The following is a 140802-nucleotide window of genomic DNA, read 5'->3' as shown; positions in this document are numbered from 1 at the left end:
ATGCACGATGCTGGATGCTTGGGGCTGGTGCACTGGGACGGCCCAGAGGGATGGTGTGGGGAGGGAGGAGGGAGGCGGGTTCGGGATGGGGAACACATGTATTCCTGTGGCGGATTCATTTTGATATTTGGCAAAACTAATACAATTATGTAAAGTTTAAAAATAAAATAAAATTAGAAAAAAAAAAAGAATCAGTAAAATCACATTAAAAAAAAAATAAAAAAATAAATTTAACTACCAAATAAAGATTTTAAACAAATCTTTTAGTTTTAGTTTCTGATGGTGAGTATCAATGTATTTAACCCATATATACGAAAGCTCTTCAGGGTCCCTGATCAATTTTAGGAGTACAGTGAGGTTCCAAGACCAAAATGCTTGAGCACTTCTGATTTCTAATATATTTGGGGGAAATTTATGATTTTTCTCTACATGGGCTTTGATTAAGGAAGGAAGGGAGAGTCTGAGGGCACTGCAACTTGGTAACAGGACTACCAAAAAGAGAAGTTACAGAAGTGGGGATTCAAGAGTGTTTAGTAATTAATTCTCTATAGAATTACAGAGGTGGGTGGTCTCCTATAAAGAGTTCAAAACACAAGAGTAAAACTGTCCCTGATGTGAGGCTGGGCTTATGGGATGAAGGAAAAAACATGCCCAGAAAAATGAATTTTTTTCACACGAACTCAACTGCAATATATGGTACTATGGCCTACTGGCCCATTAATATGCATTTAACACTAGGTATAACAAAATCAAAAAATAAAAACATCTACTTCGTAGCTGTCTATAAAGGAATTATACAATAATATTGTATTTCTAAATGTTTTCCCTCAGATTGAAATTTTGAAAATACATGACACTTTCAAATGATATTTCTCCATTTACAAAATGTGTCTTCTAATCTATGCTATGTTTTAAGATGCCATACTATGTAAGAAAGTTCACTTATTTTAAATAAGCTGGTAGCAGTTATTTTCTTCTTTTTGAAGGACTGCAGAGTGTAGAAAACTTGTAGGACAGTCACACAGCCTAATTGGTGTAACTGGGTAACAGCAGAAAGGAAGAGAGAAAATGGGCCAGAAACAGCATGGGAATGATAGATGGTGTGCCTTTCTCCAAACGGATGAGACGCAATGCACACACCGAAGGCCTTTACCACGCTGTTGGCAGGATGAAGACAGACAAACAAACCATGTCTAGGCACGGAGCCTAACTGCTGAAAACCCAGCATACAGAGAAAACTTTAAAACCAGCCACGGTTGGGATGAAAAGGCATATGAGGCCAACAATAAGACTTCCAGCTGCCTTTGCACTGAAACAATGAAAACTACAATAAAACAGTTTACTAGTCTTAGAAAACTTGTCAACCTAGAATTTTAGCTCAGCAACGTATCTTTCAAAAATGATGGCAAATGATTATTTTTCTGGATAGCCACAAGCTGAGAGAATTTATGTCCAACAGAACGGCACTGTGCATGAGCGTGTGCTAAGTGGCTTCAGTCAGCCCGACTCTTTGTGACCCATGGACTGTAGCCCGCCAGCCTCCTCTGTCCAAGGATTCTCCAGGCAAGAAGACTGGAGTGCGGTGCCATGCCCTCCTCCAGGGGAGCTTCCCGACCCAGGAAATGAACCCAAATCTCTTAAGCCTCCTTCGTTGGCAGGTGGGTTTTTTACCACCGGCACTACCTGGGAAGTCCAGAACTGCACTGTATGAAGCATTAAATTATTTAGGTAGAACTTAAATGATTCCAGGATTTCCCTGGTGGCTCAGACAGTAAAGCGTCTGTCTACAATGAGGGAGACCTGGGTTCCATCCCTGGGTCGGGAAGATCTGCTGGAGAAGGAAATGGCAATCCACTCCAGTACTATTGCCTGGAAAATCCCATGGACAGAGGAGCCTGGTAGGCTATACAGTCCATGGGGCCGCAGAGTCAGACACGACTGAGTGACTTCACTTTCCTTTCCTTTAAATGATTCCAAGTAGAAGTGCAAAGCTACAAGCAGAAATAACAGTGGAAAGGGAAACTATATGGGAAAATATGAAAAAAATAATAACCACTTAAAGTAAAAGTCTCTCAGTTGTGTCCCACTTTGCTATCCCATGGACTATACAGTGGGATAGTATAGTCCACTGTATACTGTATAGTCCAATGGAATTTGACTATACAGTCCATGGAATTCTCCAGGCCAGAATTCTGGAGTGGGTAGCTGTTCCCTTCTCCAGGGGATCTTTCCAAACCCAGGGATTGAACCCAGGTCTCCAGCATTGTGGGCAGATTCTTTACCAGCTGAGCCACCGGGGAAGGCCTTAAAGAAACAGTAATTGCTATGTTCAAAACTATGCTTGTGTTTTTACAAGATACAGAGTTAACTATATAACAACAATAAAAGAAAAGCCAAGGGAGTAAGTATAGTTAAATTGTGGCAAGATTTTGGATTTTATGGAAACTGATAAAATTCTTAATTTAAGGTACTCTTACAAGTTATGGATACATAATCACTAAAATAATAATATAAAAGTTACAATGATAGTTCTAAAAGAATATATTAAATGTAATAGCAAAAAATTAATCAAAAGAAATTTAAAAAACAATAGATGAAACAGAAGGAGGGAGGAGGGTTCAGGATGGGGAACGCGGGTAGACCTGTGGTGGATTCATTTTGATATTTGGCAAAAGTAATACAATATTGTAAAGTTTAAAAAAAAAAAAAAAAGAAACAGAACAAAGAGGAAGATACTGGTCAAATCCAATCATATCAGTAATCAAACTGAATACACATTCAGTAGATACTAAATAAAAGAATACCCTTTTCAGGCTGGATTAAAAAAATAAAATAGCAAGACACAACTATATATTATTTCTGAAGACACAGCTAGGTGGCCTTAGATAAGTCAAAAGCAAAATGATCAAAAAAGAGATGCCAAAGAAACCTAAACAAAAGGAGGCTGTCATGACTCTTTAAACATAAGACAAAATGGATTTTCAACAAGAAGACATAGAAACCTGAAACGTTCATGCACCCAATAACAGCTTCAGTTCTCAAATTTAAAATGCTGAAAAATCATTACTTTGCTATCTGCTATCCGTGCTAGAAGTGACTTAGTTAAATGGGATACCAGTAAATACTGCTTGGAAAATTTGTCTGATTTTCATACACAGAAGCCAGAGCATTATTTAGCCTTAGTTATTTTGCTTTTTAAATGCATGGCCAACTTACAGAGCTGGAGCTCAAGGTGCCATCATTAAGAGTGACAGTATTTCCTATCTAGATGATTAATTTGTCAGAATCAATAAGTCATAAAGATAAAAATACATACTTATGTAATAAAAAGCTGTGCACTTCAAACATGTCAGGAAAGCAAACGGTTATTTGGATAATAGTTTATTTCCTTATGAAAGATCTATTTCAGATATAAGTATCAAAGATCCCCTAAAGAATTCATTAGATCACACTTTCTGTTGAATTTTTTACCTAGATTATGTCTGTGTCTTTTTAGAGACACAAAGTTTACATAAATATGATGGAACATCTTTGTTATGCCTTTCATTTTTCATACCTATAGCTTTCATACACAGATAGCCCAAATGACTTAATAGCACTCAGGCACAGAAATCAAAAGAAATATCTTTTCCAGACCAGTGTCACTCATGGAGGCAAAATCCAGATTTCAAGGGAGAAGGAAGCAGACACAGGCAGCAGTTGGAAGGCACACTTAGTTCAAGTCTTACCTGAACCACAGCAACTGTGCTCACACATCTCTGTAGATATTCTTGGAGTCAGGGATGCACCTATCATTTTCTCTCTTGCATTTTCTTACCACAAGAGGGTGCTGAAATGCCAGCTTCAGCTGTTTCTTATGTGTTCAAAAACTAACTGAACTCTTCACTCCTAAAGCTCCTGGTCTCCCACTTTTCAAATGCGGTGGCAAGCCCACCCTCCTTGACTCTAAACTTGCTTTTTTAAAAATCCAATTCATTGTCATTTTGCCCTCGCCGGTCTGCCATGATACACCAAGTTAGTGCGTGCGCGGTAAATCGCTTCAGTCAGTCCGACTCTTTGTGACCCCATGGACTGTAGCCCGCCAGGCTCCTCTGTCCACGGGATTCTTCAGGCAAGAATACTGGAGTGGGTTCCTATTTCATTCTCCAGAGGGTCTTCCCAGCCCAAGGATGGAACCCTTGCCTTTTGCGTCTCCTTTACTGACAGGCAAGTTCTTTACCACTAGCACCACCTGGGAAGCCCTAAACCCAGTTAGGGTACATGCTGTAATTACTTTCACATTTTCTTCTTCCTCTCCAGGCCCCACAGTGCTATTCTTCCTTTGGTAGTGTTATAGGCTGAAAGTCCGTGTGCCCCCAAAATGCATATAATGAAATATAATCCCTAATGAGACGGTGTTTGGAGGTGGGGCCTTTGGGAGGTAGTTCCTTCATGAGGGTGGAGCCCTTTAACAATCAGCCAGAGAGCCAGTTCTCTCCTTCTCCACCAGGTGGGGATACAAGATGGCCCTTTACAAACCAGCAAGCTGGCTCTCACCGGACCCAGAATCTGCCAGCACCTTGATCTTGGACTTCTCAGCTTCTAGAACTGTGAGAAATAAGTGTATGTTGTGTTGTTTTAAGCCACCCAGTCCTTTTTTTTTTTCCCCTTGTTCTTTCTTTGTTGAGGGATGTCATTTTATTTGCTACAATTACCCCTGAGATGGGCCTGGCCAAGGAGAAGAGGCCGGCTGTGAGTTCCAGCTGGAGAGGGTCTTGAAGCCGAGTGCTGAAGGTGCACGCCCAGGAACGGCCGCGAGGTGGCGCGCACTGCACAGGCTGCCCAGGATGGGGAACTCAGGCCGGCCCAGGTAGGCGCCCGGGGATCAACGGCGCACGGGGTCTCCAGGACCCGCTCCCACCGGGCCCCTGGGCCCTGGAAGCCCCTGCCTCGGTCCTCAAAGGCAGTTCACTCGGTCCAGGGAGCTTAGCCCATCTGTATGAGGGGCAGCGCGGCCGCCACAGCCTGGGGACCGGTCCAACGAAGCCAGCCCGGTCCGAGGTCAGCCTCAGGTCGGTCCAGGGCAGCGCCAAGCTCCTCCCGATCTGTGGGCACCTGGCTGTCCCCGGGGGGCTGATGGCCGAGTCTTGTCCGCAGAGCCGACCCGGCTCTGCGGGTCAACTCTTCGCCGTCCCCTGACTCCAGCGGGCAGGGCTCCAGCCAGGCCCCCACAGCCTCCGTCCTGGCACCCGTCCTTGAGCAGGTTTGCCTTGCAGCCTCGAGGACAAGGGGACCCGACCACTGGCAGCGTCACTGACCTTCGCGGACCCGATTTAAAGTGTTTCCGGAGGTGTGCGGACTGATGACCCGGAAGCTGAAGCCTGATGACCTGGAAGCTAAGGGCGGTGTCAGGCGGACAGGCCGGGGTCAGCATCCACGCCTGCGGTGTCCAGGTGCGCAGGTTCGCCCAGCACGTGCCGGCGGCGGGTGGGGAGCTGCCCTGCGCCGGGCGCGCAGCCTCTGGGGAAGGCCCCGCGGAAGACCCTGCAGGCCTTTGATCGACGCCACACTGGGCAGAGCCTCCTCTGCAGACAGTTCAGATGCGCGTTTTGTTTGAGCCTAGTGCACGTGTCATTATACAAATCGAGCAGCGTTCCTGATGCCAGTATATTGGGGCACAATATGTGAAATATTTGGCTTCCCTGGTGGCTCAGCAATAAAGAATCCGCCTGCAAAGCAGAAGACATAAGTCCTTTGCGTGGAAAAGATCCCCTGGAGGAAGGCATGGCAACCCACTCCAGTAGTTTTACCCGGATAATTTCATGGACAGAGGAGCCTGGCAGGCTTCAGTTTATAGGGTCGCAAAGAGTCAGTCACGACTGAAGTGACTGAGCAGCATCAGAGTGTGAAATATTACATATATGTACTTACAGTATGAACATACCTCATATAAACATTATTATGCATATATTACCTTATATTACATAAATTACCTATATTACATATTACCTTATTCAATATCATAACACTATATAATAATATGACTATATATACACATATAACATTATGCATATAACATACATTACCTTATATATAAATATTCAATATTGTTGTTTAGTTGCTAAATCATGTCCAACTCTTTTGTGACCCCCATGGACTGCAGCCGGCCTGGCTCCTCTGTCCATGGGATTTCCTAGGCAAAAATACTAGAGTGTTCTTCTGAGGATCCTTCTCCAAGGGATCTTCCCCATCCTAGGATCAAACCTGTGTCTCTTGCATTGCCAGGCAGATCCTTTACAATTGAGCCATCAGGGAAGCTAAATATTCAGTACAGTAATACATCATATGTGGTTAAAGGAAATTAGCTTGCTTCCACATGGGTCTCAATGGTTGAAATCTCTGAATATATATATCCTAGGAGTGTGGGGACTAAAAGTCGGGAGAGTTTGGAGACCTCCTGGACTTGGCAAGAGGCTAAAAGGAGGGAAGCCAGATGACCAGATTTCTGCCTTTGATATTGGGGACGGTTATGGTGATATTCAGTGATACTAAGTATGCCCAGATGAAGGTATTCAGTCCACGGTGTACGCCATAAGCTAACAGTGCTAGAGTGAGGTCTGGGCCTCTGAAAATAGACATTGGGTGGACATTGTATTATAGAAAAAGTAGGCAAGACTATCCAAGTGAATGGGATTGTTCAGGAAAATGTCACATCAGTTCAGTTCAGTTCAGTCGCTCAGTCGTGTCCGACTCTTTGTGACCCCATGAATCGCAGCACGCCAGGCCTCCCTGTCCATCACCAACTCCCGGAGTTCACTCAGACTCACGTCCATCCAGTCAGTGATGCCATCCAGCCATCTCATCCTCTGTCGTCCCCTTCTCCTCCTGCCCCCAATCCATCCCAGCATCAGAGTCTTTTCCAATGAGTCAACTCTTCACATGACATGGCCAAAGGATTGGAGTTTCAGCTTTAGCATCATTCCTTCCAAAGAACACCCAGGGCTGATCTCCTTCAGAATGGACTGGTTGGATCTCCTTGCAGTCCAAGGGACTCTCAAGAGTCTTCTCCAACACCACAGTTCAAAAGCATCAATTCTTCAGTGCTCAGCTTTCTTCACAGTCCAACTCTCACATCTGTACATGACCACTGGAAAAACCATAGCCTTGACTAGATGGACCTTTGTTGGCAAAGTAATATCTCTGCTTTTTAATATGCTGTCTAGGTTGGTCATAACTTTTCTTTCAAGGAGTAAGCGTCTTTTAATTTCATGGCTGCATGCTGCTGCTAAGTCGCTTCAGTCATGTCCAACTCCGTGCAACGCCATAGACGGCAGCCCACCAGGCTTCCCCGTCCCTGGGATTCTCCAGGCAAGAACACTGGAGTGGGTTGCCATTTCCTTCTCCAATGCATGAAAGTGAAAAGTGAAAGTGAAGTCGCTCAGTATGTGTCCGACTCTTTGTGACCCCATGGACTGCAGCCTACCAGGCTCCTCCATCCATGGGATTTTCCAGGCAAGGGTTCTGGAGTGGGTTGCCATCACCTTCTCCAACAAAACTCTACTAGGTTTCACTTCTTTATTTCTGTCACAATAACATAGTTCTGCAGATGATAAAAATATTTCTGTGAATTTCATTAAAAATGTTATCCCCATACTTACTATTATGTCTAGTTAATTTCATGGGTCATTTCTTGAAGAAATTAAAAAAAAAATAGTTATCTTTCATAGAGTGAATTGAGAAAGTCTGTAAGTGTCTAAAATTTACATTAAAAACTCAAAGTTTAGGGACATCATCCTAAAGCATCCTACTTTAAAAAGCTATAAAACAGCTTGTCCTTATGTATCTTACCATGTACCTGTATACCTTTAATACTATCTCATGGCTCTGGCTGTACTGACCATTACTTTTAATGTTACAATATCATGTTCCTGTTCAATCTCATTATGTAATAATTTTACAAATTATCAACTTACTTTGTTCAAACTCAAGAGAATATTCTAAAACATTACTATTTTAGATAGAAGCCAGGTTTCTTGCTAGATTAGAACTCACTCATCCATCGGTGTAATCTGGATGATTATTTTCTCCTCCATGTATTACCTTGTGCTTGCCCACAGTAAAGGTCTGACACTTCTCTGTCACAGGGCTTTTATGTGCAATTATGTTTATTAGCTTGGCATTCTAGAAATGACAACAAGAAAAACATAGAGACTTGAAGATGTCATTATATAGTTCCCTTCATCAAGATTATGTAATTGTATTAAATGTGGACCTGCCCTAATACTAAAAACCATGTTTGTGTTTTTTTATGCAGAGCAGTTTTTATCCCTACCTTTGTGTCTAAATAGAGCTCTAGTAGTCAAAGTTTTTTGCAGTTTCAAATAAATTAATTTAATAGCCTTTGTAAGAAAATAGTTTTATTAAAAAAAATTACATCTATCCTTTTCCAAAATGTGATTATTATCTTAGAGATTTTTTTAAGTTAAGATTTGACTGACTGATGAGTGGACCTGGGTGTCTGGGGAACATCGGTCCAAGCCTTTCACAATAAACTTTACTGAGCCTTTCAAAACTGAACCATGTTAAAGTCTCACTATTTAATGAAGTAGAATTTAAATTTTTTTGCAGTTCATTTTCTGCAATTTCAATTATTATTACTTTAGTACCCAACATATGCAAAACACTGAAAGGTTCATGACACAGATTCAAATATGAATAAGATCATCAGTCGCCTAGAGAAGAGTATCTATTAATATTAAAAAGACAAATTGACAACTCTAATGCAGGCAGCCAATGAGATACAAATTGGGACTGCAAGTAAAACTCTAGATTGGAGGGATTTAAATTATAGCTTGAAAAATAGATTGCTTTCAAGAGTAAGAAACAAAGAACACTCCGAAAGAGATGAAACTACTTGAACAAAAAAACTTAAGGAGACATATATTAACAGAATGGGGCCAAGAATACACCAGAAGTAATTCTATTTTTAAAAATTTAACATGTGGCAACATTGAAATGAGAGCCTACCATTTCCAGTATTTCCTCCAGAATCCCCTTTACTCTGGAAAACTCAGTTCCAGTCTCAGCTCTTTCACAGCTCATTTTGTAACTTTGAACATGTTATCTAAGCTAAAAAAAAGTCTCTTATAGCTTGGGACTTCCCTGGTGATGCAGTGGTTAAGATGCCATATTTCAAGGCAACAGGCATAGGCTGTATCCCTGGTCGAGGAATTAAGATGCCACATGCTGTGTGGCAAGGCAAAAAAAATATCTCTTACAGCTTTAAAAGTCTGCGAACAAGTCACAGTTGCAACCTACCAGGTTTCTAACAATATTACTTCAACAACTATTTAACAAGTATAGTAAGTTCAAAGCATTGGTCTACTGCAAAGAGAAAAAGATACTATGAATTTTACTTTCACAAAGAAAACACTACATGTCTTTCTATTGAGGTATTAAATGTCTTACTACTGTGTAAGGGCTCTTTTCTATTTGAGAATATAACCCATTCTCACAAATACTTCTAGTTCAACATGCGTCTTTAAATTATGTGACTGACATATAGACATATATAGTTTGTGAAGATTTTCTTAAATCAGGAATGAACATTGAATTTTATCAAGTTATCTTTTACACTATTTTATTTTTTGAATAGGTACTATGTTCACAGTCCCAAATTGAAAAAGTAAAAAAGATATTGGAATTCCCAGGCAAGAATACGGGAGTAGGTTGCCGTTTCCTCCTCCAGCGGATCATCCCCACCCAGGGATCGAATCCATGTCTCCTACATTGCCAGGCGGATTCTTTACCACTGAGCCACCTGGGAAGCCAGGGTAATCAACTATAGTTTAAAAGAAAAAAGTAGAGTAAAAATTTTAGCTAGTGTATATTACCCTTCCAGAAACATTTTATTATATGCACAGACACATATAAACACTTTTCTTCAGAATAGTAGCCAACTATACACCCTGTTCTGCATCTTAATTTTTAACTATATTTTGGAGAACACCCCACATTAGTATATGAAGAACTCCATTTTTTTTTAATGGTTGCACCATATTCCGTTTTATGGACACTCTAATTTATTTAACCAATGCCCCTAGTGAGGGACATTAGAGTTGGTTCCAAATTCTTACCATTGCAAACAAGCTACAATGAAGAATATCCTTTTGCACATGTGAGTATATCTATCTAAATTCTAACAAGTGGTCTATGTTGTATACCTGAAGTTAAAATAATCTGTAAATCAAGTATACCTCAAAAGACATTAAAAAAAAATAAAACATATTAAAACACTGAAATGTTTGATATGTCAATAAATTTTAACAGAACTACTTGGTCAAACAGTTATGTGCATTTGTAACTTTGACAGACCAAATGTCTTTCTATTTTGTTCTTTTTAACTTACCTGTAAAGTATTACTTGTTATGAAAAATTACTTTATTCTTAATGCCCCTAGATGTCACTATAACTCACCAAATAAGTCATATCACACACAAAAAATATGAATCAAGTAAACCCCTCCATAAAACTGAATGACATTTATGCAAAGAAATTCTTTTTTACTACAAGAAAAAAAATATCCACACCCATTATACACATCATATATTCAAACAATCATACCTAATTTCTAAAGTTCATCCCATATCTTATGAGCAAATTCTGTTCTCTCAGAGAGCTTTAGTTCAGGCAAGAGAGACCCACAGCTGTGCAGTAGAAGCAAGGCTTGATTACCACCTGGGCTACCTGATATACATTCTAAATATATATAAAACTGAGACCACCTTTTAAAAATAACTTGACATTTTTAGAGATTTGATAGACTGAGCAGGTTAAACATTATGTGTCTATCTTTGAATGTTTGTAATTCAAACTTTCTATATAATATTCTGCTGTTTCTGCTTTCCTAAATATACCTGATCATAGTCATTGAGCATTGAGTGGGTCATGTTTATTCTGTTCATGCATTCCTGTGGCTGTTTCCTTTTCCTCAAGTTATCATTTATTTTTATTAAATGTCAAAGATTTTAGCCTTCTTCTTGTTTCTGGAACACACCAATCTTATCCTGCCTTAGCGATTTTGAGCTAGTTCTGATTTAGACACTTTTCCTGCAGATATCTGCAGGGTTAATTCCCTTTCCTCCTTTAAGCCTTTCCTCAAAAAAACACCTTTCCAATCAGCCTTCCCCCAATTATCTTTTTAAAACTGCATCTCTGCCCACGATTTGCAAATAACCCTTCAGTTCAGTTCAGTTCAGTCGCTCAGTCGTGTCTGACTCTTTGCGACCTCATGAATGGCAGCACGCCAGGCCTCCCTGTCCATCACCAACTCCCGGAGTTCACCCAAACTCATGTGCGTTGAGTCGGTGATGCCATCCAGCCATCTCATCCTCTGTCGTCCCCTTCTCCTCCTGCCGTCAATCCTTCCCAGCATCAGAGTCTTTTCCAATGAGTCAACTCTTCACATGAGGTGGCCAAAGTACTGGAATAACCCTTAGCCAGCTATAATTTTTTCCCCAGATTCACTTGTCCCCTTTTAACAATGGGCAGATTTACTCTTATTATTTTTATTCATTATTTCCTTCCTCATCCTCCTACACCATGAGCTCCAAGAAGGTGGGGACTCTGTTTTATTTACTGATGAGTCTGTTTTATTTACTGATGGATTCCAAGGATCCTCAACTTTCCCCAACATGTATTAGGCACTTAATAGATCATTACAATGAAGGAATAAATATAATAAAACACATTAGAATGTGCCACACATCACCTGGAACCAAACTAGCTTGTAGTAAATATTTGTCAAAAGCCCTGAAACAAAGCACATGTGAGAAGTCGTTAATGAGATTGTATACTAGTGTGATGGTTGGAGTCTGACAGAGTATCTGAAAGTATAAGGAATTACTGTGAAATATTTTAGTGCCATCACCGGATTGATTGTTTTGGTGTTTAAGAAAAGGGTGCTTACCTTTTTGAAAAAATATATTGAAATACTTAATGAAAAAACATAATCTTTAAGATTTGCTTCACAGTAATTGTGTGGGGAAAAGAAAGCATGTAAAGCTTTAGCAGAGACAAATGTGCCCACAGGTTGCTAATGGTTGTCACTTGATGATGGACACATGGCATTTCATTGTGCTATTCCCTCTACTTTTGTGGATCGTTGATACTTTTCAAAATTAAAAAAATAATAAAAGGCTGTAGATATTAAAATAAATCACCTACTTTCTGATAGAATGAATACAAGAGATGTTCTTGATAGTGTAAGATTTAGTCCATCGTTGACTATTCAGAAAACTCATACCTCAGAGTATGAACCCTATTTTAACTCTGTGCATGAATATAGGTTCAGTTCAGTTCAGTCACTCAGTCATGTCTGACTCTTTGCAACCTCATGGACTGCAGCACACCAGGCCTCCCTGTCCATCACCAACTCCTGGAGCCTGATCAAACTCATGTCCATTGAGTTGGTGATGCCATCCAATCATCTCATCTTCTGTCATCCCTTTCTCCTCCCGTCTTCAGTCTTTCCCAGTATCAGGGTCTTTTCCAATGAGTCAGTTCTTCGCATCAGGTGGCCAAAGTATTGGAGTTTCAGCTTCAGCATCAGTCCTTTCAATGAATATTCAGGACTGATTTCCTTTAGGATTGACTGGTTTGATTTTCTTGGTACAAAGCAGGAAAATTATGTGAAGCAGCAGAGGAAAATCCTAGATTGATGTGAGACATTGGATTTTTATTTCAACTAATAGCTTAGAAGGAATCCTGTATTTTCAAGTATTTAATTTTTGCATTTAAAAATGACTCAACTGGGATCAAGATAATAACCATTTTATTTACACTTGGGAATGATGTATCTTCCTGCTTATTCAATGCCAACCTGGAAGTATGGCAGATTGGTAACCAGGCTGTTGGTGTAAGGATGCGGGACACTGTCCAAGGCAGCTTTGCAGGATCCCATTTAAGCTCATTCACAGAATCTATGTGCTACAACCTGTCCAGCTTCACTTTTGTCTAAAAATGCAATCCTTACCAAAACTTAGTGAGTACACTTGCCAAATTACAGCAGCTTTTCATATGTATCTATGCAAAAATCTGAGACCAGGAACTCAGTATAGATACTTCCACTTATACTAAAGCTAAAACAGTGGTCTATAGCTCATCCATCGAAGTGATTGACTTCTGTCTATATTATATTTCATCCTTGGAACGTATCATCATCTGGAAGCTTTCCGTCTAGGTGAATATTAAATTTTTTTAACATTAAACATTTTTAAGATTTGTTTATTATATTAACATATAGTAAAAAGTTACCTTGAGATATGATCTGAGGGAATTGTCATTCTTAGAAGAACCATGTATATTATCTTGATTGAAGGGTGAAAGAAACTGATGAAGTAAAGGGAACCTATAGTCTTGCTGGGAAGAATCAGAAACTAATGTATTTACAAAATGAGGTGGAAAAATCTACAGATCTGGGTTTTAGACTTGATTCTTGTCTGGAGTTTATAAGACATTTGGTTTATGTGTTACTTGGTATTCTCTTTATGAAGAACTCAAGCAGGAATTTGTGTCTTATATTACTATCAGTAATATCTGTGCTTCTCCTAAGCAAGCAATTAGCAATCAAGTCAATTGATTCTTATTTAAAAAAATACAAGTGGCAGTATTTCACTTTGCTATTTGGCTTCTAGAAAGCACCAGGCCAAGGTTGTGGGGCACTTCAAACAAGATATTTATCTTTATGGTATTGAAGTCTTTACCCTCATTTTTCAACCTTGTATGACTCTTGTCTTGCTGTACAATCTGCACTGTTTCTACTTTTGTTTTATGTGTTATCATACACCTTACATCTTTGTTGTCTGTAATAAACCCTTAACTTTATCATCCACCATAAATCCACAGGCAAGATCCTTAACTTCTTAGAATCTTTTTCCCTCACTTGGCAAAATGACATTTAGAACAGTTTATGTTTGCAAGAGATTTATCTTTTACAATAATATCGCCACCATTTAGCTTGTGCTAAGTCACTTCAGTCGTGTCCAACCTATGGACGGTAGCCCACCAGGCTCCTCTGTCCACGGATTTCTCCAGGCAAGAATACTGGAGTGGTTGATATGCCCTTCTCTAACCATTTACTTTAGTATTGTTTAAAAGAAAGACACAATATAGTAAGAATTATAATTATGCTGCATATGATACTTCTTTTATAGGCAATATAGTAAAAAATTACACTGTGTTGAGTGAAAGTTTTATCAAGTATGGTTTAGAATCTGTCCCCAAACTCTAAAAAGGCAACAATACTGTTATCATTCAAAAACTCATGGAACAGAAATGGACATTATTCATGGTTGAACATTATTCATTTATTAAAAAATAATTTTATTACAAGTGATAAGGCTATCTGAGGAATCTATATTAAATATCTTATACTGTTAAAAAAGCACACATCTTAGAATAAACCCCAAATGTATTAATGGAAAGATGTAACTCTAACATAAATGTACAATTAATTATCCCCTAAGTTCTATTTAGAATTAACATCCTACCTTCCTCACTATATCCTGCTAAAAGAGTTATATGCTTCCCTGGTGGCTCAGACTATAAAGAGTCCACCTGCAATGCAGGAGACCTGGAATTGATCCCTGGGTCAGGAAGATACCCTGGATAAGGGAATGGCTACCCACTCCAGTATTCTTGCCTGGAGAATTCTATAGACAGAGGAACCTGGAGGACCACAGTCCATGGGGTCGCAGAGTTGGACATGACTGAGTGACTAACACTTTCAAAAGAGGAGCAAATTATTTCCATCAATAACTTCTATTCTATAAGAATAGAAACTCATCAATTTGTAGTAAGTGGGCATGTGCCACATTACACTTTCTGACTACAGAAACAGAAAACCTATCCTCCCATTCCTTGGTAATATAAGAACCCTCTGAAAGGAACTATGTGATTCTTTTGGAACACATTAGACTATTACATGTATGGTTTTGCGTGAGTCATCATTTTAGTATGTGTAAGTTATCAGCCAGAGGAAGGTGCTATGGGAAAAGACACACTAATTTGCTCAAACCGAATGGCTTTATTACACAATCAACGGATCAGATCAGCAAAGCAGAGTCAACAGCTGTGGTAGGGATGAAATTATTTAAAACAAGCAGAGGGAGCATGTTTATGCCCAGAGTCAGAGCTTGAATATCACTCTCTAAGCAGCGTTCTGATAGTTGTCATGTATTTTGGCAGAGGAGAAATTCAAATTGGGTGAAATGCAAGAAGGACAGAGCATATGAGGCTCCAGATGATTCTAGGACTGTCACATTTAGCAAAAACTCCACAGACCTTTATTTGCAATTCAAGACAGTAATACCATCATTAGAGGTGGAAAACAGCAATCCTATTGTCACAGAGAAAGACAGGCTGTGCATGATAAATTAGACCTGAAATACAGGCGGAGAATTGTTAAGAAGTGGGTTTCAGTGTGGCTGGCAGGAAACAGTTCGGCTGAGCAGAGGTAATCCCTGGAATGTCCCACATATGTGAATCAAAAATAAGGTTGCCAGATTGAGCAAATAAAATTACAGGACATGGTTAAATTTTAATTGCAGACACAATGGGCAATTTATTGTATATATGTACCAAATATTGCATATTCTCTTGCTAAAAAATAGTCATTATTATATGAAGTTTATATTTAACTGTGAGTCCTGTATTTTATCTGGCAACCCTCACTAGAAATGAATATTTGCTGAAAAGCTTAGATAAACTGATTTGAATCTCTCTGTCTCTGTGGTTCACCTCAGGATATCATAAGCCTCTCAGTTATGTTTTGTCTTGGTTTTCTGTTGCTGCCTTCACAAATGACCACAAACTCAGGGGCTTAACAACAACACACATTTGTTGTGTAGTTTAGAAGTCCAACATGGGTCCTGCTGGGCTAGAATCAAGGTATTGCCAGAGCTGTGTTCCTCCTGAAGATTCTGGCAGGAAATGGTCTTCCTTTTACCATCTTTTAGAGGCCACCATAGGGCTTCCCAGGTGGCTCAGTGGTAAAGAACCTGTATCCCAATGCAGAAGACATGGGTTTGATCCCTGGATCAGGAAGATCCCCTGGAGAAGGAAATGGCAACCCATTCCAGTATTTCTTGCCTGGAGAATCCCATGGACAGAGGAGCCTGGCAGGCTACTGTCTATGGAGTCACAAAGACTTGAACATGACTGAGTGGCTAAGTGCTCATGCACGCATGCACACGCATGCACACACACACCACCACATTCCTTGGCTTGATGCGCCTGTCCTCTGTCTCCTAAGCTGACAGTGACACGTTGAATCCTTCTCACATTGGGTCATTCACCAGGGCTTTTTCCACAATCCTAGTTGGCCCACCTGCCCCAATCTTTAAAACATATCTGTGTTGGATTAGGGAATAATTTTAAAGCTGCTTTATCCTGAGTGACCTGCCATTATTTTCTTTTAATGGGCTAGATTCACTTTCTAAGAGGATACAAAGAAAGCAGATTGTGTTTGTCTGAGGGATCAAACATTCCACTCAAGTATGTTTAATTTTTTTTACTACTATTTTTAAAAATTTTCTGGTCATGCTGCATGGATCTTGGTTTCCTGACCAGGGATTGAACCTGAGCCCCGTGCATTGGAAGTCCCTCGAGTGTGTTTAGAAGAAAGCAGTGCAACACAATACAAAAATTTCAGTGGGGAAGAGCTCTATCTGTCAACACCAAATGATTATTCTCTAAACATCATTTGCCTGACCATGCACGATGGAATCCTTGCATTGTGTAATTTCATGAGGATGGGCATAAAAAATGTAAGCACCAATTTTATAGCTATGAACCTTTTATGAAGAAAGAACTAGAACAAAGTGACAGTGGGGACAAAATCCTAATTTTCTGTTGATTTATTACATATCACGAAACTGTATTTCTTGAGAGACACACACACATACACACTCTCTGGGGTCAAATATGATTTTACACATTTGAACAGGAAGTTACTTGGAGGAATTCCATTCTTATAACTCTATTATTATGATTTACCAGCTAAGGTTATTCTGTATATATCAGGATGTCCTCCATTAGCATCTGGAAAGATTGACTTCTGATTAATAAAATCATTTTTTAATAATTTTCTTTTGTGGAGAATAGGGGGAAAGAAGTCCCTTTTTATTCCCAGAGTCTTTAACATAATTGGTGTAAATATCAGGGAATTAAGTTTTTCATCTAGATTCTCTTTAGATGGGTGAGTTTAGGTTATTGAGACATTTTAAAAACAATTCATTCCTTTCTTACTCTTTCTTTTTATGCCACAGGTTCAGTGGTAAGCTTTTGCAGTGTATAATCTCCCTTAAATTCCAACTTTTAGTGATTGTAATTACTGTAATTATTGAACACATTTTAGGAGCCATATTATGCTCTAAGCTCTGTACATATGCTTTATACAAGACTCATCATAATAGGTATTATTTGCATTTTATTGAAAAGGAAACTGAGGCTTTTATAACACTTGATTTTATAACTACGTGATTCCAAAGTTTTAGTCAAGACTTGAAATCAGCTCCATCTAAAGACTAAACACCTTGTTCTTAATAGCTATGTAATCATGCCTCCAAAATATATTATTGTGCTTTATATATACAGCCATAATTTGCTGGTGTGCTCTTATACATTTTTTTTAAATTTTATTTTATTTTTAAACTTTACATAATTGTATTAGTTTTGCCAAATATCAAAATGAATCCACCACAGGTATACATGTGTTCCCCATCCTGAACCCTCCTCCCTCCTCCCTCCCCATACCATACATTTTTATTACAATGGCCATGATTGCATTTTTCTCTCTCCTGCTGGGTTGCCAAGTAAAGATTTGAGAAATGTTCTTGTTTGATTTTAACATCCTTTCCTCATATACTGAGTTCACACTTGGTGAACACTAGCATGTAAGTCCTCGGAAGTCAGGGTCTGTGGTTTGTTCAAGTGTCTTATATCCTGACAGCACCTACTATGGATTGCCAATAAAGATACGTTCATTGATGAGTTAGAGATTACAGGACTGTATGTTAACTGTGTGTGTGATGAGTGTATGACAATGCTGGGCTCCTCTTTCTCTATAGAATGAGGCATAAGTCAAAGCTCTGAGTGGGCAGAGCAGAGACCCATGAGGGATGTCCATGTACAGTCTATGGAACCTGTGAATATGTTAGGCTTTATGGGAAGAGAAATTATGGTTGCTGATGAAATTAACGTTACTCATCTGATGACCTTAAAATAGAGAGATCATCCTGAATTATCCTGATGGGTCCAATGTCAGGACAAGGGTCCTTAAGTGGAAAATGGGATAGAGTCAGAAGAGAGCCAGAGGGACATGCAACCATGGAGGAGGCTCAGATATTGCCATTTGGGAAGGCATGCGGGTGGTATCTAGGAGCCTCCAGAGGGAATGTGGCTTTGGCAACACCTTGACTAGCCCAGTGAGACAACAGAAGTCTAAGATAATACACTTTGCTATTTTAAGCTATGGTATCAGTGGCAACTTGGTATAGAACTACTACAAAACTAGCATAGCTCTGAAATGACATTACTCAAAAGCCTCAAATTCGAGACATAGTTATGTTTTATGATTTCTAAATTTGGTAACTGAACTGCAAATGCCTGTCGTACAGTCTAAATGGAGCCCAGGGTAGAGGTATACTTGAATGAATACAGATTTACTGTAAAGAGAAAGAAAAACAAAGTGAAGTCACTCAGTCATGTCCAACTCTTTGCGACTCTGTGGACTGTAGCCTACCAGGCTCCTCTGTCCATGGGATTCTCCAGGCAAGGATACTGGAGTGGGATGCCATTTCCTTCTCCAGGGGCTCTTTCCAACACAGGGACTGAACTCAGTCTCCCGCATTGCAGGCAGATGCTTTAACCTCTGAGCCACCAAGAAACCCTAAGTAAATTACTCAAAACAGGTGCCTTTTTTGTTGATGAGTATGGTGTTGCATTGGAGAAGGAAATGGCAGCCCACTCCAGTGTTCTTGCCCAGGGACAGGGGAGCCTGGTGGGTTGCCGTCTATGGGGTCGTACAGAGTCGGACACGACTGAACTGACTTAGCAGCAGCAGCAGCAGCATGGTGTTGCATCTTTATTTAGAAAGAAGGGTTGCAGGGAGGTAGGAGAGGGATTCAGGATGGGGAACACATGTACACCCATGGCAGATTCATGTCAATGTATGGCAAAACCAATACAATATTGTAAAGTTAAATAAAACTGAAAAAAAAAGAAGGGTTGCATTCTGAGCTTTGCATGCCATAAAAGTTTGTAATTAAATTTGGGACCAGTCTGTTGTTCCATGTTCAGTTCTAACTATTGCTTCTTGACCTGCATACAGGTTTTGTAGGAGGCAGGTCAGGTGGTTTGGTATTCCCATCTCTTGAAGAATTTTCCACAGTTTGTTGTGATCCACACAGTTTAGTCAATGAAGCAGAAGTAGATGTTTTTCTGGAATTCTCTTGCTTTTTCTTTATCCGACAGATGTTGGCAATTTGATCTCTGGTTCATCTGCCTTTTCTAAATCTAGCTCGAACATCTGGAAGTTCTCAGTTTACAAACTATTGAAGCCTAACTTGGAGAATTTTGAGCATTACTTTGCTAGCATGTGAGATGAGTTAAATTGTACAGTAGTTTGAACATTCTTTGGCATTGCCTTTCTTTGGGATTGGAATGAAGACTGCTTTTCTGGTCCTGTGGCCACTGCCGAGTTTTCCAGATTTGTTGGCATATTGAGTGCAGCACTTTCACAGTATCATCTTTTAGGATTTGAAATAGGTCAGCTGGAATTCAATCACCTCCACTAGCTTTTTCCTCGTGACACTTCCTAAGGCCCACTTGACTTCACATTCTAACATGTCTGGCTCTGAGTGAGTGATCACACCATCATGGTTATCTGGGTCATTGAGATCTTTCTTCTGTATAGTTCTTCTAGGCTGTTTAAAACCCTTACTTGATCCTACTCTGAGGGTAAACTGAAACCCCTGGGTGATAGCAATGCAGGTGATTACTACTTCCAAGTATAAAGTCTAGAGGCCTTGTCCTTGTTGTTCTTATTTTATTTTATTTAATTTTGGTGGCACTGGGTCTACGTTGCTGTGCCTGTGTTTTCTATAACATGAGGAGTGGGGACTACTCTTTGTTGATGTGCCAGGTTTCTCATTGCAATGGCTTCTCCTTTGTGGAGCATGGGCTCTAGGGTACCCAGACTCAGTACTTGGGCACACGGGCTTAGTTTCCCTGTGGAATGTGGAATCAGCCTGGACTACAATTGAACCCATGTCCCCTGCATCGGTAGGCAGGTTGTTATCCACTGGAACACCATTGGAAGAAGTTACCTCATTCTTGAAGTGTTCCTACAGATTTAGCATTGCATCCTGCAGCTTTTACTCTGACATAATCACAGATTTCCTCTGCGCATTTTCTGAAACAAACTACTCCTCCCTTCTAGGGGCCTTCATGCTATTCCTTATACACAATGTAGTTTCATCTCCATCAGTTATAACCAGATTTCCTAGGGAAACAGACAGAAAAAAGGCGGCAATCTGAAAGAAAGGAGGTGAATTCTGAGGAAAATGTGACAAAAAGAAGGTATTTCATGACAGAAAGGAGGCAATTTAAGAGGGAAACCTGACAGAAGAGAGTGTATCATGACAGAAAGGAGATTTCATAAGGAAACCTGACCGAGAGAAGGCATTTTGTGACAAACAGGAGGTGATTTCTGAAGGAAAACTGACAAAAAGAAGACACTTTCTGACAGAAGGGAGGTGATTTTCTGAGGAAAGCCTGACAGAAAGAAGACAGTTTTCTGAGTGCAACCTGATGGAAAGAATATTCTTTCTGACAGAAAAGAGGCAATTTCTGGGGTAACTTGACAGAATGAATGTGCTTTCCTACAAAAAGGAGGTGATTTATGAGGAAAGTCAACAGAAAGAAGACATTTTCTGATAGAAAGTAGGTGATTTTCTGAGGGAAATCTGACAGAAAGAAGGCCCTTTAACAGAAAGTAGCAGAAAGTAATCAGCTACACTCCAATAAAAATTAAAAAATTAAAAAATATATTTGTTTCCAGCTGCAGTTGCCCCTACCTACATGACCTTAGTGAAATATTTTTATTTGGTTGATGTAAATTCTCTTATCTGTAAAATTAAAGAATTAAGCATTAAATTACCTTCTAATTTGAAGTCCTTAACATCATATAATTTTACAGTAGCTATCACTGCAAGTGTGTCTTCTTTTTTTTTTTTAATTTTATTTTATTTTTAAACTTTACAAATTGTATTAGTTTTGCCAAATATCAAAATGAATCCACCACAGGTATACCTGTGTTCCCCATCCTGAACCCTCCTCCCTCCTTCCTCCCCATACCCTCCCTCTGGGTCGTCCCAGTGCACCAGCCCCAAGCATCCAGTATAGTGCATTGAACCTGGACTGGCGACTCGTTTCATACATGATATTATACATGTTTCAATGCCATTCTCCCAAATCTTCCCACCCTCTCCCTCTGCAACAGAGTCCATAAGACTGTTCTATACATCAGTGTCTCTTTTGCTGTCTCGTACACAGGGTTATTGTTACCATCTTTCTAAATTCCATATATATGCATTAGTATACTGTATTGGTGGTTTTCTTTCTGGCTTACTTCACTCTGTATAATAGGCTCCAGTTTCATCCACCTCATTAGAACTGATTCAAATGTATTCTTTTTAATGGCTGAGTAATACTCCATTGTGTATATGTACCATAGCTTTCTTATCCATTCATCTGCTGATGGGCATCTAGGTTGCTTCCATGTCCTGGCTATTATAAACAGTGCTGCGATGAACATTGGGGTACACGTGTCTCTTTCCCTTCTGGTTTCCCTTGTGTGTATGCCCAGCAGTGGGATTGCTGGATCATAAGGCAGTTCTATTTCCAGTTTTTTAAGGAATCTCCACACTGTTCTCCATAGTGGGTGTACTAGTTTGCATTCCCACCAACAGTGTAAGAGGGTTCCCTTTTCTCCACACCCTCTCCAGCATTTATTGCTTGTAGACTTTTGGATCGCAGCCATTCTGACTGGTGTGAAATGGTACCTCATAGTGCTTTTGATTTGCATTTCTCTGATAATGAGTGATGTTGAGCATCTTTTCATGTGTTTGTTAGCCATCTGTATGTCTTCTTTGGAGAAATGTCTATTTAGTTCTTTGGCCCATTTTTTGATTGGGTCATTTATTTTTCTGGAGTTGAGCTGTAGGAGTTGCTTGTATATTTTTGAGATTAGTTGTTTGTCCATTGCTTCATTTGCTATTATTTTCTCCCATTCTGAAGGCTGCCTTTTCACCTTGCTAATAGTTTCCTTTGATGTGCAGAAGCTTTTAAGTTTAATTAGGTCCCATTTGTTTATTTTTGCTTTTATTTCCAATATTCTGGGAGGTGGGTCATAGAGGATCCTGCTGTGATGTATGTCGGAGAGTGTTTTGCCTATGTTGTGTCTTCTGATGGAACTGAGGCCAAGATGAGAATTATGTGAACTCCCTCAAGAGGAGACAACTGTATGTCAGAGATCCTAAGATATTCATAGGTCAGGTGAAGGAATCAAACAAGGGAATATCTTTGACTGTATTTGAAGAATCTTACCATCACTTCATGGCAAATAGAGGGAGAAGCAATGGAAACAGTGAGAGACTTTATTTGGGGGGGCTCCAAAATCACTGCAGATGGTGACTGCAGCCATGGAATTAAAAGACAGTTGCTCCTTGAAAGAAAATCTATGTCCAACCTAGACAGCATATTAAAAAGGAGAGACATTACTTTGCCAACAAAGGTCTGTCTAATCAATGCTGTGGTTTTTCCAGTAGTCATATATGGATGTAAGAGTTGGACCATAAAGAAGGCTGAACACCGAAGAACTGATTCTTTTGAACTGTGGTGTTGGAGAAGACTCTTGAGAGTCCTTTGGACAGCAAGTAGATCCAACCAGTCAATCCTAAAGGAAATCAGTCCTGAATATTCATTGGAAGGACTGATGCTGAAGCTGAAACTCCAATACTTTGGCCACCTGATGTGAAGAACTGACTCATTGGGAAAGACCCTGATGCTGGGAAAGATTGAAGGCCAGAGGAGAAGGGGACGACAGAGGATGAGATGGTTGGATGGCATCACCAGCTCAACGAACATGAGTTTGATCAAGCTCCAGGAGTTGGTGATGGACAGGGAGGCCTGGCATGCTGCAGTCCATGGGGTCACAAAGAGTCAGACACTACTGAGCGACCGAACTGAACTGAGCTGAATAGATGACTCAAGGAAGAGGGAGAGTTACCCAAATGAACACAGGTGTCATTTTGAAGGATTGGAACATCCTGCCATGAACAGTGGAAAAAACAGTCTTACCAGTTTTACAAGGATCTTAACAAACTGGCCTGAAAATGACCACATTCCCTTTCTCCTTTATCTACACTTTAATAGTCCAGCTTTTCAATCATGAGCACCAAGGATGTATATCAGACTGGTAAAATGCTTCCTTCCTATTTTACATTATACTTAAAATTTTGCCTCTGAAGCACCATCCCAAATTTCCATGCTTCTCCCAAATTCCCTTGCTTCCTGTTAGTTTTTAATAGTTTGATAGAATTCCTTTTTGTTGTTGTTCCTGAGCTTTCTTATACACCTAACTTGCACCCTTCACAAATATTCCTTTGCCAATAGACTCCAGGTCACTTTTATTCACCAACCAAGTCTGACCCAATAGCTGCCATTTCCACTGTCTCTTTTGGAGATGGGGGCCCTTGTCAAAGCTACTTGATTTGCATCCTTGTGTCAGATGTCAAGGCTTCTTCCCCTCCCCCTAATTTGAGCCCCCCTTTGTAATCATGGAGCTCTTGGAACTTGTTTTCTGTTGATGGAAATCCTTGTCTTCCCAATTTGGACCCCATGAGTTCTAAGGAGGACACTCATGTTGGACCTCTGTATCCCTGAGACTGTGCGTTAGGGTCTGAGTCAAGATGGCCATGGTATAACTCAGTGTCTGAGTAGGTCTCCTAAGAAACCCAGCTCTACAGTTATTTACCACCTACCTTTTGGTATTATAGCCAAAGAGAGAAGGAGAACAGAAAGCAATAAATGGAGTCTCATGGTTGAATGCCTGGTAGAGCAGTGAGTGATCAGGAACAGCAGGATACAGCGTCTTTTATCTACTTCTGCAGACCAAGAGTCCTTTTAGTCACTGAAGCTTAACAAGGAAGAAAATAAAACAGCTTCCGCTGGAACGATTCCAAACCCTGAGCTCTCTAAATTTGGTGACAAATTAACCTAACCACTGGAGACCAGATGGCTTATCCTGTACTTTTTATGTGGGCTCTCACATTTTTCAGAGGTTGGTATCTCTGACCAGCATCTTTTGAAGGCTCGTTGAGTGCTAAGTCCTGGTTACCAAAAAGTCCTCTGTGTTGCAAGGGAACTCTATCATACGAGGAAAAAGATAACTGCATAAGATCCATTTCTGGAAAAAAGAAACTGTACTTTTAAGTTATTTCTTTAAAAGAGAGGCCAGTATCACATATGTATTATGTTCGTAGTAGCATCTGAAAGGTAAATACACTGAGTTCACATTGAAAACTAAAATTTTCTCATCCGTTATAACCCTTTGTATAATTGTCCCATATGACAAGGTTGGTGAGACGAGAAGAGTCAAAGAGCACAGTATTTCCTCAATCACTGTGATTGTCTAAAGACTATGCCAAAAGCTTAAGAAGACTGTCCCCCAGCCTTTCCCCCTATTTTTACTTTATTGAGGAACCTCCATGATGTCTTCCATAATGACTGAATCATTTTACATTCCACCAACAGTGCACAGATGTCCTGTTTTTCCACATCCTTGCCGACACTTGTTAGCTCTTGTCTTCTTAATGCTAGCCATTTTAATAGATGTGCAGTAATATTTCACTATGGTTTTTGTTTGCATTTCCTGATAATTAGTGATGTTGAGACCCTTTTCATGTACCTGTTGGTCATTTGTATTTTTGGGGGGAAAATTTCTGTTCAGTTCCTCTGTCCATTTTTTAAAAATTGGGTTGTTTGGTTTCTGTTTTTGAGTTGTATGAGTTCCCTATGTATTTATATATATTAACCCATATCTGATATATAGTTTGCAAATACTTTCTCTCATTCTGTAGATTGCCTTTCCATTTTTGTAGATTGTTACTTTTGCAGTGCAGAGCTTTTTAGTTTGATGTATCAAGTCTCACTTGTTAATTTTTGCTTGGTGCTTTTGGTATCATATCCCAAAAAATCTTGTTGCCAAGGTGAATGTGAAGGAGTTTTCCCCTGTTTTATTTTAGGAGTTTTATGATATAGGGTCTTATGTTTAAGTCTTTAATTCATTTCAGGTTAATTTTTTTATGTGTAGTATAAGATAGGGGTACAATTTCAGTGTTTTCCATATGATTACCCAGTTTTTTCAACACCATTTGTTGGAGAGATTGTCATTTCCCCACTGAGTATTCTTATCTCCCATGTCAAACGCTAGTTGATTTTGTAAATACTGCATTATAGGATGAGAGAAGGGGAGTCTTCATTTACCAAACCACACTTCCTTAATCATCAAAGTTTTCCACATGACTGAAAACTGACTCCTTCTAAGAATAACTTTGAGGTATGTGGTTGGACTCAAGTCCTAAGGGCATGCAAGGAAAGGGAGACCTGATGAGTCTAGGGAGGAAGATGAAGTTGTAGTCAGAAGTTTGACACATCTGAAGTCTATTTAAAAGGGGTATTGACAGCATACCCTGAGAGTGGTTACTATGTTTTCTACAGTAAAATGTTTAGGTTCTAGAAAAGCAAATTATTTGCATAGAGCAGTAAAATAATTGAGAATCTCTATATGATCACAATATTTCCTCATTGCAGTAAAATAATTGAGAATCTCTATATGATCACAATATTTCCTTGTTGCAGTAGGACATAAATATCTTTGGGGGGGTTGTTAACTGAGATTTCATGTGTTAGTATACTTATTTCTGTTGGTCTTCAACTTTTTGTTCCCTCCTTTTTGGTTTCATCTCTTTCTAGTTATCTGCCATGCCGTTACAATCTTATGCTATCACCCCGAATTATTTTCTCTTGCCTCATTCCAGCTTTCTCTCGTTTTCCTATTTATATCTCTTCCACTCCCAGATAGTTTCTAGATTTCCTCTATATTTGGCTTTTAATTTCCTTTGAACTCTCTGTGTGTCTATTTAGTTATGTTGCATATATAATGATATCTTCATTTTTGCAACTGTTGGTTTTTTACCTAAGATAACTTTTTTTTGAAAACTTGTTACATAAATAGACTTTACTTTTTCTTATTATGCTTTGTTTGGCGTATAATTGCTTTACAATATTGTGTTTCTGAGGTACAATGAAGTGAATCAGCTATATGTATACATACATCCCCTCCTTCTTGGACCTCCCTCCCCCGACCTCCATCCTGCCCATCTAGGTTATCGCAGAGCACCCGGTAGAGCTTTCTGTGCTTTATAATAACTTTCCACTGGCTATTTTACACACTGTTGTGTATGTATGTCAATCTCAATCTTTCTTACTTTCAAAGAAGATTTTTTTGGATTGAAATGAGTTTCAAAGAAGCAGTATTCAGGTTGATTTGAAATCAATATATGGTTATTTATTTTTATTGACAAGGGATGATAGAAGTTGACAATAAAGCCAGCAGTGTTCATTGTGTATATTCTAAAATTTTTAGACACAAGCATGTTTCATTTTTGATGCTTTTCCAAGTTTCATTTTATCCTAGGCTTAATGGGTTCTACATAATCTGAATAGATAGCGGGCGTTGGAACTGGCATGAGGATCCACCAGGAGCGACAGCACTTCCACCTTCTTTGGCAGTAGGCAATTATGTCCTCTGTTGTTCTGCAGGTGTCTCTTCTGCAAATGCCTTCCAGATTGAGACAGTGGTTTCGTGCAGAACCCATACCACTTCTTACTGCAGAAGAAGAGTCATTAAAGTCATTACCCTGTGAAGGGACTATAAACCTGTAAATCTAGGTGTGAGATTAGATGAGATCTAGCATGAGCATTTCTACATGGAGGAAAGAAACTGGACAAAGTGTCCATCCAATTGCTCTATCACATTCACTATCGCCTTTTTACCCAAGAGCCAAAATACTGACAAACTCCCCTCCTCTCCTGATATGTTTAAGCTTCAAAAATAACTTTGGTAAATGTTGAAGTGAAACAACAAAGGGATGGATAAAATGTATGTTCTAAATACACAATGTCCTTATTATTTTACTCCTTTATACGGATCTTCAACCAGTATTTGCCATGTCTTCTATTCACTAGGCATTTTTCTTTGTACTAGCAATAGAACAGTGGAAATGGCAGAAATGTTGCTTATTCTCACAGCAACTTATATTCAGTGAGAAAAAGTTTACCATATAAAAACAGAATGACGAGATAATTTCACAAAGTGTTAAGTGGTTAGAATACAATAATACGCCAGATATAGTCTGGAGGATGGAGTTGATACAATGGACCAAGAAAGGCTTTCTCAGGATATAGCATTTGAACTGAGATGTGAATGATGAAAATGAAACAGACAAGTAGTTATCCGCGTGAGGGTATGATAGGTCTATAGGGAGCAAGGTCCTTTGCTTAGTTTATTTGAAGAACAGAAAGACCTGTGTGGATGGAACATATTGGGAAAAAATAAGTTTGATAAGAAATGAGATGACTTTGATTAAACTGGGTCAAGATCATTCTGGGGTTGTAGGTCATAGGAAGCTTGCAGACCCATATAGTTAACATTGCAGTTTTCTTCTATCAGCTTCTCTGTGCTTATGCTTCTTTTAAAATATTTGGCATTTTCACCTCCTATTTCCTCCAGTCCATTTAGATAAGGGATGGGGGAGGTTTCAGGAAAAACAACTCTGTGGATACTCAGATGTGCCATGTGCTAAGTCACTTCAGTCGTGTCCGATTCTTTGTGACTCTACAGGAGGGCCAGGCTCCTCTGTCCATGGGATTCTTCAGGCAAGAATACTGGAGTGGGTTGCCACTCCCTTTTCCAGGGGATCTTCCTGACCCAGGGATTAAACCAGTCTTTCTTACATCTCCTGCATTGGCTGGCAGGTTCCTTACCACTAGCACCACCTGGGAAGATGTGGTACTGGTTCATTCTAAACTAATAGAAAACCTCTTAATCTCTTCATGTTTTAATCAGCTCAGAAAGTAGAATTTATTTTTTTCTTTCCAAGTTAGATATGATCTACCTAAGTCAAGGGACAAATAAATTTTCATCATGGAATGTATCAGAGGAAATTTAAATTTCTGGACATGCTAAATGATCCTTTCAATTATATCTTTAAAAAGTAAAGGGTATTATAAAGCTGAAAATTGGTCATTGTGTCCAAACCATTATTTCCTCCTGGTGACTTATACAGTAGAAAAGTTAATTTACTAAGTAGCTTTCTAGTGGCAGAACTAAATAAACAGGCTTTCTAGTGGAAAATCCACCTAGAGCTGGAGTTAGGAAACAGACAGTTAACAGCTTCAGTTGGACTCACCTGTGTCTTGAGAATTTTCATAGTGTCAAGATTTTACCACTCAAGAAATAATGCAAGGTCCATTTAATATTGGATGGAGTCTATTAAATAAGATAGTTTTTAGTATCATCACGTTAGTTGTTTTATGCTTGCCTGTCAAAGCCATTCCTAGCTAAGGATGATAAGTCAGTATTTTCTGATTAAACTTTGGTGGTGATGTTCCTGTTTACTGTAACAGAGTTGCATAGACAATATTCCCACTTGATCAAGTAACTTAAATATGTATTTGAAGGGAAGAGTGGAAAAGAAAATCAACATTGACATCTGATAAACATTATTTTTTAAATAGGAAGAGTTTTGCCTTAACCAAGTTAAAGTTTGTCTGCACACAAAAAATCCAGATAATGTTTCATAGTAAAATACTAGGCTCAATCCCATGAAAATCATAAAGAAGAGAAGAATGTCCAGTCAATACTATATGAATATAGCTCTGAAATTTTTGAGCCATGCCATAAGTCATAAGAAGGAAAGTCAATGATTACTTGAACCCTTCCTTCAGTATCTCCCCCGCTGCCATGGGAATGATACAAGTAACATTTGAAAAGAATCCGTAGGGGTGCCAGAAATCACAGGGTATCATCAATGCATCAGAAACTGAGGAATAACTGAAAGACACAAACCAAACACGATCAGGGTTCAAGAAAGATTTAAACTCTGGCCAAGATTATAGGTTCAGTGCTTCAAGTGACTGCTATTGTAGAAATAAACGGACCCTGAAGAATATCTTTGAAATATTTCTATTCTTGAAAATGATAGGTCGATTTCCTAAAATACTTCCTTCTTTAAGGAAAAAAGTCTGTGAACTGAAACTTGAGCAGTGGGCCCTCTGTATTGGTCAACTGGGTAGGTGGAGGGTTTCCTGGAAGGTCAATGCTGTGATCACCAGTCTGAACGCAGGGACTGACTCTTGGGTTTTGCACATTGCTGTTTGGTTAAGACTGGAATCCAGGAACTGAGATAAAGAAGAGGAGAGGTTTAGAGCGGTAGCTTTGGATGGCTGCAGAAACACATTCTCAACTGAGACTGTAAGAACATGGCAAACTGAGTACAAGCAAAGAATTTATTATGAAAGAAGACCAGGAAGGTAAGATACTGTGAGTACAAGTTAATGGAAAAATAACATATTTGGACCTTCACAGACTAAAGGTATGGGAATCACCCATATGAGCAAATAAATATATTCTTGCCTTGACAAAGAAAGCAAGCTGAGTAATTAATGTGTGCGTGCTTAGTCACTCAGTCGTGTCTGACTCTTTGCGACCCCATGGCCTGTAGCCGGCCAGGCACCTCTGTCCATGGGATTCTCCAGGCAAGAACACTGGAGTGGGTTGTCATGCCCTCCTCCAGGGGATCTTCCCAACCCAGGGATCAAACCTAGGTCTCCCACATTGCAGGTGGATTCTTTATGATCTGAGCCACGGGAACTTATAGATCATATTTTTAAGAGCCCCTCAGTGATCTGGGTTCTCAAGGAAAGCCAAGTAACTAAAATCCAAAGGTGTAAGGACCTACCACAAAGGAGGGGGAATGAGGCCACAGAGGTAGCAGCGTGGATGGTTTGTCTTACAGTCTTTGGGGCACCTCTCAAAGGTCTTATATTTATTCTTTGCCCTAAGAATTTAAGGTCACAGAGTCTCACATTTCATGTGACTGTCTCCATTTCCCAGCCCAATCATTTTCTTCCCACGTCACACATGCACTAGTATTCCAAACTCTGTTATCCTCCTAACTGCCTCCAGATTTATGTTGAGGTACCTGCTGCTGCTGCTGCTGCTGCTGCTAAATCGCTTCAGTCGTGTCTGACTCTGTGCGACCCCAGAGACAACAGCCCACCAGGCTTCCCTGTCCCTGGGATTCTCCAGGCAAGGACACTGGAGTGGGTGTTGAGGTACCTACTCTGTGTGTGCTACTTCACATAAGAAGCCCTTCCTAAAAGGTGGACCAGCGCTTGATCTTCTCAGAAATCCCTTCCTAGGGACTCTAATTCTCTTTCTGAAACCCTCTTCTGGGTCCGTGCCATTTACGTAGCATGGCCCAGTGGCCAGTTTAAATGAGACAGGTCTGGGTTATGCCTTAGTTCTGATACAGTGATAAGTGCTTCTTTCACTTTGCAAAGATGTCTAGTTCAGATTTTAAAAATGTTCATCCTACTTCTATAATCATGGCTACACCTCTCCCATAATGAGAGCTGTGCTCATTATTATGCTGATTTGTCAGTTCCTTCAGGAGGCAAACCTACAGGACAGAGTTCCCCAGGACGCACCCTCTGCACTAAATCCTGTCGATAGGTCTCTGTCCATCTGTTTCTGACCTACTGAATAGATATAATGATAGATACTGATGGAATCCAATCCTTTCCAATCTACCTGCCTACTAATGGGTCACTGTGCCTCACCTAGACATCCCAAGCTACAGAGTAAGGATAAAGCCGAATGTGACGCCATCCAGCATTCGGCTAATGGCGAAGGAATGTTCTCTCTACCGTTCTCCCCTGTTGTCATCTTATTAGGTTTGTGAATCTGTAAGACTGATTCCAGGGTCTTGTCTGACCTTCCCAACAGCTTTCTGAACTGTGGACCCAGGTAATCAGCCACCACCTTACCTGGGGATAAGAGGGTCAAGAAGAAGAGTGCAGAGAGCAGCAGGTGGAGCCTCATGGGGGAATAGCAGTTGGAGGGAAGGAGCGTCAGTATGGCTCGAGCTGGCGATAGCTGGGCAGGCAGGTCATGGGCTTTTATGGTGTCCCCTGGGCCTGCGGTTTTTCCATGGTTAGTAGAGCCTATCCAAAAGAGACTTAACTCAGTCTTTCACAGGAAATCTCCACGGAAAAAAGTACATGGTGTGGTGGAAACTCAACAGATGAGAAAGCAGAAACTGATGCCATGGGTTTCCCAGATTCAGGATATCCGAGCTGTCTGCTGTGTTCCCTTATGCGGAGACCCTCCCAGCAGGGGATTGATGACTTTTAGCAGTCAGCCGATGAAGACGTGGTCAGTTCCTCTTTATGTCACATGGAAAATAGAAATTGAGTTCTGTTTCACATTTATAATATCTAGAATTGAAAGTGTTTGCACATTTTGCCTTTAAAATTGCTGTTTTAGTTGCTTTACAGTCTTTTTTCATTTTTATTTATTTTTGGCTGTGCTGAGTCTTCATTGCTGTGTGGGCTTGTCTCTAGTTGTGGCAAACAGGGACTACTCTCTAGTTGCAATGTGCATGCTTCTCATTGCAGTGGCTTCTCTAATTTTGGAGGTGCACGGGCTCTAGTGTGCTCAGGCTTCAGCAATTGCTACAAGTGGACTCAGCAGTTTTGGCTCCCAGGCTCTAGAGCACAGGCTCAATAATTGTGGTGCACCAGCTAGTTGCTCTGCAGCATATGGGATCTTCCTGGATCAGGGATTGAACCCACGTCTCCTGCATTGGCAGGCAGATCCTTTACCACTGAGCCAGCAGGGAAGCCCACTCTACTGTCTTAATGTATTTTTCACCTATTTGATGTACCAATTGTCAGTGAGAAGATGTTGTCTGCATTACCTTTGGTTCATTTATTGTGAAGTAACTAGACCCAGAGAACCCCATGGACAGAGGAGCCTGGTGGGCTACAGTCCATAGGGTTGCAAAGAGTTGGGCATGACTGAAGAGACTTAGCAGGCAACTAGACCTGTTACCTAGATTTCTAGGACGATACAGCAATAGTATCAGTAACGGCAGCAGGAGAAACAATAGTGGTAGCAGTTCTGTCAGTCAGGATCCAGCCAATTAGAACAGAGTAGTGCTTTGGTTTACAGAGAGGACTTACATCAGGATTTGTTCAGAGAGAATGCCGAGGGAACCAGAAGCAACTGCAGGCAGTGGATATCACCCCTCAGTGAGACAACAAAATGGAAGAAGCCAGGAGCCAGGGGAGGATGCCTGTGGTCCTCAGGTGTTGGAGGAGGGGGCACGCTGCCCAGCTGTGCCTCTGCAGACCTGAGGGGAGACCTTTCAGAGTCAGTCCTCAGGTCTATGAAAGGGGTATTGACTAGCTGTTGCAGACACCTGTTTGAGGACACTGTGAGATGGGTTCTGTAACCCCATGAGAATGTGGACCCAGGAGGCCACTGTTGCTCCTGGATGCAAGCCATTGTTGCTATAGCAACAGTGACAGGAACAAAAGTGAGGAAGTCCATCCCCCTTCTCCAAGCTCCAACTCTTCCTGGAGAGTCCATCCTTGAAGCGAATCAGCAAAGGGGTCTGGGAAATGCGATCTGCAGCTTGCTGCTCCCTGAGTTACTGGGAAGCATAGTGTCAAAGAGGGCAACTGGAACAAAGAGACTCTGGGGAAGTGATGCCACGATGGATGCAATGTTAGAAAGTTCGAGCAGTCAGATTTTTTTTTCAACATGCAGATGTTTCAAGTGATTATGTTGTAAACTCATTATGCATTTCTTAGAGTTTAAGTCACTTAGGGAAGCTATGGTCCAGAGTGAAATACAGGAAGGGATATTGAACTGGGGATGATTCATTCTGGCAATGAGATCTGATGATAATTGGGCCAGAAGGTGTTAGACCCTGAAAAAGACTTAGAAGCAAAAACAAGAGAGAAGCAATATGTAAGAATGAAAAATGCTATCAGTTATGCTGGAGTATCTAAGAATCACTTTCTTATGCTGCCTGTCCATGAATTAAAGACTCACCATTCTGAAGGATAGTTATGGGAGTGGGTGGGTGCCTCGTACCTATTTAGGGCTTTTGTAAGGAGGCTACAACATGCTCTTGGGGCAAGATATTTACCCCCTTCTGGTTTCTGGTTCTTATCATTGTGTCAAAGCCTGTAGCAGTTTTTCAACCTCAGCACTGTTGATATTTTGGGTCAGATAACTCTTTGTCTTGAAGGTCATTTCTGTCATTGTAAGATGTCTAGTAGCATCCTTGGCTGGTAGCATCTTGGCTACTATTAATAGATGCTGGTAGCATCTTTCTGGTTGTCACAACTGAAGGTATCTCTAGACATTGGCAACTATGTGCTGGGGAGAAAAGCATCTCCAGGTGAGAGGTCTGGTTTATAGTATCTAAATCCTCAGGCAGGGTTGTTTTTCTTCTACTTTTGGACCACTCCTTAGGGCAAACGTTTGGCTGTAGGTTATCAGATGGCAGCTGACTTTGAATGAACCCAGGTAAAAGTTGGGGTTATATGAACTCATCAGGAGCAGAGCCAGACAGGGCCTTTCCCATCACTCAGTACCAGGGCCCACTGTTTTATAATTCAGATGGTAAGGGCTGATGATGAAGCCTTCTCTGCATGACTGGAACTCCTCCAGATTTTTACCTGTCCCCATGGTGGTGCCAGGTCTCAAAGGTACAGGAAAGTTCTGGGGGTGGAAGCTGTGGTTACTCAGGAAGGCCGTGTTCTGGGTGGAGCAATATAGCAGGTTCTTGTAAGTGCATTCTATCCTGACATTAAAGCCTGAGGAAAAGAAGCCACAAGCTATTAGAAGTCAAAGGGAGCTATAAAAGCTGAAGACAGGAACAGAACTGACATTTGTGTTGTCTTTTAAGTCAGATATATTGAAATGTGTCTTACACAATAGAATTTTATTCAGTAAAATTTAGCTCATTTCCATGAGTTTTCAAATGTGTAGATAGCTGTATAACCACCACCACAATCAATACCTAGACCAGTTCTATCACCTACAAAATCCCCGTCATATTTTTCTGTGTCCGTCTCCTGTTCCCATCCCCTGACAACATCTTTCTGTCCCTATAGTCTGTTCTGTCTTCTTTTTTAATCTATTTCTGCTTAAGTGAGGTTTTGGTAGTTTGTTTCTTTCAAAGAATCCAACCATTTTCATTGATCTTGTTGGATTTATGCACGTAGAGCTATGCCTAATAATGTCTGGTTGTTCACCTTGTATCTGTGGGATCTACTGTGCTTTCTTTCATGGCTGGCATTGGTAATCTGTGTGCTCTCTTGCTCTCAGATCAGAATGGTGAGACACATACATTTTATTCATCTTTTCAAAGAACCAGCTTTGGATTTCATTTCTATTTTCTATTGATTTTCTGTTTAATTTCTTTTATTATTTACATTAATCTCCTCCTTTATTTATTTTAGATTTAGTATGCTCTTCTTTGACTATATAAGCATTTGGATACAATAAATGTATTTCAAAATGCTACTGTAGCTTTATTCCACACGTTTTGTTATATCATATTTTTATTTTTACTCAAGTCGAATGCTTCTTCATTTTTATTTAGAAGTTGTTTGATTTTCAAATATATGGGAACTTTCCAAGTACTGAATATTGATGTCTGGTTTAATTCTAGTAAGGTTACTGCACATATTTTGTATGATCTAGATAATTTTGTGTTTATCAAGACTATTTTGTGGCCCAGAATACAGTTTACATCTCTCAAAGATGTAACTTACTTCAGTTAACATACATTCTCAAAGTTCATCCATGAATTTCCTTCTTATTTTTTTATGACCAAACAATATTCCATTCTGGGACATCTTTTCATTTATTTCTGCCTTCTTCAGTTTCCTTTTATTATTGTAACACACTTAGAGTGTTTATTCTACTGTTGTTGTGGGAAGGCTTTAAACAATATTAATTAGATTAAACTGGTTGTTAGTATTATCCAGGACTTTTATATACTTACTGAATTTTTGTCCTCATATTTTAGTTGTTACTGAAAAAGAAATGATTTTTATATTGAGATATAATTGATATACAATATTATATTCATTTTGGGTGTACATATGCATATATTTTGAAGTGATCACCACCATAAGTCTAATTAACATCCATCAAAAAGCATGGTGACCAAGCTCTGGGAGATAGTGAAAGATGGGGAAGCTTGGTGTACTGCAGTCCCTGGGGTCACAAAGAGTTGGACATGACTTAGGCACGGAACAGCAACAAAGCCTGGTTACAAATTTTTCGCTTGTAATGAGAACTTTAAGACTGAGTCTCTTAGCAACTTTCAAGTGTTGAATGTCACCTAGAATGAATTTCTGAGTCAAGGCAGAATGCCTGGCAGGACAAGTGTGCAATACAGTGTTATTAACTATACTCACCATGCTGTACACTGGACCCCTAGGGTTTATTTAATAATGAAGCTTTGTACCTTTTGACCGTTTTACCCTTTCTACCCACTCCAACACCCTAACTCCAGTGACCACCAATCTGTTCTCTGTATCTACGAGTTCATTGTTTTTTGGTTTGTTTTTTCTTTTGGATTCCATGTATAAATGAGATCATACAATATTTAACTTATTTCACATAGCATAATTCCATCAAGGTCCATTTATGTTGTCACAAAATACAGGACTTCCTTCTTTTTATAACTGAATAATATTTCATTATATATTAATATATATCACATTTTCCTTATTCATTCATCTATCAATGGACACTTAAGTTTTCCATATCTTGATTATTGTGAATAATGCTGCAATGAACATTGGAGTACAGATATCTTTTTGAGTTAGTGTTCTGTTTCTTTCAAAAAAAAAAAAAAAACAGAAGAAAATTTGTTGCATCATATGGTAGTTTTGTTTTTTCTAAATAGCCTCTGTTTTGATTAGGGTGAAATGATCTTAAATATAAAAAACCCTAAAGACTCCATAAATGACTGTTAGAACTAATAAATGAATTAAAGTTTCAGGATACAAAATCAACATACAAAACTTAGTTGCATTTCTATATGCTAAAAATGAACTATCTGAAAAATTAAGAAAACAATTTTACTTGTGATAGCATCAAAAACAATAAAATACTTAGGAACAAATTTAGCCAAAGAATGGAACCATCTATACACTGAAAATATAAGACAATAATAAAGGAAATTGAAGAAGGCAGAAATAAATGAAAAGGTGTCCCAGAATGGAATATTGTTTGGTCATAAAAAAATAAGAAGGAAATTCATGGATGAACTTTGAGACTGTATGCTAACGGAAGTAAGTCAGAGAAAGACAAATACTATATGATCTCGTTTATATGTGGAATTTAAAAAAAGTCCAAACTCATAGAAACCACAAATATAGTGATGGTTGTTGGGGGTGGGATGAATGGGTGAGGGTGGTCAAAGTGTACAAGCTTCCAGTTATAAGGTAAATAAGTTCTGGAGAGCTAATAGACAGCCTGCTGTGTATAGTTAACAACATTTTAGTGTATAATTGAAAATTGATAAGGGAGTAGATCTTAAAAGTTTGCATCACATATGCAAAAAAATTCTAACTATATGTTAGGATGGTAGTGGTAATTGAGTAGCTAAGTCGTGTCCAGCTCTTGCGACCCCATGGACTGTAGCCGCCAGGCTCCTTTCCATCTGTTAGGATGGCTATTGTCAAAAAATAAAAGAGAAAAAGTGTTGTTGAGAATGTGGAAAAAGGGGGACCCAGAGCACTGGCTGTGAAGAGGGTATGAGAAGAACTTGGCTTTTTTCTGGGTGTCATTCTGTCCATGATTCAGCTTGCTGGTGACTTCCGGGAAGATTTGCAATAAGCTGCCCTTTTGTCAGGAAAGGAGACCTCATGAGGCTGCGTGGAGTGAAGTGGTGCGTTTTCCAAGTGTGGAAGGGGATTCGTCTCCCCAGATGAAGGGCAGAGGGCTTCAGGGCCAGGTGAAAACAGGAGGTGAGAGAAAGTTCCTGCCCCCAACCAGAGCTCATCCAGGCCAGATAAAAAGATGGAAACCAAACCACGGCCAAGTGAGGATACATCACAGGATTCTTAGAACAGGTTCTGTGTTTGCAAATTTTGATTCTTTATTTATTGAGAACTCACTAAGAATCCCTGTGGGAACAAAAGACAGAGAGGCAAGAACTAAAGATCAGGAAAGTCAGAATAAAACAACCAAACAAAAAGCTTCAGGAGGCCTTCAGAGCACTCTGGGTGTAGTGGGGTCGACTTCAGGGACGTTCACCAAGGGCAAGCAGCATGGGCGGCCATCCAGACATCGCCCAGAATGAATTTCTGAGTCGAGGCAGAATTCCTGGCAGGACCCATTTGGACGCTCACAGACCTCCCTGAAACTGGCGCTGCCTGCACAGAGAACAGGGTGATGGTTACTGTTTACTGGTCTCCTTAAATGTTATTGAATTACATGTGGTGAAGGAATATCTGCAAACAAGCTTGTATGGATTTTTCATTGTTACTTGATTTTCTTAAAAATCTGTTTGTTGTTTAGTTGCTAAGTCGTGTCCAGTTCTTTGCAACCACATGGACTGCAGCCTGTTAGGCTCCTCTGTAAATGGGATTTCCTGGGCAAGAGTACTGGAGTGGGTTGCCACTTTCATCTCCAAGGGATCTTCCAAACCTAGGGTTTGGCAGACAGATTCTTTACCACTGAGTACCTGGGAGAGCCCCTTAAAAATCTGCTTTCACACAAAAAATTTGTATTTGGGGCATTCTTGGAAAATCCAGCAAGATTGAGTGCATCTAAGAAAGGAGAGCCTGCCCATGGGCAGCCCTGCCCTCGCTCCAGGGCTCACACACATCAAAGCTCCTCCCGTCTTTCTCACTGCCTGTTATCTCCTGACATTGATGGCAGAAGGCAGTCTTTTTGTTATGAGTCTTGTACTGCTTGTTTTTCTAAAGTTGAAAAAACTTTTTAGAGAAAGCTGTCTTTCTGTGTGTTTGTGTATCTTTCAAAAGTGGAACTGAAATACAGATCCAAAAGATAACGTACACAAGGAAATTATTAGAGAGGATATACTTCTGGGGGAAGGAAACGATATTCCTATGTATATGATGTGCAGATAGCACCCACGTCAGCATTTCTTGCACCATGAGGGGGCACTCACTGCTTCTTTCCCTGGAGCTGCTCTTCCAGGTTGCAACCTGCCGCAGGGTTCATTGCAAACATTAAGAGTTCTTAAGGGATAGGCTACCCACTCCATTATTCTTGGGCTTCCCTTCTGGCTCAGCTGGTAAAGAATCTGCCTGCAATGCGGGAGAACTGGGTTCGATCCCTGGGTTGGGAAGATCCCCTGGAGAAGGGACTGGCTACCCACCCCAGTGTTCTTGCCTGGAGAATTCCATAGACAGAGGCGCCTGGCAGGCTACACAATCTATGGGGTCACAAAGAGTCAGACACAACTAAGCAACTTTCACTTTCAAGAGCTGAACACACATGATTGTTAAAAACATTGAATCATATTTGACTTACGGCCTAATATATTAGTATTCTGGAGATGGGTCACACACAACGAGGGGCTCATTTTCGAAAGCAGCTTCATCTCAGCAGTCTCCATATGTAACAAAGAGCACCTTTCCCAAGACAGCTTCTGAAACTCCTTGCTGGCATTAAAAAAGGTCTCAAAACCAGCACTTCTAGATTTTTCTATTCCAGAACACAAAAGCCAACTCTTGAATAGCTTCAAATCAGTGTAGGGCATTTGTAGCAATTCAACAAAAGTCCATTGAATTCAAAAGGAAACTCAAATGGATTAAATTGAATTTAATTCTTTACCGTCCACAAAACAATCATGAATTGATATTTGTTATGCATCCACTGAATGGGAGGCCCTTACTGGGGCACAGGCTTCCAATGAAAAAACAGATACGATGGCCCTTGACTTCTAAGATATCATGGTCCAGTCATCTTGGTGGCTAGACAGTCCAGGGAAGAGTCAACTAGCTCTCAAAGTAGATTGTTGGCCCAAGGATGAAGAAGAGGTTTGGTAAGTGAGAGCCAGAGGTAAATAAAACATGACTGAAATAAAGACAGCGTAAGTGTCCCAGGGGATGAGAGCTCAAGGCACTAAAGCCTCAAAGAATCTGATGGTTGGAGCAGGCTTTGGAAGGAAAATTATGGGATTAGATTAGTACTAAGTAAGGCTGTGTATTCAAGGTTTTCATCTGCAGTTTTCCTTATTCCCAGAATAGTAACACTCTCTGTATGTGTGTGTGTACACACACATGCACTTTGCCTGTCTGTGAAATATATCCACTGCCCCACACTCCACAAGGGATCTGAGATAAATGAAAGGGCTGGGATTACAGCTCCTTATATGAGGACTGTCCACATTCACCCATCTGTGTGAATGTGGACATACCTTCAGACTCCTTTCCAACCCTGAGACCTTGAATTCTCAGGAAAAGATAAGACATTCCTGTTGACGTAGAGCAGTGAGTCACTCATCCCTCCTTAGATCAACAGGTCCTGGAGATAAACATCTACGCCTGTCCCTGTGATGGGTGTTGGCATACCAAACAGCATGCAGGTGGATAGACTTCACCGCGGTGCCATCTTCATCTCTGTGTTTAAGTTCTATTCCAGGAGAAGAGATGTTGAAAAGGAAAAGGAAGCCCAGGGTGCCTTCAGGGACATCATCAAGCCAGGAGACCAGCAGTGTTAAGGGGCAATGGGTTAGAAGTCTCTCAGGAGTCACACGAGTGCGCACGCACACACACACACACACACACACACACACACACTCTGACTCAGAGTAAGCCTTTCAAGGAGACCCTCACCTATCCACCTGCCAGGCCCCTGTAGCTTTCGCATAGCTCTCATATAAGTATCAGGATTCTAATTTTTGCTGCAAGTAGTAGAGTTTTGGAGACCAAAATTTAGTAGAATAATGCCCCCATTTTTTGTCACCTAAATCTAGAAACTGCTAGTAAACTTGCCTAAATAATTCATCTTCAGTGCTGGAGCAAGGAGGGTTTCTTTCAAGCCCTTGAAACACCCTTGAAACACCATTGACCTCGTGTCGTCTAACTGAGAGTTGCTGTGGGGAACGACTGAGTCAGGAGGCTGCGCGTCTTCCCAGGTTTCCCACGAGACCCCTCCTCAGGCAGCGGTGATGGTAACGTTGCTCTGATCACTGGATCCGTTCAAGGTCTCAGGCACTCTACTCTTACCAAGGCATCAGCAAGGTTTTGTTGTTGTTACCTGGTGGAACGTGGCTCATAAAGAAGAGAATGGCGAACACGGGGACAGCAGTGCTCATGGCTGGAGGGAGGAGACAGCTTGGCTTTGTCGCCAAGAGGAGAGGACACTTCGGTCCGTGGCTCCGGCACCAGTGGGACGTCGGGGCCGGATGTCCGCGCTCCTCCGCCTCATTAGGGCTCCGTGCACAGCTGTTCTGAGCGCAGAGCGGCCTTCGCAGGAAGCCAGAGAATCCTCCTTTCGTGGGACACTTCGAGCATTGGGAGACTGTGGGCGCACACTTTGGACCAGAAAACCGTGTTAAATGGGAACATGAGCTACAAATGCTTTGGCTCCAGATTAAAGAGTCTGAGCGAGGAGCCGTCTGTATTCAGGGACAATGAGTGGGGCTGGTTTCGTCAGTGACTAGACATTAGTGAGCTCTTCCCAGGCTTTACGAGCCATCCTCACGATCAATCGCCTTCTCTGGGTCGGAAAGCCCATGCCGCTCTGTTCACAATGTACTTATGACACGCCTGTGAGTTTGCTTAACAGACACTTGCCTCCCAGTGAGGTGTGAGCTTGTTGCTGAGATCAGGCTTTGCTCCTCAGGGCTGAGGAGGAAGTTGAATCCTGTGGTCATTCACTCTCAGAACCTCATCAGGTCAGACGCTGGTGGGGCAGGGAAATGGACGTATCTCTGAACATGGAGGCAGGAGGTCAGGGTTCAGGTCCAGTCTCTAGGCCAGCCCCACACTAGAGGTCCAGACATCAGCAGAAAGTCATCTTCCTGGAGCCTCAGCAGAAGCTGCATAGATTCAGATCTGCTGCACCTTGATCAGGAGACACTCGATCATGCATGAAAACAACTGGGAAAGCTGCTTCAAGATGCAGACACCTAGACCCACTCCAGGAAGTTTTAGTTTGGTAGGGTGCAGTGGAGCCTAGACGTCTGCATTTTTAACACAGTTCCCAGGTACTAATTCTGGAGTATATTCTGGAATATGTCATCTTAGATCATCTCTCAGCTCCTTTCTAGCTCTTACATTAAAGTATTGCAAGCGCTCTTGTCTGAGTAAATCTTGTGGTTGGCTTTTAAGACTGACAACAACATTCTGTGTGTGTATACAGGTGTGTATGTGTGTGCGTGTGCCTGTATGCAGCACACAAAGGTAAATTGCACACCTTCATCTGTGCCAAGTTAGAGGCTATTTTTTAAAGACAACTGGCCCGGGGAATAATTAAATTGACAGAGCAATCTATTTAGAAGAAGGCTCTTGCAATAGTAGAGGCTAATTGAGGTTCCAGACTAAAACAACGTGTGTGTATAGAGGGAGGAGCAAGAGTGTTTGAGAGACAAAGCATGGGGCCATGATGACATTTATAATGAAAGTAGGCACATATGAGTAGCCAATAATTTTAACTTCAGTGCTTAAGAAAATGGTAAGAATAATTACCTGGAACTAGAACTGTGCTTTGAGGCAAGCTGGCTTCCCTGATAGCTCAGTTGGTAAAGAATCTGCCTGCAATGCAGGAGAACCCAGTTCGATTCCTGAGTCAGGAAGTTCCACTGGAGAAGGGATAGGCTACCCACACCAGTATTCTTGGGCTTCCCTTGTGGCTCAGCTGGTAAAGAATCTGCCTGAAATGTGGGAACCTGGGTTGGGAAGATCCCCTGGAGAAGGGAAAGGCTATCCACTCCAATATTCTGGCCTGGAGAATTGCATGGACTATACAGTCCATGGGGTCTCAAAGAGTAGGACACAACTGAGCGACTTTCACTCACTTCATTGAGAGACAAGGGGGTGGTGACCCTCAGCCTGAGCAAGGGTAGATAAGTGCCTGGTTGGTCAGGGAGTTCTCAAACCACTCGTGGTGGCCTCTGCTGGCCCCTGTTGGTCCAAAAACAACAGTCCCTGACACTTGCCTGTAGCCCCCTGCTGAGATACTCAGAAGCCTGCTGTGTGAAATCCCAGGGTTCTGGCAGAAGAGCTAGCACAGGGCACCTGAGAATGAGGGCTGAGGTAGTTCTGGGGCTTCCTGTGGCTGTAGGCAGTGCACAGGCTGACCACATTCTCCAAGCAGGGGACTGACATGGGGGCATTGTTAACGTGCATAAGTGGCCGCGGGGATCTGGGAGGCCCTGATTCTGTGTTTTTCATAACGTCCTCCCATGCTCCTCTTTCCCCTCCATTACAAGATCTATCCTGAGTCAAAATAGTATTAAGATGATTGTCAAGGCTTAGAGATAAAAACCACACACAAAATGTTTTCTATGGTAAAACTTTATTAAAATTCAAACTTTTTCATTGGTAAATTTTATAAAATTTGTAGGAGACAGTGTATCAATCCTACCAAAATTATCATTCAAAAGTAAGGCGGCAACTGATTCCAACTAGTTTTTCATACCAGTATGACATAATAGGGCTTCCCTAGTGGCTCAGTCTGTAAAGAATTTGCCTGCAGTGCAGGAGACCTGGGTTGAATCCCTGGGTTGGGAAGATCCCCTGGAGGAGGGCATGACAACCCACTCCAGGATGCTTGCCTGGAGAATCCCCATGGCAGAGGAGCCTGGTGGACTGCAGTCCATGGGGTCCAAAAGAGTTATGCATGACTGAGCCACTAAGCGTAGCATTCCAGGATTACAAAGTCAAATGATACATAATAACAAAATCAAAAATGTCCTGATGAGCATAAATACGAAAGATCTTAATAAACTACTAGCATATTACATTCAACAGCATGTAATTACATATACATATGAAATGGATCTTGACCTATTGCTGATTTGATTTAGGGCAGAAGGAAGGCCCTGCAGGGGCTGGGTGCAGGGCATGCCTGACCAGGATGTTGAATGTGACCAAATGATCTTTCTACATCTCTTGAGAGGACTGTAAAAATTTTTTTTGTTTATACTGAAAACACAGAAAGACAATTTTAAAAACAAAGCTTTGTAGTAACATTTAATGACACTTGATAAGCACAGCCTTGGGAATTTTCCCCACTGTGATTTATAGTGCAAGACTCCACAGAGCCCACTAGACTTCTCTCAGGACAGGGAGCGGCTGACCTTCTGCAGAGCAGAGTCAGGCCCTTTAGGCAGGTTCCAAATGTTCAGATACAGATACTACCATCCAACACAGACACTACCATCGTCAACTACCGATACTACCATTACTTCCTATCTGCACAATGGTTAAAGTCACTCCTAGAATTTGCCTCAACTACTGATAACAGATTGAGGTTGACAGCTTGACATTTGGTTGGGTAAGTGCCATGGGACAGACTCAGATTCCATGAGGAGACAGTGCAGTGTGTGCAGCTGTGTGTCCCCAGGGTGGTCCGGTCCCACTGCTGTCTCACCCACCAGGGTGGGGAGTCCTGCTTCACTGGAAACAGCCACTCCCTCTAACACCCAGCCCACCCGCCAAGGTCACAGTCACGACAGGGCACCTCCTGAGACTGGAGGACAAGGTTCAGTTGCCACTGGTGTCTTCGTCCCAGTCACTCTCTTCAGAGGAAGAAGACACCTGGAGGTCATCGTAGAGGACGCTCCGGGGCCCCGGGACAGCATGTCCGTCGGGCTCCTGGTCGACGGACGGGCTCTGAGCAGCAAGGGCTGGCCGCTCTGCAGGCCACGGAGACGGGGGCGCCGTGTACCGGCAGCTCCAGCAGCCTTCACCGTCTCTCAGGAAGAGCATCCTGAGAGGCTGGGCCAGGACGCGGATGATGGGCAGGGGTTGGGCTGCGGAGACGGCACCCACGCTCCTGGAGGGAGATCTGTCCGCTGGAGGCTGGAGGTCAAACTGTTGCCCCTGGGCAGGTGTCTCCCTGGATACACGGGCGGCCACTCTCGGTCCACGTCCAGCTGTGCAGGGTGGAGGAGGGAGATTCAGGAAGGCCCCCAGATCTGCTGTCGGAGTGCTCTGCTGGGGGGTCTGGACGGGGCTGAGTCTAGGTTTCTTTGGGGGGTTCACACATGTCAGGCTGGGGGTCTGCACACATCTCTTGCCTGGAACCTCAATGCGGCCCTTGGAGGCCGGGGCCAAATTCCTGCCGATGAGAGGCACTGTGGGGAGGCTGGATTTCACATCATCTCTCCTCGTGGGTGACCCTCTTGGGTGATCTGGATCCTGGAAGGATTTCCTCTTGGATGTGTGGATAAGAACAGGCATGTTTGGGTGCTGGAAGACAAGACCACACAGAGAGGCCAGGTGTGAGAATCTCCTCTCCATCCAGTAAAACACCTCACATGCATTCATTTTATATGATAAGATCCTCAATATCAAGGTGCTCATGTGACCTCGATACATTTATACATCAAATGGAAATGTTCAAACCATGTCTCTTGTTAAGTAAGGGGAAGCAAGTGTTTGGTAGACCTTCTATTTGAGACTGTACACAGATTGGTGATTTGCAGGCGCCTTGATGGCAAAATGAATTTTCCTGTCCAGTTTTGGAGGATGAATCACAATTTACAGATTCCTGTTCTAACTTAAAGGATTTGACTATGGAAGCTGCTGATAAAATCACTTCCATGTCTCTGCCAGCTTCTCGCCAGACATGTGAGTAAGAATGCAAAATCAAAGGCACCACGGAAAATGGCATCTGAAAAATAAATGATGACTTTGGTCAGGAAAGAATATGACTGGTTTCCTCCCACAGACAGGACTGAGGCCAGTGGATTAGAGGGGGCCCAGCAAAGACTGACCCTCAGGCAGAGGCCGGGCTCCGGCTCCTCCTTCCAGCTCTGTGGCTGCCGACCACGGGGCCTTCTGGGAAATCGCTGCAGGAGCTTCCTCTGCTGCTCCTCTTTCCTGCAACACAAACGTGTCAAGTGTCAGAAACCCAGTGTTCTTGTCATAGTTGGGACCAACGGTGCTGTCTGTGGCCCAGCCCCTTTCCTAGTTTGGGAGTGACACCAGACCTGAACCCCTCTGCCTTTGTGCCGAACCCCCATGTCCTTCCCCGACTCCAGAGACTCCTCCAGGGCTTCGGGGCTGGTCAGCTGCAAAGTTGTGAGTGTTCCACACTCTCTTTAGTGACCTCAGGGCCTAGTGTGAGCCCCCGAGTGTGGCCCCTGAGGACGTCATTCCTGTCTCTGTCTCCCGAGTTTCCCTGTCCTTTCTAGAGATGGCTCAGCACAGTGTCAATAAGGAGAGGAACTGTCTCCAGATTGCAGCCCAGACCTTGGGTCCCACCTCCCCACTGCTCACCTCTGCCTTTCCTCCTCCTCTCTCTCAGCCGTGTTAGGGGTCCCTGGGGTCAGTGGGTCCTGCAGCTTCCATGCCAGGTTCTCCTTACCGAATCTGGACCCCAAGGGCAAGGGGACCAGCGCCCCTTGCCAGCGCTTCATGGGGCACCTGAGGCTCCTTGCTGTGTGCCCAAAGGCTCCACAGTCCTTACACTTCACCTGTGGGTGGAGGAGAACCAGGTCAGTGAGTCAGCAGAAGCCTCAGGCACGAGTCCAAAGGGAGTGCAAGGATGGATGGAGAGTGTTGCATGCTGGTTCTGAAGAAAGGACGCGGTCCCACAGGTACCGGGATAGTTACAATATTGTGGTTCCCAAAGCCCTTGTCAGGAGCATCAGAGGAGGAGGGTCTGGCAGTCTAAGGTAAACAGTAAGAGCCCCATGAAGCCAGGGCAGACATAACCCCGAGGAGCCCTGATGGTTCCTCCCAGGCTCTGAGTGGCCCGATCTGCTGGGGAGGGAGTTCGAGGCAGCTATCTTTGGATGCGAATGCACTAGTTAGTTATGGACCCAGAATATTCCAGGTCTAAACCCTGTCTCCACAGTTCATGCCACCCACAGATTCCCTGCAGATCCAAGCCTCCACTCACCGTGGAGTCTTTCTCCTGTGGTGGTGGAACCATCTGCCTCACAGGTCCCGAGTTTTGCTTCCTCACTTTCTGGTCTTGAAAGAGTTGGCAGGCTCTTAGCCATCCGTAATGACCAGCCATCTTCCACACCTACTGGAGATTCTCCTCAATCTTAATTTTTGTATCTCCTCTGTGAAAAGAAAGAAGAAACTGTCATTTTGATGCAGAGACACAGAGACATTCCTGCCCTATCGACCCTAAATGGGAATCATGACATCAGGACCAGGTTTCTGACGTATTGACTTCTCCTGCCCAGATCTTTCTCTTTACAGAATGTGAAGAAGAACTAAAGAACCTCTTGATGAAAGTGGAAGAAGAGAGTGAAAAAGTTGGCTTAAAACTCAACATTCAGAAAACTAAGATCATGGTAAAAGGATAGGGAAACAGTGACAGACTTTATTTTGGGGGGCTCAAAAATCACTATAGATGGTGACTGTGGCCATGAAATGAATAGACACTTGTTGCTTGGAAGAAAAGCTATGAGCAATCTAGACAGCATATTAAAAAGCAGAGACATTCCTTTGCTGACAAAGGTCCGTCTAGTCATGGCTATGGTTTTTCCAGTAGTCTTGTATGGATGTGAGAGTTGGACTGTAAACAAAGGCGAATGCTGAAGGATTGATGCTTTTGAACTGTGGTGTTGGAAAAGACTCTTGAGAATCCTTTGGGCTGCCAGGAGATCAACCAGTCCATCCTAAAGGAAATAATTCCTGAATATTCACTGGAAGGACTGATGCTGAAGGTGAAACTCCCATACTTTGGCCATCTGATGTTAAGAACTGACTCATAGGAAAAGACTGGATACTGGGAAAGATGGAAGGCAGGAGAAGAAGGGGACGACAGAGGATGAGATGGTTAGATGTCATTACCGACTCGATCGACATGAGTTTGAGTAAGCTCCCAGAGGTGAAGATGGACAGGGAAGCCTGGTGTGCTGCAGTCCACGGGGTCCCAAAGAGTCAGACGTGACTGAGAGATTGAACTGAGCTGCCCAGACATTTCTATATTCTCCTCTGATTACTGACACACAGATTAGGACCCAGACTAACATGCATTTGGATTTGCATCCTCGGAAGACTAAATTTAGAGACTTGGGTTACATGTATCACAGTCTAGGAGGTAAAAGATCTCCCCACATGTACACAAACATTTGTGCTAGGGGGAAGCTACACTTAATATTGAGGAATAGGCATTTGAAAATCAAAAATAAGTGCGATTATTTGGAAAATTGGACTCTCCCATTTGACATCAGGGAAGGCAATTTTCAAGTATAAATTCACTTCAAATTATCTTCCTCTCTACTAGATTAGATGATTCACAGCTGAGGGTCTGTTTTCTGGAACTTTTGTCCTCAGCGTCTCACTTGTACCTAGCTCATGTGAAATACATGTTTAAACTAAGGATGAACAAATAATGTTTTTGGATTTCAATGGTATGCCTATTCAATGGAAATCTAATTAGCCAGAAAAAGAAAAACAGTTGAGATGTTATTATTTTCCAGAACATGGAGACACCTTAGTGCTATGATGCTGATGAATTAAGTCAGAGGCTGAAAGCAAAAACAGGAGAATTTCCCTCCTGGGTAGAAGAGTGAGAGCAGACACAGAAGGAACAAACCAGCACAGCGACAAACACAGCAGAGACAGAGGCAACACACAGATATGAGAACAGGCAGCGTACAGTAGGGAGGAGGCTTCCTCATCCACTGGATCACCATAAAAGCAAGAGGGTTGTGGAAAAACATCGACTTTTGTTTTATTGACTATGCCAAAGCACTTTGACTGAGTGGATCACAATAAACTCTGAAAAATTCTGAAAGAGATGGGAATACCAGACCACCTGTCCTGCCTCCTGAGAAATATATGCAGGTCAGGAAGCAACAGTTAGAACCAGACATGGAACAGCAGACTGGTTCCAAACCAGGAAAGGAGTACGTCAAGGCTGTATATCGTCACCCTGCTTATTTCACTTACATGCAGAGTGCATCATGAGAAACGCTGGGCTGGATGAAGCACAAACTGGAATGATGATTGCTGGGAGAAATATCAATAACCTCAGATATGCAGATGATACCAGCCTTATGGCAGAAAGTGAAGAACTAAAGAGCCTCTTGATGAAAGTGAAAGTGGAGAGTGAAAAAGTTGGCCTAAACCTCAACATTCAGAAAACTTAGATCATGGCATCTGATCCCATCACTTCATGGCAAATAGATTGGGAAACAGTGGAAACAGTGGCAGACTTTATTTTGGGGGGCTCCCAAATCACTGCAGATGGTGACTGCAACCATGAAATTAAAAGACATTTTGTCCTTGGAAGAAAATTTATGACCAACCTAGATGCATATTCAAAAGCAGAGACATTACTTTGCCAACAAAGGTGCATCTAGTCAAAGCTATGGTTTTTCCAGTAGTCATGTATGGATGTGAGAGTTGGACTGTGAAGAAAGCTGAGTGCCAAAGAATTGAGGCTTTTGAACTGTGGTGTTGGAGAAGACTCTTGAGAGACCCTTGGACTGCAAGGAGATCCAGCTAGTCCATCCTAAAGGAGATCAGTCCTGGGTGTTCTGTGGAAGGACTGATGCTGAAGCTGAAACTCCAATTCTTTGGCCACCTCATGTGAAGAAGTGACTCACTTGAAAAGACCCTGATGCTGGACAAGATTGAAGTCAGGAGGAGAAGCGGACGACAGAGGATGAGGTGGTTGGATGGCATCACCAACTCAATGGACATGCGCTTGTGGAAACACTGGGAGTTGGTGATGGACAGGGAAGCCTGCCGTGCTGCAGTCCATGGGGTCGCAAAGAGTCAGACACGACTGAGTGACTGAACTGAACTGAGGGAGGAAGCTTCAGGGGAGAAGGCAGGAGAGTCACAGTGGTCAAATATGACGGCAGTGACAGAGGAAAATCTGGGTGGTGAGCATGAATAAGGCTCAAAAAGCTGAAATATAATAATGTACAAAAGGGCAGAGTCGCTGCAGTCAGCATGACGCGAGGTAGCCAGCATGAGCTTGCCCGCCAGAAGAATAAGAAAAGGCAGAGCAGCTCAGTTAAGGGAAAGCACTGAGCCGCTGGGGTGATTGTCCCCCAAGCAGAGAGACATGCAGATCACGCAGCAGAAGCTGAAAAAGGCAAAAGGGAAGGGGGATTCCAAGTAGCTTTGGGGCTTTGTGTGCAACCCTCTTGCCCTTGGCCTCTGTGCCTGAAGCCAGTGCCCCCACACTGGGGTTTCCTGCCACAGGGCTCCTGGGCCCAGGACCGATGGTGTTCCCTTTGCCCTGAGTCTGCAGCAGGTCCCTTTTGTGCTTCCTTCCCCTCAAGTAGCCTCTCTCCCTTTCTGCCACTCTCAGAGGGTGAGGGGGTTATCCTTTCCCATTCTTTTTTATTCCTGTGGAGTTCACCCTAAAGTTTTAAAATTAGCTTTGTAATTGCAAAAACAAGTACAAATGAAACATCTAATATTAACATCAACGTTTACTCAATTAAAAAACTGAAATCATAAAGTTCAGGACATCTTCCCCTCTTGCCAATCCACACCACTACATAAGTTTACTATGGACTTTTTTCTGAATAATATGCTGAACACCAGGTTTAAAAAGCAAACCATCCTAAAATCCAGCTGTGCTCCTCCTCTCTGTAGGAGATGATCAGAGAGGTGCGGGAGGAATGCCCTCACTGAGGGAGATGCAGCTTTGATGGTGGCTGAGGACCAGTCAAGAAGGAATGTCCCTTTCCCAGCTGACCTGAGGCTGATCCAAGGTTGCATGAGCTTGTCGAGAGTTTCTTAGCCAAGTGACGTCATCTATTCCCTTTGGTCTAACCACATCTGAAGACATGTGAAGAGAAAGAAATAATTCACAATTTCACTCATGTGTGGAACAAAAAAGACAAACAAAAAGAAAACAAGAAAAAAGAATTTTAAAGAAGACAACGTTGACATGATAGCAAATATAAAGATACACAGACCTGAGTAAAGGAAATCAGAAGAGGAGCCTCAAAGAAAATGGGGCAGCAAATAGTAACAGAGGAAAACTGCAGTTTTTGGTGCTAAGAAGTTGTGTGGTTCACAGAAGCTGAAATGTATGGTGATGCACCTAAAACTTCACTAAAATTATAATGGGATAATACCAAAACTTAAAACAAGTAAAATAAAATTCTAAAGAAATTACAGAATCAATCCCAGGTTGCCTAAAGCCACATCACTACATGATTTTACTCTTGTCCCATTTCCCTGAGGGACTAGCCAAACACCAAATTTAAACCACACAACCTGAAATGCAGCTGTGAGCCTCTAGTCTGTCAGCAGATGCTCAGAATCATGAGTGCTGGACACTCCAGCTGAGGAGATGCAGCTTCCAGGGTGGCTGAGGAGGGTCAGAGGGGAAATTTCCCTTTCCTGCTGACTTGAGACTCCCCTAAGGTCACATGACCTTGATGAGGTTTTCTTTCCTTTTTTGTGATGAGGTTTTCTTAACCAATCAACGTTATGTAGGCTACAGTCCAGGGGGTCACAAGGAGTTAGACACAACTGAGTGACTGAACAGCAAACCTCACCCTGTATCTCTCAGTGTCTTGAAGACCCATTTAGAAAAGAGAAATGTCTTGTGAATTCACTTCGATGTGGAACATTAAACACAAATTTTAAAAGCAAATAAGTCAAAACAAAAAGAAAGGAAAGCAAATGACACAAAAACAAACATTCTCACAGAACAGAGTAGGGCATGTCAGAGGATAGTGGCAAGGGGACGGCTGACGAGTGAAACGGGTCCACAGGATGGTAACAGAAACACCCAAGTTGTTGGTGCTCATCAATTGTATGATCTACTGGAACTGAAATATATTTTTTTGCACACATAACATTTAATCTAACAAATTCACTGAATTAGTTCAGTTCAGTCGCTCATTGGTGTGTGACTCTTTGCGACCCCATGAATCACAGCACCAGGCCAGGCCTCCCTGTCCATCACCAACTCTCGGACTTCACACAAGCTCATGCGCATCGAGTCTGGATTGCCATTCAGCCATCTCATCCTCTGTCGTCCCCTTTTCCTCCTGCCCCCAATCCCTCCCAGCATCAAGGGCTTTTCCAATGAGTCAACACTTCGCATGAGGTGGCCAAAGTATTGGAGCTTCAGCTTCAGCATCAGTCCTTCCAATGAGCACCCAGGACTGATCTCTGTTTGGATTGACTGGTTGGATATCCTTGCAATCCAAGGGACTCTCAAGAGTCCTCTCCAACACCATAGTTCAAAAGCATCAATTCTTCAGCACTCAGCTTTCTTCACAGTCCAACTCTCACATCCGTACTTGACCACTGGAAAAACCATAGCCTTGACTAGATGGACCTTTGCTGGCAAAGTCATATCTCTGCTTTTGAATATGCATCTAGGTTGGTCCTAACTTTCCTTCCAAGGAGTAAGCGTCTTTTAATTTCATGGCTGCAATCACCATCTGCAGTGATTTTGGAGCCCCCAAAAATTAAGTCTGCCACTGTTTCACTGTGTCCTTATCTATTTGCCATGAAGTGATGGGACCAGATGTCATGATCTTTGTTTTCTGAATGTTGAGCTTTAAGCCAACTTTTTCACTCTCCTCTTTCACTTTCTTCAAGAAGCTTTTTGTTCCCCTTTACTTTCTGCCATAAGAGTGGTGTCATCTGCATATGTGAGGTTATTGATATTTCTCCCAGCAATCTTGATTCCAGCTTGTGCTTCCTCCAGCCCAGCGTTTCTCATGATGTACTCTGCATAGAAGTTAAATAAGCAGGGTGACAACAGCCAGCCTTGATGTACTCCTTTTCCTATTTGGAACCAGTCTGTTGTTCCATGTCCAGTTCTAACTGTTGCTCCCTGACCTGCATATAGGTTTCTCATGAGGCAGGTCAGGTTGTCTGGTATTTCTATGTCTTTCAGAATTTTCCACATTTTATTGTGATCCACATAGTCAAAAGCTTTGGCATAGTCAATAAAGCAGAAATAGATGTTTTTCTGGAACTCTCTTGCTTTCAATGATCCAGCAGATGTTGGCAATTTGACCTCCGGTTCCTCTGCCTTTTCTAAAACCAGCTTGAATATCTGGAAGTTCTCTGTTCACGTACTGCTGAAGCCTGGCTTGGAGAATTTTGAGCATTACTTTACTGGCATGTGAGATGAGTGCAATTGTGTGTTCGTTTGAGCATTCTTTGGCATTGCCTTTCTTTGGGATTGGAATGAAAACTGAACTTTTCCAGTCCCATGGTCACTGCTGAGTTTTCCACATTTGCTGACATATTGAGTGCAGCACTTTCACAGCATCATCTTTCAGGATTTGAAATAGCTCCACTGGAATTCCATCACTTCCACTAGCTTTTTCGTAGTGATGCTTTCTAAGGCCCACTGGACTTCACATTCCAGGATGTCAGTCTCTAGGTGAGTGATCACACCATCCGTGGCCAAGAGGAGCTACCCCACACCCGAGGTCAGGGGGGCCGCCAAGAGGAGCTACTACATGCCTGAGGTCAGGGGAGGTGGCTGAGAGGAGAAACCCACATTCAAGGAGAGGCGGCTGTGCATGCTCAGGAGGGCTGAGAGGAACTACTCCACCTTCAGGTCCGGAGGGGCGGCCCTGAGGAGATAGCCCTCATCCAAGGTAAGGAGCAGCGGCTGCACTTTCTGGAGCAGCCATGGAGAAATACCCCACGTCAAAGGTAAGAGAAGCCAAGCAAGACGGGAGGTGTTGCGAGAGGGCATCAGAGGGCAGACACACGGAAACCACAATCACAGAAAACTAGCCAATCTGATCACATGGACCACGGCCTTGTCTAACTCAGTGAAACTAAGCCATGCCCTGTGGGGCCGCCCAAGGTGGGAGGGTCATGGTGGAGAGGTCTGACAGAATGTGGTCCACTGGAGAAGGGAATGGCAAACAGTGTCAGTATTCTTGCCTTGAGAACCCCATTAACAGTATGAAAAGGCAAAATGATAGGATACTGCAAGAGGAACTCCCCAGGTCAGTAGGTGCCCAATATGCTACTGGAGATCCGTGGAGAAATAACTTCAGAAAGAATGAAGGGATGGAGCCAAAGCAAAAACAATACCCTGTTGTGGATGGGACCGGTGATAGAAGCAAGGTCCGACACTGTAAAGAGCAATATTGCATAGGAACCTGGAATGTCAGGACCATGAATCAAGGCAAATTGGAAGTGGTCAAACAGGAGATGGCAAGTGTGAACATTGACATTCAAGGAATCAGCCAACTAAAATGGACTGGAATGGGTGAATTTAACTCAGATGATCATTATATCTACTCCTGTGGGCAGGAATCCCTGAGAAGAAATGGAGTAGTCGTCATGGTCAACCAAAGAGTCCGAAATGCAGTACTTGGATGCAATCTCAAAAACCACAGAATGATCTCTGTTCATTTCCAATGCAAACCTTTCAATATCAGAGTAATCCAAGTCTATGCCCCAACCATTAAACCTGAAGAAGCTGAAGTTGAACAGTTCTATGAAGACCTTCAAGACCTTTTAAAACTAACAACCAAAAAAGATGTCCTTTTCATTATCAGGGACTGGAATGCAAAAGCAGGGAGTCAATAAACACCTGGAGTAACAGGCAAATTTGGCCTTGGAATACGGAATGAAGCAGGGCAAAGGCTGATAGAGTTTTGCCAAGAGAATGCACTGGTCATAGCAAACACTCTCTTCCGACAACACAAGAGAAGACTCTACACATGGACATCACCAGATGGTCAACATCAAAATCAGATTGATTATATTCTTTGCAGCCAAAGATGGGGACGCTCTTTATAGTCAGCAAAAACAAGACCGGGAGCTGACTGTAGCTCAGATCATGAACTCCTTCTTGCCAAATTCAGACTTAAATGGAAGAAAGTGGGGAAAACCTCTAGACCATTCAGGTATGACCTCAATCAAATCCCTGATGATTATACACTGGAAAGGAGACATAGATTTAAGGGACTAGATCTGATAGGCAGAGTACCTGAGGAACTATGGATGGAAGTTCGTGACACTGTACAGGAGACAGGGATCAAGACCATCTTCATGGAAAAGAAATGCAGAAAAGCAAAATGGCTGTCGGAGGAGGCCTTACAAATAGCTGTGAAAAGAAGAGAAGCCAAAAGCAAAGGAGCAAAGGAAAGATATAAGCATCTGAATGCAGAGTTCCAGAGAATAGCAAGGAGAGATAAGAAAGCCTTCCTCAGCAATCAATGCAAAGAAACAGAGGAAAACAACAGAATGGGAAAGACTAGACATCTCTTCAAGAAAATCACCCTACAAAAAATCATGAAATGTAAACATTAAAGTATCCATACCCCATCACCTAGACCACATTGACACCTCTTTCACCTACTGTCCCATTTCTCCCATGGACATACACCACCAAATTTAAAACAGCCTTAATCCCAGCCGCATCCCTCTTACCTGTCAGTAAATGCTCAGAATGTCAGTGCTGGACACTTTGTGCACCTTTGAAGGTGGCTAAGGAGAGTCAGTGGGGTCATTTCCCTCTCCTGCTGCCTTTGAGTGTGCTCCCACATCACCTGACCTTGACGAGGTTGTATTAATCCAATCAAGGTTAAGTATCACATTTGATCTAACAACATCTTGCAGACACTTTCAGAAAAGAGAAATGCCTTAGAAAATTCACTCATATATGGAACACTAAATACAAAAAAAAAAAGAGGGAAGAAGTACAAAACATTATTAAGAGAGAGTGCAAACGAAACAAGAAAAAACACACATTCACAGAACAGAGCAGCAGGTGTCAGAGGGTGGCAGTAAAAGAGGCCCACAGGGTGGTAAAAGAAAAACCCAGTTTTTGGTGCTGGTCAGTTTTATGGCATGCCAGAGTTGAAATCTATTTTTATACAAATAAAACATGTACTATTGTAAGCCAAAGGTACCCTAGAAAAAGAAGTACTTAAAAATTACATTATCCATGCCTCAGTGCATCCCTTGTGACTCAGCGGGTAAAGAATCTGCCTGCAATGCAGGAGACCTGGGTTCGATCCCTGAGTTGGAAAGATTCCCTGGAGAAGGGAAAGACCACCCACTCCAGTATTCTGGCCTGGAGAATTCCAGGGACTATACAGTCCCTGGGGTCGCAAAGAGTCAGGCAGGACTGAACGAATTTCACAGTGCATAAAGCCACCTGTGTACATATTTTATCTACGTCTTGTTTCTCTAGGGGATACACTGAACACCAAATAAAAACAAACAACCAGAAATCCAGCTGGGTACCTCCCATCTATCAGTAGATGCTCAGAATGGTGGGAACTGGACTCTGTCCACTGGAGGGGATGCAGCCTCGGGGGTGGCTGAGGGTCCGTGGTGGAATTTCCATTTCTTAGCTGACTTGTTACTGCTCCAAGGTCATGTGACCTCGTTAAGACTTTTCTGACTAATTCAAGTCATATATCAGCTTTATTCCTTCCATGTCTGAAGACATATTAAGAGAAGAGAAACACCTATTGACTCTACTCATGTGTGAAGCAGGAAGAAACCAAGAAACAGAAAGAAAACAAGTGAAAAAAAAAATCAAGGAACAAAACAAATCACACAAGAACACATACCAGATACTCGGAACTGAGTAGTGGATGCAGCGGGGAATTGGCAGGTGGGAGGGCCCAAGGGTAACACAGTCATGGAGAGTAAAGGAGGGAAGTTAATGTGTTGGTGCTGAGCAGGTGCACGGCATGCAGGAGCTGAAATATATTGTTGTAAACCTAAAACTCATCTAATATTATAACAGAATACCTCAGAAAAATAGAAATGAAAATTTTAAAAAATTAAAGAATCTTCACCCCATTGTCTAAAGCCACATCACTACATATTTTGACTGCTGTTCCATTTCTCTGGGGGTTTAGCTGAACACCACATATATTTCAAAGCAACCTGAAATCCAGGTGCACTCCTCCTATCTGTCAGTAGAATCTCAGAAAAATGGGTGCTGGACAAACTTCACTGGATGACATGAAGCTCGCAGGAGGCCAAGGATGTGTCCATGGGGAAAGTTGTCTTTGCAAACTGACCTTCATGCTACTCCAAGGTCACACGACCTTGTTGAGCCATTTGTACCCAAGGAATGAAATGCATGACAATAGACAGGCAAGACAATTGGTTGCCCCTTACCCTTGCTCAGTTTTACCACCTGGCTCTCCCCAGAATTCCTCGTGGAGATTTTGAAAGCTAATGATGGAGTCTCCCTGGTAGTTCAGAGGATAAGAATCCACCTGCCAATGCTGGAGACATGGGTTCGATCCCTGGTGTGGGGAGATCACACATGCTACAGAGCAACTAAGCCCATGTGCCACTATTGAGCCTGCGTTCTAGCGCCCGGGAGACACAACTACTGAGTCCATGCACTGTAGAGCCTGTGCCCTGCAGCAAGAGAAGCGATTGCAAGAAGCCTGCACAGGGCAACCAGAGAATGGCCCTGGCTTGCTGCAACTAGAGAAAAAGCCCTCATAGCAAAAAAGACCCCGCATAGCTAAAATTAAATAAATAAGTAAGAAAAAAGAGAAAAGTAGTGAGGTATCAGTACCATCCTTGTGTGAGTTTCTGTGAGTGGACTCGGGCCTTCTTGGGGAATTGTGCTGCTTTGGCAGGAACACACCTCATCCGAGTGGATATCCAGGAAGATATCCACTTGGTCTTGTCTTATTGCTTATTTTTTTCACGGAATTTCTTGTGCACATCAAGCCTGGGGCTTGGCCAAATGTTTGTTGACAGTTATCAAAGTCCTAGTGGTTCTCCACATGGGGTTGGCTCACGTTGAACAATGATTATTAAAGAAAAACTAGGCATTCTTACCCTCTGCTCACATCCTCTAGGGTCTTTAAGGGTTGGGAGTTGTTGCTGAAAACACCCATATTGTATTTAGAGGGAAGTTGTGCTTATTTGGAGAAGGCAATGGCACCCCACTCCAGTACTCTTGCCTGGAAAATCCCATGGACAGAGGAGCCTGGTAGGCTGCAGTCCATGGGGTCACACAGAGTCGGACACGACTGAAGTGACTTAGTAGCAGCAGCAGCAGCTGCTAAGTTACCTGAGGTCAGGCCAATGACTAAAGGCTTTGCCACAGAGATAGCACATATGTGGGTCCTGTCCACAGGTGATTCCTGTCTGGACCAGGGATTGTGATGTCTGAAGGAGCCTCCATACTGATTACAGTTACTTTAGTGAGTGTGAACTTGGTGAGTTTAAATGCTAACGCTATGGCTGCTGTTCCTCCCACATTCCTCATGTGTGGAATGTTGAAGGAAGACCGTGTCACCTCAGGTGAGAAAGTCTACTGAGGGCCTTCCTGCTTTTCTCTCTGGTGCTGGATTCCCTCGTGTCATCTAAGGGAAAAGCTGTGACTACAGCACTTCCCACAGAGCTGACACACATAGGGTTGCTCACCCGTGTGTGTTCTCTCATGCCTTCTCAGGTTTGCATATTGACTGAAGGTGCTCCCACACCGCTGACATTTATAGGGTTTCTCTCCTGTGTGGGTCCTTTTGTGCCGAGTCAATCCAGAACTCTGACTGAAGGCCTTTCCACACACAAGACACACGTGAGGTTTCTCTCCAGTGTGGATTCTCTTGTGCTGACTAAGGCCAGAGCTTTGGCTAAAGACTCCCACACTGACAACATTCATAGTGCTTCTCTTTGGGATGGAGTTTCTCGTGTTTTCTAAGGTAAGAGATTTGATGAAAACTTTTCTCACACAGGTGACATTTATAGGGCTTCTCTCCTGTGTGTTTTCTCATGTTCCAGGTAGGAACTTTGAAGAGTTTCCCACACACATGACATTCAAATCGTTTCTCTCCAGTGTGGACCCAATTGTGGTTTCTCAGAAAATAGCCATTTCCACACAGACTGCATTTGTTTGGTTTCTCTCCTGTGTGAATCATCCTGTGTCATCTGAGGCTAAAGTAATTATTAAAGACTTTTTTACATAGAAGACATTCACATGATTTTCCTCTAGTGTGAATAGGACCCTGTGCATTAAGAAATGATCCTTGACTACATGATTTTCCACACTGTTTGCTGACATGTTTCGTTCTTAAGTGAATTGATGACTGTTGAGGTGAAGATCTAGAAGCTAATTCATCTCTCGAATTAGTGCATCCAGCAGGATCCCCTTGCTGGTGAGAAACCTGTTTTGGGAAAGGAGATATGAGGCTGTTACTGGTTTGCCCATGTCCAGGCAGACACTTATTCTTCTACATGTTCACCCTAGAGCATCAGCCAGGAATAGTCTCCTGGTAAAATGTCTCCCGTGTTAGTTGCAAACATGTTGTGTTACTCCCCTTCAGGCACAAACATTCTCTTTTATAGTTTCCAAACCCCAGATATCAGATTAATTTTGAAAACTTCAGTGTGTTCTAAAGACTAGGAGATGAACAATGTTCGTGCTATTGACTTTTTTCTTTATATTAGTTTTAAGCTCATATTCACTTAACCAATTTCAGAATATCCAAAAATTTGCTCTGAAAGAGCTTTATCTTAACTTACACACAGGCAACTGTGCTCAATTACCAACTTATCACACTGCTGGGTCTTTCATTTGGATGACTGAGTTTCCCACCCCTGAAACTTACTACTGACATAGTAGAGGATATGTGCTTTCTGTAGATACTTTGCATGAATATCATTTCTTGTTGTTTAAGGGATCTTTCACTGCCTAAAGAATGGAAAAAATATAGATTTTAGAATGGCGTTAGGGAAATAAAATGTAGACAACCACCAAGGTCCATGTATGTTTCAAAAATTGGCACTCAGTTGGAGAAACTGTGTATAGCAAGGAAATATTCAATGTAGTATTTGAAAGAAATATTTTAAAAGTCATTATCTATTAGAAAAGAAAAACAGAATTAAAATATAACAATGTAATGTGGGCAGGTGACATTGGGTCAGAAAATGGTGGAAAAAACATGAAATGGCAGGATCAGGACAAGAATCACTATGTGAAAATTTAAGTGGGATAATTCCACAAGAACCCTTTCCTTAAAGAAGAGAAAATGGCAGGAAGTAAAATGAATGGTGATGATAGGGGCGCAGAATGATGACAACACGAGGAATATGCCCCAATGTCCTCACTTCCACTTTGGAATATATCCCTGCCTTCATCAGACTTTCATCTGGTGTCTCGAAGGACTTAACACATTGGCTGAAACTGTTTTGCCCTGAAGCCCAGGCCCCTAGTGCTCACCTGGACTCTGACCTTGGAGGCCTCCTGCTGCTTCAGTCCACAGCTCTGTTCCTTGTTCCAGCTATGAAATCACATCTGATTTGCTAATTTGATAGCCTGTTTGATTAAAAAAAAAAACACACGTGGATTTTGAGCGTGGGCTAATTACCCTTTGCTGTGCTCAAGTCATGGGTAAGGTAGTGAAGACAATAAAGAGATAATTAAAGGTCGGTGCAGGTAACATCTTCACCAGACAGAACAGTGAAGGTCCTTCAGCAGACCAGGAGGAAACCCAGAGCAGCAGCAAAGAACAGTGAGGCTGTCTAGGGGCTGATGCCGGTGCACCAGTTCAGAGAGAGGCCACAGAATCCTTAGTCTTTTCCAAATGGGAAAGATCAAGAGACTGTACTGTGGGCTGAATATTTCTGTCAAACAAGATCAGTAGTGATTCACCTTACAGGAAGAATAGAAATTATGTCATATACAGGACTTGGGTGTTAAGCCTTCATGAAGTGATTGGAACAAAAGAATTATTTTTTTTTAAGAATTATTTTTAAAAATATTTGATCCTTTTATTTATGCATCAAAATGGCCATTGAATCCCCAGTCCTGTTCTGAACGTTGAGACTAAATACCAATAAGGATATGAAACCTGGCCAAGATAACCTTTCAGTGTGGTAATGAAAAGTGCCATGAAAAGGAATGTCTTCCTTTAAGTAATTATGAGGACTAGCAGAGAATCAGGAAGCAGCTGGAGTAGGACACAGGGAAGCTGTTCTAAAGGCTTGTTCAGTGAGTGAATGAACAGAATGGACACAGGTGCAGGCACATCCCTGTTGACAGACTCACCTACAGAGACCAAGTGGGTGACAGTTTCCAGCATCACATTTCTGAACAGGTTTTTCTGGGACTTGTCTAGCAGGCTCCAGTATTCCTGGGTGAAGTTGACTGCTACAATTTTAAATGTCACCAATTCCTAAAAAACTGGATGTTCTGGTTTAGACAGAGCAGCCCTACCACTGTCCAGAGTGGGCGGCTGAGCTGAGGAAGGATGGGGACTGGGTGCAGCTGCAGGAGGAAGCATCACTACTTACCAGGGGCTCCATCCTTGAGCTCAGTCACCGGGAGCCTTTCTCAGGATCTCACTCACAGCTGATCAAGCACTAGGCAGGCCAACCTGAGGATGGAGAAGCCACGAGACCCCAGTCCTGTGCTTTCAGACCACCTGAATTCAAGCCCCAACCTTCACCTGGGTGTAGCCTCAGCCCAGCACTTGGAAACCGGTGGTACATCCAGGGAATACTATGCAGCCTCTTCTCTCCCAGATCCCATGTGAAGAGCTAGAGCTGCGGTTGCTACCAGAGAAAGTCAGAGTCTGCAAATAAGAACGTGCTAAGCATTGACTTTGTGTTCATCAGCCCATGGCACCCAGAATCGCTCAGTGTCCTCCCGGGTTCCCACCCTCGGGGACCCTGATTCTCGCCAGAGTGGATGGTGGTTTACTGCTGTAGGTAAACACTTTGGAAGCTCACAGATCATCTCCTGCCTTATGTGCCCACAGTGCTTCTCCAACAGCCCTGGCAGTCCTCTGGAAACACACTGCCTTCCAGCTCTCCCTCAGCCCTATCATTAGTTCTGTCCCACATGCACATGAATATCAGTCACCTCCAGTACTTTGGCCTCCTCATGCGAAGAGTTGACTCATTGGAAAAGACTCTAATGCTGGGAGGGATTGGGGGCAGGAGGAGAAGGGGACGACAGAGGATGAGGTGGCTGGATGGTATCACTGACTCGATGGACTCGAGTCTGAGTGAACTTCGGGAGTTGGTGATGGACAGGGAGGCCTGGCGTGCTGTGATTCATAGGGTCGCAAAGAGTCGGACACGACTGAGCGACTGAACTGAACTGAAGGACCTATTTTAGATGGAGTTGAATCGAGGACTTATTCCATTTGGAGAAACCATAGCACCTATCCGGCCAGCCTCGTCCTTAACATCCTCCAAACCAGAAGGTAGCCGGCACCCAGGAGTCACAGTGTTACTGTCATAGACTGTTGCAGTTCTCTAGATCAAGGATGTTCAAAAATATGGAAAAAATGAGGTTTGGGAAGAAACTACTTTATTTGCCAATTTACCAATGACACCCAAAGATTCCAAAAACTTTAATATGACAGAGTTACACTAGAGGAAGGAGCAGCTGTCATTTAATTTTGCTCAGTCAGTGTTCTGTGATCAAATTCCTTTAGGGTAACAAAGGTCTCCCTGGTTTTACCGGTAATATGACCTCTAACATTAGCAATCAGAAGAAGCTCCCTGTAATCTCTCTTCATGTTTATCACCCAGTTTGGGAGGAACCTCTCCATATATCCACAGTTGATCCCTTCATCACATCCCCTCTGTCTTGAAACAGAAATCTCCCTAAAGATATTTGCTCTCAGGCTCCTGCTTTCCAGTCCTCCCTTCACAATCAAAGTGAAAGCCTAGGGATCATTTCCTATCAGAAATGAATTCCTGGATCCATGCCTCTGCTAACTGTGGAGAGGAATCAAGTGTCTAGGACAAAGCACAAACCCCAAAATCCACTCAAGGAAGTGATTGAATCACTGATTGGATTACCCGTGGGATGGACTGTGTGTGCTTGCTGAGTCACTTTGCTGCTGCTGCTGCTAAGTCCCTTCAGTCGTGTCTGACTCTGTGCGACCCCATAAATGGCAGCCCACCAGGCTCCGCCATCCCAGGGATTCTCACTTTAATCGTGTCCAATTCTGCAACCCCATGGATCATGAGGGGCTGTCCAGGAAAACCGATCAAGATTTGCCTTTCATTTTGACTTAAAGATAATTTCAGAGTGAAGTGACATGTTCTTTTTCACTCTTAGAATTTTCCTTCTACTGATAAGAGGAACAGGTAAATTCCTATGATATGGAAGGAAGCCCCAGTCATATGCAAAAGGGCAGTCACACCAGTGGACACATTTCAAGAGACCTTCCATCTTGAAATAATTATGTCAACATAAAAATCTATCTCAAGTCACATAAGAAAGGAAGAAAATTGCTTGATGAAACCCATAAAAGGAAAGTAATTCAGAGAGGCAGAAAATGAAGTATTTAGAAACAAGTTAGTAAAAACATCAGATGGAGATCAACAGCCAGTAGAACTTTCCAAGATGAAGGGCATGCTCTATACCAGCGTTGTATGATACAGAAACTGCTGTGCCACACGTGTATCATGACAAGAGACTTGAAATCTGGATGGCACTACCAACGATGTGAAAGTTAGCTATTCGGTTGCATGAATTTAAATATTCCAGCCACATGGGGCTATATTGGAGGGCACATGGCTAGGATCTTCGGTTAGGCAGATGAAATAATTAAATAGATTTAAGACAACAGTGTTGGAGCTGAAAAAAAGGGATGTGACCAGTCAAAGGTTGGAAATGAGAGTGGCAAAGAAAATGTTGACACAGTATGAGTCAGAGACCATAAGAGGCTGCTTTGACACCAGTGTCTAGAGACAGATAAGACATAACATTTAAGGGAAAGGAACACACTCCTATCTCAGTTTGGAGGACTCACCAAAACCCCAAACTGCAGGAGCCAGTGAAGCCAAGTGGATTCTGAGGACTCCACAGCAAGCAGCTGATTTCTCTTTCTTCAAGGTCCCAAGCAGTGCAGCTTCTTCTTCTCTGAACAGACGCATCCCTCTGTCTGTTTGACTTCCTTTTATACCTGAATAACAGCCTGTAATCCAATCTAGGCTATGGTTCACCTTATTAGGAACCCTCTTCAATTTGATTATTGCTTTTGCTTTGCCTTGACTCAGTTGTGTCCGACTCTTTGCGACCCCATGGACTGTAGCCTACCAGGCTCCTGTGTCCATGGGATTTTCCAGGCAATAGTGCTGCAGTGGATTGCCATTTCCTTCTCCAAGGGATCTTCCCGACCCAGGGATCAAACCCGGGTCTCCCGCATTGTAGACAGATGCTTTACCGTCTGAGGCACCAGATTAGGTTTCCCAAACTAATAGGAAAGTATAACCCTCAAGCATGTTGAAGAGCAAGGATGTAATGACATTGTCCAGGGACAGTGAGACGATCCATCATTTCCTTCTTCATCCATAAATATTTTGAGTGCATTTTCTGCACCATGAACCATACTATGTCTTCAAAACAAGCAGGACATCAGATACACTGGGATTCTGGGGAAATGAAGCTGGGATTCTCTAGGAGAAATTAAAAATAAAATGCAAAATGAGAACTACGAACACTTGAAAGATAAATACTGAGGTGACCGTATAGGACCTACTGCTGGACTGCAGAGCATGACTCATTAAAGCACTGGCCACACAGGGCCCTCAAGAACATGTTAAAAATTTATTAACTGTGCACAGAAAATGGGAAGACAATTTTATCCTCTATTTGTTGGTTAGTGGGGAAATCAACAAAAATTTTTCCTACATAGTAAACTATTGTAATTTATTTTACTTCCATGCCATGCACAGTTGATTTCTATATTGGAGTAGAAATATTACCGGTATGGCAATGGTTCTTTAAGCTAAAAGTTCTTGGTTCCCAAATGGAAAAAATTAAACCAGAGGACATAGTGAGTATTTCATTGTATCTGAGGACATTTTGCTTATACCCCATATAATGCCTGGGAATCCTATTATTTCATGCATTTCAATTCCATCTCCCATGTTCATTAAAGAAATTTCATCTGGGTTGCTTCCATGTCCTGGCTATTAAAAACAGTGCTGCAATGAATACTGGGGTACACGTGTCTCTTTCCCTTCTGCTTTCCTCAGTGTGTATGCCCAGCAGTGGGATTGCTGGATCATAAGGGAGTGCTATTTACGGTTTTTTAAGGAATCTCCACACTGTTCTCCATAGTGGCTGTATTAATTTGGAGTCCCACCAACAGCGTAAGAGGGTTCCCTTTTCTCCACACCCTCTCCAGCATTTATTGCTTGTAGACTTCTGGATCGCAGCCATTCTGACTGCAGTGAAACGGTACCTCATAGTGGTTTTGATTTGCATTTCTCTGATAATGAGTGAGGTTGAGCATCTTTTCATGTGTTTGTTAGCCATCTGTATGTCTTCTTTGGAGAAATGTCTATTTAGTTCTTTGGCCCATTTTTTGACTGGGTCATTTCTTTTTCTGGAATTGAGCTGTAGGAGTTGCTTGTATATTTTTGAGATTAGTTGTTTGTCCGTTGCTTCATTTGCTATTATTTTCTCCCATTCTGAAGGCTGTCTTTTCACCTTGCTAATAGTTTCCTTTGATGTGCAGAAGTTTTTAAGTTTAATTAGGTCCCATTTGTTTATTTTTGCTTTTATTTCCAATATTCTGGGAGGTGGGTCATAGAGGATCCTGCTGTGATGTATGTCAGAGAGTGTTTTGCCTATGTTCTCCTCTAGGAGTTTTATAGTTTCTGGTCTTAGGTTTAGATCTTTAATCCATTTTGAGTTTATTTTTGTGTATGGTGTTAGAAAGTGTTCTAGTTTCATTCTTTTACAAGTGGTTGACCAGCAACCTAGATGTCCATCAGCAGATGAATGGATAAGAAAGCTATGGTACATATACACAATGGAGTATTACTCAGCCATTAAAAAGAATACATTTGAATCAGTTCTAATGAGGTGGATGAAACTGGAGTCAATTATACAGAGTGAAGTAAGCCAGAAAGAAAAACACCAATACAGTATACTAACACATATATATGGAATTTAGAAAGATGGTAACAATAACCCTGTGTACGAGACAGCAAAAGAGACACTGATGTATAGGACAGCCTTATGGACTCTGTTGGACAGGGAGAGGGTGGGAAGATTTGGGAGAATGGCATTGCAACATGTATAATATCATGTATGAAACGAGTTGCCAGTCCAGGTTTGATGCATGATACTGGATGCTTGGGGCTGGTGCACTGGGACGACCCAGAGGGATGGTATGGGGAGGGAGGAGGGAGGAGGGTTCAGGATGGAGAACACATGTATACCTGTGGCAGATCCATTTCAATATTTGGCAAAACTAATACAATATTGTAAAGTTTAAAAATAAAATAAAATTTAAAAAAAGGAAATTTCATCTGAAGCTAGTATATTAAGGTAAATCCACTATATTTTAATTTTTTTTAAAAAGAATATTTTAAACTTTCCCCATTACCACTCAGTCACCAATGGCTCATCCTTTTCTCTATGGCTCATCAGATTTTGTGTTGACCATTTCCTAAATGAAATAGATCATTTTGGGAATCGACATTTTCCACCACAAGTTTTAAAGAACTCTTGTAGGGTTATTCATTATTTATGCCATCTCCCACATAAAAGGAAAGGAATTGCCTTTCATCTCACTTGGGAATTTATTTCTCTACCTGTGTTTTCCCCTATTCTCTCCTGGCATCATAATGTATGTTATGATTTAAAATGCATACACTGTATTTTATTTTCATCTAGTTTTTAAAGATAGTTGATGTAAAGTATGATATTCGTTTCAGATGTAGCATGGTGATGCAGTATCTTATAGATTATGCCCCACTAAAGTTACTGTAAAATATCATCTGTATTCCCTGTGTTTTGTAATATATACTGGCAGCTCATTTATTTTATACAAGGCAGCTTGTTCCTCTTAATTTCCAACCCCTAACTTGCGCCTCCCAGCTCCCCTTCCCCAGTGGTAACCACTGCTTTGTAGTCTATATCTGTGTGTTTCTGTTTTATTTTATTTCAGATTACACACATAAATGATAACACACAGTGTTTGTCTTTCTCTGAGTTATTTCACTTGGCATAATATAGAGTGCAATATTACTCAGCCATAAAAATGAAAGCAGTTTGCCATTTGCATCAACAAGCATGGACTGGAGGGTGTTATCTGTTCACCTATGGATGGACACTTAGGCGCTTCTGTATCTGGGCTCTTGTGAACAATACTAATGCGAACATGAGAGGTGCATGTATCTATTAGAATTCATGTTTTCCTTTTCTCAGATTTTACCCAGGAGAGGAATTTTGGATGATACAGTAGTTCTGCTTAGTAGTCTGAAGAACCTCCATACTGTTCTCCACAGTGGCTACACCAATTTGCATTCCCACCAACTGTGTAGGAGGGTTCCCTTCTCTCCATATTCTAGCCGACACCTGCTAGCCGTAGAATTCTGATGATAACCGGGACAGGTGTGAGGTGAAATCTCATTGTGGATTGGACTTCCATTTCTTTGATTAACATTGTTGAGCATCTTTTCATGTGCCTGTGGCCAAGTGTATTTCTTCTTTATAAAAATGTCTGTTCAGACCTCTGCTCAATTGTTATTTGGCTTGTTTGGTTTTTTTGATATTGAGCTGTATGAGTTGCAAACCAGCCATATACACTTTAAACCACTCCTTCTCTCTGAACCCTCCTCTTTGCATTTAAATATGTTATGGCATCACCTAATCTGAAATTTTTAAAGAAACAAAAAAAAAATGTAGAAGCAAACAGTTTGGATTCCTTTTCTTTCTAATGGTTTCCTTCTCATACCCTCTTTAATCCAGGTTGAGGGTAGAGCTTATTAGCATTTCTTCCCACCTCAAACAATCTTGTGTTTTTCCTCATTAATTCATAGACATGATTCTTGCCAGCAAAGCTCATGTCGGATCAAAATTCAAGTCTCATGAGATGCCATCAGTCTTCATGTTATTTCCATCCTGAGCAGAAGTCGATTCCTTCTGTTGTGAGCCCTATTTTCCCTGGAATCTTATCACTTTCATCACAGTTTTGGATACCAGAGGGCAGAGGAGATGAAGTTTCCTGTGCTGAGTATTTATTTGGGAGTGATCTCAAGATAACCATGTTGGGAAAGAATGAGAAGGAAGAAATCCATGCAGTCAGGAAGCCCGGCTTCACCTCAGCCTGACAGCAAGCGCTGGCCAAGCACACAGTGACCACTGTGCCTACATGGCCCTTCGTGTGTGTCCTTAGTCAGACCAGAGTGTCCAGGGCTGGACGTCCATCCCTGTGGTCAGCCCCAGGAGGGAGGATGTCACCTTGAGACAGGCACCTCTTTGCTGATGCACCCACTCCCGCGCGTGTTTACTGGTAAAGTCCCCCAGGGACTGTGGGCCCCATCACCCTGCAGCTCAGAGAGCTGTGAGGACAACATCCCCCAGTCTCTGTGGCCAGAGTGGGCAGTCTTGAAATCAGACCCTTGCAGGCCCAGTCAGGGTAGATGGCCGGAATTCAGCCATGATTAGCGGGGCAGGGGGAAACAAAACTGGGAACTGCAGGTCCCAGGAGGAGGCTGCCCTGTCAGCCAGCTATCCTCACTCCAGGGAGCTGGTGGTGTCCTGTGGGGGTCCCGGACCAGGCCTCTCTGTGCCCAGAAGCCCCTCCTTCCATGGCTGGCAATAGGGTTAGCGCCCCCATGCCCTCCTGTGGACATGGATTCCTTTCTCTTCCTGCTCCTAGGCTTTGCTCCAGAACATATTTCCCTGTTAAATCTAGACCTCTGCTGCCTCGAGGACTGATATCACGACCTTGTCACAGACTCGGGAAGCCTGTCCCTTCATCCCGTTTGCTATAGGTTTATCACCATCATTGATATAATAAGCACATCTCCCTCCACACATTCATCATCGTCCTCATTGTTATTTTGTTAATCTTCATTATTCCCATTACTGTCTATTATAGTCCATTGTGGTTGTTAATATAAAACACTTAGGAGACACACTCTTTGGGGAAGTGTTTCCAGGAGCTTCCTGAAATACTCCAAACTGGCCTCCAGGAACAGAATCAACACTCGATTGTACTAACAGATAATCAAGGTATGAAACAGATAACTAACAGGGATGCAATGCACAGCATGGGGAATATAGCCAATATTTTATAATTATTTTATATAGAGTATGATCCATTATGGACCTCTCAGAGTACCTTGAATAGCAAGGAAATCAAACCAGTCAAATTCAAGGGAAATCACCCTGAATACTTGTTGGAAGAACTGATGCTGAAGTTGCAACTCCAGTATTCTGGTCATCTGATTCGAACAGCTGCTGCTGCTGCTGCTGCTGCTAAGTCGCTTCAGTCGTGTCCGACTCCTAGCGACCCCATGGACTGCAGCCCACCAGGCCCCTCCGTCCAAGGGATTTTCCAGGAAAGAGTACTGGAGTGGGTTGCCATTGCCTTCTCTGGATTTGAACAGCTGACTCATTGGAAAAGTCCCTGATGCTGGGAAAGATTGAAGACAGGAGGAAAAGAGGGTGTCAGAGGATGGAATGGCTGGATGGCATCACCAATGCAATGGACCTGAACTTGAGCAACTTGGGGAGATGGTGAGGGACAGCGAGGCCTGGTGTGCTGCAGTCTATGGGGTCACAAAGTGTCGGACATGACTGGGCAACTGAACAACAACATGACCCATTATCATCATCCAAATATCAAAGTACTAAATTGTACACCTGAAAGTGATATCGTGTAGGTCAATTGTACTTCTACTTTTTAAAAAAATCAATAAAAAAATAAGAGGTTTAAAAACAAAAAAACAAAACAAAACAAAAAAAACCAAAACCCAAAAAATGAATGAACTTTATAAACTGGATTGTGTCCCCTTCCCCAAATTCGTATGTTGAATCCCTCACATTGAAGAGACCAGAATGCGACATCCCTGATGGGGGATCTAGTGGTTAAGACTTCACTTTCCCATGCAGAGACAGCAGGTTTGATCCTTGGTCAGGGAACTAAGATCTCACATGCTGCAGGGTGTGGCCAAAAATTAAAAATAAATAAATAAAGATTGAAGAGACCAGAATGGGGCTGTCTATGGGGAAGGGGCAGATAAAACACTGATTAGGTTAAAGTCATCCCCAGAGGGTGGGTCCCACATCCCAGCAGACTGGTGCCCTTAGAAGAAAAGCAGGAGACCCCAGCGCCTGAGGAGGGGCAGGCCGAGAAGGACGCAGCAGGTGAGTGGTGTCCACACTCTAAGGATGGCGGCCTCAGGAGAAAACAAACCCACCTACACCTTCATCTAGAAACTTCCTGCCTCCAGGACCGAGCCTCTGGCAGCAGTTGGAAACTATTTCACGCTACGTGCTAAGTCGCTTCAGTCACGTCCGACTCTTTTAGACCCCATGGACTGTACCTGCCAGGCTCCTCTGTCCATGGGGATTCTCCAGGCAAGAACACTGGAGTGGGCTGCCGTGCCCTCCTCCAGGGGATCTTCTGAACCCAAGGATCAAACTAGAGCGTGCACCTCTAAATTCAGCCTGGGGGAAGGTGCAGTTTCACATCAAACCCCTCAGGATATATTTTCCATTTCTCTGACCCAGAACGATCTGGTCCTCACTGGCCTCTCCTTCCCAGAACTCGTGTTCCAGGACGCACAGGTACAGTGACAGAGGAGACTGCCCCATGTTTGTCATGGTCTTCGAGCTGACAGTCGGGTTTTCCCACAGTCAAGTAGCCAAACAGACCTATTAGCTCCAAAGAGCTGGAGGAAGGTGAGCTCTGTATTACATTCTTTGTTAAACAGCCTCCAGGAATACCAGCAACTGTATTTTTCCCCCTTTGACCATGTGTAAATTAAAGGTCTGTTTCTTGGGTGGGTAATTATGGTAGCACAAGTTTTAAAGTGAAGTGAAAAGTGATCTCAGTCCAGGCTTACAGAGGAGGATTATACTGTGAAGGGCAGAGCAAGGTCACCGAAGGCAAGGGCACAATTTTTACGTTCTTTGCAATTTCGCGTTTCATATAATAAGGTCACAGGCTTGCTGTATGGAATGACAGTCATCCTCACACCTGGGGTTTCTGCCCTGAAGTCTCCACCCTAGCAAGAATGGGGCCACTTTTCCCCACTAAGAGGAGCAGCTCAAAACTGCTGCATCAGGCAAAGAGCCCAAGACACTTCCTTTTGGGCAGGTCTGTGGGGCCTCACCCGGCTCGGGTCAGGCGTCTCCACGTGCAAGGAAGCAGGTGCCCCTGGGTCCAGAGAAAAGCAGCTCACCTCTGTGAGGGTGAAGGGTCAGTGCAGGAAGGAGAGGTCTGGGTATGTCTGCATTCATGCCTTTGGCTTTCTGGAATCTGCTAGAAAGTCTCTTAGTCAGCATGTAGATTTGTAGATAAGTTTCCTCTAAGCAGCAAAGCATGTTTCTGGTCAACTGATGTGTGGACCACAGCGGGGCATGGCTGCGGGTGGGCTAGGTTGGGCCCCGGGCCTGCCCTGGATCTCTGCACTCCGAGGCCTCCCCTCCCATGTCGGGTGAAAGCATCTGGACACTAGGTTCATATCACAGTGTGGTTTGGAACTTAAACCAGGAAAAGTGAGGGGTGAAAATCCTTTGTAAAGTCCTTCTATAGGATAAAAAAAAAAGACTCAAATAACAGACCTGGGCTGCTGCAGGCCCCTAGATCCAGTTTAACAGGTTTTTCAACTCGCTCTAGAGACTGCAGACAGCAGGGTCCAGAAAATGGACAGAAATGTCTGTCAACCTCTTCTTTTAAGAGTCTGCAGGTGGCCGTGATCGAGGCCTCACACAGAACCAGCCTGCAGGCTGACTGAAGAGGTCAGTGCCTAGTGTCCCCTGGGCCAGTGTAGACAGCCAGTGACATGCACTCAGCAGGGAGAAAGAAGCCTGGGATTGGGAGGGGAAATCACACACACACACATGTACATATTCACACACACACAGCCCTGCACACAGAGACATCTGTGCATGTATACCCACACTCACACACATACCTGTGCACACATGCGTGCGCACGCGGGCATACACACACACCTGGAGCACACAGATACCTGTGCCTGTAAATACACACACACACACACATGCGCGCACACAAACACATGTGCACACACACACCTGGAGCACACAGATACCTGTGCCTGTAAATACACACACACACACATGCGCACACACAAACACATGTGCACACACACACACCTGGCCACACAGATATCCGTGCCTGTATACCCACATGCACACACACACATGTGCGCACACACACATGCACACACCCTGAACTTACTTTTTTCTATTGAATAGTAGCAGGGCTGAGACATCTCTCATGGGAATCTGTTTCCACCCAGCTGGATTAGGGTTACTTAGTCTACTTTCCAGAGAAGGCAATGGCACTCCAGTACTCTTGCCTGGAAAATCCCATGGACAGAGGAGCCTGGTGGGCTGCAGTCCATAGGGTCGCTAAGAGTTGGACGTGACTGAGCAACTTCACTTTCACTTTCCACTTTCATACATTGGAGAAGGAAATGGCAACCCACTCCAGTATTCTTGCCTGGAGAATCTCAGGGATGGGGGAGCCTGGTAGGCTGCCGTCTACGGGGTCGCACAGAGTCGGACACGACTGAAGCGACTTAGCAGCAGCAGCAGTCTACTTTCTGGGCCACCACTCAACCCAGGGAGCTTTCAGGACTCAACCTTTAGATTCAGTTGAGTTTGCCTGTCTCAGTTGTGCAGGCAAGGGGGGTCTTTCCCAGGGCCTGTGTTTGCGGGGGCGGGGGAAGGGGGTCTCCTCTCTGGCCAGACCCGTGTCCCTTCTTCCCTGTCGATCATTCTCTGGGTCCTGGTGACCCCAGAGTTACTGATCACCAAGAAGAAAGCACACTGTCTCCGTGAAGGAGTGCAGGAGACCCTTGGGGTGATGCGTGGTCTGGAGGGTATGACAAAAGGGAGGGGGTGCCAGCCAAGACACCCGCACTCCTGTCCTGGCCCATCCAGAGGGACTTTCAGGAGTCCTAGGACTCTGTCCAACCTGGCTCTCCGGGTTGCTGTGGATGTGTCTTTGTTCTGGTAGGGGGAAAGGACAGGACATAGTTTATTCAGCTAGTTTATTTGGCAGTTTAATTTATAAAAGTAAGTATTAGTCACCTGTCACAGGAGCCTCTGTCTGTGCTCTTCCCAGAGCGAAGGAATATTTGGGGCACTAGGTTTCCTCCAGGGAAAGTGAGTCACCTCCAACCGGGGCGGGACTCAGCTTCCTGCCAACATCAATGCTGGGACGCAGCTCTAAGAAAATCGTGGGCTCCAACTGCCTAAGGCTGCGAACCTCAGGCCCTGTTGTTTCTCCTACAGCATCTCACTCCTCCCTGTGACGGGCTGCCAAGGGCCAGCGGGAGAGCGGCTTCCCACCAGGATACCGCATTTCTGCTGCTCTGTCTAATCTCTGAACGCAGCTCTGTCCAGAGAGGCAGACGGTCCCGCCCGGAGCAGCCCCAGCTCTCGGCCCTTGTTTCCGGGGACCAGTCCCTGCGGAGCCACCACGAAGGGAGGCTCGGATCTCCTCTTGTTCAACAAAAACGCGGCCCACGACCACACCCCCGGAGGCTGGAGCAGAACAGACCCGGCGAGACCTCCCTGACTGCGCAACCGCGGTCCAGACAAGTCTGTGGCCTTCAGACCTGACATCTGGGAATCCATCAAGTCCCTCAGTCGTCTGAAATACGTTTCCTCGAGGTCCTGAACTACAAGAGGTTTTGGCAAGTTGGAAAACGGAGACTCGAACAGTCAGAGCGCTGGCTTTGAGCTACTGAGAAGGTCCTGCGCGGGAAGGTGCCAGCGGCCCTGGAGCCCGCCCTGCCGTGCGCGCCACGAGGCGGCGCCGGAGAAGGGACCGGGCGGTCCACCTTCCTGGCGTCAGGCGGGACCAGACTCCTCTTGAACGCGAGTCTGCAAAGAGCCTGGACAGACGGACTGTTAACGGAGAGACGCAAGTGCTCACTGACAGGGCGGAGTGAGCGCCAGGCGGAACTTGAGATCTGCGGTCCTCTTTTGAAAAGTGCGAGAGGCGGGCGCTGTACACTGGGGGGACCAGACGGGGTGCGCGCAGAGCCGCGGGGTCGGCCAGACGCCCCGGACGCTAGGCCCACACACTACGCGCTTCCCGGCTAGACGCCCCGGACGCGGGGCCCACACACTGCGCGCTTCCCGGCAGCCCTCAGCTCCCCTCGTCCTTTTCTTGGTGCAGTGGAGCCTGGCTGTTCACTGGGAAGAGCAGAGAGCAGGAGAGGACTCGGAGACTCACATCCAAACCCACAGGGACGACTTGGCTCCAGGGAGCAGGCTCCGCGAGCAGACCTGCTCTCCGCTCTTGTGAGATGGGCGCGCCGGGACCTGCTCCCGGACGGACCTGGCGGGGGCGGGGGGGGGGCCTGGGGCTCGGGGCGTCCTCCTCACACGACGGCACCTGAGGGACAGGGCTGGGGGGCGGAGGTGACCCTGCGGCTGAAGGGGCTTCAAATACACACAAACATATGGAATCCCAATATTCCTATTTCCTAGCTTTGGTACTTCTCAACATTTTACAAATTTTTCACTTCTGTACTTTTCATGTCTTTCTCTCTCTCTTCCTTTTCTTTCTTTTTTTGACTGAAATGGGAAGTGTTTACTCTTTAATTTTCATTTATGTATTCATTTATTTTTTAATTGGACTGTAGTGGCTTTACAACGTTGTGTTAGTCTCTGCTGCTGCTGCTGCTGCTAAGTTGCTTCAGTCGTGTCCGACTCTGTGCGACCCCTGAGATGGCAGCCCACCAGGCTCCCCCATCCCTGGGATTCTCCAGGCAAGAACACTGGAGTGGGTTGCCATTTCCTTCTCCAGTGCATGAAAGTGAAAAGTGAAAGTGAAGTCGCTCAGTCGTGTCTGACTCTGAGCGACCCCATAGATTGCAGCCTACCAGGCTCCTCCATCCATGGGATTTTCCAGGTGTTAGTCTCTACTGTACAGCAAAGTGAATCAGCTGCATGAATACATGTATCCCTTCTTTCCTGGATTTCCTTCCTACTGAGGTCACCACAGAGCATTTTCCCTTTCTTTTTCTTTTTGCTAGACTGTTTTGAAGCAAATCCATGGTACCCTGTCATTTCACTGCTCAGCCCTTCAGTGAGCTTCTTTAGCTGATGAGGCCCTTTCTCTTCCAACATAACTGCCACATTGCTGGTACCCTAATCAAGTCAATAAGAAGCCTCTGATATTACCCAGTCCATATTCAAACTTACCTGGCCCTCTCAAAAATGTTTTCTTGTAACTGGTCTGTTTGATACAGAATCCAAACAAGGCCCACCCATTGGTTGTTTTGCCTCTTTTCTCTCTAATCCTTTCTCCTCAGGCCATTGTTTTTGTAAACAAAAAATAGTTTGTTTTTCCTGTGCAGCATCTCATGTTCTGACTTTAACTTACTGCTCTTGAGCAGTTGTTTTACTTGTTTCTCTAACTTTTGCATTTCCTGTAAATTGTTAGATGTAGAAACTTGATTAGTTTCAGGTTCAACTGCTGGTGAACCCTGAGGGAACTCAGGAAGGAAACAAGAAATACCCACTATCTAGTAGCCATCAGACTGCAGCCACCCCTGATGGTGCAGCTTGAGGAAACTCAGGATGAGAAAACACAGGATCCTGGCCCCAGAGAGCCGACGAATGATTTCAGTGAGCCCAAACTCTTGCATCTTCCCATACCTAGAAAAGTGCTGAATTCCTTAACTGGGGATATCGGTTTTTCTTTTATTACCAGTAACCTTTTGTTCTCACTACGTGTTGTTATCACAAAAATTCCTGTATATCTTGGCATATATACTGGGTTCACCACTTCCTTTTCCAAAGTTTTATCTGAGAAGCTCTCTCCCTAAAACTGCCAGCCGAATAAACATAATTCTCAACTTTTAGGTTGTGCATTTTTTTTTTTTTTAGTGGACATGCTTTTGGCCAGAATATTTCTTGGGTGGTGGTGTGCACTCCTCTGTATCACAGTAGGAGGTCCATGAACTTAGAGTCTTGTAAGCTTACAGTGAGGACAAGGTTGATCATTGAGTTGAGTTGGTCTCAGCCTTAATTTTCTATCATCAAATTCCCTGCCAGGCTTTCCAGTGCATGTTTTAAAGCCATCCAATGACATTGTTTTAGTTCTATGATTTCATTCAGGGGTGCAAAATGGTGATTTTCCAATTCTATTATCCATTCTTCATTTATTAGCTGGAATTTTCTATAAATATTTCACTCATGTAATGGTTGTTTTTTGACTGCAGCCATGAAATTAAAAGACGCTTACTCCTTGGAAGGAAAGTTATGACCAACCTAGACAGCATATTAAAAACCAGAGACATTACTTTGCCAACAAAGGTCCATCTAGTCAAGGCTATGGTTTTTCCAGTGGTCATGTATGGATGTGAGAGTTGAACTATAAAGAAAGCTGAGTGCCGAAGAATTGATGCTTTTGAACTGTGGTGTTGGAGAAGACTCTTGAGAGTCTCTTGGATTGCAAGGAGATCCAACCAGGCCATCCTAAGGGAAATCGGTCCTGGGTGTTCATTGGAAGGACTGATGTTGAAGCTCAAGCTCCAGTATTTTGGCCAACTGATGCAAAGAGCTGACTCATTTGAAAAGACCCTGATGTTGGGAAAGATTGCGGGCAGGAGGAGAAGGGGACGACAGAGGATGAGATGGTTGGATGGCATCACCGACTCAATGGACATGAGTTTGGGTAAACTCTGGGAGTTGGTGATGGACAGGGAGGTCTGGCATGCTGCTGTTCATGGAGTCACAAAGAGACACGACTGAGTGACTGAACTGAACTGAATGGTTGTTTACCCTAAAATACAGTTTCTACAAGAAGGGCACAGTAAATGCTCAATCTTTTCTCTTATATACCAGTTTCCAGAGTGATAAGTTGGCACCTGAACAAACTCCAAGTGTAAATAGTATTGCTTTTTAAGTATCAGTACGACCTCGTGGCTTTTTCTATATTTGGTGTTTAAAATATAATTTACTGTTATATTTTTTGTGTATTTAATGTGTTTCTATATTATATATTTAATCAGATATAGTCATAATTCTCTGCCAGGATGGAAAATGCTCCATCCTAGCCTAGGGAGTCCCTCTCAGATTGGAGCCAGTGTTCTCTGGACATTCACGAGGCTTTGGTAGCTTCTCTACTATCTAGCACAACGAGACTCCAGACTCATCTTGTCCATCTCATGCTCCGTACTTGGAACCTGCCGCTTCTATAAGACATCGTGATTCTTTCTAGTGGCAAAGGTAACGACCCATGGCCTGTGTGCTAGGGGTGCTCATTGCTACTTCACTGTCTCTGCATTTGTAGGGGTGGGGCTGAGAGATATACACTTGTTAAGAGGGGAAAAGTCTGGATTTTATACTAATACATCCAATTCAAATTTAAGGCTATAGGATTTTAATATAACCTTTTAATTTTATATGAATCTTTTCTTACGTCAAAACTCTTGGTTCTGATGATGTTTCTCATCCTCCCCCCAACCTGACTTTCATCTTGAGAAGCTTCAGATGGACACACAGGCAAGATTAGTACAGTGTGTACCTGTACATCCTCCCTCCGGATCCACCATTTGTAATCGCTTTGCAAATTTAATTTGCTTTCAGCAATTACAGAGGAAGTTGCCAGCCTTGTGACATTTCAGCCAGCCCTAAATGCTTCAGCTCGTACCTCCTAGGAACAGGCCATTCTTTGGCAAAATGTCAGTGCAGGAAACAACTCAGATGCAAATCTCTTAGATACTGCTCTGAGGAGGGGCACTGGTCATGGTGTGTTCAGATGACTTTGGCTTTTCCACTGGACAACAGTCATGTTTTGCATCTTCAAAATATATGTTCTCCATGCAAACTCTGCATACATTTTACACAAATATACATGTATTTTGTGAAAACAAAATTCTTCAAAAGTACTTAACAGGAAGCCACTGCCTTTCAATGTTTTTCACATTCACCTCTGCTCCTTCTCTGAATGACATGCTTATCCCTCTTATTTTCACTTATCAACTTTAAACACCATCTGTTGTCTCATAAGCCACAAGGACTTAGTTGATACTACCCACTCCCCTAACCACTGCACCACCAGGGAATTCCCCCACATTTTTATACTGCTTGATTTTTATGTGTGCTTGTGACTGATCGAAGTGGAATGTGGACTTGTTCTTGCCAGATGAAGGCGAGAACAGTGTGTGTATGATCAGGAGTTGTAAGAAATTTATTGGAGAAAAGGGAAGGCAACCCTCTTTCTCCCAGGCGTGGGTGTCTACAGGCCTCGTGGTGAAGAGATGACAAAAGGCAGGGGCAGTGGTCCTGGAGATGCTTCTGTGAGTGATGTGTAAGTAGATCATGTGACGGTGCCTGAGTTAGAAATGGTCCTCCAGGAACCAGCTATTAGGCCTCCTTACTCGGGATAGTTTTATGGTCCTCAGGAAAGTTCTCAAATGCTAAGGTTAACCAACCCATATCCCACTGTCCTGGCCCAGGGAGGAGCAGGGGCAGCAGTTCTGGGCTCAGTAGATGGACAGGCTGCTGAGATCACTGGGTCTGGGGATGAGCTTCTGCTATGAATGAGGGGGGCCTGAGGCTCTGTCATTTATCACATGCTCTCGGTCTCACCTGGACCCCCTGCATTGCTCACCTGTAGATCTGGTGATGAATCAGAGTGGAGGTGGCATGGCTCATGGCCTCGTCAGCATCCCCCAGTCCCATACTCGGTGGGCTTTGCGGCCTGGCCTGTCTGCCCTTTCAAACTTCAAACTTTCTTAATCTCTTCCAAAAGGAGATACAAGACTCATTCTAGTCTCAAGGACGTCCTCCTCACAAAATCCTTTTATTAAAACAATGGTTACAAATACTCCACGTGGCTCCTGAGTGCTCTCTGCCGTCGCTCCCAGCTCAGAGTCAACGGATGCAGCACTTGGCTTTGCCCCTGTAGCAGGTGCCTTCGACCCTGTTGTAGAGGGGGCAGGGCGATAGGTTGCAGGTCCCCCCTTTCCTGGCACATATGTAGCTGTCAGACCGCTGGCCGAGAGCCGTAAGCTGGCTGGCACCTGAGAGGAGGGAAAAGCAACCATGTCAGACTCCTGGCTTGCGGCCACAGGGATTTCAGGATAAAGCAGGACAGACAGCCCTTTGCATAGCACGTCACAGGGGTTTCCCTTGCAAGAGCTTCACACCAAGATGACCTGTGGAGCTACTCGTGAAAAACGGCATCTGAAGAGCCCCCTCAATGCTGGTGGGTTATGGTGTCTCCACACTTAGTGAGCCCTCATTTTTTGGCATTATCTTGGAAGATTCAGTACATTGTAGGGCCAAAAAGGAATAGCAACATATCTCATCAGAGTGCTTTGGTTACGTTCCTTATTCTAGAATAAGTCTGTGTGATTTTTAGCAAAGCACTCAAACATTCTGAACCCCAGTTCTCAAATTTAAAATTAAGGAGACTAGATTATGTGATCTCAATCATTTTCAAGATTCTGAGGCTGGTCATCTTTCTTTTGGTCGGGAAATAGCACTTTTATGGTTACTTTTTTTTAATTTAAACTTTTTATTTTATATTGGAGTATAGCTGATTAACAATGTTGTGATAATTTCAGGCAGACGCAAAGGAACACACCCATATATGTACATGTATCCATTCTCCCCCAAATGCTCCTCCCATCCAGGCTGGCATGTAACATTGGGCAGAGTTCCATGTGCTATACAATATGTCCTTGTTGGACGTATAGTACTTATATATACCATTTTATATAAACCATTTTATATGTAGCAGTGTGTACATGTCCATCCCATTATGGCTGCATTTAATTCTCCAAGAAATGTATCACTTTTTCCTAACTAACTGACAGAGGAATAGAGATTAAATGTTCTCATTATCTAATCAGTCAATGGTTATATTATGTTAAAAGATGCAGGAAAATATTGGAAAAAATTCAACATTGATTCATGATTGAAAAAAAAGAAAGAAAGAACTCCTATCAAATAAGGACCTGGAGGAAACTTCCTTAACCTGATAAAGAGTACTTACAGAAGCCTACAGCACACTGTACACTTAATGGTCAAGCACTGAAACATTCCACGAGATGGCAATCAGACGAGCGTAACTGCTAGTCATTATCATTCCACATTGTACTTGAGGCACCAGTTAGGGGAATAAGATAAGAAAGAAAGAAACAAAAGGTAGAAGCGTTGGAAAGGAAGATAAAAATCTGTCTCTATTTGCAGATATTATGATTATATGTAGGCAGTCTAAAAGGAATTAACAGGAAAGCTTAGCAAATTTGCTGTCCATGAGATCAATATACAAAAAGAAAACAAAGAATTTTACTTCTGCAATCAACAGGAAAAAAAAAAAAGAAAGAAATAAAAACACCTTATAGAAGAGCATAAAACATGCCTGGTTACAAATCTAAAAAATAATGTGCAATATCTCTATCTGTAAAGAATATAGTATTTTTTTTTTTTTGTAATTTAAAGAGGTCCTCAATAAGTAGAAATGCTATGCTTAAACATTGGAGGATTAATTATTTTTAAACTTTTAATTTTCCCCCAATTAAGCGACTTCACTTTCAATTTTCACTTTCATGCATTGGAGAAGGAAATGGCAACCCACTCCAGTATTCTTGCCTGGAAAATCCCAGGGATGGGGGAGCCTGGTGGGCTGTCGTCTATGGGGTCGCACAGAGTGGGACATGACTGAAGCAACTTAGCAGCAGCAGCAGCAGCAAGCTGCAGTGCTAGACTAAAACCATGAAAATCCCAGGAGATTCTTGCAGTGAAACTTGAAGAGCTGATTCTAAAATTTTTGTGGCAATTCAAAGGACCAAGAATAGCTAAGGCAGTCCTAGCAAAAAAGGCAGGAGAACTTGCTTTACTGGATTTTGAGACTAATTATAGAATGCAATGGCAACCCACTCCAGTATTCTTGCCTGGAAAATCTCATAGACGGAAGAGCCTGGTTAGGCTGCAGTCCACAGGGTAGCTAAGAGTCGGGCACGACTGAACGACTTCACTTTCACCTTTCATGCATTGGAGAAGGAAGTGGTAACCCACTCCAGTATTCTTGCCTGGAGAATCCCAGGGACAGAGGAGCCTAGTGGGCTGCCGTCTATGGGGTTGCACAGAGTCAGACACGAATGAAGTGACTTAGCAGCAGCATAGAGCCACTGTAATTAGACCAGATGGTGAGGATACAAACATACCAACGGAACAGGGCAGACGAATATACAAACAGAATAGCAGAAGATGCCCAAGGAGATCCATGCAGATACTGAAAGTTGAACAACAGTGGCTCAGCATAACAGTGGAGGAAAATGGTCTCCTCCATGCTTGGTTCTGGAACAATTAAATATTCATAATGGAAAAAATAAACCCTTTACCCTTAGTCACACCATACATGCACATTAAAAATCACTGCCAGATGATTATCAACCTAGATGTAAAAGGAAAATCAATAAGCCCTCAGAAGACAACACTGAACACTCTTCATGCCTTTGGGCTAGAAAAAGATTTCTTAAGGCATCAAAGTACTAACGCTAAAGGAAAAAATATGACACCCTTAACCACCTTAAAATAATGTGGAAAATTCAGAGAGTGAAAAACTAAGGCACAAGGTGAGGGAAGATATTTGTCATGCTTACAGTTGACAGGGCTGCTATGTAGAATCTATAAAAAACTACTCCAGATGACAGGGCCTCTCCTCTGTCCAGCCTCCACACCCAGGAGACCAATCACTTAAAGGAGCCATGTCTGGGGCACCCCTGGCCGTCCAGTGGTTAAGAATCTGCCTTGCAATGCAAGAGACATGGGTTTGATCCCCGGTCCAGGAAGATCCCACATGCCTCAGAGCAACTGAGCCCCACGTGCCACACTACTGAGCCTGTGCTCTACAGCGTGGGATCCGCAACTACCGAAGCCCATGTTCTGGAAAGCCCGTGCTCATCCCCAACAAGAGAAGCCACTACAACAAGAAGCCTGTACACGCAACAAAGAGCAGCCCCCGCTGCATAGCTAGAGAAGGTCCTCACATCAGCGAAGACCCAGCACAGCCAAAATGAAGAAATAGATCCTTACAAAGAAGAAGCCATGTTTGATTCTGTGACTCTCTGATTTGAAAGCCTCTGGGGCCCACCTGAACACAGATGGGGTCTCCTGCTGCCTCAGGCCTTATTGACCTGTGCTTCCCTACATCCCTAGCTCCTCTCCTGAGCCCTCACCCTGGTCCCAGCACACTTTGTGCCTTGACAGCCCTGCAGAGTTGGAGCTGATGGCCTGGGTTTGACAGAGTCGCTGCTGTCTGTTACCAATCATGTAACTTTAGCCAAGTTATTAAACCACAGAATGGGGGTAATGATTCTTCCTCCCCATAGTGGAGCTGGGAGGACTAGAGTAAGGGTGAGAGCTCTATTTTCTTTTTTTTTTTCCTCCTTCAATGCAGGAGACCAGGGTTCAATCCCTGGGTGGAGGAAGATCCCCTGGAGAAGGAAATGGCACCCTACTCCAGTATTCTTGCCTGGGAAATGCTATGGATGGAGGAGCCTGGCAGGCTACAGTCCATGGGGTCACAAAGAGTCGGACATGACTGAGCGGCTCGCCTACCTCCTGGGCTCTCATACCAGCTCTCCTTCCATGTGGTTTGTCCTTGCCCTCTCTCATTTTGACAGAGGCAGAGTGAAGAGACAAAATAGGTGATGAAATAGTTAATCCCACTAGGGGACTGAAAGCAGAAAAATATTGGAGACCCCTGTAAGTTAATGATCACTTGAGAGCAGGCTTGCTTAACCATAAAACCAAGCAGGCTTCAGTTCAGTTCAGTTCAGTTCAGTCACTCAGTCGTGTCTGACTCTTTGTAACCCCATGAATCGCAGCATGCCAGGCCTTCCTGTCCATCACCAACTCCTAGAGTTCACTCAGACTCACATCCATTGAGTCAGTGATGCCATCCAGCCATCTCATCCTCTGTCATCCCCTTCTCCTCCTGCCCCCAATCCCTCGCAGCATCAGAGTCTTTTCCAATGAGTCAACTCTTCGCATGAGGTGGCCAAAGTCTGGAGTTTCAGCTTCAGCATCATTCCTTCCAAAGAAATCCCAGGGCTGATCTCCTTCAGAATGTACTGGTTGGATCTCCTTGCAGTCCAAGGGACTCTCAAGAGTCTTCTCCAACACCACAGTTCAAAAGCATCAATTCTTCGGTGCTTGCTTAGCAACAAAACCACGCAGCAGAGGCACGAGGCATGGCTCAAAACAGTAAAACAACAGTGGCATGAGACCCACGTCTTCCCAGTGAGCTCAGTGAGTCAATGACCCCCAGACATGGTCTCTGCACACATAGTAAAATTAATTTGTGGACCTAGCTTGACCAGGAATGGATGAGAAAACGCCCCTGCTCAACCTGGAGGAGGAGCAATGCTGGAAGCATGATGTCCACCTAAGAAAGTCAAAGAAGTTCTTCTCCCCCTCCCCACTTTTCCATTGCTTATAAACGAAGGCAGTAAGTTTTTGGGGTGCAGCACCCCATTGTCTGCCCACTTTTAAACCTCACAAATGTCATATTCTAATAAATCACTTCTATCACTTTGGAAATGGCAACCCACTCCAGTGTTCTTGCCTGGAGAATCCCAGGGACGGCGGAGCCTGGTGGGCTGCCATCATTGGGGTTGCACAGAGTCAGACACGACTGAAGCAACTTAGCAGCAGCAGCAGCATCACTTTGCCTGTCATTGAATTCTTTTCTGGGCTAAGAGATAAAGAACTTTGGTACCAGAGCTCTTCAGAAACACCCCTGGCCAAAAATGACTCCAAACAGTTTCACTTTCACTGGTTTAATTAAGTTGGGGCTGAAAATCCAGATTCCCACCTCGGCCAGGCAGATAACACAGCTCTGTGAAATGGGCTGAGGTGAGGCAATAGGGACTGCTGGGGTGTTTGGTGTCCTGAGGAGTGCATCCTGTGTGGAGGCAAAGCCACTCTTGAGCTGCAGCTCACTGCTGCCATGCAGGAATCTGCCACATCTGTTGTGTCTTTAGGAGAAGACAGCACCCCACTCCAGTAATCTTGCCTGGAGAATTCCATGGATGGAGGAGCCTCGTGGGCTGCAGTCCATGGGGTCATAAAGAGTCGGACACGACTGAGCGACTTCACTTTCACTTTTCACGTTCATGCATTGGAGAAGGAAATGACAACCCACTCCAGTGTTCTTGCCTGGAGAATCCCAGGGATGGGGGAGCCTGGTGGGCTGCCATCTATGGGGTCGCATAGAGTTGGACACGACTGAAGCGACTTAGCAGCAGCAGCAGCAGCAGTAGCAGCAGCAACATGTACACACTGCTATATTTGATTTGGATAACCCAAAGGGCTTCCCTGGTGGCTCAGCACGTAAAGGATCTGCCTGCAATACAGGAGACACAGGAAACTTGGGTTCAACCCCTGGGTCAAGAAGATCTCCTGAGGAGGGCATGGCAACCCACTCTAGTGTTCTTGCCTGGAGAATCCCATGGACAGAGGAGCCTGGTGAGCTACACTCCATGGCGTCACAGAGACAGACATTGACTGAAGCCACTGAGAACACAGCCAAAAGGACCTACCGAATAGCACAGGGAACTCTGCTCAATATTATATAACAACCTAAACTGGAAAAGATTTTGAAAAAAGAGTAGACACATGTATATGTACAATGAATTATGTTGCTGTACACTTGAATATAACACATTTTTCGTCAAGTATACTCCAATATAAAATTAAAAGTTAAATAAAATTTTAAAACTTTTTTAAGGAAAGAAGATAAAAATCTGATTCTTTTTGTGACATATCTTGACTTTTAATTGGGAGAGAGTTAAAAGAAATATTATTTTGAAAATTCCATGAACTCAAAAATGACTTTCATCATTCCCTCACTTCTCAGCATCCTCAGCAAAGCCTTCCCAGCTCCTCAAGACCCCGTCAGCTCTCATCGTCACATGTTCCCCTACCACTGTGCCATTAACAGCATTTCACAGCACAACTGTCATTGGTTAAGGAATTCTGTAATCGGTTTGCTTGTGCTCTGCTTCTCAAATGTGCGACCATGGATTTCAGGGCTGTTCCCTGACGCGTCCCCTCATCCTGGGGCAATGCCTGCCTGCAGCAGCTCTTTGCCGGATACTCCTTGAACAAGCAAGGACACAGCCTCAGCCTTTCTCACCACCTCTGTTGGGCTCCTGTCCAGCTTCTGCAGGGACCTGGGTAGCCTTGCCACTGTGACATTATTCCATGTTCACACAAAGACCATCTGTGTAAGCTAATAGTGGGTGACACAGGCCTTTTTCTCTGACCGGGATAAAAACTGCCCAAGAACACCAAGTCTTAGGATCTCCTGCAGTGACCACAAAGCGCTGGTTCCCCTGATCCTCACCGGCCTCGATTCCCCACCTGTGAAACAACCCGGTCTGAGGGCTCTTCCAGAAAAGGAGTGAACCAACCCTTCAGGGGTTCGGGGTGGCTGAGCAGTGCCGCCTCCCTCCCTGCACTAGCCCCAGGCCTCTGGCATTGGGGCAGCCTGCTGGCAGGGCGGGTATTTCAGGGGTGGCTGCAGCAGCTGCAACAATCAGCACACAGCAACGAACACGCAACCACAAGGAGGGGAAACACCCCAGCTGGCAGCTGAGCGCGGGGCACCTCAACCCTAGGACATAGGTTGGGGGCCCTGGTGTGTTCTGACGCAGAAAACACCTGGGGTCTTCCTCCCCTCCAGAAGTTTCGCATCCCCCAGAAAACGTGGTATCAAGCTTGCCCTTCCCTGCAGCCCCTTTTCTTGTGTGAGCATCTCAGAGCTCAGAGGGGGTGCTCCACCTGCAGGGACCCCGCTGCTCAGGACCCCTAGCTCCAGCCCAGAGGTGGGGAGGACCCCACTCCGCCCCTTCTAGAAGAGGAGTTGGGCTCGGCGAGCAGTCCTGAAGGTCCCCATCCTGAGGCCCTCTTTGCTGCTGCTTCTGTGCAGACAGGGCTTGCCTGTCGTCCAAGGGCAGTATCTAAGCCAGTCCAGTTTACACCGGGCACACCATCAGATCAGCTGCCATTTCTGGAAGGAGTGATTAGTAAGCGCAATTCCTCCTGCGTGTCCCCAGGAACACGCTTTTTCGAGGTTTTGGATGAGATGCCTATAATCCTACTTAGATGTCACAGACTGAAAACAACTCTTCATGTTAATATAGTGGCTTTCAAACATTTTCAGTGTGAACTGAGCTGCGGTAAGAGACTTTGCACGGCTGTTCATGAACTCACGTGCTGTGAGATGAGTATGATAACAGCAGGACACTGCATGGATTCTCTGCCTCTCTTAAGGGTCCCTACTGGAAACATTAAAGCTCTGCATTGGAATACTTCGGAACCCAGCTGTCCGAGGGGAGCTCTGAGGAACCCCTGGAGTAAGTGAGGCACAACTGCACAACGACGTGCTGCCTTGGAGGAAAGCACAGCAGGGCTTGGGGAGAATTCCAGAGCTTAATGCCCTTAGAGCCCTCTGCCGCAGCCCACTCACTCTGCCAACGTGGAAACTAACAGCCAGAAGAGGTGACTGGCTGGAGATGACCTGGGATTGAGTGGCAGGGCTGGGATAAACTGGGTTCTTGACTCTTCTGGAAGGCAGGGGATCACCTTCTCTTACACCAGGGGCATTGCTGCTTTGACCCTGAGGAACTGGCATCCCCTGGCCTGACACAGAGCTCCCCTGCGGTGCACTGGGGAATGGGCCACCCTGGAGGATGTGAGAGGATTTCTCAAGGAAGGTGGATCCCTGAGTGTCTGCACATGGGTAAGTCAAAGACTCCAGCGGAACTGGTCTTGTGGGTAGGGCAGGTGGCACCTGCTTGCAGGAGAACACCTGGGAGGCCCACCCCGGGCCCTGGCAAGAGATGAGGTGCACCTCTGGGCTGGCTGGGATGCTGCGCCTCTTGGGGGTAAGGGGGCATCTTGCAGATGGAGTAGGGGTCCCCTTCACAGAGGATACTTTCTGGAATCCCAAGACAGAGACAGGGCTTGGGGTGTGGGGGCTGCCTGGCACCTGACATCCCCGCCAAGGGCAGAGGGAAGGGAGCCCTGAGGGAGACATGAGAGAGAAACAGGAGGGCCCTCCTGCCACTCAGCTGCCCTCAGGCTCCTGGGAGAACTAGCCCAGGGAGCCTCTAGGCAGGCAGGTGCACTCCTTGCACTCAGGATGGCCTGGACCCCTCGGTTGGACCACCCCGTGCCATCTGCCCCCGACAGGCCACTCAGCCCTGGAGAGGGCTTCCTGCTGCCTTGGGCTTGGGTTGCAGAGAAGGTCAACCTCAGACGCGTCCCCAAGTTCCAGCCCCGGGCGCTGCAGGGTCCTGGCTCACCTGGGCCCAGCTGGGAGAGAAGCAGGCCGAGGGCCAGCAGCAGCAGGTGGAAGACCCTCATGGTGACCGCCGGCGGCCGGAGGCCCGGGGAGGGAGGCTCAGGGGAGGCCGGGCTCCAGAGGCTCCAGAGGCGGCAGGGTCACCGCCTTTATAGGGCTGGAGGATTGCACAACCGCACACACCGACGTGAAGGGCGGCGTCCAACGCCAGGGAGAGATTCGAATAAATAACCCTTCACGTCAAGGCCTGAGTTGTCGGGGAGTCACGTGGACACGCATCTCCCTCCGGCTGCAGCTGGATCCCGCACTTGGCTTGCAGGCCTGGAGGCGGCTCCTCCGGCCTGCTCTGCTCTGGGTCCCCGCGGAGCCGCTCAGATGGAGTTCCTGGGACAGGAGTGCACGCTGGAACCCTTCCTGCCAGAGGCTCAGGGAGCCAGAGAGGTGGCCCCGGGGGCACTGAGTGAGGTGGCCGCCTGGCTGGCAGCCCTCATCAGGCCTTTAGCTGAACTGCACTCTGCACTCAGTGCCCCGGTCTTCACCTTGCTGCTGCTGCTGCTGCTAAGTCGCTTCAGTTGTGTCCCACTCTGTGTGACCCCATAGACGGCAGCCCACCAGGCTCCCCTGTCCCTGGGATTCTCCAGGCAAGAATACTGGAGTGGGTTGCCATTTCCTTCTCCGATGCATGAAAGTGAAAAGTGAAAGTGAAGTGTCTCAGTCGTGTCCGACTCCCAGCGACCCCATGGACTACAGGCCACCAGGCTCCTCCATCCATGGGATTCTCCAGGCAGAAGTACTGGAGTGGGGTTCCACTGCCTTCTCCGGGACTTCACCCTCGTCCCTCACAAAAGCCGGGCTGTTGCCTTTCCTCCAACCTTTAGGGATAGAATTTTCTTCTTGCCCAAGGTTGACTAATACTAGTCTTTCTAGTTTCTGGCTGGTGTTGCTTTTTTTAATCAAAATATCTCTCAAATTTTTTATAATCTATGAGCTTCTTCTGTCACTTAAACTTTTTTTTTTTGTCAAGACAAATTTTTTGGACCAGTTTTAAGTGCACAGCAAAATTTAGGGGAAGGGACAAAGTTCGTCGTATTCAAATATTTCTCCTTTCACTCACTGACTCAAGTGTGTATAGGTGGTTCCTGTTATGTGCTGGGTGGTGTTTAGGGTCTTGGGGTGCAGTGAGGACCAAGATTTATGTTGGTTTCCTGCAAAAGTCTAGTTGAGATGGACCAGCAGACGGGCCGTTGCCATGGCACTGGATAGGCGCTTTGATTGGCAGCAAGTGAGGACCAGGGAACAAGGCTGGGATCTGAGGAAGAGTGTGTGAGTTTGGCTTTGGTTTCTTCCTTAGACAATAGGGAGGTCTGGGAAGATTTGAATCAGGAGAAATACACAAGCCAGTTGCCATTTTAGAAACCCTCTCAGGGAAGTGTGGGTGGAGAAAGAGAAGACTGGACTTGGGAGGCCAAGGGAGGAGCTGGTGGAGCAATGAGGGTCTTAACTAAGGTCATGAAGAGGGGAAGAAAGGAGACATGGATTCAGGGATGTTAAGAAGGAAAATTCTCCCAGACACTGGAGACAGATTGAGCTCGATTCCTGGCTCTGTCTAGGTAAAAGGTGATGCCCCGGACCAAGGTAGCATAACCAGGAGGAGGTGATTCGGGGAAATGGTGGTGAGTTGCATAAACATTTCCACGGAAGGAGTATCTCGGTTTGGGTTTCCCGAGATGCAGAATGTGAGCCCAGAACGTGACTGAAGGTGGAGCGCTGGGAGAGTAAAGAGAGGGGAGAGGTGACTGGACAAGAAGGAAGTGGACAGAGACGTGCACAACCAGCCTGCGGTTCCCTTCCTCGTCAGCAGCAGGGCTCCAGGCTCCCACTTTCTCTACGGAGCTGAGGGGCCTGTGGAGCTGCTGGGCCTGGCACCGCGGCCGGGACAACCTCTTGGCGGGACTTGCCCCATCTGTGAACCAGGGAGATTCAGACAGAGCCCGTCAGGTCAGCACAGCTGGCATGTGTGGTGTTTACACAGATCAGAGGAGAGACTGTCGGTGCACCTGTGTGCGGCGCTCCTGAGAGTAAGAACAGCCACTTTCACTGACAGCTCACAGGCCCCGGGCCAGCCCACGTGCCCTGTGTGACTACTGAGCATGGAGCGCTCTGCAGCAGAGATGGACTCGACTGCATTTCAACGATATTTATGACATAACCACCATGTGCTGAGCGCCGCAGGAGGGAAGAAGGCGCCCTGCTCCTGGGGGCTGGCGGCTCCTGTGGGTGAGCCTCTCTCTTGTTTGCCAGCCACCTCCTCTGAGAAGTCCTCCCTGACCTCCCCTCGTCCTAAAAGTGGCTGGTACTTCTGGGCTGCCCCTTTTACAGCCTCCTTCCTGTCATGTTCTTGGCATGCTGGCTGCTTCCCCTGACATCAGTGAGGTCTGAGGGAGGGGCCACATGGAGACCCCCATCATCTCCCCTCCCAGGAGAGTCTGGTGTCGGTATAGATGACCAGTCGCTGGAGGAAATGAATGAAATGAGTGCTGCCATGGACTGAATGGTGTCCCCCAGTTGCCCATGTTGAAGCCCTGTGTTTGGAGGTGGGGCCTTTAAGGAGGTAGTGAAGGGTGAAAGAAGTCACAAGGCCCCATCCCTGTAGGACGGGTAGTCTTATAAGCAGAGGAAGAGATTCATTGCTCTCTTTGCCACATGAGCACACGGTGAGAAGGCCGCCTCCAGAACCACGAGACAGGAGCTTCTGCCCTTCAGGCTCCCAGCCTGTGTGTTTCGTTACAGCAGCCATCCCGACTAACACACATGTCTGCACCTCGGTTAACTCTCCGTCTCCTAGGACCCCAGAACTCCTGGGACTCCACTCCTGAGAGCTCCCCAAACTCTTGACACCCCAGCGATGGCCCTTCTCTAAATGCCACAGCCCACGTTTGTGAAAGGATTTCAATCTGAAATGGAACCAGAAGATATAAAATGCAAAATCTTATGCATGTGCCCTCAGAAAAGTAAAACTTCAGGACTAGAAACAGAATTTCTGTAAATGCTTGGTTCACAGAAAAGTGATAATATTACAGTTTTCTTAAATGAGAGGGCCTTGGTCATAGGTTGCCTCATATCAGCCTTGGAAGGTTTGCTTACGGTTCCAGAGGTGAGAAAAAGAAATGACCTGGGTTAGGCTCATCTGAGCTTTGTTTGCCTGCCTGGGCTGGTTTTGTCTGCTCAGGGAACTTTCAGGCCTGGCCTTTGTACTTTTTTAAACTGATTTTTAATTTAATAGACTAACTGGACTCTCCCTTCTTTACATTTCCTGGCCATAAACATAGCCTACTCCACACCTTTGACTGACTCACTTATGGCTTCTACAGTTTGTGTGCCCTGATGCAATTACTGCTGTTCCTGAATAAACTCATCTTTTCGGCAATTTTGCGCTCGCCTCAGTTTACCTCTTCACGTGGTCCACGGTAGCTATTTCCACTCCGCTCTGCTGTGTCTGAAAGCAGACTCAAGGCCTTGTTTATAGTTTGGGGCCACGTCAGGAGGGCCTGCATCCCTCACTGCTTTCCAGAGGGTGGAGATCATTAACACTCTTTGCCTGAGAAAGCTCGGGTCAGGGTCTTTTCAGGGAGAAACTTCAGATTTAAGCACATTTGTGTGGGGTAAAAGAAAAAGAAAATCTACGTGCGTGCACATCCACATATGGAAACACAGGGGAAAGCCCGGAGACTAACAGAAAGTCACCGAGTGGAAGCAGTATTTGCTTCTGAGAAGGGGCAGGGGTTTGGAGGGACAGGCTGGGGAGAGACCCTCTGTGTTCCCTCGGCAGGTCTGCATCCTGATTATTCGGTTAGTGGAGCTCACATGGTGGTCAGGGGTGGCACATGCCCCGGAATTCCCTGCACTTGCTCCTCTTCTCTCCCTGGTGCCTGACCTTGGCTGCAGCTGGCTGGGTCCTGTCCTCATCTGCTGGTCTCCAGGGCACATCTGCCTCATGGGCCGCGTGGCCAGCCGCTTCCCAGAGGCAGGAGTTGTTTGCATCAGGTGTTGATCACACCTCCCTCCTGAATCAGGGCTCAGGTGCCACTGGGTGCAGATGACCTCAGGTGTCCCAGGCCACCTGCCACCCTCACGTTCCCATCCAGCAAAAGAAGGTGGTGAATTCTATGGGGTTTTTTAGTGGCCAGTTTCCAAACGAGGCAGCCCATCAGAATCACCAGGGACACCTTCACGAAAAGCTCCTGCTTGAAAATTGCCTGCAGTGAAACTCTAGAATCTGTCTTTTATTTTGGGCTGTGCTGCACAGCTTTGAAGGATCATAATTCCCTGACCAGGGGCGGAACACTTGCCTTGGCAATGAAAGCACCGAGTCCTAACCACTGGATGCCAAGGAATTCCCTGGAATCTGCCTTTTCAACACGAAAAAGACTCAGGCGACGCCGTGGCTCTGTGCACAGAAGGCAGAGCTTCCTGCAGGTCTCGTGGCCTCCAGAGTTCCCGCCGGGCTGGCAGCGTGAAGGCAGCATTTGCTCTAAAGTTGTGGACTCACCAGGCCTCTGGTTTGGCTACTGGACAGGTGAGGGCCCTGTGCAGGCATCAGGATGGGAGGGGGGTCGCCTGGCCCCCACACACACCCCCCGCCCCCACCCAGGATCCACCTGCAGACGTCACCATCCGGCTTCCTTGCAAAGTACTCAGAACTAAAGCAGGTTTTATTTTTTAACAGCATCGACAATGAATGTGTCAGAAAGGTAATGGAGCAGCTGTTTTAGCAGGAGAAAAGGGGGTGCACTGCTCCCCAGCACCCCATACCACACACCTGCCTCCCCATTTATCGAGCCCATGGAAGGCCAGGGTGGGTATTAACCCTGGGTGCTGGGTCCTGTGTAAATCATTACATGCCCGCAGTCAGTGCCCTGGCTCTGAGCCAAACTTTTTTTTTTCCTCCTTATTTAACAAATATCACAATATCTGCCTGTGCCAGACGTTATGCCTGAGCATAAGGAACACCTTGCTGGTCCTGACAGCCCTCATATTATGTGTTGCTCATCCGTAGACAGAGATGGAAAAACGACCAAATTCTTGTTATTTGAACATATATGTCCAGATTCCTCGTGCACCACCTGCTTGTTACCCAGGAACTTTCTCATCACGGGAAACTGCTTGTATTTTCTCCAGACAGATGCAGCTGTGTGCTCACTGCCATTCTAGAAAACCAAGAGGCCTCTACAACAGGGGCCCAACAGGAGTCCTCAGCAAGTCCCTTCCTGGGCCTTGGTTTCTTGCTTATTAAGAATGAGTTTATAAAATAGAAAACAAATTTATGGTTACCAAAGAGGAAGGAGGGAAGAATAAATTAAGAGTTTGAAATTAACATATAGAAACTACTATATATAATAGATAACCAACAAGGACCTACTGTACAGTACAAGGAACTATACTTAATATTATATAATAAGCTATGAGAATGTAAAAAATGATTATGCTGTTGCTGTTGCTGCTGCTGCTGCTGCTAAGTTGCTTCAGTCATGTCCGACTCTGTGCGACCCCAGAGATGGCAGCCCATCAGGCTCCCCCATCCCTGGGATTCTCCAGGCAAGAACACTGCAGTGCGTTGCCATTTCCTTCTCCAATGCATGAAAATGAAAAGTGAAAGTGAAGTTGCTCAGTCGTGTCCGACTCCTACCGACCCCATGGACTGCAGCCTACCAGGCTGCTCTGTCCATGGGATTTTCCAGGCAAGAGTACTGGAGTGGGGTGCCATTGCCTTCTCCAAAAAATGATTATATATAATTACATATGTAAATATAATTGAATCACTTTACTGTTCACCTGGAACTACCACAACACTGTCAATTAACTATATTTCAATAAATATTTTGAAATAAATAAAGGAATTTATTTAGGATAATAAAAGAATGAGTTTATAAGATAAACAAGGCCTTTCTGTATAGCACAGTAAACTATGTTCAATATCTTATAATAACCTATAATGGAAAAGAATCTGAAAAAAAATATATACATACATATGCATATGGGGCTTCCCAGGTGGCACAGTGGTAAAGAATCCACCTACTAATATAGCCCCAGGAGAGCTCATTTCCATCCCTGGGTCGGGAAGATCCCCTGGAGGAGGAAATAGCCACCAACTCCAGTACTCTTGCCTGGAGAACCCCACAGACAGAGGAGCCTGGCGGGCCACAGTCCATGGGGTCACCGAGTTGGACACGACTGAGTGAGCACACACAGTGCACCCACACACAAGCATTTAAAACGGAATCACTGCTGTTTTAGGGAAATGAAAACAGAGTCTTGTTCGGGCTTCAGAAGCAGGAGAGCAGGCCTCCGACTGATGTCTGGTCTGCCTGGACTACGTGCCTACTCGCAAACACACCAGTTGTCATCAGCGAGTCAAGAAGCACGTTCCCTAAGAAAGGGAGTGGGTCTTGGAATTTTCTCAAGCCCCTGGAGATCTGTCCACCCCCCAGGGTCCAGAAAAAAACTCACAAGATGAAACAAACAGCCTTGTAAAGGTTAAATTTAAGCCAGAGCTGCATTTTTGTGGGCAAACTGATGATGGTATCAGTTGGAGGCCTGGGATTATAACTGGGAGCACCCAAAACTGCCTTCTGAAGCCTCGCCCTTGGGGTGGATGCACCACGGCATTCTGAGTCCACTGAGGTTTTCCTCCAGGCAGCCCTGATGTTTCCTCTCCCCCCTCAGAGCTTGTGTTTCCAGAAAAGCTCGATGGGCTGGTTGGACCTGGCATCCCCCTGCCACCCCCCCATTCCTGACCAGGGGGATGTTCGGAAATGTCTGGGGAAATCCCTGGTGTTTTTCCTAACCAAGGTGAGGTGGCCATGGCATCTGGTACATGGAGGCTGAGAGGATGGCTAAGTATCTGAGTATCGTCCGGCGCAGGAAACAGCCCTCTGGACCAAGGACTGTCCTCCCAAAGGTCCTGAGGTGCCGAGGCTGAGAACCTAGGTGAGAGATGGTCAGACCTTTCTGCCCTACTGCTTATCATCCTGCTCCTGTTGTTGCTATGACCAAAACACCTGCTGTGGGCCTGGGTTCCAGGAATGAGTATTTATCGTGAAATCAGTGGGAAAAACTGGTATGCTGTGGGCTTGATCTTATCAAAGATAATTGGCAGGAGAGCGGACCACGCTCGGGTTACTCATCAGGCAACAACTGCAGAGCCTCTAGTCCCAGGTGGGGCCGTGCGGTGATCCAGCCCTGCAGTCCGACACCCGTGAGCAGAGAGCGGGGGTGACAGGAGGGTGGGGGGGCGGAAATCAGGGTCTGCGCAGGACTGAGCGAGATACGGGCCGGGGATGCCCTGCTCTGCTCCGAAGTTCTGAGTCATCACCAGTTTCACAAGCAATCCCAGGGGGAGGCACTCCAGGGCAGGCACTAGAAGCTTTCTGTTAAGAATAAATGTGCCCTAAATTGCTCTTAAATAGCCAACACCATTTTGAGTTGTTGGAGGTTTCAGTTTCCCAGTGCACTTGGATCTAAATATCACCGGTCCCTTATGGGGTGCTCCATTCCTCCCACAGGGTGACTGCTTGTCTGCTGTGTGTCTGGGACCCTCTTGCTCCGGGGTCGGCCATGGTAGACGTGCTGGTCTCTCCAAGGGCACCATCACCCTGTCCCTTCACACGTGGGCCTAGGTCAGCTTGCCACCTTAGAGAGCTAGTGTGAGGCTTGGGGCTGGAACTCTGGAGACTGTGACTCTAGGAAGATGGGGGACCTTCTCAGACTCCCATGAATGAGGCCTCTCACACCCCCAAGTCCAGGCTTGCAAAGGAGCTGAGGCTGGGGTCGTGGGTTACAGCCCAGCTGGGGACACCCCTGCAGGGCCTGCTGTTTGGACAGGTGCTGACTCTGTCTCTCTGATTCGACTCAGATGATTCAAGGACTGCTGGGTCCTTGATGCTAGAACTTTTACTTCAGTGGATGAGGGGGAGATGGACAAGAAATACAAACAGTACACACACGTGTGTGAGTGTTTGTATGAACGAATCAGCTCATGAGGAAAAGGAGGCAGCAGAAAGGATGAAGGGGGTAGTTCAGAGGGCGGGTGGGGGGAAGTGTCTGAGGAGGGAGCCTGAGGCCTGCACAGGATGAGGCAGCAGCTCTGTGTGCGCCTGGGGGCAAGAGTCCTCTGTTTACTAGTTCCCAGTGAGGCATGCGCTCCCCCGGGGGGTTACACACAGGTGCACACACATGCCTGCACGTGCACACGCACACACACACACCACACAGACATGCACCACACATTTTACAAGAGGTAGAAATAAAATTGTCCAGACTGTTATCCCTTGACTCTTTCTGGTACAATTCAGCCAGTGTTTTCTGAGCTCCCGTGGTGTGCCTGAGAGTTGGTCACTGAACGAAAGTGTCTCAGGAGCAGGAAAGCGGTTTCAGAAACAGCTCTGCTACTTCTCCGTCTTCAGGTGAAGGACTTGCCAGCAGACCTTAGGTTTGCTGATGGCTTAAAAGGCCACATCAAGGTCAAATAAACTAAGTGATTTAGAAAACTTTGTTTAACCAAAAAAAAAAAAAACAAGCCAAATCCAGAAAACACATCTTACGGATTTTATGCAGGCAGGTGGAAAAGCAAAATGATGACATAGTTTGAAATTTTCTTTTTAAAGAAGGTAAAAAGAGCAGAAGCCTAGAAACTCTCAAGACAGGTTGTTTAGTGAAGAAACCTGCCTTGTGCTCTGGAATCATGTATGTGTGCTTATGTATATGGTCCTCAGATCAGAGAAACAAGTCAGCCTGACATCACTTTCCAGAGTTAATAATGGCATTTTTCTTACATTAAATGAACAATTCCTCTTTCCTCAATGGCCAAGAGTTGCACTCTCCCCTTCAGCTCCCTGAGAGGTGACGCTGGCCTGTCCGAAGTGGCAGAAGGACCCACTCCTTCCTCCTCTCTGAAAGGAGGCGGGGTCCCCTCTCCCTTCAGGAAAATCTGCATTATTTTACTAGAGATGCAGCCTCATCAAGACCAGTGTGGTAAATTTGAGATGATGATTTTTACAATTTGAGAATCTCAAAGATCATGAACAGCTGTCACTGCATGTGAATCACAGGAAAAGTACTGTTGGAAACGTTTAATCAGTGACACTTCACTTTTCTCTGAGTTAAAAAGCAATTTTAGTCACAGTATTTTACAACTGCCCATTGACCAGCCAGAACTGCTTCTTCCTGGTTCAGGCAATGTTCTCAACGACCTTAACACTTTCAGGTGATAAAGTCATGAGACCAAAGGGCAGAGAGGAAAGTTACACACTTGCAGGACAGAGTTCTGCAGACCCTGACGGCATGTGCCACAAGTTACCTGCCCAGCAGCAAACAGGGATCACTGAACAGCTTCTGATGGAGGTAGAATGCTCACAATCTAAATTCCTTCAAAGAAAGTCCATATGTACGAAGTGCAGACCCAGAGTCTGTTTCTTTCATGGAAGAATAATCTGCATGCAACCATTGCTTGTTGGAACTGAGGAAGGGATGAAGACAAAATCTAAAAACATAGACTCATTTCCTTCATTTTGAATAAAAGATAAGAACAGATTCTGAGTTAGTTGAAGAGTTTGTTTTTTCTTTTAACAAACTCTTCTTTCCTTTCTGTGGCTATCCAGGTGAGACTGTTTTGCCTCATTAAGAGTCACTGAAGCAAAGCACAGAAATAGTTTAGATGTTATACACAGTACTGCCTGCAGGTGGCAGCGTCACCACCCTGGTTTGGTGGTACAAGCGAATTGCAAACTAACTTCAGGAGACATGTCCTCTCAGCATGGTCACAGGCCTCTCCTACGGGGTAATCATGTTACGCATGTAATTTCTGTTATTAAGGAAGGACAGAAAGACCAAACAGAACAGCGATTGTCTGTGTTCAGTGCCTGTAAGCGCACCTCCAGTGGACAATGCATGCAGTTCATTTCCCTTTTTACTCTGTGTGGTTTGTTCCGACTATGTTTATTGAAATGAAATGTTATGTTTGTTGAATCTAATAACAAAAAATAGGACTAATAATTTGTACATCTTTTAAAAATGCACAGGCTGGCATACACAAACATAATAAAAGTTTTCACCAGGAAACATTTGGGAAGCGTTGCTCTGAAGGATGTGGTTGTGTGTGTGGGGGGGGGGGGGGGGGGGGCGGGGGAGGGGAGGTGATGGGCAGAACCCCAGTTCTGACCACAAGGGAGATGGGGTGAGAGTTGCCAGCTCCGTGTGCATATTTTGACCAACTTGGGTTTCTTTCTGGGGTTTAGATTTATTTGTTTTCTCTGAAACGACTTTCTCTTTTAAAAGAGTGTAGTGGTTAAGAAAACAAAAGAAAAACAACCTGGGATCCCTGGCAGGGTGCCTAGAAGGACCACTTGCACAAGCCGAGGAGCTGCCGGGCCTGGAGTCCAGGCGCAGGGTGGGGCGAGCTGCCGCCCTCTAGTGGTCGCACAGAAACACACCACCTCCCGGAGTTAGCCTTTCTCCTAAGAAAACTCCTGCCTGCCCCCCTTCATTTTACAATGTTCTTTTTTTTTTTTTTTTTAACGTTTTTAGTTTTTAAATTATTTTTGGAGTATACTTGATTTATAATGTTGTGTTAGCCTCAGGAGTATAGCAAAGTGAATCGGTTATACATATACATATATCCACTCTCTTTTAGATTCCTTCCTCTATAGGCCATCATAGAGTACTGAGGAGAGTTGGCCTATAGAGTTCCCTGTGCAGTGCAGCAGGTTCTTATTCGTTATCTATTTTCCATAGTGTGTATACGTAGTGTGCAGTGTGTATATGTAGCTTGTATATGTAGTGTGTAGTATGTATACGTACTGTGTAGCTTGTATATGCAGTATGCAGTTTGTATATGTAGTGTGCAGTGTGTATATGTAGTATGTATACGTAGTGGGTAGCTTGTACATGTAGTGTGTAGTTTGTATATGTAGTGTGTAGTGTGTATATGTTAGTCCCAATCTCCTAGACCTTCCCTCCCTCACCCCCACGACAGCCTGGTAACCATAAGGCTATTTTCCACATCTGTGACTCTTTCCGTTTTCTAAATTAGTTCATTTGTACTCTTTCTTAGATTCCATTCCTTTTGATAAACAAGAAAGCCCCACACTTACAGTCCTCCCCTTTTCCACCCAAAGATTCCTGGGGATGCTTGCCAAGAATTCATTCAACTTGCTACATATTTTCATCAGCTAGGAGTTGGTCCAATCTTTCTTGAAGCTTGTAATACAAAAATAAAAGTTGTCCCCCATATGTCAAATGTAGATAATATTGTAACCCTGAATATACTCAGGTAAACAAGTCCCCTCACCTCGGCAACATTCCTGTTCTCTCCTGGAGCTGCATGTTCCTGAATGATGCCCCTTGCTTTAGTTGCTGCTGAAGATCCCAGCCCCTTTGAGCTTTCCTGTAATTTTCCTGCATGTTTCAGGGGCAGTGATGCAGGTTCTATGAGCAGGTTTCCATCACTCTGGCTCCTTTTGCTTCCCTCCCTTTCCCTCCCCTCCTCTTTCTCACCCTCTTTCTATATCCTCAGCCTGTCTCATCTTGTGGAGGGGAAACTGCTAAAGGAGAGGTAACCCAGCTCCAAGCTTGTGTAGACGGTGGTTCCAGTGAGCTACCTGTACCACCTCATTTATTTTACCCAGCAGCTTCAGGCGGGAGGTAAGACCTTAGAAACGGGAGCTCTGTCCACTCTGCTCAGAGTGGATCGGGGGTTGAGGTCTCTTCTGATGGACCATGGGAGGAAGGAAGCAATGGAAACCAAGTGGCCGCCGGTTGGTGGGGCTTCCCAGAGACCCGCCATCATGACCCAGGGTCTCCGCGGAAGCTCTTCCCTGAGCCCTGTGCTCCCCGGGAGTGGCTGCCTCCTGAGCCTCCCCGGCTCTCCAGTCCTCTGCCCACTCCCAACCCCCACTCCCGGCTTCCCGGCTCTGGCATTTGGGGCCACCCTTCTTGCTCTGTGTTTCTTAGCTTCTGTTCATTTCTCCCACCAGCTGTGTCTCTGTGTCAGTTATTGCAGGGTTGCAAAAACACGTTGTCCACATCATGCTAACACAACCTCAGCTGAAGTCTGTGACCAAATTTTGGTGAAGAAACTGAAATTTTCCAAGACTGTCTTGTGTCTGTTTCCTCAAGTGTGTTCTCAAAGGTTCTGCAACCCAGGAAAAGTTACTTCAGAGTGTAGACACCCACAGCCCATCCCTGAGGGGCTTTCTGGGAGTGCCTCCCATTTTTTCCTCTTCACTTGTCCACATTTGGTTGTGAGCCAGTCAGGGTTCTCCACAGAAACAACCCATTTCTTTAAGGAATCATCTCACACCATTATGAAAGTAAGTCTCAAAACAAACAAACGTTTTGGCAAGTCCCCAAACAAACAAACAAACAGATCCAGTGCCAGTTCGGTAGACCAGCAGGACTCAGGGAGGAGCTGATGCTGGAGTTCAAATCTGAAGCTGGCTGCTTGCAGAATTCCTTCCCTTTGGGGGAAAGTCAGTCTTTGTTCAGGCCTTCAACTGATTGGATGAGGCCCACCCATGTCACACAGGGGTAATAATAACCTGCTTTACCAAAGTCCACTGATTTAAATGTACGTCTCATTTCCAAACATCCTCACAGGAACACCCAGAATGACGTTTGGCCAAATATCCAGGCAGCAAGGCCCAGCCGCGTCTGTACGTGAGATGAGGCACCACAGGGAGGTTCTCAGGTTCGCTCTTCTCTGTCTTGTCTCCCTTTCCCTCACAGTGTGGGTTTCCAGCCGTTAAATCTTTGAGATGGACAGCATTTGTGGTCCCTTAGAGGTGAGAGGACACATGGGAGTGGTCCTCTGTCCCTCCTGTCCGGCCCATTTACCCATTTTAAAATGATACCTAAAGAGATCTTTTTATTACAAACCCTGCATTTTGTCTTTGCCAATTTTCAATTGAAGCAGAGCTTGCATAGAGTGAGGAGCACAGATCCTGAGTGTCCAGCTGGAACCCGCATCCCTGTCAAACTATGGGATGGCCCCATCCAGCCCCAAGTGACCTTGACCCCCTCCCCTCCTCCTCTCTGACCCTCTCCTGCTCATCTCATCTGCAGAACTCTGGAATCTGGGTGGTGGGGTCAGGACACATTCTCAGCAGTGCAAGGACCTCCAGCTTTGTATTCCAGTAGTTCTGATAAGTTCCCATAGTTTAATGCCAGTAGTTCTCAACTCACATGGTTTTTCATTGTAGTTTACCTTTAAATAACATTTACCCTCATCTTCACTGAATGGTGGGCATTAGTCCCTTAGACTACAGGGAGATCCAACCAGTCAATCCTAAGGGAAATCAAACCAGAATATTCATTGGAAGCCTAATACTGAAGCTCTGATGCTTTGCCCACCTGATGCAAAGAGCCAAGACATTGGAAAAGACCGTGATGCTTGGAAAGACTGAGGGCATGAGAAGAAGGTGGCAGAGGATGAGATGGTTGGATGGCATCACAGTCTCATGGACATGAATTTGAGCAAACTCCAGGAGATCGTGAAGGACAGAGGAACCTGGAGTGCTACAATCCCGTGGGGTCACAGAGTTAGACATGACTGGGAAAGCAACTGAACAATAACAAGAACAACAACAGTGACCTCTGGGAGGGGGAAGGGACCACGAACTTGTCTGTGTTTGGCTCCTGACAGGTACTCCATAAAGTCTGTTTCCTCAGTGACTCTGGAGCCAACACTGAGAACCGAGGAGGGCTTGGTCGTTTACTGGGCTCAGATTATGCATGTGGCCTCTGCAAAAGGGAGCTGGAGGCATCACTGGGGTGGCAAAGGGAGCCCAGGGTGGCCTGCACTATTTTCTGCTATTCTCAGCCTGTGAATCACCAGTGTTGTGGTCAGACTGCCCCCTGTGGTCTGATGCACTCAGGAAGCTCTGAAAAAAGAAAAAAATAGAGGCTTTTTGCTTAGGAGACCTAAAACTTAACAGCACACTCTCCCTACCATGGTGTCAGGTAGGGAGAGAATGCATGGGGTGCCTAGGCTTTTGCTTTTGTTCAGGTATAGGGTTGGGGTTCTGGATTTTCAAGGATGCTGCTGCTGCTGCTAAGTTGCATCAATCATGTCCAACTCTGTGTGACCCCATAGAAGGCAGCCCACCAGGCTCCCCGTCCCTGGGATTTTCCAGGCGAGTATACTAGAGTGGGTTGCCAGTGCCTTCTCCATTCAAGGATGCACTATTGGTGAATTTAAAACATACGAGGGAGAATTTAAAGTGTAGGAAGAGAAACCAACAAACAAGTGACCCAAATGGCCAGTTACAGAAATCAACCAAGGTTTCTAAAACAAAGGAGCCTGGGGAGGGGGCCGTGGCCTGGCCCTTCCTCTGGTGTTTTCTGGAGTTCTGCGAGTCAGTCTAGCAAATCATACAACCTGAAGGGGGAGGCACTGGGATTCCTGAGTTTGCAGCCAAGTCTGGCAGAAGTGTGGGGGAGCTGGGGACCCAAGAGTTGGCATCTGAAGTGGGGACAGTCTTGTGGAACTGGGATCATACCTGTGAGGCTGGCCCTCCTTCTGGGGTGGTTAGTATCAGAACTGAGCTGAAGCCCTGGACACACAGTTGGTGTCAAGAAGGGAAAACACACAAACAAAACCCTCTCAGCCAGGACCTGCGAACCCTCTGTAATCTCAATTTTAAGCAACTGCTCTCAACTTCCACCTCCTGTCTTATTGTCTCAACCCTTTGTAGATGAAGAACCTAGAATCCTTGACCTGATGCTGCTAAGCCCCCTCCCACGCCCCCGGATTCAGCCTGTTTTCAGGACGCCTGATGCACAGCGGGTCCTGTCTCCCCACTGGCCCTGCTTGGATGCCTCCTTCCCCTCCCCTTGCCTTCATTCCCCACGGCTGCTTCACGTGGCATCTTCTCCTCCAAAGCTCCTGTCAGCTCCCCATGCCCACTCTCAGCTGCGAGACGTCATGCCAGGTTTTCAAAGAAAATCAAAGCAACCAGAAGTGAATTTCCCCAGTTGTGGGCCCAGGTGTGTCTACGTCTGTGCCCACGTGTGGCGTGTGATTCTCTCCAAGCTCCCTGCACACCTTCCTGTCTCTTCTCCCTGCCCCCCTTCCGCGATCCACACCACCTCCTTTTTCTTTCAGCATCTTTGAGAGATTCTGAGTGGTTTCTGTTTGATGATGACTGCTCTTTGTCCAGGTGAAATATTCCTGTGCTATTTTTCTTTATTTATCGTATTTAACTGCTTGCTTTATACTGATTCTTTTTTGTTTGTTTTTTAATTTGTGCCAGCTCTTAGCTGTTGCATGCAGGATCTTTAGTTGTGACACCTGAACTCTTAGTTGTAGCATGTGGGATCTAGTTCCCTGACCCGGGATCGAGCCTGTTGTCCAGCATTGGGAGCTCAGTCTTAAACAATGGACCACCAGGGCTGTCCCTGTACAATCCACTTTAAAAAGGTTTTGTAGGGGGGTAAACAGAATTGGGTTTCAGGCTACAGGTATTTCTCCCTATGATGCATGATTGTTACTATGAATACCTTCTTTCAATGGGTAACCAATGAGAATAACACAAATGCATCATCCACATTCTCATAACCAGATTCACAATTGCTGCCTCCTAAGCAGACTGCTTCCTACCAGTGTGGACCCTCATGTGATGGTCAAGTCAGCACATCTCTTCTCCTTCCTGAGGCTGAGCTTCCTGTGCTATACAGCAGCTTCCCACTAGCTAGCTGTTTTATGTATGATGGGTTTATAACAGTCCTTTACCTTCGCTTCCTGAATCCAGTCTATATATAGCTACCGAGTTATTTCCAGATTACAAACTTGACAGTGTTATTTTCTCATTTAAAGTCCTTCAGTTTCTTCTCTTTGCTTACAAGACAAATTCAAATATCCAAACCTGAGTCTACATATCCTACAGTGTTTCCTTTTTCTTTAGCCAAAGGAAACATGACTTCCCAAATTCACATTGAAATCTACACCTTTCTATCTTTGCCTATGGGCTTCCTTTTTCCAGGACTGGCTTCACCACTGTGTGTGTGTCTGCCTCATAAATACTGACTCATCCCTTAGACCATAAATCAAAAACTGACCTCACAGCAAAGTTTTCTCAACCTCTCCCCCTGCTCCCACCCCCACACCATAGGAACAGGAACAGCCATTCCTTCCTTTAAGACCCCTCCTCCTCACTGCAGTGAATAGTGATGAACTGTTACAGTGTGGATCTGTTTGATTCAGCTGAAAGCCCCTGCATTCTGGGAGCACATTTTGTTCATTTTGTACCTGATTCTGCCTAGGAACTGGAAATCGTGGGAGCAGAGGAAATGGGTCTCAGGAAGAATGGTGCTGAGCCAAGCTGCCCTGTGCCTGGAATGAGGGCCAAGAGAGTGCTAGAAACTGAGAACCAGGTGATGCCCGAAGGGACCCATTTGACTGTTTCCTATCTTTGTGTAGTTTCTCTCACTTGAGTGCTTTGCCCAGAAACTTCAAGGATGTTAGATTACTATACTCGTGTAACATGAAGCAGGTGGATAAGCCTACATTCTAAATAACTTACTTCCTTTTATTAAGCAGGAGGGACAAACATATTTTCCCCAGAGGCAGATAATTTGGCTTTTACTTAGTGCAGGAAGTATCTTTTTGCTAAGAAACCATTCATTGGAGCCTAGTGTCAGCAGGTGGGAGCCCTGGGCTCCGATGCTGTAGCATCTCAGAGTTGGAGGGACCTAAGTGATCATCCCATTTTCCAGATGAGAAAAGTAAGGTCCCGAAAAGAGAGGGTACTTCCCAGGGGTCCAGAGGCAATTGGCATCTCTGGAGCCACAGCCCCGGTTTCCTGACTTTAAAATTGGTGTTTTCTCAGTTAATCCTAAGACTCATTAATGACACTCTTTCATGGAGGAAATGTCTAGATTTCTGAATAATAATCAGAAGAGAAATCAGAAAATTAAAGAAGATTAAAAGGTGAAATTAAGCAATGTTGTTCTATTTCCTTTTATGGACACTTTTTAATATTATTGCCAAAGTATTTTTGTCATTTTCAACCTAAACCATTTTTTTGTCTCCCTATTTCAAATGCACCTGATGAAGCACCCTCCACAGACTAAGGTACTGAAGACCCCAAGACTCCTGCCTCTTCTCAGCTGAGTTCCTTGCTTCCCCGCCCCAGCCCCCTACTTCCCTGCTGATGCAATGGTTAAAGTGCACATCTAGGTATGATTTACTGCGTTGTCTCCCCAGACAGGTTTTCTCTCTTTTTCTTGCTGGCATGCTGCCCTATTTCCTCTTGATTTCCTCCCTTCTGCAGGGGAATCTGACCATCTGAGCCCTAAGGCCGTGCCACGGTGTCACAGAGAGCTGTTCTCCTCCTTCTATCTCCTCCCGTCCTCAGTGTTCCTGGTGCTGGAGCAGCGCTTGGACCCTCTGACACCCTCCACTTGCCCAGCAGCTCAGCTCTCGGGGGTCGGCGGTGACTGGCTCCCTGAGCTTGCTGAGGCAGGGGCAGTGACTAGCCCCCCGCGTTTTGCAGCCTCGCGTCCCCTCCAGTCTCTGCCGATGAGCCAGGCCTGGGTACAGAGTCCCTGAGGGCCAGGCGGTGGCCCTTGTGTCCCGGCCAGGAGGCACTGCGCCTCCTCAGATGCCCATTCAGTGATTTCTCTGGTTCACTAGCGCCCGGTGATGGGAACACAGCGGGCCGTCAGGGCACCTCCAGGAACAGGCCCTGGAGGACGAAGGAGAGGCTCCTCAGGCCTCGCGGCCCACAGCAGGGAGAGGAGGTGGGTAAGCGAAGCTGAGGGCCCGGATGGACCGGGTCTCGGCTCGGGGGACCCCAGGCGGGAGCCCAAGGACCAGGCAAGCGGCCATCCTCCCATGATCCCTGCTCTGCATCAGGCCCCAATGCCTCTCAGAAGCACCTGGAGCCACGCGCCTCAGAATCATGCCTCAGCTCACCCAGCTCTGGCATCTTGCTGATGAGGGCATGGAGGCGCCGCAAAGGGATGTGACCTGTAGTCGGAGGCGGAGCCGGGACCAGAGCCTGGGGTCCGAAGCCTCCGTCCAGCGTCATCTTTCCACAAGACATCCCAGAGGTGTCTGAGGCTGCTTCTGAGGGAGGAAAGGGGCTGCGGGACCGGACATGCGCGGTGGCGGGCCCGGCTCTGCGTCCACCCGAGGCTTAGTCCTCCTGACCTCGGTGTGGTCCTGCTCCCCGCGGAGGGAACGGCCGCTCGAGGTCGTCCCCGGGAGGCCGCAGGGCGGGTCCCGGGCGCTCCGCAGGGAGAGGGTCCTGGGGCGCTCTGCGCAAAGCCGGTGAGGTGCTGCCCAGCACCCAACACACTTCCGGGCACAACCGACGCTCATGGCGGCCCAAGACCCAAAGCCACCCGTGCGCACGTGAGATGGTGCCTCCCCCAGACCAACCTGAGGCGTCGGGGGCTTGAAGGGCCCATTCTTATTCTCACTGGAAGCAGGACCCCGAGACTGGAGTGTGTGCAGAAGCGGGCAGGCCGGGGGCCCGGGTTCCTGAGCCCCTGAGTCAGGAGCCATGAGTGAGGCCCCTCGAGGTCCAGCGCAGAAGGCGTGGGAGCCCAGGCTCTGATGGGAGAAGTCTGGGCACAGACGAAGAAGGAGAAGAATCCCACGTTCCTATGGTTCTGTCAAAGGTGCTTCCTGTTTCCATGCTCGAGTTATTCTTCGTCTGGTTCACACCTCAGCTCAACGCTGAGGAGACTCAGTCTTGGGTTTTCAAGACCTCGGAGTCTTGTAGGTGAAACAAAGTCGACAGGTAACAGGACTCCCAACTCGTTCATGACTCAAGGACGTCATTCTGTTTCTCTAGGGAGAGAACGAGAGTTCAGAGTGAGGCCTGTCCTGTCAGAGTGGAGCCAGCAAGCTCCTCAGAGCAGAGCCGGGTGGGAACAGAGCTGCCAGCACCTGACAGAGAAAAGAGGTGCTAATCCAGGGCCACATTCTCCCTGGCCTGCTCTGCTGGAGGAGCACGTGGGGAGCAGACTGGGGCCTTTTATGGCCCCAAAACTGAAGAAGAATTTTAGGAGATTCTGTGACTGCTCTCTCTCCCTCCCTTCTTCCCTCCATTTCTATTTTCTCTCCTTTGAAGTAGCAACCATCCTTGCCTTGGACAATTTCTCTCACAGCCCATACATCCTCCAGAGATTTCACTCAGGGCCCATAATCAGAATTAGCCCACATTACTAGACCCAATGTGGATGTTTATCTCGCTCTAACTTTTAAACAGAAATCTTGACACGAACTCAATCATCTCCATTTTGACCCTGCAAGAGTGGTAGACTTAATCCCAGGGTGGCAGAAGCACTGGGTGTTGGTGTTGTCATTAAAACTCCCTCCATTTCTTCACTGGACACAGTCATTTCTGACCACCCAAGGACATCTTGGCTTAAACTACAACTTGTGCTTCATGCATGAGTTGAAATTCTTCATCAAGCCCTGGAAGAAAAATCAATGGTTTTTACAGAAGAAATTACACATAAAGAAAAAAAGGTGGAAGCATCTATTTAAAAAACAGCAACTAAAAAAAAAAAAACAAAAAACAGCAACTGTCTTTAGAAACTGTTTTTGAAAAACCTTGTTTCATTTTTGGAGATTGAGGAAGTTGATCTTTGACAGGAGAAAGAAGGGACAAAGAAACAGGAAAACAGGGGAAATGGATAAAAACAAGTTAATGTTTGCATTGTCATAACTGAGAAATAGTTTGCAGCATAAAAGACATTTACCAGAGGATAACCCCTAGACATGATTTTGACCTTGTTTGGCCACAGTTTCCTCTTCTGTGAAGTAAGGAAGTTGGCTTTGAGGATCTCTGCCAGTTCCAGGCATTGTGAGTCAATGTCTTTCATTGAGAGCAGAAAGGAAGAATCCTACACTTCAGAACCCAGGAGGTTAATGATAATTCTTAGAGACCTATAATTTTAGAACTGCAAAACCACTGAGAAGTAACCACAAAAAATCTAAATGAATAAGAGTTCAACGTGTGGGCTAGTGATGCATTATTATCCCAGATCCAGAGCTTTTCTCATGCAGACAGTAGCAGTTATAAAATATAATGAAAGAAGAATGTGGCTCAAAAAGAAAAACCATGAAATATCTAGGAGCCAAGTTACAAAAACACTCTGAAGTACCCAGAAAGAAACTTACTGAAGGTAAGTTTCTTAGTACAAAAGGTTGTACTAAGAGGAGGCAAAAACATCTAAAGGGAAATCTAGTTCTTAGACTCAATCACCCACGTATCATTTTTTTTTTCTTTAGTAAAACCTGTAATTTCAATGAAGCAATAACATTGTGTTTAACTTGATGGAATAATTTAAATGTTATTTGGTAATAGAGAATCAGTGAGTATAGCCATGCCCTCTGAAAGAGACTACAGAGGGAGATTTGATTATCTTGAACTCGAGGAGCTGTGTTTTACTAACAGCTCAGATCACTTAGTGCTGCCTCCGGCAGAGACAAACAGAAGAGCAGAAGGAACAGAACTGTCTCTGACCAGGACTAGGTAGGTGCCAGGCAGGCTGTGTGGTTTAGGTGCTCTGATGGGTGTATAACATGTGTTCCCCCGTCCTCCCCCTGACGGCCTCCCTGCTGTACTTGGCTCACCCGGGTCGCCCTGATCATTTTCAATTCCTTCCAATCATGTATGAGCTTGTTTCTCTTCCATGCAAGACTAGGTTTCCTAAGAAGACAGAGATGTGAACTCAGACATCAGCCTTCCATATGAGACATGTGGGAGTGAGGGCACGTCTGTGGGCTCAGGAAATTTATAGTGCTGGATGGTGCAAGCAACAGTTCTCAGGTCACTGCTGGGGACTTGTCTGTCATAGGTTTTCAGAAGAGCCTCCATTCCAGGACTGAAAGAATTAAGGATGAAACTAACCAGGAGTACAGACAGAAGTAGATAAACATACTAATAAATATCTTTGAAGAAAACCAAATGTTATCTCTAAGGGTAGCTATAAATTTCATCTATTAGATGAGCAAGCACACAGCCAAAAGCAAGCCAGAAACAATTTTTGCAACACATAGAATATAGGATTAGTGACCTTAAATATACATGGTATTCTGAGAAGTCAGCAAGGAAAGATGAATAGAAAAATGGGTAAAGTGTAAGAGATAAAAATAACCAAAAAACATTTTTCAAAATGTTCAACCTCAGAAACATTTTTTTTAAATATATTAAAACAAAAAAGAAAATATTCCCTCATTCAATTTGGAAAAATTGAAAAAATTCTTAAAACCACTAGTAATGAGAATATTGGCTGTCAAATATACTTTTTAACATTGTCAGTAAGAGGATAAAGTGGTACAACATTTCTAGCATGGGCAATTGGGAAAAACCCATTAAAACTTGAAAAATGCATATATATATATATATATATATATATAGAGAGAGAGAGAGAGAGAGAGAGAGAGAGAGAGAGAGAGAGATTCCACTTGTAGGAATTTATACAAAAGTGTTATATAAATTCCTCAAGATATATATATATATATATATGGTCATACAAATTTATGAGGCAAATTCATTTGAACAGATGTAAAATTTTTCCCAGATAATATTTAAGTGGTAAAAACACATTGGCATTGAGTGTGAAGTAAGATTCTATGTTTTAAATTAAAAATAAATATTTACACAATTTCATTTGCAAAGGAAAAGAGCTGAAATATTCTGAATTGTAGGTAGTAGTTATAACTGAAGGGTGGGCCTATGGGTTTTTAAAAAATCTTTCATTTTTGCATTTACTTATGACCTGAAATTCTGGGTGTTTTTAGTTGAAACTTCCTGATGTGTATTATGTTTTATAATGAGAAAAACTGTGATAGATTTAATGAAAGTAAACATTAAAATTAAAATCCTAGAAATAATTGGGTATATTTCTCCACTAATTTTTAACCAATACAAACTTTTTCTTCCTTTAAAGTGGATTCTCCAGGAAGATTATAACCCACCACCATTCTGGATCTTCCTTTCAAGTAGCCCTGAAGATCCAATCAACTGGGCTCTAAATCTTTTCTAATGAACCTCCTCACCGGCAAGGGGCTGGCCTTACCCTCCTTTTGTAACAGCCGGACTCCCGCCCTACCACTGGCTTTGGATGCTCCAGCTTCTGCCTCACGGGGACGCCGCCTCCATAGATGTGGGCACAGGAGGGCCTCAACCCCAGATCTGAAACCCCAGGTCTATGCAAACCCAAGGTGAGTGACAGCTGGGGCTCAGGGAGCCAGAAAGGATGGAGCAGTCACACTCCTCCTGCTGATGCAGGTGCAGGGCCCTGGGGTAGGAGGTTGTGTCTACTCTGGTCCTGGAGGCCCTGAGCTCCTCGGACTTCTGACTGTGTCCTTGATCCTTCCCACCAGACCTTCCAGGACCTCCGTTCCAGGACAATGAGGCTCCTCCATGTCTTCCTCACCGCTCTCTTGATCCTCTTCCAGGTACTGCCGGGTAAATACCAACCAGGATGCCCTTTCTTATCATTACTTGGTTTTTCCTTCCCTAAGTTAACCATGATCAGAAAGTAAAGCATGACAGAGCTACTAGTAGGTCACTTCCACACTCAAATTAGGCATTAAGTGATTAGAGAATTCTTTCCAAAGCATATTGTTGCATCTTCATGACCTTAAATGTCTTATTCGTGGTAACTCTCTCCCTCTTCTCTTTTCCCTGGAATGAGCTGGATGATTTGCGAACTAAATCAGTTGAATCACTTGACTGGTATAACCCAGTATGAGACAAACTTCCTTTATCAGGCCTGGACCGGACACCTCTTGCCACATGACACGGTGTGACCTTGAGTTCTGCTGGACAAGGCTTCCATCTGACGAGGCTGTGAGAGCTGGGTGGGTTTTGCATGATGGGGAGGTGGGGTGACTGGTGAGGCACACGGGGCAGTGGTTACAGACCCTGCGGTTAACACCCAGGTGTTCCTGTGACAGGAAGGGTGTATATATATATATACATATATATATATTTTTCTTTCTTTTGGCTGTGCTGGGTCTTCATTGCTGCACGGGCTTTTCTCTAGTTTTGGAGAGCGCAGGCTACTCTCCAGTTGCAGGGCACACGTTTCTCATTGCAGGGGCTTCTCATTGTGGAGCCCGGGCTCTGGAGCACAGGCTCACCGTGGCGTCTCAGGGGCTTACTTGCTCCCACACGTGGCATCTTCTCAAACCAGGTTCATCAGCATCACTGACATCTTACATCAGAACAGATAGTGAGGGATACGAGGGGGATGTTTGCTATTGGTGTTTAGCTGGGAAAGAAGGGGATCCCAGTCAGATGGTGAGACCCCCAGATTTCCACATGGGACTTCCACAAGGCTTCATATAAATGTCTTTTCCTTTTCCAGACAGCACTAGGGTGCTCAATTTTGAAAGACCCTGCCATCTTCGGGGTGGAATCTGCCTGAAGCAAGGGATGCCGAGCTGTGAGCCCTTCAGAGGACCCTGCGGGCATCCACCGTTTGCTGCAAAATAAAGTCGAGCTGATGGAGGCAGCCCAGCTGAGGAACCCAGCGAGAGACCATGAGCAGGTCTCCTCTTGTGCAAATAAAAGCAGACAGTTCTCACATCTACACAATCGAGTGTTTTATCATTAGGACTGATGTTTTCCATGGCAGGGTAGGCAGTGGGAGGGAGACAGTTATTATGCTTTAAATTCTTACCTGGAAAATTCCATGGACAGAGGAACCTGACAGGCTACAGTCCATGGGGTTGCAAAGAGTTCTGCACGACTGAACACAAATGTTGCAACAGTGTTTTCATTCACAGAGCAAATGTGACCCTTAAGCCACTTCAGCCCGAGGCTGGAGTCCTGAGAGAGGTTCAGTCATTTGGTGTCTTCCTTGTTCACGTGACTTGTCCAAGGTGTGGCCCCATCTGTAGTTTGCTGAGTAGGCTGCCTCTCCATACAGGTGTCACTCTCCTCCCTCTGGGGAGGGAACAGGCCTTGACAGGACCGCAGTTCTTTGCAGTTTACAGAGCAGGTTTAGGGTGGGAGGTTGGAGACAGGATGCAAGGTGCCCAGGAAGCCGGTGACAAAGAGGAAGGACAAAAGACACGAGCATTCTTCCAAAACCTGAACAATCTCACAGGAAAGAGTGTGACTGGCATTGCGGTGGTGTGACGAGGACCAGTTCTATAACTGGGTACCAATCAGTGATGAGTGGGCTTCCCTGGTGGCTCAGATGGTAAAGAATCTGCCTGCTATGCAGATTTCTGGGTTGGACAGAACCCCTGGAGGAGTAGACAGCAATCCACTCTAGTATTCTTGCCTAGGAAATCCCATGGACAGAGGAGCCTGGTGGGCTACAGTTCATGGGATCGGGAAGAGTAAGACACCACTGAGCAACTAACACTTTCACTTGACTTTCAATCATGAATAATTAAAGAAAATTCAGAACAGGTTAGCAGATGAACAACCAGTGTACTGTTTCTGGCTTCTTTGTTTTGCCTCAAGTTTTATTTTGTTTTAATTTCTCAGCCAAAGTCACATATTTCAAGCCTCAGCACCATCATAAATTATAACATCTGGTAAGGAAAGTCACTGCATTCTTCTTTATAAAAATTATCCAGCTTATTCTTGCAAATTTTCCCTTTACAGGGTATTTTAAAATCAACTTAGTCAATAAAAAAATATTTTTAAATCCTAATTTCTAGATTATCACTAGTGTATGGAAAGTCATGAGCCAATTTATCATTCTTTTAAAATGTATAATAATTTTCACTTGATTCTAATACTTAATCCTTGAGGAAGGAGACCAGTAGGACATCATGCAGTAATAAAGAATTCAGTATCTAGAGTCAGATTCCTGATTCGAACTTTAATTTCACCACATACAAACTCGAACACCACACTGAATATCTCTAGTCTTATTTTTTCCCCATGGATACCATTAGGGATGATATTAGTATTGGTATAATGTAAGACTAGTTTATTCGGGTTGTAGGAAGGCCATCATAATCACCTGCAACACGCTTCACTTGGTGGGTTCTGATTAATTGTATAAATATAGGATGAGTAATCAGCCATCATCTTGAGATGAGAGGAAAATATAAGAATTCTTGAGTCAGTCACTCTGAAGACATTTGTTACAGAAAAATGCTTCATTCAGAATAAGGGGGATCATTTCTTATGAGAAGCCCAAGATTTTCTGGGTGAGAAAAAACTGAAATCTCACCCCCCAGCTGCTGAGGCTTAAGTTAGGGATGGCTCAGCCCAAGCCTGGTGACAGAGGAGAGAAACAGCAGGTTAAGGGAAACCAGGAGGAGGGTGCCTGGATGTCTGTTAGCATCACTGACCCCATCTTGGGCTCGTGCAGCTCCTGCCGTCCTTCTGTTGACCCTGCCCAGAAATGGCCTGTGTGGTGAATCACGTCTCTGTCATCAGGGTCTTGTAGTTAATAGATATTGTTTAATAACCATTAGGACCAGGCAGCCTCTATGCTCTGTTAGTCCCCAAACAATGAGGATAAACTTCCCTGATGTATTCCCATGTGACTAGTTACCTTATCACAAATCTTAGGAAAATAGATTCCTATTTCCAACCCCCCACCTGCATACACCAGGTTAACAACAAAATAGCCCCAGTGGCTCCTCAGAGGGAGCCTTGGAGTCCTGCTCTGTGAGTAAGTAAGGTGCTCCCCCAACCTTGGTAAAAAATGGACTTATTGATTATACCCAGCAGCCTCCTCATTTTTTGATCTCAAGATGCCATCTCAGTCTGGTGAGCTGTTTTCATTCCTTCTGTCCTTCATCAGGGGCACTAAGCCCCTGTCCCAAACTTGTTTTGATTCAGGCTTTGGCTAAGGAGCAAAGCCCTTCGACTTTCACTTACCCTGGAACTATGCTGTGTTTTATAGCACAAGAGTCAAGAACATGAGGCTTTATCGGTCATTAGACATCACCATGGCCTGGACAGGGTTCTGAATCAGCAGGGTCATTCCTAGAGCACAGATAAAGCCCATTGTCAGATGCAGGGGGACCGTCTTCTGTACAAACTGAGCCAAGTGACATGCTACAATAGATCTCAGACACCTCTCAGCATCTGAAGAGAAGTGAGTCCTAAACCCTGTGATAGTTTTCCTTCTCAAAGTCCCATTCAGTTAAGTACAGGAGTGACTATTGGAAAAATAAAAGATTGTATCTTGACTGTACTTGTGCCTGAGTTGAAGTAGTGGATGGTACTAACTTCATGAAAGCAAATGGGAAAACGTCATCTGAACTACTCACAGGTTCCCATAGAGTAAGTGCTCCATCAATTTTAATCATTCTTTTAGATTTTTATTTTTTTGATGTGGACCATTTTAAAATCTTTATTGAATTTGTTACCCTATTGCTTCTGCTTTATGTTTTGTCTTTCTGACCACAAGGCATGTGGGATCTTGGCTCCCCAGTCAAGGTTGGAACTCACATCACCTGCACTGGAAGGTCAAGTCTTAACCACTGGACTGCCAGGGACATCCCATCTATTCATTCTTATTTTTACTGTCATCATCATTGTTGTTCTCTTCTGGTCCTGCACCCATTAAAAGCTAACAAAAGAAACCCCTCCAGCTTTGCTCGGAACATTGTTAATCGTTGCTCCTGTTAATGTCACGTGGTTTCGAAGTCCAGTGAATATTTTAGTTAGTACTCAGATTAGAATTGAACACTGTCTTCCACATGCAGTCGCCCTGATTGGACCTATAAAAGAAGCTTTGGGTTGCTTTTTATTCAACCCGCTGAAGTGCTGTTTGTTTTCTCCTTTCCAGGAACTTGCGAGGAGTCTCTTCTGAACCAGCCTTGAAGCTGTCTTACCTCCTCATCTTTGTTGTCTTCTTTTCTCAAGTGATCCCAGGTAAATGGTCTCTGGCATTTCCCTGTCATGTCTGAGTTCAATTTCGTTTCTCCAACCTGCTCCACTTTCAGAGAGATACCCTGGTGTCCCCAAAGCACCTCAGGGATGCTAATGTGGGAAGAGTAGAAAAGGGAAGTTTCCCAGCTGGGTTTGCAGAAGGCTATCTGCCCTGGAGGCATAGAGAAGAAACCCTGAAATCAATGGGAAAGAATGGAAACAAACCGTCATCTGCTTTCTTTAAAGTCTAATATGATGACATAGTCATAACATACACAGTCTCCTTTTTGAAACCTTCCACCTACTGACGTGTGTCTGAGCTGAGAGCAGTACCTAAAGTTTACTGTTTGCCTCATTCCAGAGGCATTTTGTTCCTGGCTGCAGAGCAAGAAAAAAGAGGAAGCTTAGAGGTATTCTTTAGGAGATAATTCATATAGGTAGAACCACAGCATTTTGGGAAAAAACATGGATGTCTATTCTGCCCCATATCTTGAGCAAGCGGTGGCAGGGATGAGAAAAGAAGGGGAGGCGGGGGTCTGAGCCCCTGTGTGATTGCTCCCCGCATCACAGAAGTGCTGAATGTCACAGGACATCTCAGAGGGCAGTAAGATCACTTGGATGTGCGGGAGGAGAGTGGCTGGTGTGGCTGAGAGGCGCTGGAGGGTCCCTGAGAGCCGGCACCTTGCCTCCTGCAGGGAGTCTTGTCTTTTTCCGCCATGTTGAGCTTGGTGCCCAGCACCCTTCGTCCTCTGTCTCCCCTCAGTCACTTCCTACAATCATCACATCACACCATGTGGTCGCTCAGTCGTGTCCAACTCTTTGTGACCCCATTGTTTGGCCAGGCTACTCTGTCCTTGGGGTTCTCCAGGCAAGAATAATGGAGCGGGTAGCCATGCCCTCCACCATGGGATCGTCCTGACGCAGGGATCTATCCCAGATCTCCCACATTGCAGGCAGATTCTGGACCATCTGAGCCACCTAATGTAAATACATTCATTGGACCAATCATTCCTTTTCTAGGTCTCATTGCCCGGGGCTCCTCGTGCTTCCCAGGGTGTTAGCTCACAAAACCTGACAGATAATGAGCTAAGTGAGCAGGGGCTGGATGGATGCAGTACCCCCCCCGATGCCCACCCCCAGACCCCGTTCTTTGTCTGCTTCTGGTCAACAAGCCGATCTCTGCTGTGGGCTCATTGGACACAGTCACTGATTCTGTGGCCTCACTCAGATGAGTGACCCCAAGTCAGTTTCCCCACTGAGCTAACTTTCAATCAGAATGAAGGGGGTGTAGATTCCCTTCCTCCACTGGGCTCTGAGGGGATGTCCTGGGTAAAAATGAAGACAGAGCTGCAGAACTCCTCATGTGAGATTTTTGGCACAGCGCTAGGACATCAATGGGTCCCAGCAATGGGCAGTCGAGAAGTCAGAGCTCCCGGGTCACAGCTGCCATGATGAAGCCACGCATGGCATGGGTGGGCATCAGGACAGCCTCCAGGATGTGACAAAGAGCTGCAGGTGTGAGGACCCATGATGAGTAAGCTCTCTGCTGGAAGCCAAGTGCTAGCACCTTCCCTCCAGCCTGTGGGTTGGAATCAGCAGTTCAAGAAAGTGGAAACAAGGTTGATGTCCATGAGTGGGCAGAGTGGGGAGTGTGACCCTGCTGCCAGCCCTGGCATTGACCCCTCAGGGCGTTGAACCCCCAGGGCAAAGCCAATGAGAGCCAGCCCTCTGACCAGTCAACCTGGGCTCCAAAGCTGGTGACCTCTACTAATGACCCAGAGTGGACAGGCTGGACTTAGAGGGTCCTTGGGGGGCCCTTGCTTATCTCCCCCACCTGCTAAGAGGCAGGAAAAGCAACCTTTTTTTTTTTTTTTTTTTTGTTTTTGGCTGTGCTGCGTCTTTGCTGCTGAACCTGAGCTTTCTGCAGTTGCGGTGACTGGGGGCTCCTCTCTAGTTGTGGTCCTCAGGCTTCTCATTGTGGTGACTTCCCTTGTTGCGGGTCCTGGACTCTACATCACAGGCTCAGCCACCTGGCACATGGGGTTAGGTACCAAGGCATGTGGGATCTTCCAGGACCAGGAATCAAACCCATGTCCCCTGCACTGGCAGGAGGACTCCCAGCCACTGACCACCAGAGAAGTCCCAAACCAACCTTAGTCCTGGTTTGGAGCCAGGCAGGTTATTCCTTTTCTCTTTTAGAAACCTCTCTCCCCTCAGCTGGTGCCCTGATCATTCTAGGTCCTTGGCTTCAGGGTCTTAATATTTAGATCTTTAATCTTAATTGTAAGACTTATCTGAGAAACCCTGAAAGCAGGGGTATGTTCTTAGCCTGGGAATAGTGAGTGACCTTCAGAGTATTGCTGACACTCTTCAACTGCGTGGGGCATATGTGTGAGTATGTTCACAGATTTTAGTAAATATCTGAGGGCTGTGCTACCATCTTGTCTTCAGTGGGATCCCTTGCCAGGAAGATGAAAACACAAACTTACAAAATTTTAATGTGGTGTTTCCAAAAGACATCTGATAACCCCACAATGGTGCATTTCAGAGGGCACAATAACAGGCTGTAAATGTCAGCCCAAGAGAGCTGTTTACACTCTCTGATCCTAGTTTCCAAATTACAGCATAAAATTTCTATTCACAACAAATTTGAAATTCAGCCTTTCTCCTACTGAACAAGCAAGTATAATAGGAGGGACAAAGTGAGGGAAAAGAGGTGCATAAGACAGAATACTTTCCTGGCAGTGTATTTTGGGGATTCCTGGTTGAACTGAATTATTTCTTCCCCCGGATCGTGATCTCAAGACTTTCTTCCAAAAACAGACATTTTTGTTCTTTCTTTAGGTTGTAGAATGCTTAATTTGTGTGACTCTCACACAAGTGTGTGCCTGGGAAGAAAATAAATTGTCTTCATCACATGGTAAATACACTTCTGCTGTATGATGGACTCATGTTTGATGGAACTTCCTGAATTAAGTGAATTGAGGAATTCACATTTAATGGATCATCCCTGAATTACATTGGAAAGCTGAAGACTCATTCTATCGTTTTCTTTATTCATCGACTATTCTGTCAACATCTATTGAACACCTACTGTGTGCTAGAAACTGTACTGGTAGCTGAGGCCATGGAACCAAAGTCTCTTCTCTTACACAAGTTGGGTGAATGAAGCATGTCTTCCCAGTGAAGGCCATGTGTGAGCTGAGACTAAAAAAGAAAGTACAAATAAGGCAGGCAAAGTCGGAGGACAAGTAGCTTAAGTGTGTTTCAGTGTGAGGAGAACACAATACGCCAGAAAGACGACTGCCACTGTGTCAGGGGTTAGTTTGCAAACCAGGCTGATGAAACTCGAGAAAGTATGGCAAACAGGTGAAGGACGTGAGACACTAGAGAATTTGTCCTTCATCCTTTTAACAGAGAAACACTGAAAATTTTACATGGAGGTGTGACGAGGGATGGAAACATGGAGAGACTGGGAACTCAGAAGCCACTGAGATTATCAGCAGCGACCACAGCTGCTTCAGAAAGCAGTTTGCTGTCTCTTGTGAAGTTAAGAACATGTTGACCATGTGGAAACCCATATGCCAATGGAAACACAGATATCCTTTCACAAAGGGACACAAAACTTCAGTGACTTTTCATACCATAACACGCACACACACACACTCAAAGCTCTTTCCCTCAGTCCATACATTTGTAGACAGAGATTAACAGGTTGGCTTTCCTGGGGCTCAGTGCTAAAGACTCTGCCTGCCAATGCAGGAGAAACAGGAGATGTGGGCTTGATCCCTGGGTCAGAAAGATCTCTTGAAAAAGGAAAGGACAACCCACTCCAGTATCCTTGCCTGGAAAATCGCATGGACTCAGTCCATGGGATCACAGAAGAGTCAGACATGATTTAGCAACTAAACCCCACCACCAACAAATGAGGTTGTGGAGAACATCCATTTCAACAGTCACAGGAGCAGAGACTGAGACCTAGGAAAGGCAAGGCCTGTCCAGAGTTAATCAGCTAAGGGGTGGTGTGGCCAGACTTCCATCTGAAATCTTCCCATCCAGTTCATGACCTCATGCACTCAGAAAGACCCCACAGGACCCGAGTGAACAGTGGCTCTTTTTTAACAGGACTCACCTGTGGGGAGTGTCTGCTGCTGCTGTGGATACTCCGATGCTGAAACTAGACGATGCAGCAGTGTTTCTTCTGACTCTTGCATTCTCCAGGCAGGATGACACACCCATGGATGTTCTGATACTTGCAGGCACCATCGATTTTATCACATTCAAGGTTTTTCTTTTTTTCCTTTCCCTATAAAGAAGAGCAGGTGAAAAACAAACAAATAAATAAGACCTGTGTAACTAAAGCTACCAGAATTCATCTTATATAGCTGCTGCTGCTGCTGCTAAGTCGCTTCAGTCATGTCTGGCTCTGTGCGACCCCATAGATGGTAGCCAACTAGGCACCTCCATCCTTGGGATTCTCCAGGCAAGAATACTGGAGTGTTTTGCCATTACCTTCTCCAATGCATGAAAGTGAAAAGTGAAAGTGAAGTCGCTCAGTCGTGCTGGACTCTTAGCGACCCCATGGACTGCAACCTAACAAGCACATCCATCCATGGGATTTTCCAGGCAAGAGTATTGGAGTGGGGTGCCATTGCCTTCTCTGTCTTATATAGCAAGGAACTCCAAATTACAGTTCACAGGGACACAACTGGCACTCTACTTGATTTGATGTGACCTACAAGCTTAGAATGTTTTTCCACATTTTTAAAAATTATACTAAGAACTGAGAATGGGACTTAAATTGTTCTATAGGAAGGTGATCAAGCTCATTCATTTAAACAGGGTCTACTGGGCTTCCCTCAGGCTTCCCTGATGGCTAAGCTGGTAAAGAATCCCCCTACAAATGGAGGAGACATAGGAGATGCAGCTCCGATCCCTGGATCAGAAAGATACCCTGGAGAAGGGAATGGCAACCTACTACAGTGTCCTTGCCTGAGAATCCAATGGACAGAGGAGCCTGGTGGGTGACAGTCCATGGGGTCGCAAAGAGTGGACCACAACTGAGTGACTAAAAAACTGGACCTGCTTCGTTAATGAATTCTGAGCAGAGTTGACATTTCCCTTCAGGGCTGGGGCCCTTAATCCCAAGTACGAGAGTCCTGAGAGCACATTGTTCAGACACAAGACCAGGAGCACCCACGGTGGTGGCTGCTCCTTGGGGGTCGGGGGTCTGATCAGAGCACCCAGGCCCTCCCGGGTTGGCGTCATTAGAGCACGAATAAACTTTGGCTCTTTGAAGGTGCTAAGATCTGGAGGTGCTGTCAACACAGCACAGCCTGGAGCATGCTGTATCCTGAGGAGGGCTGCAGGGATAATGCAGGACCCCCAGTTTAGCTTGGATTGCAAGTGAGGAACACATAACCTTGTAGGATAAGTATGTCCCGAGTGATGCACAGATCATACTTGAGCTAAAGTATTTGTTGGTTTTATGTAATTCAGTAAGTAAATTAGTTTTCTGCGATTGTTGAATATTAAATAAAACAAGGTCTTTGGAGTCAAACCTATCTGGGCTTGAGTTAAAGTGCTCCCTACATTCAATCTGCACTCCTTTGAACAAATTACTTCATCTCTTGCTCCCATCTTGTAAAATGGCCTGCCGCATAAATATTGCTATGAGGAATATATTTGGGATAAGACATTAAAAGTTTTATCGTTTTAGTTAAAGTGGAAGTTCAGTTCACTTCAGTTCAGGCGCTCAGTCGTGTATGACTCTTTGTGACCCCATGAATCGCAACACGCCAGCCCTCCTTGTCCATCACCAACTCCCAGAGTTCACTCAAACTCATGTCCATCGAGTCGGTGATGCCATCCAGCCATCTCATCCTTTGTCATCCCCTTCTCCTCCTTCTCCCAATCCCTCCCAGCATCAAGGTCTTTTCCAATGAGTCAGCTATTTGCATTCGGTGGCCAAAGTATTGGAGCTTCAGTATCAGTCCTTCCAATGAACACCAAGGACTGATCTCATTTAGGATGGACTGGTTGGATCTCCTTGCAGTCCAAGCGACTCTCAAGAGTCTTCTCCAACACCACAGTTCAAAAGCATCAATACTTCAGCACTCAGCTGTCTTCACAGTCCAACTCTCACATCCATACATGACCACTGGAAAAACCATAGCCTTGACTAGATGGACCTTTGTTGGCAAATTAATATCTCTGTTTTTCAATATACTATCTAGGTTGGTCATAAGTTTCTTTCCAAGGAGTGAGTGTCTTTTAATTTCATGGCTGCAGCCACCATCTGCAGTGATTTTGAAGCCCCCAAAAATAAAGACTGGCACTGTTTCCACTGTTTCCCCATCTATTTGCCATGAAGTGATGGGACCAGGTACCATGATCTTAGTTTTCTGAAAGTTGAGTTTTATGCCAACTTTTTCACTCTCCTCTTTCACTTTCATCAAGAGGCTTTTAAGCTCCTCTTTATTTTCTTCCATAAGGATGGTGTCATCTGCATATCTGAGGTTATTGATATTTCTCCTGGCAATCTGGATTCCAGCTTGTGCTTCTTCCAGCCCATCATTTCTCATGATGTACTCTGCATGTAAGTTAAATAAGCAGGGTGATGATATACAGCCTTGACGTACACGTTTTCCTATTTGGAACCAGTCTTTTGTTCCATGTCCAGTTCTAACTGTTGCTTCCTGACCTGAATACAGGTTTCTCAAGAGGCCAGGCACATGGTTTGGCATTCTCTTCTCTTTCAGAATTTTCCACAGTTTATTGTGATCCACACAGTCAAAGGCTTTGGCATAGTCAAGAAAGCAGAAATAGATGTTTTTCTGGAACTCTCTTGCTTTTTCAATGATCCAGAGGATGTTGGCAATTTGATCTCTGGTTCCTCTGCCTTTTCTAAATCCAGCTTGAACATCTGGAAGTTCACGATTCATGTACTGCTGAAGCCTGGCTTGGAGAATTTTGAGCATTACTTTACTGGCGTGTGAGATGAGTGCAATTGTGTGTTCGTTTGAGCATTCTTTGGCACTGCCTTTCTTTGGGATTGGAAGTAGTCAACATGATTTACTATTATTATTAGTGTTGCTGTTAGTCACATGGAAATGATTTGTAAGCCATAACGTCCCCTGTAAATGTTTTCTATCACCATTACAATTTATGGGTTTACCACCAACTACTTAAGGGCAATCATGGGAGGCTATTTTTCACTTCTTTAAGCTTCTCTTTCATTATTTGTAAAATGGAGCATGTCGCATATGCTATGCTTCTCTCAGAGTTGATATTATTCCATTTAGCACATCACTAAAGTTTAGCACAAGTTGATGAATCAACTTGAGCTTCCCTACTCTAGGCTCCAAGGTCATGCACTATATCACCCGACCAGTTGCATCTGCCACTGACCCGATGTTGTCTGGATAAGACACACAAGTAAGAAGAAGAGAGTGTACAGTAACTTCATGATGGGAAAGCAGTTTTTGGAATTCCAAGTAGTACAAGGGTCTGGTGGCACACCTGAATCGGGGCAGGCGATCTGGGAGAGAGTGTGAAAATTTCAGCTGGACAGAAAGTGCTTTTATCCTAGCAGAGATATTCAGCTGGGCCTGGGCCTAATTTGAGGATGTTTCATCTATCGACACATGGTCCAAGTGTTTGCCTGTCATAAAGGAAGCGGGTTGCAGGAAGTCAGGGTTTCTACACTGATTCTCACTTCTGCTTATGGCTCTGGGGTTTGGTGCATTTTTTGGAGAAAAATCATTAAACATTGAATTCTGTTAGGAAATTATTCATTTCTTTTTTTCACCTTTACTTCATGTCTCTGCATCTGTCCTTTTCTCCTTTCAGAATAAATACCCTTAATCCATAGGTCACAAAGAGTTAGACACGATGGATTTACTGAACAACAACAACCCATCACAAATACACATTTTACAATAGAAAAATGAGAAGGAGTTTTGGAAATTAAAATGATCTTTTGTCACTCTCAATATTTTTTTTTTCTTTTTGCTACCATTTACAGAGAGACTTGATCCATCCTAAGCAACCACTTGCATAGACCACAATCAGGTGAGGCTTTATGGGCTAGAGTATTTCTTAATGCAGATAATTCATCAATGTATTCTTGAGTGAAAGACACCAAAGAATACCAGATAAGGGGCTTCCCAGGTGGCCCTAGTGACAAAGAGCCCACCTGCCAATGCAGGAGATGCAGTTTTGATAACTGGGTAGCTAAGATCCCCTGGAGAAGGGAATGGCAACCCACTTCAGTATCCTTGCCTGGAGAATCCCATGGACAGAGGAGCCTGGTGGGCGACAGTCCATGGGGTCACAAAGAGTTGGACGTAACTGAAGTGACTTAGCACACACACATACCAGGTAAATCATTGATATTTTTTGCATATCTTCCTTCTCTCCACTTGGTTTTGCTTTACAGTGTTCATATCTCTCTTTTTCTTTATATGTAAGTCTTCAAAGTAACAAGTCCTGTTTTATTATCTTACAGTCTCAGCACCTAGAACAGTGGCTGGAATAGAGCAGGTAGTCAAACATTTGTTTCTATGAATAGGTACTAGTGTGGAAAAGTCAACAAATAAGTGAATAAATAAATGGATGAATGGAGGGAATGAGGGAAGGAAGGAGAAAAGAAAGGAAGGCTTGGGCATAATCCTTAGGGTTTTGAAGGTCTGGAGAGAGTCCATTAAGTTGCTTTATCCCAACGTGTTCCCAAGCACAAGCACCCACTCACCCATTCCCAACATAACAGGTCATAGCAGGTCATAACACGTCATGGTCTGTAGCCTTCCCTCACCACCTCTCTTTCATCTTACCTGAAGTATATGTTCTGACGTTTTTCTCTCTGTCCTGAGGCAACTTAGCAATAAAATGTTTTCACTTTTCATCTTTTGATCAGCATTTGAATCTTTCACTAAGTGGAATTCTATTTTAGTTTAGTGACATCAACCTAAAAACAGAGCAAGTGTTTGTAGCAAGCTGTTTAAATAAGTCTTACTTAATTCTACAGAATATCTGTGGGGGTTTTACTTCCTTGGCCCCAGCAACAATAATAGAAAAGAAAGTATAGACTATAGGCATTGGCCGCATTTCTCTCTTGTACTTTTATACTGAAAGTGTTTCTTTACACTGATTCCCTAATTGTTACCCATCTATTCCCACCCCTTCTTCAACTACAGATGTCTCTGACTCTCTCCTGGAAACCTACCTTGCAGAAGGATCATCTGCCCTTCTCAGGTGGACTGCAGCAGAGACACTGGGGAGCCTCTGTCTACAACTACATGCTTAAAGGCCAGATCAACAAAGGGTGGAGGAAGGGGTGAGTGAGGTCACACAGGATGCCTCTTGATCCCCGTTGGCAGGAGTCATCCTGGTGGAGCGGTGGGGGACAGCCAGACTCGATGGCATTGTTGACACCAAAATCTTTGTTTTCTCTGCCCACTGGAGCCAAATAAAATTTGCAGAGGCAGAGTTTGGGACAAACAGAAAGATGGTTTTAATCATTAAGCCGGCAGAAGGGAGAACACAATAGGTTCCTGCCTCAAGGAGCCTGTCTCCCCTCCATCGGGAATCCAGAGGATCATACAGTCAGGGCTCACAGTCAGGGCTTGGAGATACGGGACAAAAGGTGTAGGGGTCCTGAATTCTCTCTTTTTGCACTGTTTGGAATCAGTCACTAGGCAAGTGTCAGGTAGCTAGGTATTTGGGTCTGGCAGTTGGTCCCGGTTGTTGAGTCCATTGTCCTTTGGGGATTTCCTGGTGACTTTCTTCCTGTAATTCAAAAGGGATAAAGCAAACCTCTATGGGGTGGCTTCCAGAAACAGTGCACCATAAAGTTAAGCATCAACAAGAGGTTAAAATAGAGCAAAGAGAGGAACCAAACTACAAGGGGAGGTTTATGATGCCATAAAGTTAAGTATCAGGATGTGGCTAGAATAAGTTAAAGAATCATAGATGCAGAGTGTGGCTCCTGCAGAGTTAGAGGGCAACAGGTACAGATGTAGTTTGCATAATAGGTTAGTCTTCTGAAAAGAAGAAACTTAGTTATCAATGCAGACTGTTGATTGTCAGCAAAGTAATGCTCAAAATCCTCCAAGCTAGGCTTCAACAGTACATGAACTGAGAGCTTCCATATGTACAAGCTAGATTGAGAAAAGGCAGGGGAACCAGAGATCAAATTGCTAACATCTGTTGGACCATAGAAAAAGCGAGACATTTCCAGAAAACATCTACTTCTGCTTCATCGACTAAGCTAAAGCCTTTGACTGTGTGGATCACAATAAACTGGAAAATTCTGAAGGAGATGGACCACCTGACCTCCCTCCTGCTAAATCTGTATGCAGCTCAAGAAGCAACAGTTAGAATCAGACTTGGAAAAACAGATTGGTTCCAACTGGGAAAGTAGTAAGTCAAGGCTGTATATTGTCACCTGCTTATTTAACTTCTGTGCAGAGTTCATCATGCGAAATGCCAGGCTGGATGAAACACAAGCTGGATCAGGATTGCTGGGAGAACTATCAATAAGCTCAGATTGCAGATGATACCACTCTTATGGCAGAAAGTGAAGAGGAACTAAAGAGCCTCTTGATGAAGCTGAAAGCGGAGAGTGGAAAAAGCTGACTTAAAACTTGACATTCAAAAAACTAAGATCATGGCCTATGATACCATCATTTCATGGCAAATAGATGGGGAAACAGAGGAAGCAATAGATGGCTTTATTTTTTAGGCTCCAAAATCACTGCAGATGGTGATTGCAGCCATGAAATTAAAAGATACCAGCTCCTTGTACGAAAAGCTATGACCAACATAGACAGCTTATTAAAAAGCAGAGACATTACTTTGCCAACAAATGTCCATCTAGTCAAAGCTATGGTTTTTCCAGTAGTCATGTATGAATGTGAGAATTGGACTATAAAGAAAGCTGAGCACCAAAGGATTGATGCCACTGAACTGTGGTGTTGGAGAAGACTCTTGCAAGTCCCTTAGACTGCACGGAGATCCAACCAGTCCATCCTAAAGGAAATCAGTCCTGAATATTCATTGGAAGGACTGATGCTGAAGCTGAAATTCCAATACTTCGGCCACCTGATGGGAAGAAGTAACTCATTTGAAAAGACCCTGATGCTGGGAAAGATTGAAGGTGAGAGGAGAAGGGGATGACAGAGGATGAGATGGTTGGATGGCATCACTGACTTGACGGACATGAGTTTGAGTAATCTCCGGGAGTTATTGATGGACAGGGAGGCCTGGCATGCTGCATTCCTTGGGGTCACAAAGAGTCAGATATGACTGGGAAACTGAACTGAACTGTAGCATATGAGATCTTAGTTCCCCGACCAGGGATGAACCCATGCCCCTTGCATTGGCAGCTGGAGTTTTAACCACTGGACCACCAGGGAAGTCCCTGCTTTTAGTTTTTGTAGCTGCACTAGACGGGGGCAAGAGGTAGAGAGGGTTTGAGTCTCACCCCTGAGTAAGCATGAGAAATGAGACCCAGGACCCAGGTGGAAAGGCTGGCCTTGGACCAGAGCATGAGCCCATTTGGCTCAAGAGTCACATGGGAAAGCCATCATCTTCCCGGTGCTGAAATGACACGAGCATTCCTCCCATGCAGGAGTCCAACATGACACCCAGAAATGTTATGGCAATAAAACATCAACAGATGCAAGAATGAAACTTAAAATTAAGTAGAAATTAAAATCTGAAATCCCAACAAAGACTATGATAAAAATTTAATATAAACAGTACCACCAAACCACACTTGCTGGTGCTAAGTACCTTCAGTCGTGTCTGACTCTGTGTGACCCCATAGACGGCAGCCCATCACGGTCCCCCATCCCTGGAATTCTCCAGGCAAGAACACTGGAGTGGGTTGCCATTTCCTTCTCCAGAGCATGAAAGTGAAAAATGAAAGTGAGGTCACTCAGTCGTGTCTGACTCAGCGACCCAACGGACTGCAGCCTACCAGGCTCCTCTGTCCATGGGATTTTCCAGGCAAGAGTACTGGAGTGGGTCACCATTGCCTTCTCCAAAACCACACTTAATGGCAGATAAATATTCCATGATAATAAAACAAACTAAAAATAAAGGATAAAAGGGATACAAGATATATGAGGTGTAAGACTGAGTCCCAAATACAACCCTCGAGATGAGGAAGAGTTGGCAGATGCACCATGGGCATTTCTGTGACAAAAGAAATATAAAGTTGAGTAAAATGTTGACAGCTGTTATCATTTTTTTCCTCCATTAAACACACACAGGTTTGTCTCTATTAAGCTGCTAATTTTAGGCTCAAGGCATGATTTTAAGCTACTGCTGTATTGATTTCCTGTTGCCGCTGTAGCAAATTGCCACAAGCTACATGGCTTAAAGGAACACATACTTATTATTGTGGTTCTGAGGATCCAAAGTCCCAAATGGGTCTCACTGGCTTCAAATCATGGTGTCAGCAGGATGCCGTTCCTTCTGGAGGCTTCCTTCCTTCCCACGCTTAGAAGCTTCCTGCCCTCCTTGGCTTATGGCCCCTCCTGCATGTCAGTGTGAGCTGGGGCTGGTTTAGCCTCTCAGCATGCATCTCTGACACTGGTCTGCCTCCCTCCTCCACCTCTAAGGCTCCTAGTAGTAAGATGTCACTGGGCGCAGCCATATACTTCACGTCATTTCCATATCTTAAGGCTGAATGCTTAGGTACCTTAATTCCACCTGTGCTGTAATTCTCACTTGTCATGTGTCTGCCTTTTCAGGCTACTGAAACAGAAACACCATAGGCCAGGTGGCTCTTTTTTTGCACTTTATTTTTTAACTGAAGGATGATTGTTTTACAGAACTTCGTGGTTTTCTGTCTAACATCAACAAGAATCATCCATGGGTTCACCCATGCCCCCTCCCTTCCGAAACATTGTCCCATTTCCTTCCCCATCCCATCCTTCTAGCTCGTCTCAGAGCCGCTGTTTGAGTTCCCTGAGTCACACAGCAAATTCCTTTTGGCTATCTATTTTACATGTGGTATTGTAATAGGTGGCTTACTAACAACAGACACTTACTTCTCAGTTTTGGAGGCTGGGAGCTCCACGATCAAGACAGAGCAGGTGGCTGGTGGATGGTGGTCTTCTCCCTGTGTCCTCAGAAGGCACAAGGGGTGAGCCATCTCTCTGGGGTCTCTTTCATAAAGGCCTTCATTCCACCCGGGAGGGTCCCACCCTCATTACCAAATTACCTCCCAAAGGCCCTGTCTCATAACACCATCCCCTTGGTGTACTAACTCTTAGTACAAGACCAGAGAGCTGCTCACATGTACAGTGTGCACCAGCAAGGCTCTTGGTTTAACTAGCAAACCCTCTGAAGAAACAGCAAGCAGGCTGAGGTCAGCATGCTCACCCTGCCCCCTGTGGTCTCTCTGTTCTGTGCTGTGTTGTCTTCATTGAATTGTGCTTTCCACGGGACATGTTTTTCCATAGCATCTAGTTGCATCATATCATGTACACACAGAGAAACATGCTTTGTTCATGTCAACTCTGTCATTCAGTTGATGACAATTTGTGAAGCAATGTCTCGTCTCAATGCCCAGCACTTACAGGAATAGGACAAGTCCATGCCTACAGAGATCTTATAGCCCAAAAGGGAATCAGAAGTGTATCCACGTGCGCACAAGGCAGGTATAAGAAGCAGAAACCAAATGGAAGTGAGGGCTGCAGGGGGACAGAGGAGGGGGGTTTCCTCCTGGAGCGGGGGTGGGGGCTTTCCTACGGGAATGGTGTGCTGGTGATTCTGGACACCTGGGGTGCATGTTTGAGGGGAGACGTGGGGCAGGACAGGGTGCCCTGGGCTGGGAAGCAGGAAGGTAGTAGACAGAGGGGCTGGGGAAGGTCAGGCCCCCAAGGAACAGGGGGTCACACCCCTGGGAACACAGAGCACCCCACCATGATTCCCCGATGGTTCACGTGGGGAGCTCAGAGAGCATCCTCAGGGATTTCAGAATTCGCCTGGGATTAGACACCACACAACAACCTCAATGACCAGTGGGCAAGATTCTTTAACTTTGAACAAAATTTATTCTGGTTTAAATTTTAGACTTTCTGTCGAAGGCCGCAGTTTCTGTCTCTGCTTAGGTCCCGGCCGCATCTTCGCCTTCTTTTACCTCCACCTGCAGCATTTTACTGAGGGCCTGAAACAGGTGCCAATCTGTCTCAGGTTTCCAGGGCACCTGATCGGCACACAGATGCCTCTATTCAGACGGCAGCTTAGAGGATTACTTGTTCCTTGAGTAAATCCTAAAAAGAGAACAAAGAGGGAAAAATGTGTCAGCAGGAAAGCCGCATCTCGAGAAGGCCCGCTGTGTCCCCTCTGAGTGAGGCCCTGGGGCTTTCTGTGCTGAGATACGGACATGGCCTCGTGACAAGATGTGAGTCCAGGACCCCGTGGACCAGCTTCCAGACAGACACTGACCCTGCCCAGGCTCTGGTGGACCCTCAAGTTTTCAGAACCACAGGCTGAGGGTTGTGAGGACCCCGGTTGTGTGCGGGGTCAGCTCCACCATGAAGGCAAAGACTGGGAAGCTCTGCTCCATCCACCTTCCCGCCAGGAGTCAGAAGCCACCCACGGGTTCTATTTTCACTGTTTAGTTTTCAAACTCATGGAGTCAGTAAAGTAGTGGAGCTGAGATAGGAGGAAAAGATGCAGCTAAACGTGTAAGCACTGTTTAAAGAGAACTTACTCTTAAAGTAACTTACAGCTGACAGTGACAATGGTTCAGAAAAAAAAGTTTTGTATCATCGTCTCTACTGACTCAGAACGCTTTAAGCACTAGTGCGAGTAAGCCCCCCTCCTCCTCCCTTTGTGGTTTCCTCCCAACCAGAGGCCTTCCTGTCTTCCTCACATGCCTTTTTCCTCTTGACCACAAGGTACCTCTGGGCCCTCTCTAGTTCCCTGCCCAGGGATTGAACCAAGGCCCCGGGCACTGAGAGGCCACATTTCTTACACCCCTGTCCTCTCTTCCTGCCACTGTGTTAAGAGTTGGGTTACAGTCATAAACAACACTAATCAGACAAGGCCTTGTCACTTGATTTTGACATCTAATCAATTGTCTCAGGTCTCAGTCTCCGCAGCTTCTCCCTCCCTCCCTCCCTCCTTCCTTCCCTCATATTTTCATCCATTTCAGGAAATATCAAGGGTAAGATGAAAATCAGACAGCCTATCCTGCACACTGCTTTGGATGTGCTGTGTCCCATCTATGGAGCAATGGGAGCATCAGTGACGTGTCCTGGAGGACCTTCCTGCTGAGGAGACTCAGCACGGAGCATCCCAAGGGCAGCTCCTGAAGCCCATGCTTGGCCTGATTCTTCTCTGGACTTCTCTGGTCCCCCAGAGCTGCCACCCTTCAGATAGAGAGATTTATAAAGCGACATTCTGCACTTATGTCATGGGACAAAATCAAATTTCTTGCTTTTATGAAAAGAAAAAAAAGGTGAGTCACTTAACTGAGGCATCTTCTGTTTCCTCCTCATGAAACCAATGAGGAGATAGGATCAGAAGCTTTGACTCACTAGAATGGCTTATAAACAACCAGGAATTTTGCAGGGCGGTTCTCAGCTGCCTCTCCCTACTAAGGACTCAGCACTGGCTTCTCAGAAGCATCAAATATGGTGGGTTTACTCTGACCACGTGTAGATGGGGGTAGCAGGACAGAAGGAGGTAGAAACAGGAGAGAGAGCCCATGGCTCCCCCCAGGATTGCCAGGAGCTCACCTGACCCAGCAGACAGGACCAGGAAGAGAAGTGTGAGGAGCAGGTGATGGAGCCTCATGCTGGCGTCCCGAGCTCTTTGGCTGATGCTGGAGAAGAGGCTGCTCTTGCCGCTTTATAAAGGTCCCAGGTTCTGGGAGGAATTCCACGCTGGCTGTGGATTTGGTTATTAGGAAATGGTTAACTGAGCCTCTTCCCTGTGTGTCATGGGAGTGGCCTTTATAGCACAAAGCAGGGGCAGTCACTTGTATGCTAATAAGGCTGTGGAAAGGCTAGGAAAAGCTTTCCTGCTGCCCTTTAACCACAAACTTCTCCCTGGCAGTCAGTTCAGCTGATGGGCAGGGGTGTGGCAAGGGGCACAGACTTGCCTGTTTCCCCTGGCAGGGGCACAGACTTCTTGCTGAACCTTCACTTACCCGCTCCCCAGCACCACCCTTGCCCTTCCAGGGCTTTGAATCTGCCCACTGTTTTTCTATGCAGAAGGAAATGGCACCCCACTGCATTACTCTTGCCTGGAAAATTTCATGGTTGGAGGAGGCTGGTGGGCTACACTTCATAGGGTTGCAGAGAGTCAGACATGACTGGGAGACTTCATTTCCTTTATTTCTATAGTTCCTTTTGGGCTGGAAGCACAAGCTGGAATCAAGATTTCCGGGAGAAATATCAATAACCTCACATATGCAGATGACACCACTCTTATGGCAGAAAGTGAAGAGGAACTCAAAAGCCTCTTGATGAAAGTGAAAGAGGAGAGTGAAGAAGTTGGCTTAAAGCTCAACATTCAGAAAACTAAGATCATGGCATCCGGTCCCATCACTTCATGGAAGATAGATGGGGAAACAGTGGAAACAGTGTCAGACTTTATTTTTTGGGTCTCCAAAATCACAGCAGATGGTGATTGCCGCTGTGAAATTAAAAGATGCTTATTCCTTGGAAGGAAAGTAATGACCAACCTAGATAGCATTTGAAAAGGAGAGATATTACTTTGCCAACAAAAGTCCATCTAGTCAAGACTATGGTTTTTCCAGTGGTCATATACGGAAGTGAGAGGTGGACTGTGAAGAAAACTGAGTGCCGAAGAATTGATGCTTTTGAACTGTGGTGTTGGAGAAGACTCTTGAGAGTCCCTTGGATTACAAGGAGATCCAACCAGTCTGTCCTAAATGAGGTCAGTCCTGGGTGTTTTTTGGAAGGACTGGTGCTGAGGCTGAAACTCCAATCCTTTGGCCATGTCATGTGAAGAGTTGATTCACTGGACAAGACCCTGATGCTGAGAGGGATTGGGGGCAGGAGGAGAAGGGGACGACAGAGGATGAGATGGCTGGATGGCATCACTGACTCGATGCACATGAGTTTGAGTGAATTCTGGGAGTTAGTGATGGACAGGGAGGCCTGGCGTGTTGCAATTCAAGGGGTCGCAAAGAGTCGGACACGACTGAGCGACTGAACTGAACTGAACTGATAGTTCCTTTTGGAGAAGGAAATGGCAACTGGCTCCAGTGTTCTTGCCTGGTGAGTCCCATGCACTGAGGGGCCTGGTGGGCTGCAGTCTAAGGGGTTGCAGAGAGTCTGACACGACTAAGCAACTAACACACACACTATTTCCATGAAAGGCTGTTTCAGGCCCAAATAGGGACTAACTTGTTCAGAGGCAGTTTCACTCCCTGGGCAAGACTTGCTGACTCCCAGCATCCGCAGAGACAGCCACGCTCTTTCTTTCTGGTCCCTGGAGCACTGAGGGAAGAGACCCAGTGGTCCCGACCTGATCCCCACACAGGCTAGACTGTTATGGGATGGCAGCAACAGTCACCACCAAAATCTTGGTTTTCTTTGCCCACCAGAGCTGAATAAAAATTGTGGAGACAGAGTTTGGAGGAAACAGAAAGATGGCTTTAATCATTAAGCCAGCAGAAGGGAGAACACGATAGGTTCCTGCCTCAAGGAGCCTGTCTCCCCTCCATCGGGAATCCAGGGGATCTTACAGTCAGGGCTCACAGTCAGGGCTTGGAGATACGGGACAAAAGGTGTAGGGGTCCTGAATTCTCTCTTTTGCACTGTTGGGAAACAGTCAATAGGACAGTGTCAGGTAGCTAGGTATTTGGATCTGGCAGTTGGTCCCTGTGGTTGGGTCCATTGTCCTTTGGGGATTTCCTGGTGACTTTCTTCCTGTAATACAAAAGGGGGAAAGCAAACCACTATGGGGTTGCTTCCAAAGAGAGTGGACCATAAAGATAAGCATCAACATGAGATAGCATAGAGCAAAGGAAGGGAAAAACAAACTATAAGGGGAGGTTTATGATGCAATAAAGTTAAGTATCAGGACATGGCTAGAATAAGATAAAGCATAATAGATGCAGAATGTGGCTCCTTCAGAAATGGAAGGCCATAGTTGTCAGGTGTAGTTCGCATAATAGGTTAGTCTTCTGCAAAGAAGAAACTTGGTTATCAATAAAGACTGTACGTTAGGAACAGTTAAAGTGGAGAAAGACACAAAAGGGAAAAAAGAAAGAAAGAGGGGAAAAAACTTTTATTAATTCTCTGCAACACAATCACACACCTGTCTCATGAAATCTCAGTGGGACACGTGATGGGCAGATGGGTGCTGTGTTTCCTTTCATCAGAGACAAAGTGGGAGGATGAAGCTACCACTAAACGCATCACCCAGCCTAGTATCACAAAGCAGGCCCAGCAGTGGGGACCCCTTCACTGGGTTAGGGGGACTTCCACCACCAAGTAACATCCATCACTTAATAACATCCGTCCATCTCAGTGTTGGAGAGACACTGACCTGGCTTTTCAGAAACACTAAATCTCAGGATGGAACTTGCCATGCAGCTCTGAGTAGAACTCCAAGCCCTTTAGAAATGTGGGTATCCAGGAGGACCCCATCCTGAAGGAGCCCCCGGAGCTTCAGTCCTGTTCATGTCCCCCGCTGTGGCTCAGAGTCTTGCCCCTGAGGCTCGGCAAAGCCATGGAGGCTGCCTTGAGCAGAGAGAGTCCCTGGCTGGCACCCAGGCATAGGATTTTTCTGATGGAAAATAAGTTGTCTTGATCACAGTTCCTTCTGAGATCAGATCAGATCAGATCACTCACTCAGTCGTGTCCAACTCTTTGCGACCCCATGAATCACAGCACACCAGGCCTCCCTGTCCATCACCAACTCCCGGAGTTCACCCAGACTCATGTCCATCGAGTTGGTGATGCCATCCGGCCATCTCCTCTGTCGTCCCCTTCTCCTCTTTTATCAATGCCTCCCAGCTTCAGAGTCTTTTCCAATGAGTCAACTCTTCGCATGAGGTGACCCAAGTACTGGAGTTTCAGCTTTAGCATCATTCCTTCCAAAGAAATCCCAGGGCTGATTTCCTTCAGAATGGACTGGTTGGATCTCCTTGCAGTCCAAGGGACTCTCAAGAGTCTTCTCCAACACCACAGTTCAAAAACATCAATTCTTCAGCGCTCAGCCTTCTTCACAGTCCAACTCTGACATCCATATATGACCACAGGAAAAACCATAGCCTTGACTAGATGAACCTTTGTTGGCAAAGTAGTGTGTCTGCTTTTGAATATGCTATCTAGGTTGGTCATAACTTTCCTTCCAAAGAGTAAGCGTCTTTTAATTTCATGGCTGCAGTCACCATCTGCAGTGATTTTGGAGCCCAGAAAAATAAAGTCTGACACTGTTTCCACTGTTTCCCCATCTATTTCCCATGAAGTGGTGGGACCGGATGCCATGATCTTCGTTTTCTGAATGTTAAGCTTTAAGCCAACTTTTTCACTCTCCACTTTCACCTTCCTTAAGTGGCTTTTTAGTTCCTTTTCATTTTCTGCCATAAGGGTGGTGTCATCTGCATATCTGATGTTATTGATATTTCTCCCGGCAACCTTGATTCCAGGTTGTGTTTTTTCCAGTCCTGCGTTTCTCATGATGTATTCCACATATAAGTTAAATAAGCAGGGTGATAGCATACAGCCTTGATGTACTCCTTTTCCTATTTGGAACCAGTCTGTTGTTCCACGTCCAGTTCTAACTGTTGCTTCCTGACCTGCATACAAATTACTCAAGAGGCTGATCAGGTGGTCTTGTATTCCCATCTGTTTCAGAATTTTCCACAGTTTATTGTGATCCACACAGTTAAAGGCTTTGGCATAGTCCATAAAGCAGAAATAGATGTTTTTCTGGAACTCTCTTGCTTTTTCTATGATCCAGCAGATGTTGGCAATTTGATCTCTGGTTCCTCTCCCTTTTCTAAAACCAGCTTGAATATCAGGAAGTTCACAGTTCACATATTGCTGAAGCCTGGCTTGGAGAATTTTGAGCATTACTTTACTAGCGTGTGAGATGACTGCATTTGTGCAGTACTTTGAGCATTCTTTGACATTGCCTTTCTTTGGGATTGGAATGAAAACTGACCTTTTCCAGTGCTGTGGCCACTGCTGAGTTTCCAAATTTGCTGGCATATAGAGTGCAGGACTTTCACAGCATCATCTTTCAGGATTTGGACAGCTCCACTGGAATTCCATCACCTCCACTAGCTTTGTTCATAGTGATGCTTTCTAAGGCCCGCTTGACTTCACATTTCAGGATGTCTGGCTCTAGGTCAGTGATCACACCATCGTGATTATCTGGGTCATGAAGATATGTTTTGTACAGTTCTTCTGTGTATTCTTGCCATCTCTTTTTAATATCTTCTGCTTCTGTTAGGTCCATACAATTTCTGTCCTTTATTGAGCTCATCTTTGCATGAAATGTTCCTTTGGTATCTCTGATTTTCTTGAAGAGATCCCTAGTCTTCCCATTCTGTTGTTTTCCTCTATTTCTTTGCATTGATCACCGAAGAAAGCTTTCTTATCTCTTCTTGCTGTTCTTTGGAACTCTGCATTCAGACGTTTATATATTTCCTTAACCCTCTCTATATCTGGTCCTTGTCCTAAAAGTCACTTGATTGTGCTATGCTTAGTCACTCAGGCATGTCTGACCCTTTGTGACCCCATAGACTGTAGCCTGCCAGGCTCCTCTGTCCATGGGGATTCTCCAGGCAAGAATACTGGAGTGGGTTGCCATGCCCTCCTCTAGGGCATCTTCCCAAACCAGGGATCAAACCAGGTCTCCCGCATTGGAGGCAGATTCTTTACCATCTCAGCCACCAGGAAGCCTGTCAATTAACCAATACAGCCTACCATGTTTTCTTTAAATTAATGTTTCCATAGCATATCTGTCAGCTCAACAGTAAAGAATCTGCCTGAGATGCAGGAGATGCAGAGACATGGTTTTGATCCCTGAGTCAGGGAGATTCCCCAGAGGAGGGCATGGCAACACACTGCAGTAATCTTGACTGGATGATTCCATGGGGGTCTCAAGAGTGTTGGACATGACTGAGGGTCTAAACAATGACAACAGCAGATCTGTTCCCATCCTTTCATTTTAAATCCACTTGCCTTTTTGATGTCTCAAGTGGGTTTTTTATAGTTAGTTTATATCGGATTCATGTTTTTTTGTTTGTTTGTTTGTTTGTTTGACTGAAATGACCATCTCTCTCCTTAAGATAGGGTCTAGAATCTTAGCATTACACTTTATCCCATCAAGCTGAACCAAAATTCCATCTAGTATCATAGACTTCATTTTTCAGAGCAGTTTTAGAATTGAATGAAAAGCACAGAGTTTTTAGGCAGGCTACACAGGCAGGCTACAGTTCACAAAGGGTCAGCACCTCCACAGTCCACAGAGTAGCAGAGTCGGACACAACTGCAGCGACTGAGCACACAGGCACACACCCCTGATCCCGAAGCCCATTGCTGGTTTTCTGTCCAGAAGTGAAGATGCCTGCACTCTCTGAACTTTGACCCGCTCTCTTCAACTCAACTCAAGAATTGTTGGTTTGTATGGATTCTTGTTGCCTGAGCTTTAGGCCTGGAAATCTGTAGAGGCTGGAGATGTCATAAGTCTCACTTCACTTGTTTTCTTTTCTTTTTTTATAAATGGTTAAGCACATAACATTTATTTAGCTAATTCATTAATTTTGCTGTCTTGGACCTTACTCATGGCAGGCAGGATCTTAGTTGTGGCATGTGGGATCTAGTTCCCTGACCAGGGGTGGACCCAGGCCCCCTGCGTTGGGAGCACAGAATCCCAGCCACCAGACCACCAGGGAAGTCCCTCACCTCACTTGTTTTCTTCTCTCCTCAATTACGGTCCTGCACTGCTTGTACCAGAGTCTGAATCAGTAGTTTCACCGGTTTTGCCTGGTTCCTTAGGTGTGTACTGTAGGAGGGCAGTATACAGTCCCATCACAGTCCTTTTTTTAAATGCTGAATTGTGGGGTCCAATCTCTTGTCTTTGAAGGTGTGCCCTTTCATCCTGAGATAATATTGTAACCCTGAATATACTCAGGTAAACAACTCCCCTCACCTCGGCAACACTCCTGTTCTCTCCTGCAGCTGCATGTTCCTGAATGATGTCCCTTGCTTTAGTTCCTGCTGAAGATCCCAGTCCCTTCGAGCTTTCCGGTTATTTTCCTGCATGTTTCAGGGGCAGTGATGCAGGCTCTATGAGCAGGTTTCTGTCGCTCTGAATCCTGTTGCTTCCCTCCCTTTCCCTCCCCTCCTCTTTCTCATCCTCTTTCTATATCCTCAGCCTGTCTCATCTTGTGGAGAGGAAACTGCTAAAGGAGAGGTAACCCAGCTCCAAGCTTGTGTAGACGGTGGTTCCAGTGAGCTACCTGTACCACCTCATTTATTTTACCCAGCAGCTTCAGGCGGGAGGTAAGACCTTAGAAACAGGAGCTCTGTCCACTCTGCTCAGAGGGGCTCGGGGGTTGAGGTCTCTTCTGATGGACCATGGGAGGAAGGAAGCAATGGAAACCACGTGGCCGCCAGTCGGCGGGGCTTCCCAGAGACCTGCCATCATGACCCAGGGTCTCCGCAGAAGCTCTTCCCTGAGCCCTGTGCTCCCCGGGAGTGGCTGCCCCCTGAGCCTCCCCAGACTCCCCTGTCCTCTGCCCACACCCAACCCCACTCCCGGCTTCCCAGCTCTGGCATTTGGGGCCGCCCTTCTTGTTCTGTGTTTCTTAGCTTCTGTTCATTTCTCCCACCAGCTGTGTCTCTGTGTCAGTTATTGCAGGGTTGCAAAAACACGTGGTCCACATCATGCTAACGCAACTTCAGCTGCAGTCTTTGGCCAGTTTTGGTGAAGAAACTTTTAAATTTTCAAAGTCTGTCTTGTGTCTGTGTGTGGGGGGGGTGAACGGGCAGTGGGGACGGTGTGTTCTCAAAAGGTTCTGCAACCCAGGAAAAGTTACTTCAGAGTGTAGACACCCACAGCCCATCCCTGTGGGGCTTTCTGGGGGTGTCTTCCATCTTTTTCCTCTTCACTTGTCCAGGTTTGGTTGTGAGCCAGTCAAGGTTCTCCACAGAAATAACCCATTTCTTTAAGGAATCATCTCACACCATTATGAAAGTAAGCCCCAAAACAAACAAACGTTTTGGCAAGTCCCCAAACAAACAGATCCAGTTCCAGTGCGGTAGACTAGCAGGACTCAGGGAGGAACTGATGCTGGAGTTCAAATCTGAAGGCTGGCTGCCGGCAGAATTCCTTCCCTTTGCGGGGAAGTCAGTCTTTGTTCAGGCCTTCAACTGATTGGATGAGGCCCACCCATGTCACACAGGGGTAATAATAACTTGCTTTACCAAAGTCCACTGATTTAAATATAGGTCTCATTTCCAAACATCCTCACAGGAACATCCAGAAGGACGCTTGGCCAAATATCCGGGCAGCAAGGCCCAGCCACGTCCGTACGTAAGATGAGGCACCACAGGGAGGTTCTCAGGTTCGCTCTTCTCTGTCTTGTCTCCCTTTCCCTCACAGTGTGGGTTTCCAGCCAATAGGAGCTTTGAGATGGACAGCATTTGTGGTCCCTTAGAGGTGAGAGGACACATGGGAATGATCCTCTGTCCCTCCTGTCCGGCCCATTTACCCATTTTAAAATGAGACCTAAAGGGCTCTTTTAATACAAACCCTGCATTTTGTCTTTGCCAATTTTCAATTGAAGCAGAGCTTGCATAGATTGAGGAGCATAGGTCCTGAGTGTCCAGCTGGAACCCGAATCCCTGTCAAACTATGGGATGTCCCCATCCAACCCCAAGTGACCTTGACCCCCTCCACTCCTCCTCTCCGACCCTCCCCTGCTCATCCCGCCTGCAGAACTCTGTGGAATTTGGGTGGTGGGGTCGGGACACTTTCTCAGCAGTGCAAGGACCTCCGGCTTTGTATTCCAGTAGTTCTGATAAGTTCCTATAGTTTAATGCCAGTAGTTCTCAACTCACATGGTTTTTCATTGTAGTTTACCTTTAAATAACATTTACCCTCATCTTCACTGAATGTTGGGCATTAGTCCCTTAGACTACAAGGAGATCCAACCAGTCAATACTAAGGGAAATCAACCCAGAATATTCATTGGATGCCTAATACTGAAGCTCTAATGCTTTGTTCACCTGATGCAAAGAGCCAAGGCATTGGAAAAGACCGTGATGCTTGGAAAGATTGAGGGCACAAAAAGGAGGTGGCGGAGGATGAGATGGTTAGATGGCATCACAGTTTCATGGACATGAATTTAAGCAAACTCCGGGAGATAGTGAAGGACAGAGGAAACTGGAGTGCTGCAATCTGTGGGGTCACAGAGTTAGACATGACTGGGAAAGCAACTGAACAATAACAAGAACAACAATGACCTCTGGGAGGCGGAAGGGACCACAAACTTGTCTGTGTACTGCATGAAGGCTCCTGACAGGTACTGCATGAAGGCTTTTGCCTCAGTGACTGTGGAGAAAACACTGAGAACCAAGGGGTCTTGGTCGTTTACTGGGCTCAGATTATGCATGTGGCTTCTGCAGCAGGGAGCTGGAGGCACCACTGGGGTGGCAAAGGGAGCCCAGGGTGGCCTGCACTGTTTTCTGCTATTCTCAGCCTGTGAATCACCAGTGTTGTGATCAGACTGCCCCCTGTGGGTATGATGCTCTCAGGAAGCTCTGTAAAAAAGAAAAAGATAGAGGCTTTTTGCTTAGGAGACCTAAAACTTACACAGCACACCTTCCTACCATGGTGTGGGTCTGATGCACTCAGGAAGCTCCATAAACAGAAAAAAAATAGAGGCTTTTTGCTTAGGAGACCTAAAACTTACACAGCACACTCTCCATGAGTGTCAGGTAGGGAGAGAATGAATGGGGGACCTAGGCTTTTGCTTTTGTTCAGGTATAGGTTTGGGAGTCTGGGTTTTCAAGGATGCTGCTACTGCTGCTGCTAAGTAGCATCAATCATGTCCAACTCTGTGCGACCCCATAGAAGGTAGCCCACCAGGCTCCCCAGTCTGTGGGATTTTCCAGGCAAGAATACTAGAGTGGGTTGCCAGTGTCTTCTCCATTCAAGGATGCACTATTGGTGAATTTAAAACATACAAGGGAGAATTTAAAGTGTAGGAAGAGAAACAAACCAACAAGTGACCCAAATGGCCAGTTACAGAAATCAACCAAGGTTTCTAAAACAAAGGAGCCTGGGGAGGGGGCCGTGGCCTGGCCATTTCTCTGGCGTTTTCTGGAGTTCTGTGAGCCAGTAGCAAATCATACAACCTGAAGGGGGAGGTACTGGGATTCCTGAGTTTGTAGCCAAGTCAGGCAGAAGTGTAGGGGAGCTGGGGACCCACGGATTGGCATCTGAGGTGGGGACAGTCTTCTGGAACTGGTATCATACCTGTGAGGCTGGCCCTCCTTCTGGGGTGGTTAGTGGCAGAAGTGAGCTGAAGCCCTGGACACACAGTTGGTGTCAAGAAGGCAAAACACACAAACAAAACCCTCTCAGCCAGGACCTGTGAACCCTCTGTAATCTCAGTTTTAAACAACTGCTCTCGACTTCCGCCTCCTGTCTTTCTGGCTCAACCCTTTGTAGATGAAGAACCTAGAATCCTTGACTTGATGCTGCTAAGCCCCTTCCCACGCCCCCGGATTCAGCTTGTTTTCAGGACGCCTCATGCACATTGGGTCCTGTCTCCCCACTGGCCCTGCTTGGATGCCTCCTTCCCCTCCGCTTGCCTTCATTCCCCACGACCGCTTCATGTGGCACCTTCTCCTCCAAAGCTCCCGTCAGGTCCCCACTCCCACTCTCAGCTGAGAGATGTCTTGCCAGGTTTTCAAAGAAAATCAAAGCAACCAGAAGTGAATTTCCCCAGTTGCAGCCCCCAGGTGTGTCTACGTCTGTGCCCATGTGTGGTGTGTGATTCTCTCCAAGCTCCCTGCACACCTTCCTGTCTCTTCTCCCTGCCCCTCTTCCATGGTCCCCACCACCTCCTTTTTCTTTCAGCATCTTTGGAGAGATTCTGAGTGGTTTCTGTTTGATGATGACTGCTCTTTGTCCAGGTGAAATATTCCTGTGCTATTTTTCTTAATTTATTGTATTTAACTGCTTGCTTTATACTGATTTTTTTTTTTTTTTAATTTGTGCCGGCTCTTAGCTGTTGCATGCAGAATCTTTAGTTGCAACACGTGAACTCTTAGTTGTGGCATGTGGGATATAGTTCCCTGACCAGGGATCAAACCTCTGCCCCAGCATTGGGAGCTCAGAGTCTTAACCACTGGACCACCAGGGCTGTCCTTGTACAATCTACTTTAAAGAGGTTTTGTAGGGTAGGTAGACAGAATTGGGTCCCAGGCTACAGGGATTTCTCCCTATGATGCATGATTGTTACTATGAATACCTTCTTTCAATGGGTAACCAATGAGAAAAACACAAATGTATCATCCACATTCTCATAACCAGATTCACAACTGCTGCCTCCTAAGCAGACTGCTTCCTACAAGTGTGGTCCCTCATGTGATGGTTAAGTCAGCACATCTCTTCTTCCTGAGGCTGAGCTTCCTGTGCTATACAGCAGCTTCCCACTAGCTAGCTGTTTTATATATGGTGGGTTTATAACAGTCCTTTACCTTCACTTCCTGAATCCAGTCTATATATAGCTACCGAGTTATTTCCAGATTACAAACTTGACAGTGTTATTTTCTCATTTAAAGTCCTTCAGTTTCTTCTCTTTGCTTACAAGACAAATTCAAATATCGAAACCTGAGTCTACATATCCTACAGTGTTTCCTTTTTCTTTAGCCAAAGGACACATGACTCCCCAAATTCACATTGAAATCTACACCTTTCTATCTTTGCCTATGAGCTTCCTTTTTCCAGGACTGGCTTCACCACTGTGTGTGTGTCTGCCTCATAAATACTGACTCATCCCTTAGACCATAAATCAAAAACTGACCTCACAGCAAAGTTTTCTCAACTTCTCCCCCTGCTCCCACCCCCACACCATAGGAACAGGAACAGCCATTCCTTCCTTTAAGACCCTTCCTCCTCACTGCAGTGAATAGTGATGAACTGTTACAGTGTGGATCTGTTTCATCCAGCTGAAAGCTCCTGCATTCTCGGAGCATATTTTGTTCATTTTGTACCTGATTCTGCCTAGGAACTGGAAATCGTGGGAGCAGAGGAAATGG

The 140802-nt window shown here is 44.9% G+C and overlaps 3 protein-coding genes and 3 long non-coding RNA genes across 9 annotated transcripts; all 6 read right to left on the bottom strand.

Annotated features, from left to right (window-relative positions):
* Window positions 1-26649: 26649 nt before the first annotated feature.
* LOC133240123 (beta-defensin 109-like) lies at window positions 26650-34004 on the bottom strand. Its single transcript, XM_061404739.1, has 3 exons — window positions 33922-34004; window positions 31216-31392; window positions 26650-26992 (listed from the first exon to the last, which is right to left on the bottom strand). Exons 1-3 carry the CDS (start codon window positions 33929-33931, stop codon window positions 26787-26789), a joined length of 393 nt encoding a protein of 130 aa, XP_061260723.1. The 5' UTR covers window positions 33932-34004; the 3' UTR covers window positions 26650-26786.
* Window positions 34005-37463: 3459 nt separating this feature from the next.
* On the bottom strand, window positions 37464-40623 carry DEFB108B (defensin beta 108B). The gene is made up of 2 exons (XM_061404097.1): window positions 40499-40623; window positions 37464-37641 (listed from the first exon to the last, which is right to left on the bottom strand). Exons 1-2 carry the CDS (start codon window positions 40554-40556, stop codon window positions 37478-37480), a joined length of 222 nt encoding a protein of 73 aa, XP_061260081.1. The 5' UTR covers window positions 40557-40623; the 3' UTR covers window positions 37464-37477.
* A 2526-nt stretch (window positions 40624-43149) lies between these two features.
* On the bottom strand, window positions 43150-46063 carry LOC133239797 (putative protein FAM90A12P). Its single transcript, XM_061404083.1, has 3 exons — window positions 45691-46063; window positions 45186-45291; window positions 43150-44658 (listed from the first exon to the last, which is right to left on the bottom strand). Exons 1-3 carry the CDS (start codon window positions 45828-45830, stop codon window positions 43951-43953), a joined length of 954 nt encoding a protein of 317 aa, XP_061260067.1. The 5' UTR covers window positions 45831-46063; the 3' UTR covers window positions 43150-43950.
* A 32-nt stretch (window positions 46064-46095) lies between these two features.
* On the bottom strand, window positions 46096-96252 carry LOC133239821 (uncharacterized). Its single transcript, XR_009733989.1, has 6 exons — window positions 95474-96252; window positions 60380-63750; window positions 59552-59647; window positions 58941-59023; window positions 50096-58496; window positions 46096-46484 (listed from the first exon to the last, which is right to left on the bottom strand). It is a non-coding gene; the product is annotated as an uncharacterized LOC133239821 (long non-coding RNA).
* On the bottom strand, window positions 78087-87150 carry LOC133239809 (uncharacterized). The gene is made up of 2 exons (XR_009733972.1): window positions 86644-87150; window positions 78087-78342 (listed from the first exon to the last, which is right to left on the bottom strand). It is a non-coding gene; the product is annotated as an uncharacterized LOC133239809 (long non-coding RNA).
* Window positions 96253-105887: 9635 nt separating the features above from the next.
* LOC133239820 (uncharacterized) lies at window positions 105888-122843 on the bottom strand. 4 transcript variants are annotated; one of them, XR_009733987.1, is made up of 4 exons: window positions 122742-122843; window positions 122350-122483; window positions 117648-117821; window positions 105888-106122 (listed from the first exon to the last, which is right to left on the bottom strand). It is a non-coding gene; the product is annotated as an uncharacterized LOC133239820 (long non-coding RNA). The 4 variants fall into 4 exon arrangements; XR_009733986.1 differs by lacking the exon at window positions 105888-106122 and adding an exon at window positions 111335-113709; XR_009733988.1 differs by lacking the exon at window positions 105888-106122 and adding an exon at window positions 113737-116403.
* Between the last annotated feature and the right edge of the window lie 17959 nt (window positions 122844-140802).

Source organism: Bos javanicus, chromosome 27 (assembly GCF_032452875.1).
Source record: "Bos javanicus breed banteng chromosome 27, ARS-OSU_banteng_1.0, whole genome shotgun sequence".
NCBI lineage: Eukaryota > Metazoa > Chordata > Mammalia > Artiodactyla > Bovidae > Bos > Bos javanicus.
Note: the sequence above shows the minus strand (reverse complement) of the source record. Positions and strands in the feature narration are given on the sequence as shown.

Excerpts from the sequence above, each read along its gene's own strand:
- LOC133240123 (XM_061404739.1), bottom strand. Across the intron at positions 26,993-31,215 it reads CTTGACCCTCTTATCCCCAG|TAAGAAGTGGTATGGGTTCT; the intron begins GTAAGGTGGTGG and ends CTTCTTCTGCAG.
- DEFB108B (XM_061404097.1), bottom strand. The coding sequence starts at position 40,556 with ATGAGCACTGCTGTCCCCGTGTTCGCCATTCTCTTCTTTATGAGCCAC. Across the intron at positions 37,642-40,498 it reads TATGAGCCACGTTCCACCAG|GCAGCGCCAGTTTCAGGGAG; the intron begins GTAACAACAACA and ends TTCTCTGTGCAG.
- LOC133239797 (XM_061404083.1), bottom strand. The coding sequence starts at position 45,830 with ATGAAGCGCTGGCAAGGGGCGCTGGTCCCCTTGCCCTTGGGGTCCAGA. Across the intron at positions 45,292-45,690 it reads GAGGAGGAGGAAAGGCAGAG|GAAAGAGGAGCAGCAGAGGA; the intron begins GTGAGCAGTGGG and ends TTTGTGTTGCAG. Across the intron at positions 44,659-45,185 it reads AGCCCGGCCTCTGCCTGAGG|CACCCAAACATGCCTGTTCT; the intron begins GTCAGTCTTTGC and ends CTTGTCTTCCAG.